Raw genomic sequence first — 144179 nt, 5'->3', positions numbered from 1 at the left:
ACTTCGATTGAGAAAGAGGTCTTCCCTAAGATTGCTGCAGAGCAAAAGCTCTATGCAATGGTCTTACCTGGATTCTGGATGGACATTGGGCAGCCAAGGGATTACATCACAGGCCTGGGGTTGTATCTGAACTCCCTCCGGAAGAACTCTCCTTCCCGGCTAGCTGTCGGGCCCCACATTGTGGGGAATGTCCTGGTCCATGAGAGTGCAGTCATTGGGGAGGGCTGCCTGATTGGCCCAGACGTGGCGATCGGGCCGAACTGCGTGGTCGAGTCTGGGGTGAGGCTATCCCGGTGCACGGTCATGCGTGGGGTCCGCATCAAGAAACATGCGTGCATCTCCAGCAGCATCATCGGGTGGCACTCTACGGTGGGGCAGTGGGCCCGTGTCGAGAACATGACCATCCTTGGGGAGGACGTCCACCTATGCGATGAGATATACAGCAATGGTGGGGTTGTGCTGCCCCACAAGGAGATCAAATCCAGCATCCTGAAGCCTGAGATAGTCATGTGAGTGAGAGAGCTGACTTGTGTGCCGGATATTGATAATGTTTTTAGATGTTTGTTTTCTCTTTTCTTCTCTTTCATCCTTCTTTCGCTCTCTATCTCAAGTGTATCTAAGGTTCGTTGTTTCAGCGAGTTCTGCTGGTCTCTTGTTGGGGGGGCGGGTGCATACACTGGTTTTGTGGTGTATTGTCTTTTTACAAGCAATTCTCGGTGTATATACCCGACTGTTTATACTAGTGGGGACCCTTTGTAATTTGTTTGGAATGCCTTTTTTTATTTTTTATTGTAGTTTAGTTGCTTTTCTCTATACTGGTTGTTAATTAGTGTGTTATAGATAGAGGCAGGGAGGCCGAATTTCAATCCTGTTTGTACCATTCATTCCCAATGGCCCACCTGTTACGTACTTGCAGGCCCACTTGGGGCTTGTTTGGAACGTGGGATTAGGTGGTATGGAATTGTATTTTTGGTCCAATAGCAATTCTACCCGGCTTTTGGAAATAATGGGGAAGATTGAATTAATTTGAAGGTTTGTTTGGGAGCCTATAAGTGGAGGTAAATGGGAAATGGAATTGAAAGTAAATGACTTTAAAAATTTGTTTGGATGAGAGTAAATTAAATACTTTGAAATTCAATGTGTTATGTCTAGTGCCACAAACTTAGGCTGACTTAGACTTGCGATTCTGGTGGGACGTATTAGCACAACCCACACCCGATGATTACTCCCACAAAAAAAAAATCAAATCTGATCATATCTCATATTCAAATCAAATCAAATCAACCCAGCTCATCTTTGGTGGTGTTTGAATTCAGTCAAGATGTAGAGAAATTTCATACAATCAGTCCCCCAAATCTCATGCAATTAGACAGGATTCAGATCAGTCAAGATGCAGAGAATATTGCCTCCAGATTTCATGCAATCAGTTAAGATCCAGATCAGTCAAGATGTAGAGAATATTGCCTTCAGATCTCATGCAATCAGTCAGGATTCAGAGAAGATGTTTTTTTTTTTTAATGTTTAAATAGAAGTCCTCTGTATTAGTTTTGCATCATTGCCGAGTGTTCACATTTTTTTGAATATAAGAAAGCAGTTTTTTATTTTTAAACATCTCCATCATTTTTCAATTTTTCGTCTTGGTATCAAAGCCTTGTGTGAACACACGGCACAACCCAGCAGCTCCAACAACCATGACTTACCTATTTCTCAATGTTGGTAACTTCATTACCCTCAAACTCAGTCCTACAAATTATCCCTTTGTGACGTGAACAAGCCTTGGCTCTTGCAGAAAGCCAAGAACTGGTCGGGCACCTTACTCATGAAGATCTTGCCCCACCAAATACACCATACCAGATTCAAATAACATCACAGATACAGAAATTTCTGCACTAAGATTAACTGAAGCATACATTGCCTGGCGAAAGGCGGATCGTCTTCTTCGTGTGTGGGTAATTGGAATACTCTCTGAAGAAACGCTCGGCCTCGTTGTTGGCTTAAACACAACCCATGCTGTCTGGGATACACTCAGGAATGCATATGCGGAAGATTCACAAGAATGTTAATTCACACTCAGACAACAGGTAACATATCTTCGCAAAGAAGATGACAAAACCATTGGAGAACATATTCGCACCTTCAAGGGTTTATGCGATAGTCTTGCAACTATCGGGAAACCTGTCCCAGATAAAGAAAAAGTTTTCTCCCTTTTCACTAGCCTTGACCCTCAATATGAAACTTTCACCACTACCATGCTGAAGCCACCAAAGCCTTCATACTCTAAGCTGGTCTCACAACTCCAAAGTCTTGATCAGTGACACAGTTGGCTATCTAATCATACAAATGTCCCAAACTCATTCACTCCTCAAATGACATTTTATAGGCAACAACAACAGTGCTTCCAACAATCCTCCTCAGGATATCATGACAACAAACAAAAATTCATATCAACTGGGAAAGGATTTCAGGCACAACAACCAAAAGAACGAAACCATGCTTATTCTGCTAGCCCCACTTCGAGCTCTTAACAAAGACGTTCTCCACCACCTGGTGAACATCGTATGACCCCTACAAAATGAGATATTTACCGTAAAGAAAAATGTCAGTACTGTGGCACCGTGGGACATAGTGCAAAAAATGTTGGTGGGTGCCCAAAAACCAACTTAACATGATGACATACCACAAGCTCTTGCAGCTCTCACCTTGGACAACACCATCACTGAAACAGAGTAGACCTCAGACATAGGAGCCTCTAACCACATGACAGGTAAGCCAGGTATGTTAACCAATATTCGCAACTACTTTGGTGCAGATTCAGTTCTTATTGTTGATGGATCTTCTTTATCAATTCTTGGTATTGGAGATTCTAGCATTAAGCAAAAACATAACACCTTACCTCTTCACAACGTCCTACTAGTTCTTGACTTAAAAAAAAAATTGTTTTCTGTAAGTTAGCTTACAACTCAGTTTCCTATTAATTGTTAATTTTCTAATGTTGATTTTTATGTTAAGGAACGACAAACTGAACAACCGGTGATCACAGGGAGGCACAAGGGTGATCTCTATGTTCTTCCCATTTCGCCGGAGCTCTATTTTTTTCATTGATTCAAATCCGACTCAACAGACGTTTGACATCAACGCTTAGGACATCCTCAATTTTCTGCTTTACAGTTATTAAAGAATAAAGGATTGATTGATATTATAGGCATTGTAAAATCTGAACACATTTGTGATAGTTGTCAATTAGGGAAGCTTAGTAAATTACCGTTTTCCTATTTTGAACATTCTAGTTCTGGTATTTTTGAAAAAATTCATTTTGACTTGTGGGGACCTGCTCCTATTTTATCAATTGGAAAATTCAGATATTATGCATATTTGGTAGATGACTTTTCTAAGTATACTTGGATTATTCCCTTACAACATAAATCTGATTTTGCAAATGCTTATTTAGTCTTTGAACAATACCTTACCAGACAATTCAACCAACAAATCAAGATTTTTCACTCTGATGGAGGAGGAGAATTCATAAACTCTAAGTTATCATCTCATTTTCTTTCCACCGGTATCATTCATCAGGTATCGTGCCTAGGGGTGTACACGAACCGAGCTAGCTTGGTTAGCTCGCTCGACTCGACTCGAAAAAGCTCGATTCGACTCGGTTTGAAGCTGAGTTCGAGCCGAGTCGAGCTGATTTTTTGAGCTCGAAAATGAGTTCGAGCGGGCCCCAGCTCGACTCGACTCAGATTGAATCCAGCTCGAATCGAACTAGTTCGGTGACTCGGTTACTTTGCCATTGATGTTGCTCACCGACTGTTTGATAAAATGACTCAACAAAATGTGGCTGGTGGCAAGGAAGGTTTGGTTGGCTAGTGGCAAGGAAGGTATGTACATGAAACAAATACATTTTTTCTTTTTTGTTTTTATGTTATTTAGAAGGTGTTTGAGAAAATACCTGTAAAACCATTGCCTCTGTTTGTAAAACAGTGCGATTTTGAAGTTGCAATTAAGGTGTTTGTGGAAATGCCTCAATGGTGAACTCTGCTCGATCTTGGCTCGAACTCGGCCCGACTTGCTGACCGAGCCGAGCCGAGCTGGCCAGTCAGGCTCGAGGACCGAGCCGAGCCAAGTTCGAGCTGAGGTCAGCCACTGTTCGAGCTGAGTCGAGCTGAGGCCATCTCGACTTGGTTCGACTCGATATACACCCCTAATCGTGCCCATATACTCCATAGCAAATAGGTATGGTTGAAAGGCGACATAAGATAATACGGGAACTAGGTATGACTATGTTATTTCACAGTGGTGCCCCTTTATTTTTATGGGTAGAAGCTTTCACTACCGCTGTCTACCTTATTAATCGGTTGCCTTCGTCGACTCTTCATTTTGAAACTCCATACTTTACACTACATGACACTCATCTTGATTATTCTTCACTTCGTATCTTTGGTTTTAAATGTTTTCCTTACACTTGGGATACATGACACCACAAGTTTGATCCAAAAATTGTACTTTGCATCTTTGTAAGCTATATTGATAAACATAAAGGATACAAGTGTTTTCATCCCTCTAGCAAAATTTTTTTTATCTCCCGCCATGTGGTTTTTGATGAGTTATTTTTTCCTTATAAACGTACTCGGAATCAAAGCATTACTCCTCCTACATCACATGTCATTAGCATATTTGATTCATGGTTACCTCCTCTTGACTCCAATCATGTTGCAAAGACTCAGTTGCCAATACTTACACCACCATGTTTGAGTCCTTTATTAGCAATGTCAATATCTCCTCCAGATTCACAAACTTCTACAGGTTCCCTCTCCCCACCTGAAGATACAAGTCGACATGGGACTTAGCAGCTCAGGTCTGAACTTGAGTCCGAGATGCAGCTAGCACCCCTTGAGCACGAGTCACTCCAACTCAAGTCTGAGATGCAACTGCCACAACTTGAGCATCTCGAGTCTAAGATGCACGAGCAACCCACACATTCATCACAGCCTGAGTCTGAGCCCTCTCAAATAGTCTCACAGCCCCAAATTCTCCAAATTCAACACATTCAATCTCCACAAGTACCCCTCTCACCTTCCATGGTTACTCGCTCACAAAGTGGAATTGTTAAACCCAATCCTAAATATGCCTTGACTTCCTCCACATCCTCAGCCAATATCCCTCGTGAACCTCATAATATTCGATCTGCCTTAGCTCACCCTGGCTGGAAGACTACAATGGATGAGGAACTTGAGGCTCTTCATACAAATCAGACTTGGGAACTTGTTCCTCGCACTTCTGACATGCATGTTATTGGCTCTAAATGGACGCTCAAGCCAAAATTCAAACCCAACGGCTCCTTAGATCGTCTCAAAGCTCGAGTTGTAGCAAAGGGGTATCACCAAGTTGATGGGTTGGACTACACCGAGACCTTTTCTCCAATAATCAAACCTGGAACTATCCACATGGTCATCACTATAGCACTTGTTCAGAAATGGTCCATACGTCAACTTGACGTATACGTTAAGTTAAGCAAAGTAGATGGAAGATATATATATATATATATATATATATATATATATATATATATATATATATATATATATATATATATATATATATATATATATATATATATGAAACAACCTCTAGGAATGGCTGACCCTCAATATCCAACACATGTTTGCAAGCTTCAAAAGGCTCTCTATGGTCTCAAACAAGCACCCCGTGCTTGGTTTGATCGGTTTAGTGCTTTTCTTCTTAAATATGGTTTCTTTTGCAGCCTAGCAAACTCATCCTTGTTCATTTTTCATTCTGATTTTGGTACACTAATTCCCATTCTTTATATAGATGATATACTTCTCACAGGATCCTCTACTGCTGTAGTTACAACCATCATTCAGCTTCTGAGTTCTGAATTTGCGATGAAGGACTTGAGACCAGTTCATCACTTTCTTGGGATCAAGATCTCTCAAACACCAGGTGGCCTCCATCTGTCCTAGTCACACTATGCCCTTATCATCCTTGAACGAGCCAACATGGTCGACTGTAAGCCCATGAGCACACTACTTGAAGCAAAGACCACGACCTCATCTAATGATATCTTATTAGAAGATCCAAGTTACTTGCGAGGACTTGTCGGTGCTTTACAGTATCTAACATTCACACGTCTAGACCTTACATACAATGTTAACTATGTATCTCAATTCATGCATGCTCCTACTATCGTGCATTTAAAAATGGTTCACCGTATCTTAAGATACGTCAAAGGCACTATTGACATAGGCTTATACTTTACTTCCAATACTACTCTTGATCTATCTGCTTTCTCAAATGCAGATTGGGCGGGCTGTCCCATCACAAGGCGCTCCACCACTGGATACTGCACGTTTCCTAGAGGAAATCTCATCTCCTGATGTGTGAAGAAACAACATACCATCTCTCGATCTAGCATTGAAGCGGAGTATCGAGCCATGGCCAACACTGCAGCCAAACTCACGTGGATGACATTTATTCTAAAAGATTTTCACATTCCACTTGCCTCTCCTCCGATCCTCTACTGCGACAACCTTAGTGCTCTTCATATGACAGTTAATTTGGTGTTTCATGTTGTAGTAAACATATTGAGTTGGATTATCATTTTGTACACGAACGAGTTGCACTTGGACTTCTCATCACTCAACACATCTCCGCTAATGATCAAGTAGTAGACCTCTTCACTAAACCAATGTCAAAGGCTACTCTCAGTTACTTTCGGATTAAACTCCGCCTCCAACCCCGGCAAAGTTTGAGGGAGAGTATTAGTACAACCCAGACCCAGCAGGATAGTTACTCCCACAAAAAAATCAAATCTGATCATATCTCAAATTCAAATCAAATCAGATCAACTCAGCTCATCTTTGGTGGTGTTTGAAATCAGTCAAGATGCAGAGAAATTTCATACAATCATTCCCCCAGATTTCATGCAATCAGACAGGATTCAAATCAGTTAAGATGCAGAGAATATTGCCTCCAGATTTCATGCAATCAGTCAAGATGCAGAGAATATTGCCTCCAGATCTCATGCAATCAGTCAAGATTTAGAGAAGATATTTTTTTTATGTTTAAATAGAAGTCCTCTATATTGGTTTTGCATCATTGCCGAGTGTTCACGTTTTTTTGAATATAAGAAAGCAGTTTTTTATTTTTAAACATCTCCATCGTTTTTCAATTTTTCTTCTGGACACACTATGGGAATACACGTTGGGAGAGACACCCAACCTTGATTTTTATGGGCAGGCCCACCATGATGAATATGTGAAAACCACTTCAACCATTAGATGCCTTACCAAATATGAATATGTGAAAATTGAAATCGTCTCCAACCATTAGATGCCTTACCAAATTTAGGTTTGGGCCCAAAAAATTAGGCCTATTTAAGGAAGACAGTTTTCACAAACCTCTCCCCCAGTTGTGTGGTCCACCTGAATCATGGATGAGATCTGCACACGGTTTCTAACTGTGTGGTCCATCTAAATCATGGATGTTTCTAATTGTGTGGTCCACCTAAATCATAAATGACGTTGAGTTTTTAGGACCTGGGCCTAACATCATGGTGGGCTCTAGGAAGGTTTCAACAGTGGGCGTTATTATTATCGATGCTTCATGTGGTGTGGTCCACTTGAGGCTTGGATCTAAATCATTTTTGGGATCATGATATGGAAAAATGGATGTACGATGTAGATAAAAACCCATACATCACGCCACGACTCGACTGTCTAGCCAGACGGTGATCACCTGAATCCACTAGTAGAGCTGTACACAAGTCGAGTTTGAGTCGAGGTAGGCCAAGCTCGGCTCAGCTCAACCCCGCCACGACCCAAGCTCGAGCTCAACTCGACTCGGTCTTTGAGCTCACCCCTTTGGCTCAACTCAGCTTTCTGGTTCGAGTCGAGTCGAGCTAGGATCGAGTCAGGTCGAGCGAGCTATTCGAGTCGAGATGAATTAATATTATTTTACAAATTATTATAAAATAATTAAAATGATTTTTTTTAAAAAAATAAAATTGTTAGAATGGAGACAGGTGCAATGGCGGTGCATAACAAATTAATATAAGCTAGTAAATAACAATATGAGAATGTTATAAGAAAACCATAAACTCACTCAAAATTCATTGACATCTTATTAATATGGTCCATATGAGGAACGACTTCCTGACTGATGGATAAGAGAGTTATCACCTTCATCTGAACCCGATTCATCAACATTGCTTTCGTCGACAGGAAATATGTTTGTAGATCCAGATGTGTTATCTTCTCCAAAGTAATTGTTTATTTCTTCTAAATCAGAAGCTGGTGAAACTTTACCATATTGTTCCTGTATAGATTTATCTCACTTTTTCAATTCTTCTTTATGAGTCAATTTATAAGGAGTTCCCAGCATCTTATAGAATGATGAGAGTCTGGAGAGAAACTTGATGTTTTGTGGCTCTTCTTTGCTTCCATGCTCAGCCCCGCCTTCACGTCATATTATCTTAGAGGACATCGACATCTGGATGCATCTACCTCTTCCCTATTTATCTTTAAGACAAGTTTCGGTTGTTCTTCTTCTATAGATTTTTATATAGCATTTTCCTCTTCTTTCTTACTAATTTGTTGCACTCTCTCTATTATTGAATCTTTATCTATTATAATAAGATTGTTATGATGTTTTTTGTGGCTAGTTGAATTTAGTGTGGAGGGGGTAATAGTTTTCTTATTTGAATCTAAGAGAGCCTGGAATAGAATTCATACTTCTTGTGAGGCATTAGGACATGGTTTTGCGTCTCTTCCCTGACCAGATAGTATATTCTTAGCTGATTTGTTTTGTCAACGAATTTATCTCCAAACAAATGACATTTAATCTTCAGTCTTCTAAATGTTGGGGAGTAGACTTAGGTACTGTAATCCCAAATATCGGCGAATGAGTCATCAGACGACATTTCTATACAAAGATTTTTGTTAATAAATAATAACTTTTTTAGGAGAATATAATTTTCAAGAAATAAATTATAGTACGTTCAAAATTTCAATGTCAATAACAATGTTAAGTACTCTACTCCAAAAATAACAGAAATTAAAGTCTTACAAAACAAGTAATAAGATCAAGATGTCCAAAATATTTAAAACATTGTTTGAACTTTAAACATGAAGGTGCAATGCCGGTCTCGTCTAGACTCTCCGTCTCGTCCTCTTCATCATTCTCTTCATCAAATGAACTACCACCCGAAACTAGACGTAACCAATCTTGCAAACAAACGAGCGCTTCAATTGTTTTAGGTGCAATAGAGCTTCTATACTTGTTCACTACCCTACAACCGGTGCTAAATGTAGACTCTGATATCACTGTTGTTATCGGAATTGATAAAATATCTCGAGCCATCAACAACAATGTAGGGTATTTTCCTTCACGAGCTCTAGTCTTCCACCAGTCTAAAACGTCAAAGTCTTGGCTGAAGACCTTCATGACTGGCGCTTTGAGATATACATCTAATTCTAACTCATTTGTTTGCTGAATGACTCACTTCATCTTATTCTAAGGCTGAGAAGTACTTATCGAGAAAATTGTCATCACCCATAAATGAACTAGAGTCACGTTCATGCATAAGTTGTATGTCCTGACTTCTAGTAGAATTACCCACATAAGAATAGTACAATTCTTCAATTGCCACATGAACATTAGATGTTTCAACTGCTGCCTTGTTAAACAGATAAATCTTCTTATAAACTTAACTAACTAGTCCCATTTTGCAGCGAGGATCAAGTACAACAGTTAAAGCCATCAATAGGTGGCATTCACTCCAGTACTTTTCAAATTTCACTTGCATGCTTAGCGTTATATTCTGAATATAATCTGTACCCATTGTGATATTTCTCTTAATAGCATCCTTAATCTTCCAAAACTTTGGAAGAAACAGATTTGTCGTTAGATATTTATTTATGAAAAATAGCTTCGTGCAGTCATAATAAACTCAAAGAAAAGCTCTTCTCCAATCATGTTCACTAGGTAACCAAGTATATGCTTTATTACGAATTGCAAATTCTGGGAATGCAATTTTCAACTCCACTGTTGCATCCAATATTTCATATGTTGAATTTCAACAGGTGCACACATATAACTTCAATGTTTTTTGAGTTCCTACATTAAGCATTGGAATAGTCATTCTAGATACTAAGTCTTGATGGTAACCCCCGTATATACTTCACGATCTCTCTTATGTTCCCAATTGCGCCATCAATTATTTTTATCCCCCCGATGATGACCCAACCCTGACCCAACCCGACGCAACTCTGACCCAACTAGATTGCATTAAAAAAACTAGAAAGATTTATCTGAAAGAGAGTAGAGAGTAGAGAGTAGAGAGACTGAGAGAGAAAGAGAGGTGGGTTGGGGTCTACAGACGCTCGGAGGTTGGGTGGTGCCTGCCGAATTTCTGCTTGGAAGTCGGACGCTCGGCTTGTCGATCGGGTGGTGCTGCCGGATTTCTACTTGGAAGTCAGACCGCTCGCTCGCATAGACACTCGGCTCGAGTAGGGTAGCAAAAGGAAAAGACGAGAGGAGGAAAGTAAAGGGTTTAGTAGAGTTTAAAGTTTTTTTTTTTAAAAAAAAAAACTTTTATATATATATATATATATCGAGTTCGAGTTAGGTTCGAGTCGAGTCGAGCCTGACCAACCTCGAACTCGACTCGATTTTATTCGAGCTATAGTTACTTGCACTTGGCCTTATCCAACCTTTTTGCGATTCGAGTCGAAACTAGCTCAAACAAGTCAATTTGAGCCAGTTTATCGAGCTAGCTCAACTCGTATACAACTCTAGACATAACATCATATCAATTGGGAATCCAAAGGTACGACTCATTGTGCCGGTATGGCCCTCCTTTATTAGTGGACCATCCTGATTTTTGTTACAGATGATAATCATGGATCGAATCCATGCCATGTTGATGTTGACGGTAAAGGAAAAAAAAAAAAAAAAAGGCCGTGTCATAACTATTGATATGTCAGCATCCTATTTTATTTTAATAGTAGTGGGTGAAGATTATGAAAGCCAATAGCGTTCGGGTTTCTTTTTAGACACTTGTTTTATTTTATTTCAACTAAGAGACTTCATGACTCCCTTTGGCTACAAAGTCCAAACATATCCATCTAACCATGCATGCCGGTTATGACATGGAGCAGGAACTTCATGCTAGAGGAAGCTAGGTGGGGCCCATCATAATGTTTATGAGAAATTCACCCAATCTATCCATTTTGCTATTTCAATTTATAACACGCCCTAAAAATAAAACAGATACAAATTCAAATGGGCATTTGACAGAAACAGTACCAGGATTGAATATCTACAGTTGAAACATTCACAGGGCCACGAAAGTTTTAAATCAAGCTTATATATGACCGACCTTATAAACGGTATGGATGGTATATAAACATCATGGTTGGACCTTTGGAAGGTTTCAACGGTTGTCACATCCTTACCCACTTTTTCCCTTTCGTGCGTCTCACTTAGTTTCGTATCCGCCTCATTTTTGGGCCCATGTCTTGAAAAACAAAAAAAGATGGATTTCTCACCAACATCGCAGTGGGTCCCACCTAGCTTCCCATTGCAGTTCAAAGGCATTCAATATCCAGTGGCACCGGTGTATTGTGGGCCCACGTGGCATGTTCATCTGACCTGTCGTCTACGTGGAAACGTGACTTTTAGTGCTCATCATAGAGCTCAAAAGTCATACTTAACATTTCTAAGTCATGCTTAAAATATATAAATTCACATGGTGTGGCCTAAAAAACTAAATTTATATGGTGTGGGAGCATATAGATTTTTTATTATTATTATTTTAAATCATAAATGGGAGCAGGCTAGGTGTTTACCGGGCTGTGGGGCCTACCTTGATGCATGTGCGGTTCATCACATTTTTCAGCTTATTTTAAGGTGTGGCGCATGAAATAAATAAATTTCAAGTGGACCATCTCCCGAAAATCTCTCAACATTTTTGGGAAATATTCAATCCACTATGGGTTACAACAAACCAACGGTCCTGATCACAGGACCATCGGCCCCACCAATCAGAATTGAAAACGCATACATATATAATAAAACCCTTTGATACTCTGCTAGAGTGTGATGGATGATACGCAGGCAGGCACTTAGAAATTGCACACGCTACACATAAGTAATTTAAACTAAACTCTCCAAATTATGGTCACAGTTTAGATGTGCTGTGGACCAAAAATTTCGCTATTTTGATTTTCTGACCATCCGATTGGTGAGTATTAATTGGACGGTTAAAAACATAAAGCATCCGTTGGTCTTGTTTCAACTACCAATTCTCCACAAATCAGAGGTTAGGATTCTTCAATCAATCTGATTTTTAAGTGGTTCCCACAATTTAGTCGTTTAATTTAAGTTTATTTATGCCACGTGTACAGCTTCTCTGCATATCAAACTTCATATGCCGCCAGAGTATGAACTCTCCCTACACTCGATACCAACTTTCTATCACGTGCATCACGTGTGACTTACAGTGGCATTGATAGGCAGAAAGTGACAAGAGCATATAACAAAGAATCCTTTCGGCATATCAAGACCTTTTAATGAGAAAGAGAGAGTTCAACAAATCCTAGCCGTCCAATGTCAGTTATGTGGAGTAATAGGTGGGCCCTTTGTTAGGTGTGGTGAAGGAGTATTTGATGGAGATTGAATGTGATGTGTGTCTCAGATTGAAAGTTGCAACTACACTAATGTCTCATTTCTCCATGGCCTTTAAATGCTACAGTCGTTTTGTGGTCTGTTTTTCTCCGTTTCTGGTACAACCCAAAGCTCTCCACGTCTTTCATTCTGAGAACGGACCACCTACAGCCTGATGTATGCTAACTTACCATGCAGCCCTGTTTTCCTACCAAGATCTCACGTGTTTAGGACATCTGACCCGTTAAAAAGTTAGGCCCCACCTTATTTCCAGAAAATTAGTCTGATCCACTCGTTTGGTGAGCCAAGCCTGTTTTTTGGCCGTTCGTTTATTTCCTATGGTGTGGCCTTCTTGATGAGTGGACTAGCTTGATCTTTGTACCAGATGATCCTCATTGGATGTGCCAAAGTTTGGATGGTTCTGATGTCCAGTATAGATGACACGTGGCTGGTAAAGATGGAGATGCATGAAACGGGTAGGTGATTAGTTCTCATCGTAGCAAGTGATCAAAGCCCTCAAAATCTCTCAACATCTTATACCACATTTGATTTTTTTTTTAGTGGATATGGTAGTTCATACGCATCCACTAAGAAATTGTGACTCAAATTGCACCGTCCAAACAGTGGGGCCCGCTATGGATAGGTCATGATCACGAAGTCAGATTGATGGAGCAATCAATGTTTGCTGAATTTGGACCACTGAATTTCCTTTCATGTTAACCGTCCATTAATGTGTTCCAGTTGGTCTAGTTAGGATATCATTTCCGTGTTATTTTTGGTTGATGATGGATGTAAAGTGGACCCATGTATCGGAGTTGTTCAGCTGAAGCTAAGTACATGGCAAATGTACAATTGTTTAGTGCATGTGCATGAACTATCGCACTCTGGCAGTGTACCATCGTTTTTCTCAGAAAAGAAATAAGGGCGTGGGGCCCAAACAGCTGGGCAATTGAAAAGTTCCGTTGGGGACAATTGGATAAGGATGCGAATTTCCAACGATGCAACGAAAAGGTGTGGGGCCCACCCTGATGTGTCACATGTCCTTTATTTGCCATCCAACCTGTTGATAACGTCACAGGACCCGGATGAAGTGAAACCACAAAACGCCGGTTTGATTATTGCCCCAAGAAGTTTTAACGGTGGATGTTCAATCACCACTCTTTCATCTGGTGTGGCCTATTTGAACTTTTCATTCGCTTCACTTCAGGGCCCATGTCCTGAAATGAGCTGGCAAAACGGACGAACAGCATGGATAAAACACATACATCACAGTGGGCCCCACAGTGCTCAACACCACCCAGCTAGGTGGTGTTGGGGTCACCATTCATTCCACTTCCAAAAACCACGCGGATCCAAGACTCTGGTGGGCCACACGACAGGAAAAAGTGAGAATAGCCATGCCTACCATCAAAAACCTTTTTGGGGCCCACCATACCTTTGGATAGGGCTGCCATTTGTTTTTTCCTTCATCCCTGTGGGGGTGTACATAAACATCACGGTGGGCCCCAAAAGGTTGAATGGTGCACGTCCTCTCCCCATCTTTTCATGTGGTGTGGCCCATCTAAGTGTCAAATTGGCCTGATTTTGTGTGTTATTTAGTAACGTGGGCTTGGAGGAAATGATGGACGGAGTGGATTTCATACTCACATCACAGTGGGCCCCACATAGCTTCTTTTCCACGGAATTGGATAAAAATGAAAGAAAAGAGGGGCCAAGACCTAAAGAGTAATCTATTTCATGCATGCACACCTTTCTTTCAAATTTTGTCCTTTTCTGCATGCTTTATTATCTAACCAAGCTCAGGAGGGGTGTCGCAACTAAAAATAAAGGGTGTTAATATCGTTGCTCTTAGCCCGTTATCTCATCCACATGTGAAAAGTACTGATATTTTATCAGACAATATGCAAGTTGCCCCACCCACTTGCCTAACACACCATGAAAATACACAAATGATTGAATAGGTTATTTGTGGCACACGTGCCAATGTGGCACACATGTATGAGATCTCAGCCACACGTTAAGCATATCCAGCTGATCTCCATATGTGGCCCACCTGACTCTACACATCAAAGGCTGCGACACTTCTACATATACAAAATTTTAGATTTCATTTATCTCTACCAATTTCATCCGCTCATGTTACGATGTAAGTCTAAAAATGAAATAGATCCAAAATTCAAGTGGATTACATGCGAAGAAACAACAAGAATGGAAATACCCAACATTTGAAGAAGGGGGCAGCTGCAAGAAGAGTACGTTTCCCAGCCGGAGACCAACGGGCTCATTATCATCCATTAGGAAATGAAAAGAGCTCTCATATATAAAAGTGCTTCAACTATGCTTTTTTCAGTAATTGTGCAAAATTAATGTGATATATATATATATATATATATATATATATATATATATATATATATATATATATATATATATATATATATATATATATATATATATATATATATATATGAAAATAAGTATAGAGAATGAGTCCAACAACAAGGATAATCTTTTGGACAACCATCCTAACTCTTCTCTTAACTCTTCTCTTAAAGTAATCAAGAGCTTTTGAAAAACCATCCCACCTCTCATTATTTTTTCAACACGTAACAAGAAATGCTTAGAGAAAACTCTCCCATTGAGAAAGACATAGTTTAGCTATTCATGCGTGTTCTATGAGCCTTACCATGATGTATGTGTTAGATTATTTTAGGGTTTGATCCCAAAAATGAAGTAAATCTAAATCTCAAGCGGACCTCACCATAGGAAAATAGTAGTGATTGAATGCTCACCATTAAAAACCTCCTAGGTTCATTCGGCATCCAACCTGTTAATTAGGTCGTATAGACATGGATAAGGTAAAAAATACAAATATAAGCTTGTTCTAGAACTTTTGTGACCGCCGGGAGTTTTTAATGGTGGGCATCCGATCAACACTCTTTCATGTGATGTAGTCCACTTTAGATTTGAATCTACAGCATAAAATAATATGGAAAATGGATGGACAACATGAATGAAATACATACATCATGGTGGGCCCCACAGAGAACTAACCAGTGGCCAATCTATGTCCCATTGAGAAACACCTTCTCTCCCTCTCTTCTCTACAACTTGATAGAAAATACAAAAACCTTTAAAGCTACAAAAATAAAATATTATCTTTTTGTAGTATTAGGGTAATGGTATACCGTATTGGGTGATGATATATTATATACAAAGATCCTATCCATTGAGTGTAGGATCACCATCATTACATAGTCTTCTTCAACCTCCACATGGTGAAAAGATCATTTTGCCTTATGTGAAATCCCCTCACCAAAATACTAACATTCAAAAATAATTATTTTGCCATTAGAAAAATGCCTCTACCTAACCTAATGATAGGTCATTATTCCAATAGAAACATTCCCTATCACAGTAGAAACATTCCTAATGCCCATGGTGACATTTATAATCCAACATCTTCATGAGGGATGGAAGGAAGAACAAAAATACCAGCTCGATACAAAACTTTTGCAGGCCCTCGAAGGGTTTCAATGGTGGGTATTCACGCTCTACTATTTTTGGTATTGTGGCTTAGTTAAGTTTTAAATATACCCAAGTTTTTAGATTATAAGATGGCGCAACAAATTAACAAAGTGGGTGTCACACAGACATCATGGTGGGCTCCACAGAGCTTTTGATAAGTGGGTTCTTTGCAGCATTTATTGAAGGGAATTCGCATGTGTTACAAGCTATCAACTCTCGCTTCTTCTTTTTCTTTTTAAAATACTCACACACACCACAATGGGTACTCGAACCCACGACTTATGTGTTAAAACTCATGTGAGTCTAAGACCGAGCCATGAGTAGAGCTAGGCAGAATCTGACCCGATCCGAACTGAACCGAAGGCTTGCATCGATGTGGTTTGAGTAGGACTACTCAAATCCGATTGTACATCGGATCTAGTTCAGATCTTGGTCAATCTAGACCGATCCGATCCGATTCGGTTAGGTACTATATAAGCAATACTTTTTATTTTCATTTTTTTACCTCCCGCCTCACCTGAACAAAGCCCTAATCCCTCCCTTCTCTTTCTCTACTTAAATGGCACCGCACCCACCCATCTCTCCTCCTTTCTCTCCTCCTTTCTCTCATTCTCTCTCCTCCTTTCTCTCCCTCTCTTTCAATCTTGATTCAGCCCAGTCCGAATCAATTGGATAGACTCAACTCAATCGGACTCAGTTCGGTTTCCCTGACCAAATCAGACTCGGTTCGAATTAGGCCAGCAAGGATTCGGATCAGATCGAGTCAGTCTTGATGGACTCGGTCCCGGATCAAATCGAGTTTAGGTCAAGTTATTGGAAAAATCGGATCGAGTCAAGTTGGACCCAATCCGGTCTGACTCGACTTGTTGCCCACTTCTAGCCATGAGTAGGGAGACCCAACTATCAACTCTCCCTTCTTTCGCAGTGTAATTGTGGAAACCATTGTCTCTAATTCACATTCCCAAAATTATGGTTGAAGAATTTCAACCTCTGATTCAAAAATACTAGTTCATTGAAATTGGATCATTGGATATTTTCATTTTCAACCATCCAGCCTGCTAATGCAATAGTCAGGTAATCAAATAATCTTAATATTCAGCTCATAGTGGATCTAAAGTGGGACCCGTAATTTTGACAGTCAAATTTAAAATGCTTTTACTCCGTGTTTGCAATTTCTAAGTAACTTTCAAGTGCTAGAGTATCATGCATTACCCTCTATCAGAGTATCAAAGTTTTTCAATGCTCCAAACCGGACAATCAAGATTTTAGAGCCATCCACATTCAACTTTGGGACCCATCATATCAACGGTTTGCACCGAACCGTGGACCATCAAACTGCACCATTCTCTCTCACAAAAGGGGTATGTGTTATCATAGGTGGACCACCCCACTAATAAGAAAATGAACGGATAAGATAAAATGGACCAGCGGTTCAAATATTTTGTATATGTGTGGACCACCTGATGATCATGTTTACCTAAGGACCAATAGTTCTTACACACGTGTGAAACATCTCTGCCTCCACGTCTGAGGTGAGTGCACTCTCAAAGGAGACTTAGGTAGGTGGAATTAGCAATGGCCTTGTTTGGGGTCAGGAAAATGAGAATGTGAATTTGGTAAATTCATGAATGTGGAATTCATGGAAAGTACTTTTTGAGTGGCGAAATTATCATAATGTCTATTGCATATATTTTTCTTTAGAAAGCTATAAAGTGGAAAATTGTGGAGCCCATATAACATTTTAATTATATTCAATCCATCCTTTAGATCTAATCTGACATGATATTCAGAAAAATCAAAAAAAAAATTTAACCTAAACATAAGGTGGGCCACACTGTAAAGAAATACATCATTTAAAAACATTAAAATTCACGTGCAGCTTATCTGGCGTCTCGATCTTAGATTTTTTGTTGGTGTGATTATCATGGTGGGTATATGTGTTGGATAGGTTATATGTCATGCACATATCACGTGGGCCATAAAATTTCTTGGCTTTATTACTTTTTAAAGAAAAATATTTTTTGTAGTATGTGTAAGTGATCCTCAATCCTCGATAGTGCTAACTCTCAAAAAAGAAAAAATATATATATTTATTATTTTTTAAAGAAAAATAAAGTATGAAAATAAGTTGGTAACTTTCCTCCTCGAGGAGCATCTAGTGCATGTGAATTTGGAATTCTTTGGTAAATTTGAAATTCATGAGGAATTTTGCACTAGAAACCCTAATTACAAATGCAAATGGTTTTTTTTTTAAAAATAAAAAATAAAGAAATTTAAGGATTAAAAAGCCCAGCAATCTTTTGGATGAGAGTAAATGAAGGTAAATGAAAGGAATTGGGAGTAAATAGACGTAAACAATCTTTATGGTGTATTTGGATGGGACTAAATGCATGCAAATGAAATCTTTTTAGATGATAAATTTGAAAATACATGGGATGAAATGCCTTTTTGAGCTCCACTGGAGAGTTGCCTAAATAAATGATGGTTTCACCACATTAGTCTAGTGTATACATGGCCCATGGATGATACCTTAAAACAATTCAACTATCAAATACATCACTAAAATTATAGCAATAGAATGATCCAAACCATTCAAAGGTTGGGCGCCATCTAAATGGGCAGTTCAAAAACATTGGCAAGTTGCTTATTTGGTGCCTAGCCCAAGGCTATAAATTTCCTCATTTTTTAAAGCTAAAATATATATCTCTCAATAGGCTTATCCTTATTAATCATTATGTTCAATATCACATATACACATTAATTTAGGATATTAAAGCCATTTTAGAATATCACATATATTCCTGTAAATAGATTGAAAATTTCCAATGCATTTCAATTCCCCCATTTACTCCCATCCAAACAAAATATTTGAATTTCAATTCATTTAACTCCAATTCCATTTTCAATTTCCTTACATTTACAAGCTCCCAATCAAGCCCTCACATAGATTTATAGGTTTGTGAATTTGAAAAATCCTCAAACTTGTAACTAAACGGCAGAGATTTGAAATTTGTGGACAAATCCACGTGAATTCCCTTAATGAGACTGATAGTATGTGAATCAACCATGCCTACATAAATTGGAAGGTTAGGATTGTCCTACAAGGGCGATCTCGGGAGTATGGTTCTCCCGCCATGGTGAGACACAACAGACCAATGGTCTAGATTGCCTAACCAATGGGCCCCACTCATGATAACTTAAGAAATAGAAAAAAAAGAAAAAAAAAAAACTCCACCAGTAGAATTATCACCTTTTAATCAAGGATCGGACACGCTGGGCCACGTGTAACATCAGTTGCTGAAATAATTGGTGGGGCCCACTAATAGTGGCAAGAACGTTGATTCAAATCTCTACCTACCAACCCCGAGCATGTGAGGTTGTCGGTCAGTTTTTTTTTTTTTCCTTAGAGAAATGCTCCAGTGCTCTCTCCTAGCACTGTAAGTTATAGTGCTTCTGGTTGGATCGGTTCACCTGGACAGTCCATTCGATTAATCTGAACCGTCCATTTAAATCCAGAACATATTTCATAGGCTATCATTCCAAAAAAAAAAAAAAAAAAATCTTACTGATTGGATGATCCAATCCATTTCAGCTTAGCTTTAAAAAAAAATAAAAAAATAAAAATAAAAATAAAAATAAAAAATCTTACTGATTGGATGATCCAATCCATTTCGTCTTTGCTTTATTTTCCACAGCCATCGATTTTCGGCGCCGTTAATGGATGGATGGATGGTTACAATTGCCTAACAAAGTCATTCTTCAGAAGCATAAGCAATCCATGACAGGCACTAACAAATAGATGGATCAAATAGTTGATTGGACATTCTTTTGTGTAAATTATCTAGGCTGTCTATATTAAAGAGCATTGATCAAAGGGTTCATATTTGTCAGATCGGTGTGATGTTTGCATTGTGAAAATGATGAAATTTCAAGTCTCGGATTGTCCACGAGCACAAAATCACGTCCGAGTGACTATCCAACGATTTTTAACCGTTGATTTACATGGTCAATGTGTGGATGGTGTTGATCATCGTATTAAAGTAATTATAGTAATGCAATTGATAATCTAATTATTTTAAGATATCATTAGTGGGTCATGAGTCCAAAAGATTAATAATTTAGTGACACACATGTTACACGTGCAACTCTGAGAAGGATTTTAGATGTAATCCAAGCTCTCGCAATGAAATTGAAACCTCGGTTGAGGGGATTTGAAACCGCAGTTACTTTATTACTTTACGGTGCCAAACAACCCAGGGGATTTGAATCCCCCCCAAATCCATGGTACCAAACGACCCCTTGTGGTTACAAGAATCACTTTTGTTAGGCAAATGTAACCATTCCATCCGTGGCTTGTCAAATGGATGGCTATAAAAATAAGGCCAAATAAAGGTTTGATTGGATCATCTGATCAGTATGATTTTTGCATCAACGCCGCTGGAATGTTTTCTATACTTAATGGACGGTTCAGACTGGCGTATCTCTTTAAAAATATATATATCTGGCACTCTAACCCAAGCACATGGCACACGTGTATGGCCTGCTGTCAGTTTATCTCATGGCCCCTACCTAGATGAATCCAACCAACGGTCCGGACCCACTAGATGACCACACCAGATTACTTACATGTACCACATGTATTTGAATACTCCGACCTGTGATTCCTGCCAATGGCCTTCCTGGCAAGGGGATTGTTTGGTGTCCTCCATATAAAGCTTCAGGATCAGGCCAAAAACCCAGCTGATGAACGGCTAAAAACAGGAATGGGCCCACAACTGACTGGGAATGTAGAAAACCCAAAACCCTAGACCAGCCCATTGATCTATCAGACACTGATTTTAAGAGCCATGCAGTGCAAGATCAGCCATTTCTACAACAAGATCAATGGGTCATTAGACCTGCCTGGCCCAGCCCATTGACGACCCTAAATGCAGGATGCCTTTGAGAAACTTAGATCTCCATGAGGCCAGCTACACCTGTAACGTTAGTAAACAAATAATGAGAAGGCTTCGTAGCAAGGCTCTTCACCAAGCTTGATGTGCCCCACTGCGTGATGATCCAGACCGCTCATCTAAAAGCTGATACTGTACAGTCAAAATAGAAAGAATCGCACTCATCTGTGATCATAACCATTCATTCCAAGTTCAGCTAGAAAATGCTTTCCTAAGGTTTGTTGTCTCTAAGTTGGGTTTTTACAGACAATCAGGACTGACAATTGGATTTATTTTTTTTTCACTTTTCTTTTAAATCATTTCTCCTTCTCAGGGCCAGTCAATTCTAATTGAACCATGCATGCATACATGCACGCCAGGATTTCCAGATTCACGAGGGGTTTTTCGCCATACTGAAAAAAATAAGACCATGTTACAGACAGCATATACAATGAGAGAAGAGACGCGGTAAGAAGCGTGGAGCTTGTAGGTGTCATTAAACAGAAGCCAAGAGCCAAAACATGACCAGAGAAGATATCGCAATGAATAGCCAAGTTATGAAAGCTAAAGCGATCGAGATTTGGAACTTGCCACACGGAAGGCCTTCTGACTTGCAGTAGTCTATGTCCCTTGTGAACAAAACCACCACTCCTGCCGACGAGCATGCCGCTGCAAGCGATAGTGTTGACGTCACCTGCATTGGGTTATCCTGATTAGTTTAATATTTTAATTAAATCAAGTGTATAATAAAGATGAGATTTTGTAGAGAGACATGGAGGCCCGCTTGTCTCCATCATCTCCTCCCTCCATGCCACTTGCTTCTAGGGCAGTCGCATTGCTGATCTGGTGGTGAGCCACATAGTTAGGCTATAGTTTTAAAACTTGCAGCGATCGGATTATCTTAGCCATCACATTAGTGAATTATGAATGGATGGTTAAGATAGAGAAGAAAAAAAGACTGAGATAAGTAGATGGCTCCCACTGTCAAATCACCATGATTTTTGGGTCATGTCCTGTGTAACAGTGACCTATCAAATCAATGGTTCTTATTGTCCTTGATCTCCACAGCAGGTACGATGGAGATGTTGGAGGCAAGCAAGCATCAATCCCCAGAGAGGTACACCAGCAAGTTTAGAAGGATGTCATCCAGAAGAAACTCAATCTCTGCATTCAAACATTTTACATTTATTTTTTTCCTTTTTCTGATGATTAAGATATTTGCATCCAAACATGAGTTTTAGAAAGAAGCAGACAAGAAAGACTGACACAATCCAAGCAGTTCAAAATCCAAGCCCAGGCCCATTTATAACCATAGGCAACATGCAATGTAGTTGTTTGGGAGGTGAGCTAAAGTCATCTAACCAAGAAAAGAACAAAAAGGCTTTGGGAGTGGACCACAATAAAACATAAATCAATCAGCTCAGACATATCATCACTAAGGAATAGTTACATCAACGAGCATAACAACCTGAGGCAAGCAACCGATCAATCTGGGCCAGGGGGAGTCTACCATATTCCAGTCCAAAATATTTCAGGTTGGGATTGCAAAGCATGCGGGCTTTTGGATTACAAGGCATCCAACACCATTTTCCCAGGTAATTTTCTGTGGATGGTAGTGAAATTCATAATCGCCATTGTTCTCTTCCTCACATCACATCGTGAGCTGATTGATATTGAGGCATTCTACTGCAAACAAGGACTTGTTGTAATCAATATAGGATGGGAAGAAGAGTGATGAGGGCCACAACATCAAATACAGTCCTGGTTTGCTACTCATGCTTGTCTATAGTTCTCTTATCTTTTGCAATTCACCTTACAAAAGGAGTTTTATTCTTGAGTTAGGATGGGAGAAGACCAGTTCAACATTAGCATTTATTTCATCCGTTTGGAAGTCAAAGAGAGTTTGAAACAGACATGGAATTTAGCCTCCACAAGTATCACATGAGGTAAGCTTCTAGATGAATATTACTTATCGAGTGACAACATCTCCATCAGCACTCTCAATTTCACTAATGAAAAGAAGCTCTAACCCTGTTTTTACTTCAGAGCAGATTCTAGAATACGCTGGTCTTGCCTTCGGCAAACATTTGCAGGTTATAGCATGTCCTCTGAAATCGAGCATGAAATGAGGCTTTTTCCTCTTCCTTTTTTTCTTTTTTTTTTTTACGGTAATGAAACTTCTATTTAAAAAAACTGCGCCGAGGAAAACATCAAGTGGGGACAACACCAACAGACCAACCACAGAAAAACAAAACAAACTACAGCCGAAACACAGAATTACATTAAAAACATCAATGGCCTTAAAACAAGAGACCCATTCCACCACATCTCGATTGACCCTTTTAACCACATCTGACACCAACCCACTCAAATTCCGAAAACACCAATTGTTCCTCTTCCCCCATGTAATGAGGATACTAGTCACCGGTTTTTAAAGAAACCCACACCTCATCACAAGTAGCGAGTGGGCATGGGGTCAAATCCCCCACAAGTCCTCGAGTGCACAACACAGTGTTGAAGCAAATATCGCAGGAACAGAAGTAAAGCAAACTAAAATGAGGTCTCCATCCATCTACCGCATTCCCTCTTGTGATGCTGACTCTAATGACAATGAACCTTGGTTCCAGAATGCAGCATTATCATCTGTACATTGAAAGGATGCAACTGGGCTGGATTGGGCTTATCAGGGCCCATACCCAATCCACCCATTAAGAGTTGAGCCTTAAGTCCTGAGGGTTGACCCAGGCTAGGGTTTTAGGCCCAATAACTAAATGAGCTTAACATGGGCTTGTGTATCCTAAAGGTCCTAGGTCTGACCCAACTTATTTAACATTGGTAAGCTACCCAGTTGGTGCACCCTGAGCTTGATTCATTAGCAGGCACAGGCTTCCAATAGCTATATGGGCTCGACAAGGGCTTGTGTACTAAAAGTCCGAGTAGGTACAGCCCAATTCATATAAAATGGGTGGGCTGAGGACTTGGTGGGCCCTGAGTCTGATTCATTCGTGGACAAGGTGGGTTGGGACGGGCTTGGGTCCTTAGCTCATGGGCTAGACCTAGACATGCTTCAGTCCAGTCCAGACAAGTTGCAACCCAAATTGTTTGATTCTAGAATGGAAGAAGAAAAAATAACAACATGCTTGCTACTCTTCACCATGCAGTTCACCTGGAATAAAAGGGTCGGCTAAACTTTGTGACTGCGCCAATGATCCAGAATCTCCCGGGAGTCAAACCCCTGATTGATAATGCTGTAACCAAATACAGTGTACTATGCCAACTTTACAAGATAATCAATTTCTCATTTCTCATAAGGGTTATTAGGCTTGCTAATTCAACTATGATTTTGTATTTAGTTTACGCCAGTAGGCTTTGGTGGCCGTGCTGAATGCCTTGTTGTATTTTTTATAATGATTTTAGCCAACCTAGAAAAAATTATGAAGGATCACGGTGAGACATCATTACATCCCTTATGTGAATCTTATGCCTTATATATCAATATGATACAATGTCAAACCTAGAGAGATGGCGAGATAAAATAGAGAACTATGGACATTTTTGAGTGAAGTGTCGCTGCTGTAAGAGTTCCATTATCCAGGAAAACCAATCAACTGCAGGCCGCCACCCACAGAAGGAAAAGAATATCAAAAGAAGAGCTGGGCATATTTCTGTTTATCCATTGCCCATTTGCCTCTTCTGTTTGGAACGGTCTTCTCTATGTTTATATCTCTTGGGTTTCACCAAACTCCATTGGGCAGTTCCTTATGGGGTGGCATGGACTGGCATTTGGAAAGAACTTGTCAGTAATTTGGCATCTCTGCTTGCTGGCTAGTCTATAGGCATTATGGGAAAAAAGAAATGACAAACCTTCAAGGAAAACCATTCTCCTTCATTCCATAAACATGACAAGAAAAAGGAATCTCTCAAAAAAAAAAAAAAAAGATACGCATCCAAAGAACCCTCATATAGGTTTCAGAAACAAAAGAAACCTAATGCAAAGTCAAAGAACCAAAATGTCCCGACTCATAGCTATTTCTCAGTGAGCCATAAGTGGGGTACCTTGGTCAATTCCAATTATTTAAAGAAACATGAAACTAAAAAAGATAAAAATAATACTAAATCTATCAAGGCCCACACGTGTGATCATGTGGAGCCCAAATGTAGGATTGGAGATCTGCTTGCATCATCTTTACAACCAAAAAAAAAAAAAAGGTTACTTTCGGTTGCCTCATGAGAAACTTGCTACCATCCGTTCACAATTTCAGCTCCAGTGGGGAAAGGGGAAATGTCTCAAAAGGGGGCAAACTCATATTGGATGGTCAAAGAAGCCGGATAACACCATCACAGAAGTGTTTTCCTCATATAAACATATTTACAGTCAATTCAGAAATTCTCTGGGTGTGATAATTGTTTTCTATTAAGATGTTGATTGGGCAAGACACACCATACAAGCATGTAATGTGGCCCGCCCATCATAGCCCTGATTAACACAATGGTCGTTAGTCTTCATGGGTGTGCCCTGGAGCAGTCTGCCTAATTCAACATTTTTTAGAAGATAAAAAGATTATCTAATTATACAATTAAGGTGGCAAAGGCTCCCAGTCATTCCAAAGTTGTAGGTTTTAGAAAGTGACCAAAATATACACTTCTAGAAACATTTTAAAAGAAAAGTCGGTCTTTAGATGGCAACTGGATTTTAATCAGTTCACTGGGAGTCATAAAAACAATTGAACTAAATACAACAAGACGGGCCTATGAACATTTCTTGTTGCTACCAGAGAAAATTGCATACAACCAACCATATTTATCTTCAGGTTCAGAAGTATATCACATTCAATGATGTAATGGTTACAATGCACCTAACCGACAAGGAATCAGAAATTTTGTACTTTCACGTTCACACACTTACTTTGTTCATTTAAACTTAGAAAATATACATTTACAATATATCAAATGTCCGATATGTGAGAACAGTGGTCCTTTGAGACAGAGAACTTCAGTCATGTAATAGTCAGTAAAGAGTTGACTTCCTTTCCATCCACTGTGTGGTGGCGGTCCAAGTCTGGAACTTTTTTCCTAGCTCAGCTCAGATCGGATGGTCTCTTAATGTTTCCATTGGCAATTTACTTGTGACATGGAGCTGTGGTCCATTTAAAGGCCGAAGGACAATGATCATGTGCAACAGAGTATCCCTTGGAATTATTTGGGGGAGCGTGGAGGGAGAGAGAAAACTCTTCGAGGACAAAGTGGTGCCAATGAAACCCTCAAAGAGAAGAATTATGATCATAGATGTAAATTGGCCATTGCCTAGCCAAGAATTTTGTGGGTGTTCGATGGCAGTCCTTCTGGGAAATTTGGAAGTGTTTAGTGGCCTGTTGTTTGTTTCCTCCTTTTTTTGGGGTATCTTTTGTGGGGGAATGGTTATTGGGGTTCCCCTTGCATTCGTAATATTCCTTTGTTTTCTTTTGATGGATTGAGTGTGAAGTGACAGGAGGGTCACCCACAGCTGGGTATTTCTGTTTGTTTTTCTTTTCCATTTCTGATAAATTCAATCGGTTACAAAACCAAAAAAAAAAAAATAGCATGTTGATCTGCAATGTAGGCAAAAATAAGACCCAAATGTACAAACATCATGTTAATCTTGACTGAAAATTTTAGAAAATGAATGTACTCGGGCATACAAGGTCTCAGAGTTTTGCAAGAGCATGTTAATGCAACTGTATGCAGCACATGTAGCATAAATAAATGGAGTATAGAATGGAAAATTACTTACCCAATCTCCAACCACAAAAAGGCTCACTAAGACAGGATTTTGAAGGTCTCTCTTAATCCTCAAAGCATAGACATCAAGACACGCGAGTCCAAAGCTCCACAGAACTTGCAGCCCCATTGAAGCAATCAAATAGCTGAAACACAAAGTAGACGACTGTAAAAGCATATGATTGAAGAAATTCCGTGAATGCATGTACTGGTGAGTATGTACGTCTACGTCACTGTCAAACTGACGATATGCATATTGTGAAGTGCCCCCAGGTCTCGAGTCTGTGTGAGTTGTGGGCATGGTTACACAATTCAGACCATTGATCTGATGGGTTCCACTGTGGATAGAAAATGCCCCCAAAATTTCCCAGACTAGAAGATCCTAGCCATCAAATTTTTGGTCCTCTCACCACTGAATATGTACCATCACCATTATCTGGAGGCCACTGATTGAAAGTAATGTAGGGGCATTTTTACACTAGGCTTGAGTGGGGTTGCCTGTGGGATGCAGAGGCAAACTCGAGGTGGATGGCCCACGTGAGGCGAGCCCCACCTGTGTGAGGCGGGTGGCTGATGTGAGGCAGTACCCATGTGATTTGGGGCCCACAAGGGGGGTTCGGTCGAGGTCCTAACCCATGAGATGTGGGGTTGAGCCATGAGATAAAGAGATTGATTCGACATGCTCTAACCATTCGAGCTTTTAGAGCAAGTGATTAATTGTCCTGCATCAAATTGGTATCAAAGCACATCTCATGGTATCAGAGCGGGAGGTCTCATGTTCGAGACTCCTCACCGGTGGTGATTAATGCATGGGCATTTTCACAGTGAGCTCGAGTGGGGTTGCCTGTGGGATGCAGGAGCACACTCGGGGTGGGCGGCCCGTATGAGGCGGGTGGCTCGTGTGAGGTGGGCCCCACCAGTGTGAGGCGGGTGGCTTGTGTGAGGCAGTACCCATGTGATTTGAGGCCCACGAGGGGGGCTCGGCCGAGGTCTTAACCCATGAGATGTGGGGCCTGGGTTATGAGATAAAGGGATTGATTCACTATACTCTAACATTTTCAGCTTTTAGAGCAAGTGGTTAATTGTCCTGCATCAAAAAGGTTACCACTTATGTTTGTCCCATTAGGTGATTTATGGGCATGTCTCTCAACTGTGGGGCCCATCAAATACCACTTATATTTGTCCCATCAGGTGATTTATGCACAATGAGCCATTAGAAAAGTTCAAAAAGAACAAAACTACTATCATTTTCAGCATTGTTAAGCAATAGAGAGTATCTGATTAGAAGAAAATAGATAGTTACTTGAAATTGGGGCCAAGGTTTTAAGTTTCGGTTTTTATGGGGGTGTCGGGGGCAAATCACGGTGATGGCAATGATCGGTGAAGAATAATACAAGTTACAACCTTGAACAAATTTCACTCAGTCGTGCCAAGCAATCACTCCATGCATGAGCAGATGGTGCCCAGCTGGAGGTAAGATCATAGGAACTCCTCAAGGCCTAGATCTGAGAAGTAGTACATAACATATGAACAATGATTTTGTATGTGGAACCCTGCCCAACCACATGCAAGCACACATTTCACTAATGTCACAAGTGTGCAAAACCCAAGCTTTCAATCAGGCAGGCCAAGGCGTTTCGTATCTTTTGGCCCAAAAATCAGGTTGTTTCACTCTCTAGGCATGCTACAATGTACAAAACAAATGAATGGCAAAAGAAATAATTATAGACATCTCTATGTTTTGTCACTGTGGCCCACTCGAGGGATGAAACACCACAATGATTTTGTTAAGAAACTAACCAATACACCAAAAGCCCCAGGACTGATGGAACGCATCAAGCTAGGCTCTTTAGACCGTTGGGATCATAACATTCCATGACACTCCATGGCCAACGTCCGCGGCAACCCCCACTCTATGGGGGCACTCTGGCCTCTTTTTCGGGTAGTCCTTTCCAGAGCATGGTGGCTACACTCTGGTTATCCATGTAACCCTTTACGCTTGGTGGCTGCACTCTGGTTGTCCAACTAGTCATTTCCACATTGTGGCAACTTTCACTCTGGTCCAGGTTGCCCTTTCCACAAGTCACCCCTTCTGTGACTCGAACACAGGACATAGTGTTGGCTCCGATACCAATTGTTAAGAACCTAACCAATGCGCCAAAAGCCCCAGGACTGATGGAACACATCAAGCTTGGTACTTTTCATGAATGATAACCAAGCACACACCTGTACACCCAAACACTCAGGTCTCTCACTTGTGTGCAATATTGGCATGTCTATAACTGAACTCTTCCAGTCACAACATTTTTCACGGGTGATAACCAAGCACATGAACACGTACGGAGATCCCATAACCTTTTCATCCTCCAAGGTTTATACCATACCTATGGCATCTCTCTATGATGGCCAACCGTTAATGGATTCAAAGAAAAAAATTGCCATGATCGGTTTATCCTAAACGTCTAAAAACATGGTGTATAAAAATCATTCAAAATTCAGTCTGTAATTTGTATTCAACACTTTCCAAATGGCTATGATTCTCCAATAAATGTGAAATGTGGTCTATGGTCCATTCAGGGAGTTGTATAATGAAGAGAAATGCCCGGGTACCAGCACCAGTACCATAAGGTAACCATACTTCACATGTTTTCCTGCCATTGTGTCACATGTTTAGAAAATCCGATCCGTGCAAATGGTTAGCCCCATCATGAAGAACACATAACCTGCCTACTTCTTGGATCGTCCTGGTTTCATTTACAGGTGATATTTGCAATGAGATCAGCCTTGCACAGCCCATCTACATTGGCGGGATACACGTGCGGGGAAGTAACATGATGCTATCATGGCGTTGGGGGCAGTATCTGATCATTTCTCTGCCATGAATGAGAATTTCATTCTCCAGGTGGATTAGATCTCCTCCCATGAATAAAAAGAAAGGCATATATATTGTATACGGGGCAGACGTACATGATGATCTGAACCGCTCATTCATCACAATGCACCATAAATGGACCATGGGCTCAATATCACGATAATCAGACAATCCTAGCCATGTAAAGAAAATGCTGCACAAAAATCAGCGACCACACTTTTTACACGGCTAGGATTATCCAATCGCTGTCATTTTTGGCATTCAAACCATCGATAGTCATTCCCAACAAACAGACGGTTCAGATCATCGTACTCATGTGCCAAATGTATGGTTGAGAAAATGGGAGAACAAAATAGGTGGAACGAACCCTCTACAGTATAAATGCACATGCATACATGGATCAACCATAACTCCTAATTTTAACCGAAAATTCAAAAACTTAAAAAGACAAAAAAAAAAACATAGAAATATCAAATAACTATCTAAATTATAAAATAAAATAAAATAATAATAATAATAAAAGAAGGATCTATACCAGAAAGCAGTGAAGCTCGAAAAACCAAGACCAGAAACCATGGCGACAATCGACGCCGCTGCAAACAGACACTGCCATATCCTCAGCAGCAGCCCACTTATCGTGCCAGGGCTCCCGAGCAAGTCCTTCATTTCCTCTCTCTCCCCCTCTATCAGGGTCTATACACCAATCTCTCTGTGTATATATCTCTCTCGGGCCCTCCTTTTTCCCAAACCGGAGGGGCCCTCAAAAACCCTAGATTTCAGTACCTTTCCATATCGAATGAAACCTCTACCCGATCTCCTCCGTTTCTCCTCTTCTTCCCCAGCCCAACTAAGTGACCGATTCTTCCGATTCAACTCAGGTAACTGGTTCTCATTAAGGATTCTGGGGTTAAAAGAAACCCTAGAGATTTTTCTCTTGCAGGGAGAGGATCTATGAGAAGGAGACGAAGCAAAGAAGAAAATAAGAGTCGGGCGGAGAATTTTTAAATGGGGTGAGCGGTCGTACATGAACTTCCTTTTCTTCTTTTCTTTTTCTTTTTTTTAATCTTTCTTTTACACTTTTCTTCTTTTGGGTGAGGTGTTATTCGGTAACCCCGTGTTATCCCTTTGGTGGGGCCCACATTGATTATTTATCGTAAATCCACGACGTCCATCTATTTTTCCAGAAAAATTCAGTTTGAAATCCCAAAAATTAAGTAGATTTAAATCTCAGGTGGACCACACAACAGGAAACTTTGTTGATTGAACCTCCACCGTTAAGAACTTCCTAGGGCCCACCGTAATTTATATTTTCCATCCAACCCATTGATAAGTTCAAAAAAATATGGATAGAGGGAAAATACAAAAATAATCTTGATCTAAAACTTTTATGGGTCACAAAAAGCTTTGAATGGGAATTTACCAGTTTTTCCAGTATTATGGTGTAATGAAGAGTTAGATCTGCTAAAATTTTGGTATCACGTTCTAAAATGAGCTGGAAAAACAGATGGACGGCGTGGATTTATAAAAAACTCATCAATGTTGTCCCTACATGGTAAGGATAGTTGCCACTAAAATATTACCCGGATAAGACCTAATCCGCTCCCGTTGCTTTCGGCCATCCAGCCACGGGCGCTCAGAAGAGTAAAGACAGGATTTGGATTGCGTGGTGCAGCACACAGCACTGACGTCAGTGCTGGAATGGCTCCATCGGCCCACCATGATGTACGTCTTTTACGCAGTCCGATTTTCGGATTGCATGGTGGTGCCATCGACCCACTTGGTGTGTTGACGTCACCAAGTTTTGTGGGCCAACAACGATGTATATTATGGGAAGATCCGAGCCCCTAATAAACCCAAGGGTAAGCCTCAAACTAATTCAACCAAGTATATGAATAACCAAGGCGATGCTCGTCCGACCTGATGCAAGCGTCCCCGAAGAAGTCGTGCGCTCTGAAGGTGCTCTTAGATATGAAGGTGCTCTTACTTCGAGGCTGAGGATCGGAGTGACTTCCACACTTCGATTGGAAGTGGTAAGCTGCCTACCTAACGTCTAACAAAAGACGAATAATCCGACCATTGACATCAATTGCATGAAATCTGACCCGATAAGATAAATCCAGCACCTGGCCTTAGACCTCAAAGAGAAGGTTTCCAGAGCGCCGAGCCGAGGCAATATGTCAAGGTGGGCATTCCGTCTGCCAAATTTAGAAATTACCATAAGCAAACATGGCCGATTGCTTCGCTCCCATATACGCATTATCCGCATGATGCGCTACACGGTCCACGGATTACGTATAATATACTCACGATCTCAGTATCCCGTTGATTGAATAAATCGTGCAGACAATAGCGAACCCAGACCATCCAACAATCAGGTATAAATACATTGAGACCTCACTACTAAGGTAAGTAACATTCTGACATTCTCCACTACTCCCCACTTAGACCCAAGTTCCCTTGACCTGACTTAGGCATCGGAGGGTCCCCCGGCTTAGCCAGGGTCGCCTTTGCTTGTTCTCATTGTATAGAATCAAGAAGTTGAAGTGGTCCACAGTTCGGGAGACTAAGTGGAGTGTCGTCCAGATTCTAACCTCAACAATGTATATATTATATTCGGACCATCCATCTGCATTACGAGATCAATTTAAGGCATGAGCCGACAATTTTAGCAGATCCGAAGCTCAAGTGGACTACACCAAAGAAAGCAGTGGGATAAATGCCCATCATTAAAAGCTTCATAGGCCCATTGTAATATTAATTTGCCATCCGTTCAGTTGATTAAGTTACATAGACATGTATGAAGGGAAAACACAAGGGCCTCTTTGGGAGCGTGGATTTGAAATCCCCTCATTTGAAATCTTATTATTATGCTTGGCACCCTGGATTCATAATCAACTTTGATCCAGAGAATTTCATTGCTAAATCAACTTTAATCTCTAATTAATGAAAGTCTATAACGTCTGATATAGTGGTTGTAATAAGCTCGTTAAAATATATAATTTGTTTGAAAATGATAAAATTTTAAATCTCAAGTAGGCCAGAGGTATAAGATGATGTCACTAACCAATGATTTTCAACCATTGATTTATATAGATAATGTTTAGACAATGCTGATTATTATATTAAAGTAATTAGAGTGACACAATTGATAATCTAATTATTTTGAGATATCATTAGTGAGTCATGTATCCTATATATTAATAGTTTAGTGACACACATGCTATATATGCAACTCTTGAAAAGATTTTAGGCGTAACTCAAGCTCTCACGGTGGATTTGAACCCAATTACTTTATTGTGTCACCTCGAATCTACGGTGCTGAACAATCCCTTAGTATATGCTTTATCCAACACTTCCGTAACCCCCAATAAATTTTAACGGTAGGCGTACAATCACTACAGTTTCCTAAGATGTGGTCTACGATAGAATTGACCAAAAAATGGATGAACGGCGTGGATAATGGTAGATCCAAAGAGCTTTTCCACCATCACACAGTACCGACGTCGGTGCTGTGTGTTCCACTGCCTGTCCCGGTTTTTCAATTAAAATAACGAACCTGCCGTGTATAGAAATGATGAGAAAGAGTTTGATGCTATGCAGAGTATTATGGATGATACACAGTCACTTATAGAGATTGAACACGTGGAATGCAAGTTATATAAATGAACGGTCCAGATTATAGTTTTCAATGGAGATGAATCATGAAACAAAATTCAAGATGATCTGAACATGGGATTGGTGAACATCGTACAATACCATTTGGCTCGAGCATGGCATAATACCACTACCACGAATGTCTGCGAAAGGTGGTGGCACCCACTAAGTAGTAGTATATTTCAAGGGAAGCCCAGATCAGGCAGAAGAAGCCAATGCCGTCCAATGATGACCGTCCAACATATCCCTCCGAAATTCATTGAATGTTATTATATGACTCGTTTAATGGGACGAGATCTAGCTAGCCTACATCAGCGGTTTAATCATGGCGTTTTAGTAAGAAGATCTGAACCGTTCATTGCTCATCAGATCCCATAAATGAGAAATGGATGACAAGTTGCGATAGCAAGCAATCCTACAATACACAAATGTTGTCATCAGGTCACCGACTGAAATTTAGTGATCCGTGTACATCCGCGGCTGGTACACATGAACGAACGGCTAGGATCACTGTCCTGAAATTGGCCACGCGTATGGTTGGACGGGGGAGATTTTGTCCAGACCTCACTGTTTCAACCGAGGTGCGGTCCAGTGGTCCCGCGCTGTTGCGGGGCCCACACGCGTGTATGACATCCACGGACGCGGATTGCGTCACCCCCGCGTCTCCAGCTGGGAACGGGCAGGAGCTTTGAGTGGCCACCTTCATGTATGGGTCTTATCCACACCGTCCATCCATTTTTTTCGTATCATTTTAAGTTCTAACCCAAAAAATGAGGTAGTTCAACTGAACCACACCACAGGAAGCAGCGGTGATAATGATTCTCACCGTTGAAACTTTTTTAGGGCCCACCGTGATGTTTATTTTCCATCCAACCTATTCATAAAGTTAGGTAGACGTGGATGAATAGAAAATACAAATATCAGCTCCATCCAAAACTTCTGTGGCCCCCTAGAAGTTTTCAACGGTAAAAGTTTAATCCACATTTTGTAGTCCACTTCAACCTTTGATCTGCCTCATTTTTGGTTTCCATCATAAAATGATACAAAATAAATGAATGGACGGTGTGGATAAGACCCATACATCACGGTGGCCACGGGCGGGGGCAGGAGTCGCAATCCCCGTCCGACATCCGCCTGTTAAAAAGGCGCGCCGCGCCACACGGTCACCGACGGACGCCCTAAAAAAAAACAGTGGGAATACGTTCCAAAAAGCGCCAAAATCAAGTGGTGGGGCCCACCTGATGAATGAATTAACCTGGGTTTTTGAAATTGTCATCACCATAGTTGGGTGGACGGGGCTGATGCCGTGCAAATACCGCATGGATTACAACACCACTTCGATATGGGGTTTGTAGGCAGCTGTAAGTTTTTTTTCGCTGTGGTGTGGCCCACCTGATACTTGGATTCTCCTGATTCTTTTATTTTGTTTCAAACGAACGGGTTGGATGTGGTACACGTACTTCGTGTGGATCACACAAAAGAGCGAATTGATCGGGTCCACGCAAACCGACATTTAGCTGTCTGGGTTCGAAATTTAGACCAGTGCGGTGGGTCTGGGTCCAAAGGTCCTGGAGCGGATTAGGTGCGGCGCCGGCTTCACCATCCACGGTGCCGCCCTGAGCGTGGGGCCTACCTTGATGTGTGTATTATATATCCACGCAGTCCATCCATTTTGCCAGGTCATTTCAGTGCATCAGCTTAAAAATAAAGCAGATCCAAATCGCAGGTGGAGCACACCATGGGAAATAGTGATGATTAAACGCCTACTGTTAAAAGCTTCCCAGGGCTAACCATAACGGCCACCATAATATTTATTTTCCATCCTACATGTTGATAAGGTCACAGAGACCTGGATGAAGGGGAAAAAAGAAAAAAAGAAGCAAGTATTAGCTTAATCCAAAACTTTCGTGACCTACAAGAAGTTTTTAATAGTTAATCACCACCGTTTTGTGTTGTGTGGTCCACTTGAGACTTCGATTTTTTTTTCATTGTCAGGCTTATGCTCTAAAAATAAGCTGGCAAAACATATGCAACAATTTAGATATACAATACATACATCAAGGTGGGCCCTGCAGTCAGGGTTGCACCGTGTTGGGAGAGGCTCAGCCCCACGGTCACCGGTGGATTCCACGCTAGTAGAGTTGGGCACGGGTTGACTAGGCAAACTCCACTCCTCGGACTCGTTAAATCCAACTCGATCTGATCTGAGCCGAGTAGGAGCTAGTAGAGTTGGGCATGGGTTGACTAGGCAAACTCTACTGCTCGGACTTGTTTAAATCCAACTTGATCTGATCTGAGCCTAGTAGGAGAGCTGATCCGAATTGAGTTGACTTTATCCAATCCGAAGTCAAATCGAGTCGAGTTCGAGTCACCCAGTAACTCAACTTGACTCAACCTGAAATCCAACTTAGTACCGACTCGACTATATTTAAAACTTGACTGGTACATTAAAAATAAAATAAATAAATAAATAACTCACATCTAATGAAAAGGCTGCAATTTAGCAAGTGAATGTAGGTTTTGAGTTGTGATTTCAACTCTTGGATACCCACTGCACTTGACCCTACTCGGTGTTGACTTGACCCGACTCAGTGCTTATGACCAAATCGGACTTGGTCCAGCTTAGTCCACACTAGACCCGAGTTCGGGTCAAGCCTATTTCAAAACCAGATCAAGTCGAATAAGCCTCAACTCGGTCCGACTCAACTTGATGCCCACCTCTATACACAAGTGGAATATCCTATATATCAGCACAAAAGCCTGGTATCATTAGGCCTAAGGGGTTATAGACAACCCACCTAGGCTAATATCTTAAGAAAGTTAAGACAAGCCGGAAACCATGATCATATCCTAAACCAAACCCTGATCCGAACCAAACCCTAATCCTAGCCAGAACCCTAACCCTAGCCTAACCACAGCCTAAACCTTAATCCTAGCAAGACCCTGATCCAACTCCTAATTAAACCTAAGCCATCATGAGCCATCATTCATGCCAAAGCATACCCAAACCTTCACCCACAATCAACCCATTTCTCGGGCCATTTTCAGGTCACATTCGAGCCAATTTTGAAGCCAAATATTCAAAACGGACTTTGTTCCGCTCTCAAGACCCAAAAAAGGACCAACCGGCCAAATTTTGGGAGAAACTGTACCCGAAATGGTAGTTGGACTACCGCCAGCGGTACTCCAATTACCGCCGCACACCGAACGCGTGTGTCCTTCGAGCAACAGCTAGCATAGCGTCCGAAAGTCAACTTTCTCCAGAAATTACCCCCCAATCCAATCCTATTTACCATTTTACCAAGCCCAAGAGCCAATAAGAGCGCGCCACGTGACGTATCTCTCTCCTTAACCAATCACCACTTGCCACCTCAGCTTTTACCCCTTACCTACCTACCAATTACAGCAATGCCATTGGAGAAGGCTATAAATAGCCTTTCCCCCTTCACATTTCACACAACCAAGAGAGCCTAAAATCCAAGTGAGTGAGAGGGAGAGAGAGAGGAAGAGAGTGAGGGTGAGGAGGTGCTCCTAAGCCTCCAAGTTCAGATTTTTTAGTTCCCCTTTAGCCTCATTCCAACCTTCCTAACCCCACAAGCCTAGCCCGAATTGATCATAGTGCAGTCCATATCTTAGCCTACTCCAGATCGAGCCAAAGATCCTTTCATTTTATATACAAGCATTCATCATGACATCTATTCCCTTCTCAACTCCCTTGCTTCTCTAGATCTCTAGTGAACGTATGCTCTGCGACTTACCGTACATCGGATCCTGTCACATCAGAAATTCCTAGCAATCTAGTTTATTTTCCTTCACCTTTTGGCATAAGCATCATTACATCTGCTTTCTAGACACATTCCTGGATGTATGCTCTGTGACTTGCCGAAATCTCGGATCTTGCCGCACCAGAAATCTATGTGTGTGCCTAGTCCTATCTTGACCACATCATCCATCCCTTGAGATTGTTTTACCACACAAAGTAGAGACCGTACGTTTATACAGGCAGAGAGGGTGCCAAACACCTTCCCTCTTTGTAACTGAGGTCCCTTACCCGAAATCCCGGATCGCAGACCAGGAGTCAATTTAAGGTAGGAGAGTCTTCGGATTTCTCCAACCTTACATATTCCACGTGTTCTAGCCGACTGTGGGATTCTAAGATTTATTGGCTAGTGGCAACTCCAACATTTACAAATCAGCCTACTCACCCCCACTACCAAAAACATAACATACAAATCAGCGTGGGGCCGATTTCCAGTGTCTACAGGGGTATAAATGGGTTAGATGAACTTGACAGGTCCATAGGGGCACGGATTACTTATAACCCCCACCAAGACCTGGTTAGAGACGGATGGTCCTGTTAGGGGATCTTTTAGGCCAACCGTGATATATATTTTTTATCTTCCGCTCCTCACTGGTCTTTCTCCTCCGCATGGTTAAGCCTACTCCTAATAAACATCTTATCTTATTCACTCAATATTCATTTCTTCATCTTCCTCCATGAGACCACTACTCGACTCGGGATAAGAGTATTGTTTGGACTAAACTGGATCTACTCATGCTGGACTAGTTGTGTAATACCAACAATGGAGCACGCCGCCCATCTCTACTCAGGAGCACTGACCGACCTATTGACCTCAAGACTTAGGGTGTCACTCAATAGCTATGGCTCTCCTCATGCTTGCCTTGTTATGCCGACCTTTGATCGCTGACTCCATTCATTTTGACTGGTTATTTTAGGGAATGAGCCCAAAAAGGAGGTAAACCATACCATAATAAGTAATGATGACTAGAGCTGGGCAGAATCCGGACCGATCCGATGGATCCGACTTAAAGGTCAGGATCGAGCCGGATCAAGTTGGCCCAATCAGATCCGACCATTCATCGAATAGAGTTCAGGTTAATGTCAATCTAAACCGATCCGATCCGAAATCCAATCTAATTGGATCCGATCGGATCCGGATAGGGTCTATTAATAAGTGTGTGTGTGTGTGTGTGTGTGTGTATTTTACTCTTTTACTTTTTACCCTACCCACCCGTACCCGAACCGGCGACTAACCCTAAATCCCCAAAATCCCTCCCTCAAATCCTCAAAATCCCTAAAATCTCTAAAATCTGTAAAATCCCTCCTTCAAATCCCCAAAATCCTTAAAATCCCTCCCTCTCTTTCTTTACCCAAATGAGCAGTCATCTCGATTCAGCCACTCCGCTCAGCATCCCGGCCCACTTATCAGTCATCATCACCATTCATCCCCAAAATCTCTTCATCTTTCATCTATCCCTACCCAAACAAGAGCCGCACCCTGCCATCTTAATCCGGCCACTCAGCAGCCCATCCCACTCATCATCACCATTCATCAGGTAGGTACGTAGGTTTCATATATATATATATATATATAATTTTAGCCTGTATTTTGGACTATTTTGGAGTGGTGGCCCACCATTTTTATTTCAAATTTTCAAAAAAAAAAATCAGGACCGATCCGAACCGTACCCAATCCGATCCAACTTGGTTTCCCTGACCGAGTCGGACTCAGATCGGATCAAGCCAACAATGGTCCGGACTGTATCGAGTCAGATGACCCAAACTCGGTCCCGGATTGGATCGAGTTCAGGTCAGGCCATGTAAATTTCAAACCGAGTCGAGTTGGACTTAATTCGATCTGACTTGACTTGATGCCCAACTCTAGTGGTGACAATGATGGCCACCGTTGAAACCTTTTTAGGGCTCACCATGATGTTATTTTCCATCTAACCTATTCATAAAGTCACACCGACCCGGATGAAGGGAAAACATAAATATCAGCTTGATCCAAAACTTTTGTGGCTCGATGAGATTTTCAATGCAGGCATTCCATCCCCATTGTTTCCTGTTGTGTTGATCATATGTATAACTTAGGAAAATAGAACTACTGAGTTAGCTACTCACTCCCACTTTGGGTAGTGTTTTAAAACAGAAAACAAATTGTATTATTGATGCAGGTACCACCAGGATACCAGGCGTGCATGGTAAAACTGGCTTGTACTATCGTCGTGATGTTTTAAGAGCATTGAACGAAAGTGGAAAACTTTACACTTTTTTTATTTTGGGCATGTATAATTGTAGTCCCCAACTGGGTGCACTTCGTACTTTACACTTTAAATGTATATTATGGCTTGTGTGGTCCCCAATTGGGTAGGCACTACTTTTAGAATTGTATATTTTAAATATTAGTCATATATTTATGGGTTTAGTTATCCCTACTTAACTTTTAATGCTGTTGATTTAAAGTTATTTTGATTATTGATCATTGTAACGTCTTGAATTTTCACTGTTTTGGATTTCCAAAAACCCTTGATTTTTTTATTATATATAATTAACTTATATTATCACTTACTGATCATTAACACTCAATGTTAATTTATACACGGGTAGTACCGGTAAAGAACCGCATAAATTCAATTAATCAACCATAGGAAACCAACGAATCCGATCAATCACTTAAACACCGAGTTTAGCCACATGATTTGTTCACATAGGGCCTAAATCTAGCAGACCTATCACTGACTAATCAAGACAACCACAACTAAATTAAAGATCTACCCAAAGCTGAGACAACTAGCTGTCAGATTGTAATTAGCAAACCAAAGTGACCCAATTATCCATTTAGTTTACGAACTAATGGTTTAGAGTGATTATGACTGAATCGCCATTTCCACTGATTACAAATAGACCACACTATGAACATAGTTAATCCAAACCCTAATCATCGCATACAAGAAATCTTGCTACCTAATTCATTCCAGAAATGCCCCGATTTTTCGAACAAGCTTTAGACCGCTCAATAATGGGCGACTAATTCCGAAACTATAGAATAATATCCGTCTTGCTGGGCTTGACATCCATCATGGGACATCGAGCTAAGATCGCGTCTCGAATCATTCAACTTGGACTCGCAAGTCGAGTGCTTAGGTTGTGTGAATATCTTATATGAAAATTTGAAACTTAAGTGAAATAAGTTCATTTCTTCTTTCTTAAAGTTGTAACTTTCGGACCATCAATTCATAACCAAAGTTGGAGTACCAACTAAAAATATTTTCCTAAACATATCTGTATAGCCGTGGCCCCGATCGACTATCGGTGACCGTTGAATAGACTTTTAATCATACCCATCGATCAGCGCATCCAAATGGTGGATCGATCATATCCATACATAAATCATCATTAGGGCTAACTATCCTATGGTATATATCGATATGTACACCCGATAATGGACCCTAGAGGTTAAAAGCACTCTCCCATAAAACTAGTATAATGAAAACCTAGCCCTTAGGGCTATTTGCACAACTTCTGGAACTATATAAGGGCCTCATTTGGGCACCCCATCCCTCCATATGAATTTACATTCTTCAAAGGAGAGAAAGAAAGAGAGAAAGAGAAAGAAGAAGAGAAGAAGAGTGAGAGTAGGAGTGGGGAGGCTTTAGTGCTTCCCTTCATCGGTTTTCTCTAATCAAAGCCCTAACATCGATTATTTTCCTCCACTAAATTCACCCCATTTACGATTTGGAGATAAGAAACAAACCTACTTCCCAACCTAGGTTTTTCTATAATGAATTGTATGAATCTCATATAGTTCTTGATATGTATATAGTAATTTGTGATTTTTCCCAAATCCATAACCTTAGGAGTTCAAAATCGAAGATTCCTTCTTAAAGGTGCGGACCATTATTTATAGGTTTCCATTTATCGACCCTTAAGGGTCTCAGTTAATAATGTCTTGTGTTGAATGAGTTATAATAGCTAACATGTTCATATTACATGTTTGATTGTAAGTTATTGGTTGGATATGGATGCTCACATATTCGATGAAATGTCTAAGTGGTAGAATGTGTTGATTTGTCATGTTCACATGCTTGATTTATTGCCTAAGTGATCGTATTACTTTATGCATGCCTACATGTTTGATTTAATGCTTTAATGAATGTAATACCCTATGGATGCTCATGTCTTCGATGAAATGCCTAAGTGGTTGCATGGTGAAATTTACGCTATAATTATTGATATAAAGTTTAGTCCATATAAATACTTAACATTGTTAAGATGTTGGGTTAGTCGGTAAATCACCAAAATCAAGGAGTGACCCAAATTAAGGCGGTCACCTTAGGCTTGTTTGGTCGACCTGGGTTGAACACAGATGACCGGCAGTAGTTGGACTACAAGTGCTGTTTGCACCTAACGCCGGTTGTATCGTGGTTCTCCCAGGTCAATTAAATTAGTCCACTAACCGACTGGTCATGTTTGTTCACAATGTATGACATGACTAAATAGAATTTAGGATGCTCCGTTCCCAATGGACGTGTCCATTCATAACAATTAGTGCGATACGATCCCACTAAAACTCATGAGCAGGGCATGATGGTATGGGACACCGTGTCCGAGCTGTCGGCTTACGCTGAGGTGACGAGTCTCCCTGTAGTGACCAGTGAGTAACTAAGACTAATGAGCCGGACATGGTGGCATGGGACACCGTGTCCGAGCTATCAGCCTATGCTGGGGTGACGAGCCTTTCCATAGTGACTAGTGAGCACTGATGAAGGTGATAAACCATTATTTGAAAGACCCCTGCTAAATTACCCGACCGATGGTTCCATGCTAGAGTACCGTTTGAACGACCTGGGCGTGAGTGGAATTGAGTGACGAGCCATTTCCTTGATGTATTTTTTTAATTTTATGTGACAAGCCCGCACCTTGGAACTGGTGATCATACTCAGTTTGGGTGACGATCCATACCGAGTTGATCCTCATACTTTTAGGTATCATGCCGTATCTTTTGAATTATTGATTTGTAATATAAACGAGTGATACCTAAATTTAGATCAAAGACACTGGTAAGGAGCCAATACGTGTGACAACGAGCCACGTGATCTGGATAAGGACACATGATAAAACGTCGGTATCTTAGCTTTGTCAATATGCTGGATGAATTGAACTTAATAATCACTCAGCTAACATGACTATTCATCGCATTGCATTAGCTTAGAATGTGGCGAACAAGCGTGGTTGTCACATGATGAGGAAGTGTTGTCATTTGTGAAACCGATGGTTGGAGTCGCATGTAAGGGAGTATTGTTTGGAAAGGGCATACATTATATCATATCTTCATATGCACATTTAACAAGAGTATTTAAGAACTGTTTGTTTCTTGTTTATCACTAACCGCGCTGATTGTGTCGATAGCATGTGTAATTTAGAACTAATGGAACCATTGAGTTAACTACTCACTCACACCTGGGACGGTATTTTAAAACACCAACTAAGTGTATCATTGATGTAGGTACTAGTGAGACCTCAGACAGGTAGGTTTATATCAGGTTGTGCCAACGCCGTTATGTTTTGGCATATTTGATGTAAACTGAAGGCTTTACACTTTAACTGTCTTGGGTATATATATTGTGGATTATTGTTTGTAGAATCTCATTTTGGGCGATCATCACAATTGGAATTATACTTTTAACTCTTAGCCCTATATTTTTGAATCTATTGTTATCTCTACCTAACTTTGGATCCGTTAATTCAAATTGTGTTACTCTGATTATCTGTGTGTGAAATGAATTTGAATTTGAATGAGGATACACGTGCATTCTCATTAGGTTAACACCTGAGAACTTGGGATCGGAATCTTTATACTCGGGTGCCGATTTTCGGGGCGTTACAATCATGAATAAATGTTAATCGGATTACGCGGGCACGTGGGAACTCGCCCACGTGCATTTCTATTAGGTTCACATTCGGAAACTTGAGATCGAAGTCTTCATACTCGGGTGTCGAATTTCGGGGCGTGACGCCTATGTGGACCAATAAGAAATCACTATGTGTCAGCACCATGTGCTTAATAATGATGAAATTGTACTTGTGCTTAATAATGACACATCACTTGCCAAAAGTAATGATACACATAATTGTACACACGTCTCCGGAAGGATAAAGCGGCAAATGGCATGCAGCCCTACTTTGTGTGGCGCGTGTGATTAAGGCATCATGCTCGACATGTTTATAAAATACCCAATGAGATGAGGATCTTATCACATATTTGGAAATGATCGGTAAGGCCGTCTTACACAATCCTTCCAAAATGAGAGATTTTTCTAAAGACAATCGAAGCTTTCGCGACGATTACAAAGATTCGAGAATTAGATTAACATCTAAGCGGATTGGAATCAATGGATTGGATTGGATTGGGTCTTGATTTAGATACAAGGAGACCGATCTTATAAGACACACGGATTTCTATAACCATGCTGGTAAGAGATTTGAAAACAGTCTCTGATATTCGAAGACCTTTAAGCTGGATAAGAATGATTGGAAAGAAATTGAATATCATGGCTGCTAAGAATCCTATATCAAAAAGGAAACCCAACTAGGGTTTTGCTGCCTCTCAAAGCTATAAAAGGATAATGCGATAAAAAGCTCCAGACTCATGCCAAACACAATAAGTCTACCCATCGCAGTGGTGTTTTCATTTTATCTTAGCTTAGTTTTCATCTTTCTGCTTATATCCAACCATATTGCAACACATTTGAGGTTTATGATAGGTTAGATCATTATTGTCCAACGCCATCACTACGAATGCTTAGGAGTAATATAAATATTCATAACCCTTTGTTGTTGAATACTATTAACCGAGTCCTTACTTGAAATATTGAACCTTAATCACATCCTGCTAACTATTTGCCCAGATACACAAGCGGTTCAGATATTTATCTCTTGTTTTTATTTTTGTTCTCTGGTTTATTTATTTCTATATCAATTATACTGAGCATCAATTATACACGAATAAAATTAGCATTGTTTCTAACATCTATTTTTAATTTATTCTTCTTTGGTCCATTGAGAAATATATTAGCTACAATTGTTAATGAAATAACAAGTACTTAATACATGCATAGGCAAAAGGAATCCAGTCAGAAGAACTAACCCCTACCATTCTATAAATTATACAGTGCTTGAGAGGGTAGCCAAGTCTTCAAATTTTGTTTTAATCAGTTCATCTCAATGTAAGAGGACACCATGGTTCAATCAAATCAAGTCAGGTGTAACTTTGGCTCATCCACATTATCTTATTGGCATATACAAATTGAATATAAGCCCTTCTTAACACACGTGGCATTGTGTTTAATTGAATTGCACAAACGGGGCCAAATTGATGCATGCTTTATACATCCAGTCATCCACCTATTTTTCCATTTTATTTTAGGGCATTACCCTGTAATAAAGTAGGTCGAATTACCAGGTGGGAAACGGCGGTGATTGAATGTTGTACCATCGAAAACTTATTAGGGTGTACCTTAATGTTTCCTGTTATGTTTATTTGCCATGCATTTTGTTAATAACGCCACGTATGGTTGGGCACGGATTGGCTACTGACAGGTTGAACTCCTGACAGGTTGAATAGCGAGATTGCTACTGAAGTGATGTCACCAAGTTCTGTGAGCCTCACCATGATGTATGTTTTGTATCCACGTCGTCCATCCATATGAAAAGATCATTTTAGGGTAAGATCATTTTAGGGCAAGATCCAGAGAATGAGTCATATCCAAAGCTCCAATGGACTACACCAAAGAAAACAGTGGGGAGAGTGACACCGGCATAAAAAAAAACTTTCAAATGCCACAAAAGTTTTCAATCAAGCTGTTATTTGTGTTTGCCCTTCTCTAATGTCTTTGTTAACTTTTGAATAGGTTGGATTCGAAAAAACATCATGGTGAGCCTAGGCAGGTTTCAACGGTGGGCTTCGATCTTCCGGTTGTTTTCTATGATGGGTCCACTAAATATTTAAGTATGCCTTAAAATAATATCTCCAAATGAATGGATGTCGTGGATACAACATATGCATAGGGGTCTACATAACTTGGTGACGTCACTTCAGTAGCTAGTCTAGTTACTCAACCTGCAAGCATCTAATCCTCGTCCCGTAAGCTTGGATGAAGGGAAGTAGATATCAACTTTGATGCGTAACTTGGTCAATCACGACTGTTTCCTATGTATGGTTCACCTCATAATAAGATCTGCTTTTTTTATACATAACATATACATCAAGGTGGGCCCCACGATAAGGGCCGCACCGTCTTGGGTGAGTACAGGGTCTCACCTATTATTATTATTATTATTAATTTTTTTTTTGTTTTTTTTTTGTTTTTTTCTGTTAGCTTTGTTAGTACACCCACTGTTAGTTCACACTTCACTGTTAGCCACCCCCAGTAAGGAAGACCTTAGTATGAACGGGATATCTTTCACTCAGTCTACTGTATGAGTGACTCGAGCGAGTTTACTAGCATGGTTTTCCTCCTCTTGATCAGAGCAAAACACACGTGGGGCCAAGGTTTGGTAATCCAGACCGTTGTTCTGCTGCATCCTACTCTTGACGGACAATGACTTAAAAAATCTCTTCAAAAAACCTTTTGATTCATGACTTAAGATCAATAGCAGAATGAGACATCCATCAACGGTCCAGATCCAACTGAAAAGGGTCCCACCGTTGGTGGCTAGGATCTTACGATCTTACGATCTTAGGGGTCTGTGGATGAGTAGCATATACTTTCGTATCAAACAGACTGATGGTCTCGATAATCAAAGGCATGGGCCTACTTATCAGAAATGAAAACCTCAGTGTGCTGGACTCGGATTCGGCAGTGACCCCTTTAGTAACGAGGTCGGTGATTTAAAAAGCTTTGTGGGCCCACCATTATGTATATGTTTTATCCACGCCATCCATCCATTTTTTCAGCTCATTTTAGGATATGTTCCTGAAAATGAGGCATATCCAAATCTCAGGTGGACCACATCACATGAAATGGTGGTGATTGAATGCCAACCATTAACAACTTCTTATGGCTCATTTAAATGTTTATTTTCCATTGAACTGGTTGATTAGGTCACATAGACCTAGATGAAGGAAAAATATAAATATCAGTGATAACCAAAACTTTTATGACCCCTCAAGAACATGGAGTGTGAGTTAAATCCATGTTCAAATTGATGCAATTCATCCAGAGAACTCCGTTTAAATCATTCCTGTGAACCCTTCCAATCTTGAATCCCCTTTTCTGTCGTTAATGAGATGAATTGAATCAAGATTTCTATTTTTTCGTCATCAATCAAATCCCTATTCACAACATATGACTTGAAAATTATATAACTATTTAGGATTAAGAAGCAATTGCAAAGCTTGGGGTAAGAATGAGTTGTGTTTGGAGTGCTGAAAATAATATTAGTATGTTTGCTTGTAGGGATAAGGCCAGATAGAGGAATTGTCTATTATGTTATATCATTAGGGTAGTATTGTGATCCATCTGAGATTTAGATCTACTTAATTTTTTGGCTCATGACTCAAAATGAGCTGGAAAATGGATGAACAACATGGATAAAACACATGCATCATGGTGGACCCACAACTTTTTAATTTAGAACCAACCAGTACTGACTTGTTGGTACTGGAGTAGTCGCTACCGAATGTGGGATGCTAGTATGCGAAAGGCTTTTGCAAGAAGTTCGTGCACTGAAAACCTAGGTAGGGCTTACTGTGATATTTGTGTGAAATCCACTTCGTCCATGCGTTTTGTGAGATTAGGATAGGGGACCAAAAAAGAGACCAATGCAATACTCAAAGTGGGTCGAAAATGTGAGGATTGAATGTCCATAGTTGAAATATTTGTGGGGTAATATAAGTTTTGAATCAGTTTATTATTCATGTTTTCAATTCATTTCAATAAGAGTGACATTATGAACCGTATGAATGACATGTTCGAATTGATGAATTGAATCAAGATTTCTATTTTTTCGTCATCAATCAAATCCCTATTCACAACATATGACTTGAAAATCATATAACTATTTAGGATTAAGAAGCAATTGCAAAACTTGGGGTAAGAATGAGTTGTGTTTGGAGTGTTGAAAATAATATTAGTATGTTTGCTTGTAGGGATAAGGCCAGATAGAGGAATTGTCTATTATGTTATATCATTAGGGTAGTATTGTGATCCATCTGAGATTTAGATCTACTTAATTTTTTGGCTCATGACTCAAAATGAGCTGGAAAATGGATGAACAGCATGGATAAAACACATGCATCATGGTGGGCCCACAACTTTTTAATTTAGAACTAACCAGTACTACTTGTTGGTACTGGAGTAGTCGCTACCGAATGTGGGATGCTAGTATGCAAAAGGCTTTTGCAAGAAGTTTGTGCACTGAAAACCTAGGTAGGGCTTACTGTGATATTTGTGTGAAATCCACTTCGTCCATGCGTTTTGTGAGATTAGGATAGGAGACCAAAAAAGAGACCAATGCAATACTCAAAGTGGGTCGAAAATGTGAGGATTGAATGTCCATAGTTGAAATATTTGTGGGGTAATATAAGTTTTGAATCAGTCTATTATTCATGTTTTCAATTCATCTCAATAAGAGTGACATTATGAACCGTATGAATGACATGTTCGAATTGATGAATTGAATCAAGATTTCTATTTTTTCGTCATCAATCAAATCCCTATTCACAACATATGACGTGAAAATCATATAACTATTTAAGATTAAGAAGCAATTGCAAAGCTTGGGGTAAGAATGAGTTGTGTTTGGAGTGCTGAAAATAATATTAATACGTTTGCTTGTAGGGATAAGGCCAGATAGAGGAATTGTCTATTATGTTATATCATTAGGGTAGTATTGTGATCCATCTGAGATTTAGATCTACTTAATTTTTTGGCTCATGACTCAAAATAAGCTGGAAAATGGATGGATAACATGGATAAAACACATGCATCATGGTGGGCCCACAACTTTTTAATTTAGAACCAACTAGAATTGACTTTGGTACTGGAGTGGTCGCTACCGAATGTGGGATGCTAGTATGCGAAAGGCTTTTGCAAGAAGTTCGTGCACTGAAAACCTAGGTAGAGCTTACTGTGATATTTGTGTGAAATCCACTCTGTCCATGCGTTTTGTGAGATTAGGATAAGGGACCAAAAAAGAGACCAATGCAATACTTAAAGTGGGTCGAAAATGTGAGGATTGAATGTCCATAGTTGAAATATTTGTGGGGTAATATAAGTTTTGAATCAGTCTATTATTCATGTTTTCAATTCATCTCAATAAGAGTGACATTATGAACCGTATGAATGACATGTTCGAATTGATGAATTGAATCAAGATTTCTATTTTTTCGTCATCAATCAAATCCCTATTCACAACACATGACTTGAAAATCATATAACTATTTAGGATTAAGAAGCAATTGCAAAGCTTGGGGTAAGAATGAGTTGTGTTTGGAGTACTGAAAATAATATTAGTATGTTTGCTTGTAGAGATAAGGCTAGATAGAGGAATTATCTATTATGTTATATCATTAGGGTAGTATTGTGATCCATCTGAGATTTAGATCTACTTAATTTTTTGGCTCATGACTTAAAATGAGCTGGAAAATGGATGGACAGCACGGATAAAACACATGCATCATGGTGGGCCCACAACTTTTTAATTTAGAACCAACCGGTACTGACTTTGGTACTGGAGTGGTCGCTATCGAATGCTGAATGCTAGTATGCGAAAGGCTTTTGCAAGAAGTTCGTGCACTGAAAACCTAGGTGGGGCTTATTGTGATATTTGTGTGAAATCTACTCTGTCTATGCGTTTTGTGAGATTAGGATAGGGGACCAAAAAATAGACAGATGCAATACTCAAAGTGGGTCGAAGATGTGAGGATTGAATGTCCATAGTTGAAATATTTGTGAGGCAATATAAGTTTTGAATAAGTCTATTATTCATGTTTTCAATTCATCTAAATAGGAGTGACATTATGAACAGTATGGATGACATGTAAACATCGCTTTCAACCCCAAGGAGATTTTAATGGTAAGAATCTCCATACCAACATTTTCTTTTAAGGCAATACACTTGAGTCTAGGATAATTTTCATTTTTGGTTTAAATTCTTAAAATGATCTCACAAAACAGATTCAAGGGTTAGATTTCATACAAACATAACGATGGGCTGCACCTAAGTTTCCAGTGCATGAACTTCCTGGGCAAAAGCTTTGGCAGGAAATCCGCGTCCTGCAAATACTCAGCAGTTGACAATCAAACACGATATGAGAATCAAATCACAACAACTACGACGGCCTTGTCGCATTCCTAGCTTCCTACGACTGGAGTTATTTGATACTCTGGCAGACCATAACGGTTGATTCGCCGGCACTTGTTGCTCGCATTTTATTGGTGATGCGATTGATGATGACAGAAGCTATGACGTTGTTCGTCTTTTGCTTTTTGTTTTTTGTTATTTTGTTTTTTCGGTTATGTACTTTAACACGTGGCACTCACTCATTCGACGATTTTAACAAATGAACCGGTTCTGGTGGGCCGCCCTCAGGTGTCAAAATCCACGGCTAGAAATCCGAAAGTAAAAGCGTTGAAAAATGATACAATGAACCGTGTACTAAGCTTGGTTGCGTTAAAAAAAAAAAGGAATGGACGTCGTTGATAAACAGATACATCACGGTGGGCACGAACGGGGTCAGACGCAATCCGCTTCCTTTTCAAAGGTTGTAAGAACCAGTAGACCGAGGGCGGCTGATTCTTGTACATCGTTTTCGGTGCGGATTTCTTACCAAAGCCTTTCGTAGGAAGTTCTTGAGCTGGGAACTTAGGGGGCGCCCACCGTGATGTTTGTCAAGAATTCACTCTATCCATCCGTTCCGTGAGCTATATTTAGGGGATTAGACTAAAATTGAACTGTATCCAAGATTCAAGTGGGCCATACTAAATGAAAAAGGTGGTTAGGAAAATTCCTATGGTTGAAACTTTTTTGGGTTTGATAATGATGTGTACATGCCATCGATACCGCTATTAACGTAGGAATTTCTACTGGGATGAACTGAAAACACAAATATTAGCATGATTCATAACTTTTGTGATCTCACGGATATTTTAACTATGGACGTTTAATTACAACGTTTTCAGCCCACTTGAGCATTATATACGGTTCATTTTTGGCATCATATCTAAAATGAACTCAAAAAACGGATGGACGGTGAGGATTTCTCACAAACATCCCAGTGGGCCCCACCTGCGTTCCCGGCGCAGGAACTTGAAATCCGCGTCCGTTTTCTAAGCCGGCCGGCCTCCCAAAAACAAAAGGACGCGGATTGCGTGCTACCCCCGCCCGTCCCTAGCTACGAAAAGGAAGTTATGTGGGCGGGCCTACCCTGATGTATCCGTACATTCAAACCGTCTATCACTTTTCTTAGATTATTTTAAGGCATGAACACAAAAATGAGTCATATCCAACGCTCAGGTCGACCGCACCAAATAATAAGCTTGTTGCATTAAAATGCACAAAACATTAAAGGTTAGATGCATTAAATACAAGAGTCATCTATGGTGTGGTCCATTTGATCGTTGTATCTATCTCATTTTTGTGTTCATGCTTAAAATAATCTGAGAAAAAAGATAGACGGTTTAGATGTACAGATACATCACGGTGGGCCTGTCTACCAAACTGCCCGTTCGGAGCTAAGGACGGGCGGGGCTAGTACGCAATCCACGTCCCACAAAAAACGCACCGGAAATTCAAACGCAGAAGATCCCCTCCTTATTTCCGATCAAACAATAACGGTACTTCACCGGACTATTAGATCGTACTCGGCTTTTCTTTGATTGGAAGCGGAGAACTCTCACTGGACTATTAAGTCAGTTGCAACCCCGCCCCGTTGTAAGGGTTGGAAGCTACGTGGGGCCCACCTATATCTGTGATAAATCCAACCCGTCCATTATTTTATCTAGCTCATATTATGACATTATGCAAAAAAATGAGTCAGATCCAAAACTTAAGTAGACTACACTAAAGAAAACAGTGGGAACATAAATGCCCATCATTGAAACTGTACCGGAGCTCACCATGATGTTTATATATCCATCCAAACCGTTCACAAGATCATTCTAACTACGATGAATTGAAAATTTAAATATTATCCTGATCTAAAACTTCTGTGTCCACATGAAAGTTTTGACGGTAGGCCTTCCATCCCTACTGTTTCCTATAGCGTAGTCCACTTGAGTTTTGGATCTCTTTCGTTTTTGAGGTCATTTCCTAAGATGAGCCGGAAAAACTGATGGCCGGTGTGGATTTTTCACAGACATCGGTAGACCCCATATAGTTTACTGCTGTCGAAGCCACGGTGTACAAAAGAAACTGATGGCTAAGACTATTTTCTAACCATCCATTTGTTTAACTACGCTGTGGTCCACTTGGAGAGCGTCACAGGCTCACAGCCTGATCTTTTGGCCAGAAGATGTAACTAATCCGGCCGGCCTGATGTAAAGTCAGAATTTAACACACACGTGCATATTGGCTTGTGTACTTGCATGTGGACATGCAATGCTCCACACGCGTGTCAGGATAGTTAGAGCTGTACACGGGTCAAATAGAGTCGAGCTTGGTACAGCTCGGCTCCACGAGTAGCTAACCCTAGCTGGAACTCGACTCGAGCCGGTCTTGGTAGCTCGATTCGGTCAACGGCTCAAACGGGTTCAAGGCAAATACAAGTGTGTCAGGCATTTTATCAAAGAACTAACCTTTGATATATCACGTAATGTAAAATAGTAACATTGTTTACGGGCATTTCATCAAAAACTTAGGACATGTTTGATTTTCAAAGAGCCTGGGTAAATACGCAGGAAATGGATAATTATTACCCTTTCATCGTTTGAAAATCCAGGGAAACTTTTACATTGCATGCCTGTTCAAATAGCTATTTAAAATTTTTAAACCTCAAAGTAATGTATATGATACATCAATTCCATCCATATGTTTTACTACTATATTTTGAGGCATGAGCCAAAAAATGAAGATGATCCAACACTCAAGTGGCCCACACCAAAAGAAACAATGACCTCACAAGGTTTTTAACGGTAAGTATTCGATTGGTGTTTTCGTATGGTGTGGTCCACTTGAGTTTTGGATATACTTCATTTTTTTGCTCATTCTGTAAATTCAAAAGGCATAATGGATGAACGATATGGATAAGCGAAATGCATCACATTGAGACCTATATATATTTTGTAATGTTTTTATTTTTCATATAAAAAAAGTAAGCAGCTAAATCAAATGCCTCGTAAATGTAAATACATAGAGAAATAATTATTACGCTTTTGCTTGTTATTTAACAATGCACTGGAAAATCTAATAGGCCTTTAGAGAATAGCATCAAAATCAAACACTAAGGTGAGCAACAGTAAAATCAATGGCAGACGTATGTATTCCTTTCTCACAAACATTTTGTTTTGTCATTTCATCAAACACCTTGTGAACAATATTCATATTAAAATATTCATTTAATTGATTCCCTCGAGTCGGTTCAAGTTGAGGTTTCATCTAAGTTGAGTCAAAATCAAGCACATTCATGCTTGAATTAAAATTTTTTTCAAGCTCCAAAAACCAACTCAACTAGGTTTGAATCAAGGGTCCTTACTCTTGCTCGGGTGATAGACTCTCAGGAGTTTCAACTTCCGGTCAAGGGTTCGAGTACCCATAGGTGGTGAAATTCCACTAGCGTGAGTGTGTGGGGGGTGTGTGTGCGTATGTAAAAAAAATAAAAAATAAAAATAAAAAAATAAAAAACTAAGTTTGAACCAAATTTCAAGCCAAGGAAAGCCAAGCTTTTGCGAGCAGAATCAAACAAGTTGGCCGAGCTAAATCGACTCGCGTACAGCTCTAAGCATGGCAAACCTCTAAATAAATAAGAAGCAAATTAGTTATTTGTTACAGGGGCATAGCGTGATTATCCATACGCATGAGCAGTGAAATTGTACACGTGGATACATCTACCTTACAGATGATTCTGATCAGAGATTACTGAAAGTTTGTCTTACAATGTTCTTTTTTGACCGTCCAACCGATGTCCATCAATCTTCTGTTTATGATCATACGTTCGGTTGACTATTTTGTCATGATCCATCACTGGAGGGGACCATGACGCAGACAGTGTAATTAAAGGCTCACGTATGCCATTTTGTTCGCCTGCGTATGAAGCAATGTACTCTATAAGAGCACCGGAGTTTTTCTCAAAGAGGAAAAAAGAATCTTTGAATCGTCGACATAAACGACGATTTTATTCCACCAAAATCGGCTCGACGGCATCCATTTGGAGACGGAAATTTCTTACAACCGTGGCTGTAGAGAGTCCATGCAACGAAAAGATCTGTGGGCCCACCGTGGCGTTTTTGTTAAATCCACTCCGTCCATTGTTTGATCCAGTTCATGTTATTACGTAAACCCAAAAATTAGATTTTAAAAAACCTAAGTGGGCCCCACCATGGGGAACGGTGGAATGAGACGTAGATAAACAAAACATTCATAGAGCCAACCGTGGTTTTTTATTTTTTATTTTTTTATTTATATGCCATCCAACCTGTTGATAAGGTGAATCCACCAAGATGAAAGGGAAAACAGACATCATCTTTGTTTAAAACTTCAGTGGGCCCAGTAAGGTTTCAATGGGATGTGTCACCATCCCCACATTTCCCTGTGGTTTGGCCCACTTGAATTTTGGATCAGATTTATTTTGTGCTGACGTCCTAATATGATCGGGGAAATTGATGGACAGTATGGATTTCAGAAGAAGATCATGGTGGGCCCCACAGAGTTTTTATTTGTTTGTTTATTTATTTATTGCATGGGCTCCCTACGATAACCGTAGAAAATTCGCGCTCCCCGTTTTCCTGCGTGAGTATCAGGCGATCATAGGCAGCATTCCGGCATTTTTAAAAAATGTACACGCGTTTCAATTCCTGACAAGTAGGGAGATATGGTTTAGTAATCCAGACCATTAATCTTTTAAAAATCCACCAACGATGAATCATACGTGAAATAATCTAAGAGATTGGTATTGGAAAGCATGGAAGTGTGAGCCCTTAAGATTTGACGGTCTACATGAATTTTGGAACCTTCACGAAGCTGAAGATTAACGCTTCAGATCCAGCAGCCCGCCTATTTACCACTGGAGCAGATAGGTCTATTCACCCATCTAATTCAACGATACATATGGTCACGGATCACAATCTATAGATTAGATCATCTCAAATACAAGCTAAAATGAACAGATTACGATGCACACTATTTTTCTGTATACTCTCAATATTTTTTATGATTATTTTCTTGCCAGAGAAGCTAAATCCTTTGTAGAGGAAAAGATTCTCCTTATCACCCATCCAACATCAAATTCAAAATTGAATTTGAAAACTAATTAAAAGGAAGAGGTGAGAAAAGACTTAAAAATATGGAATGTACCTACTAGTGATTGCTCATCAGTGAGCCCCACTGGTATACGTCCCACGATTGGAATATTGAAGGGACCACCTTAAGATCTTAAACATATAGATGTAGACCCTTTTTAGAACGTTAAGATCATCATATCAAGAATATTTTTATGTCATAGATCATCTATGTCAGGAAAAAAACAGATCAATGGTCCGGATTACATAACCATAGACGTCACGTGTTAGAATTGAAAATCGGTGTATAGTGTCTCACGTACCCCATAATTCCTCTTGAGTCATATAATACTCTGGCATCGCATGTTGCTTGATACGCAGGCACTAAGAAATTACACACATGGCATAATTAACTCAAAAATGACCGACTAAAACGTGAATTTTCATAGTCACAGTCCCAAAATCAGAATGGTTCAGCAATCCTAGCCTCTGATTCGTGAGCACTTGTTCGTTAAAATAGGACCGTTGGGTTCTTTCATCTTCAACCGTCCAAAAAATGTCCACCTTTGGTTTATGCAGCATCTAACCTGGCACCCGTAATTTTGACAGTTCATCTTGAATTACTGGCGTGCCACGTATGCAACTTGTAAGAAATTTCTAAATGCCTGAGTATTATTCATCATACTCTGCCAGAGTATCAAAAACTTTTTCTATTCTATATATGGTGGTTGAACGAACGCTATTGGAATTGTCACTGCTCTTTCTTTCCGTCTCTGCTACTGCTTGTTTGGTATCAGAGAAGACAATGTCGAACGGTATTCGGTATTTCGCGCTGAACACTGGAGCGAAAATCCCATCCGTCGGTTTGGGCACGTGGCAGTCTTCAAGGGGCGAAGTTGCCGATGCGGTCATCGCGGCCGTTAAGGTACTCTGCTATCGTCTTCTTTCACTTCCTTTTCTTTTTTCAACTTGATTTGATATTAGCTTGAGTTCCGGAAGGTTCCAGAGCCTGCAACCGATTGTTTTGTACGGATTTTTCCGAAAATGATTTGAACAAGGCGTCCGTGACCGTTCATCATGGTGTCTCTTTAAACCGTCCAATCGGTTTACATGCTCTTGGATCCTAACCATCCAAATGGTAGGGCCCGCTGTGGATGTTGTACAGCTCGGAAATCATGAATATTGATTGATCATAGATGTCTGATTTGCGGTACTATCAAATGGACGGTTAAAAAATAAATTGTTAAAAGTCAAATGAGTGATGTCAAACGGTTAAGATCGCTTGATTGGTTAAGATCCCATCCACAGTGGTCCACAACTTTGATGGTCCAGATTGCTGTAAAAGCATGCAACGGGTGTGAGGATGAGATGACACAGCTTAAGAAATGGTGGTGAACTATTATGGTAGTCCAGCTCAGTTTTGATGTAGGTGTACATCTGGTGGGCCCCACAGTTGATGCCCCACTACAGAGAACTGATTAAAAAAAAAAAAAAAAAAAAACACATTCAATCCTAGCTATCCAATTTGTGGCTTCAAATGGACATTAGAAATACAAGAAACAGACTTTGTTACTCTGGCAGAGTGTGATGGATGATACACATGCACTTTGAAATTACTTAGAAATTGCTGACATGGCATACAATTCAATTAAATCAAATTAAACCGTCAAAGTTATGGTTCCCAGTTTAGAAGTATCAAAATCTAAATATCATGTTCAGTCATTTGTCAGATTATCAGATTGGTGACATTTATTGAACGGTTGAAAATGCAGTGATCCTATTTCAATAATCAAGTATCCTCGAATCAGAGGTTGATGAAGGGAAGGACGTGTAGAGGTCGAGCACTGTCTTCCTCAAGGATAACTGCTCCGAATCCACGAAATTTCTCTGGACTCCTCTAAGAGATGCCTCGAATCCACGAGGAAAAATAGAAATTAATTCTAGAAAATTTGAAATAACTTTATTGATGATGAAAAACGAGTTTACAACTCTTTAAATATGGCTACGAACTCTAGGGAGAAGTTTCGGAATCATACTATAACTAAAACTCCTAGAAATCGCGACTTACTATAAATAGTGAACTTACTATTTATAGACGTTTGTGATTCCTACTAGTGTGCATGGTGTTTGGCCAAATAGTAAGTGTCCTATTTGGTTGAACCATGATGTTCCTTTAACTATTCTAAGCACTTTTCATGTTGGGCGCAACTCCTAAAGCCCAGCAGATGAAGAGTTATACTCAAACTAAAACTTACTATAAATAATAAAAACGAAATTAAAACAGGAATTCGACTGTCAATCTGATGGTATTTTGCAAATTCGGCGTGCACAACCCGGCATAGCGGGGTTGGGTGGCTAAAGTAGCTCGTCCTACCCGAAAATCATATATGGCAGGTCGGATAGTTCATTCCAGTTTGTGAGATACGTCCATTTTAGGTTCTGACAATCTAGATCACCTCCGTCTCCAATCGGGCCTTTTCTGGTCCATCTTGGCCATGAAATTATCTGTGACCCGCTCTACATCAGAGGTTAAGATCGTTCAAACAATCTGGTTTAGAGACTATGAATTACTGACAGTGGATTCCCCAAATTAGTTTAGTTTGAGTTATGTATGCCATGTGTATAATTTCTAGTGCCAGTGTATCAAGCATCATATGCTGCCTGAGTATCATTAACTCCCCAAAATGCAAAAGGGTCTATGTCCCACATTCTTTAAGGGAATAGACCATAATCAGATGGCTATGATTCTTCAATCAATGCATTCTTGTATGGTGGGGCATCCACAGGCCCACGATATTCGTGGTGTGGATTTACCAACTGAGCAACTGATGTAAAACAGAATGCCAGCAAATTGGCATTGGTTCGGGATGGCTGGATGAGCTTTATAACTATGATGCGTATGTACATGCGTACATAAATACATTCATATGTGCAAAAGAGATGATTTTAAGTTAGTATGTATGTATGCATGTACATTCATTGATACATACATACATATGCACATGCACACATACATGCATAGATTGATACATACATATGCTCATATGTGCATGCTTAGTATGTATGTATGCATATACATGCATAGATACATAGATACATGCACATACATGTTGCATGCATGCATGTATTTGCATGGGTTTGCACATATGCACAAGCATTCTGCGATGTCTATCCAGATCAGTGATGGGAAAAGCTGGACTAGAACCCGAGACATCAATGTTGAAATGTAGGCTGTCTACCACTGAGCTATGGGATCGAACTCAAACGGGTGTTTCCCAAAATTCAAAATGAAGTTCGGTCCTGGAAGTCTACGATGATATGGTCTTACGTTGAGGCAAAAATACTAGTTTTCATTGTATTTTCCGATCCAAATTAGTGTTGGTAGGTTTGGGCACTTCAACTCCAACTCACTATACTTTCATGTCACTGCAGGCGGGCTATAGGCATATTGATTGTGCTCGAGCATATACCAACGAGAAGGAGGTAATTACAGGCTTACACTAGCTCTTTGCATGCATTTCCACTGTTTGTTTTAATGCCTGTAGATCATGATGCTGGGTTATGTTTACTGAACCTCGGTGTATTTGTCTCAAGTACACAAGTTTAATAATGAAAATGAACTTGGTAGCAACTATATTCCAGACACTGTTGCCCCAATTCCGAAATGCTGCAATAATTTTTCTTTTCCATCAATATCATTTTAACTTAGTTGCATCTGTACTTTTGAATCCGGGAGTTCTAATTTCTACAAACATGATTAGTGAATAAGTTAATTTTCAATCTATGTAAAGAGAAATGCTCCGAGTTGCTTGGATAATGGCTAGGATGATAACAAGGAGACTCATAGCGGTGAAAGTCACTGTGCTATGAGCTGCATTTAGACGTGTGAGCAGTCCAATGATTGGCCTTGACCATCTACTCCACCAAGTCCACTGTTCTAGTCCATTAAGAAAATTTGAGATTGAGTAGATAATCCTAACCATTCAATAGATAGCCTGCAAAATGGATGGTGAGATCATTTACATAAAATAGGTCCAATCTTCACCTGAATCATCCATTTGGAACACCCCCATTTGAACTATTTACGGATCTGATTGATCGCTTCAGTTGGATGATCCTAACCATCGCATCCCTATCTTCCACAAACTGACAGCTATAAACAAGAAGGCTGCAGTTTACTTGGATAGGATCATCTGAACAATGTGGTTTTTACATGGCAAAGGTGAAGTGTGCGCTGAACTGAATGGGTCATCTACATCAATTGGTTGGATTTTCCAGGAACCAATATGCAACTCATAACACTATGATGCTTATAACCATCTTGTCTTGCAGTTGCTTACAAAACACTCTGCTTTTTCTTTCATTCAATAGACAATATCTAGCTCCCTTGTGTGAAATTACAGTGTGGTTGTGGTAACTGTAGGTTGGTTTGGCTTTGAAGCAACTCTTTGAAGATGGGGTGGTGAAGCGTCATGATTTGTTTATCACCTCAAAACTATGGTGGGTTTTACCTTTTGCTTTGAATGGGAGACTGTAATGGTGACCATACAGGGAGAATGCCACTATCTTTTATAGAGCTTATGCATATGAAGTATTCACTAGATTGCAGTGTCTGTTCATTGGTTTTTGCTTACATTATCAGTGACTCGATTCCTGTAAAAAGGAATACATGCCTGAGATTTGGACCAATCACAAAGTACCAACCTTGGATGGACCTTATACCAAGCATTATATTGATCAAACAATCTAATCATTCATATTTGAGGATTTTTTGGGAAAAAAAAGTGGATAGCTGTAAAAAAAGGTTAATTATTGATCTTCCGCTGTTTCGTAAAAGATCCTCTAGTTGAAGAGTTGGGTTTTTTGGTAGGTAAGCCTTTTAGGCAATGGTTCATTTTGGTAAGGCATCCTTTCTGATTGTTGCGATCTTGTTCATGTTACAATGTATGAGAATGGAGTCAATGTAACAATCTAAATTTTCTTAAGTAGTTACTATATTCTCCTATTTTAAAAAATGAAAATTTGCATTTGCAGGTGTAACGATCTAGCACCGGAAGATGTGCCTGTTGCATTGGAAACAACCTTGCAAGAATTGCAGCTCGACTATGTTGATCTCTACCTTGTACGTGCTTCATACACTGGTTTGGCACTATTTTGTATATCACTGTAAGATACTGGTTTGTTTGCTTGCTTGTTGAGGAACTATAAGATTCAGCTCATTGGCAAATGTTTGAAGCAGAGGATTTTGTACATGTGGAGCAAGGTACTTTGTAACGGCAACGGTGGCCGTAACAGCCACCACCGTTACAGTTATGATACGGGTCTACGGCCACCATTGTTATAGTTATGATACGGGCTGTAACGGCCATTATGACTTTTTTTTTAAAAAAAAAATTTTAAAAAAATTTTTAAAAAAACTTGAATTAGCCCCGTAATGGACCGTTACAGGCCTATTATGTAATGCCCATTACGGGGCCGTTACTGGTAATTTTTTCTGTAACGGCTGTTACGACCCCATAATGTGTAACAGTTGCCACCATTACCGTTATGCAATGGCCATTACAGCCCCATAAAGGCCATTACGGCACACCATGATGTGGAACCATAGTTTGGTGATATGATGGGCTCTACCTTTGGATGGGAATGCCCTTAAAATCACCCAAATTTGAAGATCCAAACCCTTCCATTATGGGACTAGCTTCCATTGAATGTGGACTACTGCTATATTTTCTCCTTAACTGTCCATTTGTAGGCCTCAAAAGGGTTAGGATCCCATTACGCCAACAACTTGGATCACCTAATTGTGGTAACTGTGGTACCACATGCATGTGCATGGCTCTCCAAATCCTCTAGCTTCTCTTGCCTCTTATACTCTTATGTTTAGAATTAGTGGTTAAAGCAATAAACCAAGTCAAGATGGTCACCAATGATTTAGCTGTTTACCTGGTTAAATAGTTGAAAGACATGCAACCGCCTGTGATTTGGGGTGGAAACTATTGCCCTTAACATTATGAAATGGGTTTGTGTAGTGTTATCTTTTGTCACCATTTGAAGGGTTGGACTTGAGAGTCTGAGACCTCCTCCTATATATTTATGTATGTATATAGGGTTTTGCTAACATCCCCACCTTCACGGGGACATTAGCAACGTTCCGAAGCTTTTAAAATACATTGTCAATAGATTCCTCGAAGTGATTTATTTCATAACCTTGGCTTTATTATTTAAAAGGATGGGGAGATTGATGAGGATGTTATGAAAGACTCATGGCCAGGTGTATGAAGTGGAGATGTGCCTTTGGACTGTTGTGTGATATTGCTGCGCGCCTATGAAATTGAAAGGGAGTTTTTTTGCAAGACAACTATTTGGTCAGCTTTGCTTTATGGGGTAGAGTTATAGGCAGTTGGAAAGTAGCATGAGCAAGGATTAAGTGTTGCAGAGATGAGGATGTCAGGGCAAATGTGTGGGAAGACGGATAGAATTAAGAATAATTTGAAGTAGACCATGAGTAGTTCCGACAAGAGTTAAAATGATGGAGAGAAGATTAAGATGATTTGGTCATGTGCAATGACGATAGAAAATGGCTCTGGTAGCAAGGGGAACATTAATTAGGGTAGAAGGGTCTGAGTAAATGGATGAGTGGAAGACATACAAAGACTTGATCAAGGTAGGGGAGATGTGAATGCTTATTCACTTAGCGGTGAAAGGGCCTTAGGAATGATTGGCAAAACAAGGTTCTCTGAAGCAAACCCCATGCAACTAGGATGGGGTTATGATTGATGGTGCTTTTATAAGGGGAACAGTTGTATACAACTCGTCTGCACAATTTTATGGTGCAGAGAGTTGTATTGGAGATGTGGAGTCTCCAAAACACCAACACGGACCATCCATGGGTCTAAGTCACTCTTCAGGGGCAACTATTCCAGAATCATTCCAGCTGAATGGTCCTAGCCATCTAATGGGTGCCCTTTTTATAGCTGTCCATTTCTTACTGATAAGATGACTAGGGTCATAAGATCTCTTTAGAGGTGAACAATCTATGATAAGTCTACTGTTTGGAACAACTAGTTTGACTATAAAACATGTTCTAAATCCTGATTGCCCATTTTGCAAGCCATGGTTGTGATGGTGTGATAGATGCGATTTAGGTTAGGTTGGCCATGTAGATAGGGCTGCCCATGGGCTGGGCCTAGGCCTAGCAAATGCAAAATTTTGAATAGGCCCAACCCAATGGCCCGACACAAACTGTTCAAAATCTGGACCAAAGACAACCCTAGGCCTGATCCATTGACTGCCCTACATGTTGAGTGGGTTGGACCAAATGGATGGTCCTGATTGACAAATATACAACCCAATAGTTTCTAATTGCATTTGATGCGTCTCATAATACACTGCAAACTTGTTGTATAGGTTCATTTCCCATTTTATTATGTATGTATAAACTATAATCAATAATGACACCTAAACATTTATTTCCATGATTGTAGAGGGACAAAATGTCTTTGTGGGTGAGAGTATAGTCTTTTTCCCTTGCCATGTCCCCTGGGTCGCCTATGCGCCAAGGGGGGCTGGTTCCTAAACTATTCTAGTTGTTTTGTCTACATTGATGGGTTTATGTCAGCTAAGTAACAGTCTTGTGACTGAGGTATGAGTTGTAGAACTTCTATTCAAAACATCTTAAGGTGCATTAGGATATGAAGTTTGAACCCTTGTGGAATAAGGCTCTGGGGCATGGGTTCAAGCTAGAAGAAGAAGAAGAAGAAGTTATTGTGCATGGATGGCACGACTTACAGTATTGGGTTAAATGTTCAGCTGTTAGCTTTTAGGCTTAAACTTCCATGCTTTAGCATTTTGATCTGAAGAAATTATAGACCTGAGGACGAGCACACTGTACTCAGGTTTCCAGTTTGTAGGGGCACACCTGTGGTCCATGTTTCAGTCATTGAAGCCATTCGTCTGTTGGGCACCACTGTGGATGGACCATTGTTAAAAATCATCCTCACCATCATCATCATCATTGCTGTCATCATCATCATCATGGCCTTGTATCAGCTATTTGGGATCGGCTATACAAACCCTGTTGTGCTAATTGTTCCTAAGGCCCTATCCTTGGCAACTGAACCATGGTAGAAGAATCTTCTCAGTCTACAATTTTGTATTTTCAATTTGTTGCCTCACGAGACACGTTTAAGACAAAAATGCATGAACAGTGCACATTCAATAGAAAAAAGGCCCAAGATTGGTAGCTTAGAGCTTCCCATCGGGCAGTTTTTTAGGGAATGGTCTATTAACAGAGGATCTCTTCCGACCAATGGTACTAATCACTCAATCATGGACGCACTTGTACAAACAAAAAACTGGAGGATACTACACATATGAGGATCAAATAGTTCCTCTTTGATCTAAGTGATGCACCACCATAGTCTAGAGGTTCTAGATGGCAAGGGTGTTGTGCATGCACGCCCACACCCACACACATGCCTGCAAAATATATGTATCTATAGACATACATACATAGACATACACACATGTATATACGAGGTTATGATATAGACGATGAAGGATTTGTTTTTTTTTTTTTTTTTTGAACATTTATGAAGGAAGGATATGTCTTCACCAACTATTGGTTCACATTGCATAAACAAGGCTATGATATAGATGATGAAATGCATCCTCAGGCTTAATGGTCTCTTGTCTTTCACATCTCTGATAATTATTTTAATATTTTGATTTTATCAAAATTGTAATTCGGTCATGCCATTCCTTTGTAACTGACTTATGCCATTTAATCCTTGTAGATCCATTGGCCCATTCGAACATTTAAGGACATTCCTGGCTTCCAGCCTGAAAGCTTTGCCCCACTTGACATACCTAGCACATGGAGAGCAATGGAACAACTATATGATTCTGGCAAGGCACGTGCCCTTGGTGTGAGCAACTTTTCCTCAAAGAAGCTGGGGGATTTGTTGGCGGTTGCACGTGTACCTCCAGCTGTTGACCAGGTGGAATGCCACCCTGGTTGGCAACAGGACCGGCTCCGTGAATTCTGCAAATCTACGGGAGTTCACCTATCTGTAAGTTGGCAAATCATTAGCATCCTTAAATTTTGAAAGGGGGATGTTATTTCTACCCTCCATGAAACTGATATTTCCCTTACTACAATGGTAAGTTCATCATAACAGGTTCTCCTATTTCTTTAAAAAAAAAAAAAAAATCTTCATTTAGGACCAAATTACACTTGTGGGGAGTGGGACTGCCAATTTAACGGAGCGGAAATAATTTTCTTTCCATATATTTTCTAGTTCATACTAATTCCTCGTTTACATATAACGAGGGTCACCTATTTGTTAGTCTATGAACTGTTACCATCTATACATTTTTAAAGGGGAATGGATTTCCTTTTGCCCCCAAAAACTGAAATTTCAATCCCTACAGGGTAATTTTGATCATAACCATTGTTGTCAAATGTGATTGCATACATGCATACTGTGGATGGCATATGCGATCCTAGCAAGTATGCTATGGCATACTTTGATATGCGAGCAATATGCAATCGCATATTTCCCAATGGTCAGAAATATGATCAGTGGGAGCAAATTTTTTATTTTTTCAATTTGGGGCACTTACATCCCCTCCATTTTCACTATTCTTTACTCTAAAGCTCTGAATCTCTCACTTCTCTCTTACTATAATTTTCTCTTTATGTAGCTTGTTGATTGTTTTGTTAAAATTGATGTAAATATAATATAAATAATTAAATATATTACTTAATGTAACACTCAATATGCAAAATAACCCAATTAAATCATGTGTACTAATTAGGCAAGTTTTCCCTAATTTTTTAGATTTTTTTTTTAAAAATTTGTTTTGGAATTTTTTTTTTTTTTAAATTTCCCTTTTTATTTTCAGTTTTTTTTTTTAAAAAAAAAAAAAAAAACGATGGCATATGCGATTATGCGATCACATATGCGATTTAACAACATAGATCATAACAAATTTTCCTGACTGAATCATCCTTGAGCATAGTTTGTAAAGTCATATTGGTTTTGATTTGAAAGGAATCAAGTCATGAGACTGATAGGGGGCCAAAATGGGACGGAGCGGTACCAGTTTTGGTCCCTGTGCGAGTTGCATTCGGAAACCGCTACTTAAATCCATGCCCTTGAGGGCTGAAACCACCAGTTTTATGGGGTGGAAATATTATTTCCCTTGCTTGCTTCAATCATGGGTTTGTGTTTGGTTCGATTTATTGATAATTGGTTTTTACAGGCTTATTCGCCGTTGGGGTCCCCAGGCACGACATGGATGAACAGCGATGTCCTTAAGAACCCGATCTTGAACATGGTCGCGGAGAAATTGGGCAAGAGTCCTGCACAAGTCGCTCTCCGCTGGGGCCTCCAAATGGGTCAGAGTGTACTGCCCAAAAGCACAAAAGAAGCGAGGATAAAGGAAAATTTCGATGTATTTGATTGGTCTATTCCTGAGGACTTGTTGGCGAAATTCTCTGAAATCCAACAGGCAAGTTGTCCTTCCCTTCTATTTCAATGTTTTCTTTTAACAATGCAAACCGATTTTCCACATTCAATAAACTGCTTTTTGTTTCCAACTATTTGGTTAGACTTGCTACTCGTTTGCCTTTTATTTTGCTTGTTTGACTTCATGGATGTCTCTTTAAGGGCCCATTTGGATACCACCAAATAAGTTACCTTTTCTAATTATAGCAGTAGATAAGTAACTTATTTGAGATAAGTAGGTTTTGTTTATGATCAATTACAAGCAACTTTTTTACTTGAAGTTACTTAACCACCTCAGCTTAATAAGCAGAAACCAAGATAAGTTACTTGAGGCATAAGTAGCTCATCTTAAGTAACCTAAGATCCAAACGCTCCCTAAATGACCATGAATTATATTCTTGCTCATAAGGAAAGTGTATATTTTGCTAAGAAATTAGATTTTGCGAATTTGGACCCATGGTTTGTTGACCCAACTGTTCAAATGATGGTCCTCACCTTGGAGTCCAAGGTTTAAAGTAGTGCCTGATATGTGCTGCATTGCCCATGAATGATATGGCTATATTGGCCTGAAATAGCTGATAAAGGGCGATACAACCACGTATTGGTATTGAATGATACAATACGCCAAAACTGATGTTTTATCTATCCCAGATTGAAATAGTATAACCTCTGATATTCGGCCTTTCCTCCATTGAATGTGGACGTTTGCTGTTTTTTTTTCTTCTCAAATTTGTATTTGTAGGATAATATTGGAGGGTATGTGATTTTCAGATTTATAGTATCTCCCATCCATGGTGATGCCCATGTCAATGGATTTGATTATCTAACCATTAGCTGGATGAAATCCGACTCATCAGCGTGGCCCTGTAATACTGTTATACCATGAAAGAGCAATACTTGCACTTGGGGTTTTGAACGGAGACGGAATGAATTGCTGAAATGGCATGGTTTTGAGAACAGTATCCATAGTCATGGACACTTCTTGAGGCATGCACCCTTTTTTCTACTTTTGTTAGTAGAATGACTGGTTGCTACCTTTCCACGAAAGGAAAAAAAGTGGTTCTTGCTATTGTTATAATACCAAAGGTGGGTAATTGCATTTACATTTGAGAAGTAGAGATTTCCTAAGCGCACATGGGAGCTCATGTACATGCTGCCACATGTCCCCGCTTGGCCAACTGTGCAATATTCAACCTGTCTATCGGGTGGGTGTGACCATGCAGCTGTTCTCAGTAAAACTTGTATGGTCCATTAATCAGGTGGATATGACTGTGTAGACGTTGTCACTCAAAAAATAAATCTTGTGCATTATTAATCAGATGGGTGACAATGTTAGAAACAATTGGATAGGTAAAAAAAATTCAGCCAACTTTTTCAGCCATTCATTTGTTTGTAAACTGTGGCCCACTTGATGAGTAAATCCACCTGGTCTTTGTGTGAGAGCATCTGCATATGATAAATGGGCTGGCTTTCATACCAACTAGCCATGCTAGAATGTGTGGCATGCACATGAACTGTCTACGAGGCTTATCAAAGCTCTGAGAAGTATATTTGTGTCAAATCATATTTCATCAATTTCGTAAAATAAAAATTGTTAAATATTAGGGGTGTCAATGGGCCAGGCTAAAGGCAGGGCCGAGGTTGGCCCTAGCCCGGCCCTAGAGCCTTAAAGCTCTGGCCCCTAGCCCTAGCCTCTAATGGACTAAAGAGGCCTTGACCTTGTTCCTTGCCCTGGAGGGCCCGGCTAGGCTGGTTTAGGGCCAGGGCTGGGCCAGGCGTGCTATCTGTACAATTGGTGAGTGTTTGTGAACTATCATACTCTTCTAGAGAAATGAAAATTTTTTGTGACACACTTGTGTGAAATAATATCATTCATCAACCAAGTGTATGCCTCATGCTATTATCCACCATATTCATGGACTTGAATGAGTGCATCAATATATGTTTCACCATATGAAGTGGGCACTTACAAGTGGTGGTCCACATTTATCATGGGCTCAAACTGGATTGGCTCAGGTCATCCGATGAAGGTATCTTCCACCCACCATGGGGTGACCATATGAATGATTTGAATTACCGAAAGGTATGCCTATGTAAGTTTTACTGGGCCAGGCAAAAGCTTGATGAAGAGTTGTATATCTTTGATTATTATGGGAAATCAGGGACACCGAAGTCGATGACGGAAACACAATCTCAATATTTTCAATCAAATGCATGCAGAGATTCTCAATTTCAGGCATCTAACAGTTTTGTTTCCTTATTGTGCAGAGGAGACTAGTTAGAGGCCAATTCATCTGTCATGAAACTCACAGCCCTTACAAAAGTGTTGAAGAAGTTTGGGATGGTGAGATCTGAGAAGCAGGCTTGTTGCATGGTCGAGTTCTTGCAACCATTCATCAGAAATTCAAAATGGCCGAGTTCTTGCAACCATACATTAGAAAATATCTCCATCGATTTTTATTTTTTGTTTTTACATTACAAGTACTGAATTTCTGTTTCTTTAAAATCCAATTAAAACCCAAAGTTTACTGTCTTTGGTTCCTTTAATCTCCAAACTAAGGGGAAATATTTGGTAGGAAAGAATACACCATTGATTGATAATGTGGTTGGGAAATATGAGATTTGAGTGATCGGGATGAAAAGGTAGAAATACAAGTATTCTCCTTTCGGGCCAGCATATGGCCATAACTATGGGATATTTAAGAAAGTAATCTTGTTATTGAGGTCAGTCTTGCTTTGGGGTTTGGTTGGTCTGAGCATAGAGGCCTGCAGAACGGCGGGCTGGGTTTTAGGCAGGATAACTATTTTGCCCTTGCTTGGGTCTACTGAAAGGCCCAAGGGTCAGCTTAGCTCAGCATATTTGCATTGTGAGCCTTTCTGGCCTGTCTCCCCCTTGATTTTACACACACACACACACACACACACACACACACACTCTCTCTCTCTCTCTCTCTCTCTCTCTCTCTCTCTCTCTCTCTCTCTAATGTGGGTTGCATGCAATATGGATTTGTGTTATGTGCACGTGTCAAAGGTGGGACTAAAGGTAAAGATTTTTTATATATAAAGTGGTATTTTTGCCTCTTTTAATGTAGGTTTAAGATGGTACAATCCATGTCCTCTCTCATGTAGACAGGGCTTTTTAATTTTCAAAACCAGGGCCATGTGACGGCCTGATGTGCAGGATATCTGTCCTCTACATAAGGTTAGATACACCATCTGGATATCTGGCTCAAACATCATGCTGGTCAACTGATGAGGTATCTGCCACTACACAGAATGGACGGTCTGGAATGAAAGTTTGATGTTGGCTGACAATCTCTCTGCATGCATGGCCTGGCTGATGAGTGAACTGGTCTGACTTTTGGCCAGATGATCTGCAGTGGGACCTATTCTATTCAAGTATCAGATGCCTCACACACGTGACCGGCCCAACCTCCCATAGTCATGGATATTTGAAGATGCCATGGGAAAACTGAACCCAAACCATGGTAAGAAAGATTGGTTTCAACAGTCGTGGAAAACTTCCATTTCCATTTCCCATTCCTGCACAAGGACCAGTTTAATGGCCTGCAGGACCACCAAACCAGAAATTATGGGTGCAACTTGGGCTAGTTGGGTCGGACTAAGGTTCAACATGAGCCCGACCCAAACCCGGATTCCTCTATACTCAACCCTAACCTGACCAGAATTTGCTCAACCAGCACACTACCCAACCTGACCCGACCCAAACTTGGGGGTTTGATCTTTGCAGCCCTACTAGACATTGCAGTCTGCGAGACCACCTTGGTGATCAGTCCCATTCATTTGGTGATCCCAGCGGTGGATGGTGCACAGTGCAGTCCAGTAGGACCAGCCATATCATTATGACGAATCCATGGTGGGATCTCAATCTAAACACATTCCACACAGATTTCCATTCAGTTTCAGGGTTGTCTTATCCTGTCCCACCATCAATGATGCACATCGGGCCATTCTGGAAACACCGGCCAGTCATGATCTCTGCCGAAATCAGATGCTGATCTTGACAAATAGATGGACATTTCAACAAATTCAACGCAGAAATAAGATGCTGATCTTGACTAATAGATGGGCGTTTCAACAAATTCAACACTTGGATTGGTAATAATCACCTCTATCAAAATTTCATATATGTTTATTATCAGAAACATCATCCCTCTCTCACTGGGAGAAGCCTTGCGCCTTTTTGAGTTATATATAGGCGACGGTATATAGTACTCTGATTACAAAATTTTACTAAAGGTAATCAAGAAATCTATTGAGGAAGAATTACAACACTGTCCATAGAACAGCATGACATTATTCTAACGAGGCTTACCATTCGGTAGACCGTGATGTTGTGAGTCTTGTGACTTCAGATGGAGGGTCCTGTGCGTATAAACCACCCCTTTATCACCATTGACCACCTGCCCGCTTCCTCTCAGTATCCTGCATTTTGGAAACAAAAACAGCCGGGATTGGTTGCTTGGGTCGAACGTGTAAGGATATTCTGACAGAGAATTCAGGCCCCTCTTCACACTTGTGCAAGTGTTGGATTAAGATATAGGTTTTGTTGTCCAACTCGGTTGTTGGTGACTTAGGTTGTATCACTGGCACAAGTACAGTGTGGATGAGCCACACCAAACCGGTCTGGAAATTTTAGTGTAAATGAATGCTGTGCAAGCGTGACCGACATGGACAAGCAACACAGCGAGTCAGGGTGAGTCTGCTTTCGATATCGCCAATGTGGATGAGTCTCGCTGTATGTATTGCTGATATGGACAAGTGATGACATTTGACTCAGCTGATTGGAATGAATCCCAACGGACTCATCCATTTTGGACTTATGACCTGACTGGCTTTCTAATTGGGCCCTGAATCTTCCCTTCTAGGGCTGTTGTTGCGTCAACTCAATATCGAATAGTATCTTGGATCATGAGTGTGGGAGATCATACGATTATACTGTCCATAAGCTCAATAGAACCTTTGACAAGAATGTTAGACCTTAGGATATAGCAAAGCTTGGAAAACATTACAACAAGTGAATTCTCCTCCATCCAAGGTCTTCCCCAAAGAGCACCCTCTCACAACAATCACCTTGAATCCCAACTCTCACTAGTGATTGACGTTCTTTTTTTTCTTTTTTTTTCTTCTTCTTCTTCTTCTTCTTTTTTTTCTATTTCATTAGTGATTGACCTACACCTCTGGAAATTGTTTCCAAATTCAAGATGGATTTCCAAATAAAAGCTCCATTTCTCCTCATCACCATACAATGAGCCCAACCCCTCTCCATATTCCCATATTTCAAGCAATCACCTTTCTCCAAAGTGCCTCTTATTCTTTGCCAAATCTCCACCACCTTTTTGAAGTAGGATTTCTAGAGGATTGAAAAGAACATGGACCCCAAGAAAAAATCATAAAGTTGCGGGTCATTTCATGGGAAGCCGCATTTGGAAATTTCTTATGTGGCGTTTTAAGAACGTTTTGCCCATAAAACAACGTGAACCTTAGCTGTATGAAGCTGGGGACAGCATCAGTTGCAATCCTCTAGAAATCCAAAATTAAAGGCCTTTTGTCCAAACTAGCCATTAGAAAGTATTGTAAACATTGGGGGAGTTACTTTTGTAAACAGGATTAGGTTCAATTTCAAATTGTAAACCCATCACCATCAAAGGTGTAGTGTTGGATGTTCTGGAGTTTGTAACATACCATCGTGTTGTTAGAAGTCCTTCAACTCCAACTGGACCACGAGCATGAATCCTACTAGTACTTATCCCAACCTGTTATGTCATTAAACAGTCTGGAAATTCAGAAGTGCCAACAAATTGACAATGTCCATGCTCAACACCAGAACTTATTAGAATGGATTGTACCTCTGCACCGAGTCCAAAACGAGCTCCATCACAAAAACGCGTACTTGCATTGTGAAAGACAGCAGCACTGCCAACAAGGATGAAATGGCAAACATAAAATCATCTTCACATGTAAAGGAGTGGAGGCCGAATTTTGGGGATAACCCTGTTAAAAACTAAGGCTGCATTTGGCTTTTTAATTTGATGAAGACTAAAAGACCAAAGTGGAGATGGGCACTAACCCCCAACTCGCAATTGCTACTATTTGAAGTCCAAGTCAAAAGACATGGAATTGCAATTAGGGGTTTGGTTATCATGATGAATTAAATGGTGCTATACACCCTCTAAGGTCATTTCCTCTATTGTGAACCAAGCAACGACCAATTCAGTTCAAGAGAGCATCCAAAGGCAGAAAACAAACACTCACTTTCACCAAGAGGATATGGAGAAAAAGGTCATGTTTCCAAGTATTCAGGATGAGAAAAGTAGTCAAATTGAAGTCACTTCTCTTTCAAAAAGCAATGTGATTGCAATTTGGATCCCAGACCCTTGTTATGAATGCTAAGGAAACTTAAATTTGGTTAACTTCATTTTATTAGACAAAAAATGCAATTCAATCCAATAGTGCCTTGAAAAGTGTTTCAAGAAAAATCTAGCTAAAATGCAGGAAACTGTTTCAAGAAAAATCTAGCTAAAACTCAAGAAACACAAGGACTAAAGATGCAACAAACTCCTTCTGATCAACTTTCCAGCATTACATACAAATGGCCATCTATCTGGTATTGACAAAGGTAATTTGAAGACTAAAATATTTATGGTACTTTCTCCAAAGTCAATTGTTTTTAAGCATTTAAAAAATAATAATCAAGTATTGGTTGTTTTCATTTTTTCTGAGGTCAAAATTTGAGGCTGAGAATGATTTCTTCATTTTCTGTTTGAAGATCAGGAGAGATTTTCTTGGTTGTTTCGGTGTGTGTTGGGTGATGCCTGGTTCAGTGGCACTCCTGATTGATGCTTGGAATAACTGCACTTTTAAAACAAATTTGAGTCAAGGGAGTCACTTTCTCTTCAGGCTAAAGCAAGTGTTATCTCCTGGGCCAAGGTGCTCAACTTACGTAAGAGAGGGGACCTCGTGGGTGATAAATCCATGTAGTGTAAGAACAGAAGCCTAGGTTCTCCTGAAACCTTTTTACACTAAAGCACGTGCTTTGTCCAAAAAGTATACACATTGAGATTTCAAAAAGATAATGACGAAAGCCTAGATACTCATTGAAAAGCAAACCGCCTATTAGTTTTGTCTGAATGAATCCCTTACAACTCATGAGATGACTAATTAACCTAAACCTTTGAGTGAAGCACTATGGCATGCTACTCTAGTAAGCTATGCATATATTCGGCTCGCTTATGTTTCTAAGACCTGACAGAGTCCTTGGTTCTCTTGCTGGGTGACTACATGAGGAAGAATGGCACTTGCAGATCTGTCAGAGGACGGACTAGGTCACTTGTAGGTGGAGTGCTACTCAAATTCCTTAGTTTGCTTGATTGGGTTTCCTTGTAATTTTGCCAGTGTAGGGTGGGTTCCTCACCATCCCTCCCCCTTCCTTTTCTTTGGTTTGTATCATCTTTTAAATAACTGGAAAATGTTGATTTTGATTTAGCAGGTTCAGTCAGATTTCGTCAAGTCAAGACATAAAAAGAGGTGGAGACAGTAATGAGCACAGAGGAAATACTAAAGCAAGACAGTCAGTAATAACCCATATGCAGTTATGCACAGACAAACAGGACTCTGCTGTTTCCTGCATAGATAGAACATACTTCCAGGCAATTCCAAGTGTCATAATGAACTGAATCACATAGGATTAGTACTCATAATAGACAATGAATGATCACATAGGATTAGAACTACTCATAATAGACAATGCATGATCACATAGGATTAGAACTAATCATAATAGACAATGAATGATCACCCTCCGACCAAGCCATGCATAATGTGGACCCACCACAAACATCATTTCACATGAAAATCAGACATCCCACTCATCAAGTGGGTCAACTGTACGATAACAATCAGACTTGACGAGTTTCTGATTCCAATGTAATCATGTTGCCAACTTCATGAGTGTACCAGCTTTATTTTTTTTCACCAGGTGATCTTCATGGTAGGGGGCCATTGTATGCATGCTCACACTGTAACAGGTTGTAAGTGATCATCTCACATTAATAGAAATATCCGTAACTAAGAATAAAATGGAAAAGCACATGTCATAACAAAAGATGCATGGTTCAAGAACAAAGGAAGCGCGTCTTTTAAAATAGTATATGAATATGAAATAATAGCAGAAATACATGTATACCTGTCAACCTGACGAAGGAAGACTTCTGCAACTACAGGATCTTCAGCAATTATGCAATCGGTGTGTGCACTGAAAAAGCATCAGGGTACCATAGTTAGATCGGTTTATTGCCAAAACCAATATTTACAAATTTAAATTTTTTTATACAGTGAAACAGTGAAAGAAGCTTCTTCATATCTCTCAAATGGAAGTTGAAAATATTTCACCGTCCAAACAATATCACGATTGGGGGTTGAGGTGTTATGAGATGGTAGAACATGCCTTCCATGGCAATGTATATGAGCAATTGCAGAATGTACATCATCCACAATTTCAACTGTACAAGACATTGAATTGTATTCACGATGAAATGATCGTGCCCCTGGAATATCTAATGCAGCAGTTGCTCTTGGTCCGCCATATAAGGTAACGCCTGGAAAGAGACGCAGGAGCTGGTAAAGCAATTATTCTACATGCAATGGTGTGCTAAAATAACTTTGATATTAATTAACTGACAAAATGTGTTCAAAACTCTAGAATATTGCAGTAAGACACACATCAAAAGCTACAGAATACAGCATACTGGATTTTCTTTTTAATCTGACAGTACAAAACCATTCACAATTTGCCAACTTGCATGCAGCTTCAATGGTTTTAGAATTTGTTTCTCCGAGAGATTGTGAACCCAGCCTAAGATAATAACAGAATGGAATAAAGAGCAGTTCTGTGATAAAGAAGTTTGCTTTCACCTAGGCACTGGCTGATCATAACGAAATTCTGCACCCAAAATTGGGCAAAGCAAGATTTGCCCAACACGCTTCTGCTTTTGATTCTTTCAATAACTCCAGAAAACCCACTAGAATTGAAACAGAGGTGTTTGAGTTACAGCGGGCAAGATTATACAAATTTTCAGTGGTTCCTAAAAGTGCCACATTTAATTGGAAGATGCAAGAATACAAAGGTTTCTGTTTTCTTTAAAGATCACGAGTGGTTGTGGAAATGTTTACAGAACACCATTTGGTGTAAGAAAGTTGGACTACAGAACTGCATTGGTACATTCTTGTCAGCAACTGTTGGGAACAGCAGGATCCGACATTTTTCTTATTTCCCATATTTATCCAACCTCACTGTTTATCAGATATAAATTCATAACCCTATCTATCACTGTCAATTGCATATCACTCTGTTTATTTTCTTCAAGAGATATCAGATACACCTTCAAACTTCTTCTTTGAGGTCTTTATAGAGTTCCACGAAGCATGAAGCGAAGCGGCAACAAGTTCGGTTGCAGGAGTGTTTCAGAATGTTAGCAAGTATAAACAGCTAGGAAGCAGGAGTCAGAATGCAAGTCCGAAGTGCAATTAAAAGCATTTAAGGAACCTAGTTAGAAGGATCCTGCAAACTTCAGTTTTTGGAAGCTCTTACGTGTCTCTACTCCAAGCACCAATGTTCCTTAACATTATACTAACTGACTAGAGAACATCTTAAATTACCAGCCATCCAAGGCTGTAATATTTATCTTCACAGTAATTTGTTTCACTTAAATGTGATGGTTATGTGCTTGTTAAAAATATAAGGATATGTTTCCTATCAATTTCCACTAGGCACTAGAGATTTCAACACTTCGACACTTGATATCCATATCCCTCTTTCCATTGAAAATTTTTATTTGAGATTTGCTTAAACAAACCATTCCCAATAAGAACACAATCAGCTTTATTGGTAAGAAAATAGGATACCATTGATTACCTAACAGAAATTCTTTTAACGAGCGCCAGAAAGAAACGCCAGTCAAAAGTTTGAATACTTCCTAGTGATGGAAGGCAGCTGTAAATACATATTTCCTTTCCATGAATTAAATTTTTATGTTTAAAATTAATCTCAGGCCCGCAAAGTAGTAATTTTGAAACAGAAAGGCGCACCTTGATTTTTGAGTTCCAAAGTAAGCTCATTAAGCTCACCATTCTTTAACAAATTCTCATGTACTAGAAGTGTTTCCTGAGAACAATGAGTTGAATGAAACTCAGCAGCCATGGTATGTCAGGAATGAGCTCAGTTATGAGAAATTTACAGTATACGTTCACAATTAATGTAAAGCTAGATTTGTAACAATGCAATCATACGAAAGCCAGGACAACCAAGCATGCAACTGTCATTCTTAAAGAAAGTAAATAAGAATTATTACCATAGCATTACAGGCTGCAGGATAATCTATCTTTGCATCCAAAACAATGCGCTTTGCCTTGTCCATATTAGCCGACTTATCAATGTAAATATGGCAAATTCCATCTGTTCAGAAGACATGGCAACTTTACTGCAAGTCCAATTCATGGCAAAAAGTATAGCTCCACAAGATCGAAGATTCTATGGTACAATATAAAATACCAGCACAATAAGTTGAAGATTTTTATTTAAAAAAAAATCTTACCAGCATGACCAAGAACAGGAATTTTTGTCGACTTCTTAATCTGAGAAACAAGCTTATTACTGCCTCTTGGAATCACAAGATCTATCACATCATCAAGCTGGAGCAGATTAAAAGAATTTAGTGAAGAACCAAGGTGTTAGAAAATGACAGCAACTTCTGGTGTCCTCTAATTTGATTGCTCACCTTGAGTAGATAAGGAATCTCCTCTCTTGAAGACACTAGTCCAATAAGATTTTTACCCACTTTATCTGGGATGGCTTCAGTGATGACCTAAAGAAAAGGAAAAAAAAAAGTTTTTTTTTGGAAAGACGATACTCCTATAGAAGGATACTAGGTTTCAACAAACGAACCTTGTGCAAGATTGCATTAGATCGCATGGCTTCTTTTCCTCCTTTCAGGAGAAGCCCGTTCCCACTCCGAATTGCTAATGAAGCTATCTATTCCATGCCACAAAAAAAAAAAGAAAAAAAAGACGCAAAGATGAATTAGACTTAAAATAGAGCTACAAGAAAAGCATAATTCATCATATGGTCGTACACTATTAATCTCCAGCCTAAAGTTAAACTATCCCTTCCTCCCTCTCTCCTCCATTTGAAAACAGAACATAAAAACATTGAATGAAACAAAATATCACACTTCAAGCATCAATCTAAGGACATGCATATTTGGTAAATATATGATCCACATCTATAGACAATGTAATGAGCACTGACAAAGTCATGGAAGATAATGAGATATCACTGATAAATCTAGATGAATAAGGGCACTGATACAGGATAAATGATTTAATGCTAGCATGCAACGTGGAGATTATGAAAGAGTCCATAAATTAATTCAATTAACAAAAGATGTTAACCTACCAATTAATTAAGAATAAACAATATGAAATAAAATCTGATTTAATCTAAATCACATGCCTACATACTAAGAAATCACATAAATCAATTAAAACTATGACCGATGGAAGGATAAAACTTCCAATTTAGTGTAGGCACATTCCACACTCAATGGACAGATTTGTATGTTTTATGATTAGGGTTAGGAAAGGGGAAAACTTGAAATTAGGAAAATTAGGTTTCATGGGAATTGAGGATTTTGGAATTAGGGTTTTTAGAAATTTGAAAAAATAGGAAATTGAAGATCTAGGGTTTAGAAGGTTGTAATGGAAGGGAAAAGAGGAAGACACGAGAAGAAGAGAATACCTTTCGAAGATGAGAGAGGAAGGATGTAAGACGAAGAATACCTCTTGAATAAGAGAGAGGAAGGATGTAAGACGAAGAATACCTTTTGAATAAGATAGAGGAAGGATGTACCTTGGAATCCACCACCAAACAAGTTTCTACCCTTCCACAATTTAATTGGAAGGGAGAGTTTTTTTTTTTTTTTTAAATAATAAAAAACCCTATAAAATAAGGAGGAAAATTCCTTCACGCAAGAGAGCTCCACTCTTCTTTTTTTTCTTCTCAATAGGGTTGGAACTCCACCCCCCTGTGCTTTTATAATTAAAAATTTGGAATTAAATCCAGCATAATTACAACTATGCCACTCACTTAAGTAAAGTGGCCCATTATCCTAAATAAGAAAACTAAAACATATATTATCAATCTCCACCATTAAATAACTCCTAAAAATAACAAAAAACATAAAGAAAGTAAGATCAGAGTCTAAGGGGCCAAAATCTAAAAGATTTGGTGGCCCGATGGCCTGATCTACAAGATCCAATGGTCGGATCGACACGAAATAGAAATACTATGACTAAAATTATCTCTTAAGTAGCCCACATGCATCATCCCAAGGTGGGGTCTTCCTGATGCACGTTCAATGCATGTGGGGTCTTCAAAATGGCCCGGCGGGCCCCATCTGGAACTCGTCTCCCATTCACAAAGAAAGCTGCGCCGATGTGGGTGGTCGTCTCCATCTCTGGTACACTCGAGTAGGTCCTTTGATGTCCCCATTAGGCACTCAAGCATATAATTGTATGCATGCATAGAAGAGAGGAAGAGATTGGAGGAAGAAGATGAAAGAAATGGAAGAGAGGGAGAGAGAGAGAGAGAGAGAGAGAGAGAGAGAGAGAGAGAGGTTTGGAGAAAACGTGTGTTAGGGCTCCCAACCCCACACACGTTTTTATTATAATACTTGAGTTACAATAAAGTGCTCTGCAGGAGCACCAAACACTCTGTGAACATGCACACACAAAAGGACACATAAAAATAAAAAATAAAAACCTTATAAAAGTACATCTATAACTCTCTATATGCATCTCAAAGGAATTCTGTCTTCTCCAAGTGCTCTATAAAACAGGATGGAATATGCAGTCATCCACTAGACCAAAACCCAGTCATTACCATCGACCTTCCAAGCAAATTAGGCAGTTCGAAGGACTCAAAGAGCAGGTCCCTGAAAGAACAGCAAGAAGGTATTGGACCAAAGTTACTAGAAGTGACAACAGTTCGGCAGCAAACTGCAAGCTCACACTTCTCACAGTTGGATTGCAGTTGTTGACACTGGACCAATCTAGGACAGGGGCATGCAATTACTTGGAGGATTTTTATTTTTATTTTTCAATGATCACTAATAATTTTTTTCACCCAGAAAAGATTACAAAAGAAATCAGGACATAATCCTCATCACCTACCGACCAAGACAGAAAAAAACAACCCGACAAGTGCAGAAAAGGAGATAAATCCCAGGACAGAAGACTGTCACGAAGCGGACCAAAAAACTTGGGGGGAAATTTTGTACACCTACAGTCCAACACACGAGATAATTGACACAATTATTCATAAATATGAGCACCAAACATGGAAATGGTTTGCAAGATGTTAGAAAGTACCTGCGCCTATTAAATGAAATAAAGATATAAGATACAATTATGATAATCAAGCCAATAGCCCTCAAGTTCCTCAAGTTGCGGCAAAAAAAAAAAAAAAAAAGTCTAATATCCCAACTGAAAATCCAAGGTGGAACCCAGCCCACGGGCTTTTGAAGATCCATATGTTTAGGGTGTTCTGGTGTGCGCTAGATAGGTGTTATGCCACCTTTATCTAAAAAATCTAATTTTCCTTTGCAACTTCTGGAGGTCTCCTCTGACCTCTTCTCTATTGAAACAACTCGCTAACAACCCAAATGATGAGTTTGTTATTGAGATATGATCTTCAATTCCCTCTTTCATCTTGTATTCTCTTTCAATATCCATCAGCCAAGATTCTTCTATGTCAACCATTGAACATAATAGCTACCACATGTTCACAACTATGACAATCAAAGGTCCAAGTCTGACTCCACCATAAAAATGCTACCAATCATATGCTAGTCGATATTCAGGCTCCTCACTTATGGATAGTCAGGTTATCGTGCGACAAAGACCCACAAGTTAGGGGGAAAAAATCAGATAACAACATATTTTTGAAAATCTTTCTTATAACATTCAAGCTCTAGAAATCTTTTTTGAAGCACTAGAATTTTAGGTTGCATACTTATTAAATGGAAATAAGTATACAGATTTTCTCTGCATTTGAAACTTCATGTTCCCTACTCTCCCATGCTTTCTTACCCACTCCTGACCCTTCTCCTGTTCCTAGTCTGACTCTTGCTTTTGGAGACCATCTGTCGACTCTCTAACAAATTGGAAAAAGTAGGTGTTCTAACAAATCATAATTGTTTATGATAAACCTTATTGATAGATACAGTACAAAAAAAAAAGGCAATATTACTTTTCTTTTTAAAAACCTAGATGTTGTCAAGAACATAAAATAGTCAATAGTCTTCCAAAAAAATGAACAAGTCAAGATCCTGGTTCACAATTATTCACTGCGCATGTCTGAACTCTTATTCAACCTACAAGTTATAATAAGCATAGAGCATGCCAAAAGATAAATAATAAATGCTTTTAGAAGGAAAGACAAACAATGAAAAGCTCAACTGGGAGCATATTGAAGAATTTTTGGGAGAGTGGGATTCTTATAGTGCTCAACTACTGAAAACAAGTCATATCTTCATACCTGAACAAGTGCATCAGGTCGAGACTCAAAAACAATCAGGAGAACGCCCAAGGGACATGACGTCTTATCTAATACGAGCCCATCTGCAATCTGGATACAAAGCTATACTTGAGAATTTTAAAGAGAACGGCGGCCAGTGCAAAAAAGAAGAAGGATATGAGCTAATCTAGATTATAACCATTCTGCAGTTTCTAAAGCAACCTCACTCTAGAAGAATGCCAATCAAGAGACGCAAAACTTATAACATTGGGAAGGAAAGATTAAACAAACCATTCCCCTTACCTCTGTTCTCTTCAAAACATAACCAATCGGCTCTTCCATGTCTGCAAGTACACGGATGGATTTTGACAGACTTGAGATCTGCAAAAGAATAAACTTATATAGATTGGACTCAATGAAAAGAACACAATCCTTTAAAAAGCCAAATGACCTGGAAAGCTTTCAAGAAACAAAGAGAATATTACCATTCTAGAACAACATCCACACGGAACAAATTTGAAAATCAGAATATTAAACTTTTTCAATGTAGGAGAAAATCCAGACATGAGTAATAGGATCCAAAATATAAAAGTCATCCATTGGACGAACTTTAGTAATTCAGATATGCCTTGCCTTTCCTGGCTTCAGAGTCAAGCGCGATAGTAATGATTTGTCATATCCAGCCTGCTGTGCAGCTGCAACATCGGCTTCATTCTCAACAGTGATCAACTTCTCATTTGTATCCAGGGCATCGGCAATGTCCAGTAAAAATTTTCTTCGGTCTTGCGAAGATAGGCCCTGCAATGAAAAAAAATTGCATATTTCACACTCAGACAATGAGAATCACTTTCTCCAAGAACAAAAAAAGGCAGCATGCTTTATACATTTAGCAGTTAAAAGAAGGGACATGCTTAAACTTTAAAGAGTTACACATGTAACAGCTGCCAAAAAATGCAGAAAAAGAAAGGGGAAATTTTCAAACACAAGAATGCAACCCTTGTCATCAAGGGAAATAATGTGAAGTTACCTGAAGTCGCCTTGAACATTCCCTTGCTGCAACTGCCATCTCCCGGGCGCCAACTTGTTTACGTGGACACCCTAAAATTGCATGCTGATGAAAGAGAGTGCCGACACGTTCTCCTTGAATTACTTTTATGATGTTATCAGTACCAAAACCACTTCAAAAGAGATGGAAAATGAAATAGAGTTCAGCCAGGTAAATGACAGAATACAACAGTAGCTGAGAACTTCAGTTTGCTGCCTAATGTAGGTAAGTGAAGCATTTGACTAGAGATTGATTCGATGCTAACGTTTCAACTTGACATTTTCTTTCTGCTGTTTTTTACCAAATGTCCCAGATTAGTTGATTCCTTGGAAGTTTCCTTTTTCTGATTGATTAAAAAATTTGAAACACAGCTATATAATTAAAATTTAAAATCGATTGCAAATCCCAACTTCAATATTGTTCTGTATTTGTAATTAAGACTAAGCAGATACAATTTGCTATGTGAATTAATTGAGCTTACATGAAGCATTTGATTTGAAACCAATTCCATGTTAATGTTTCAACTTGACATTTTCTTTCTAACATTTTTACCAAATGTTCCAAATAGTTGGTGCTTTGGAAGGACTTGTACACCAATAAGTAAAGCAAACATTCCTGTTTCTGATTGATCAAAAATTTGAAACCCTACTGTATAAATAATCTTTAAAACAGGCTGCAAATCCAACCTTCCAATGTTGTGCTGTATTTATAATTAAGATTAAGCAGATAAAATTTTCTATGAAAATCTGTGGATCTCTCTCCCTATTGACAAACAATTTGATTAAGGACATTGCTAACCCAAAGAGTTAGACAAATGCTATATGATCATGAAGCCAATTGAGGACATCGTGAAAGTTTTAAAATGATCATATAAACATTATCAACTTGAGGTTTGTTGCTACTATGCATATAGTTGAATTAAAGGAATATCAAAAGCTAAAAGCTTAAGCGCACATCTAAAGTACCGAAAAGGATACTGTCATATATTGAAAAGAATAAAATGTAGAGAAGTACCTGGTAATAACAACAGGGGTCCCTGAACTGGCTGCACAAACAGCAGCTTTTACTTTAGCAGTCATACCCCCTCTTCCTACCCTCGATTTGTCTCCAAATGTTATCGTCCCTTGATGTGTCTCTTTTACATATGTATATATAAGCTTTGAATGAGCTTCACTAGGAGGAGCACTATATAGGCCGGCCACATCACTCAACAGAACAAGAAGATCCGCTTTTAATTCCAAAGCCAATAGAGCTGCTAAACTGTCATTATCCCAAAAGATACCAGAAGAATCCTGCACCAAATTCTCATCATGAGAGAAATCATGAGATGAAAATAATTTTAATTGAAGAGAAAACATGGTTTTTATAAAGATATTATAATGCTCGTTAAAACAGCATTACAACGCTCTCTGGGGCACGCCTATTATGTCATGGGGGTGCAGTAACGGTCTACATTGTAGCAAGTTATGGCCGCTGAAAGGCCGATATAAAAAGTTATATTGGCAGTTATTCTGGTAGTTTAGGCCTTTTCTTTGCAGAAAATTGCCATTTTTTTCCAATATAGATTACGTAACCAGTTCAGGCAAGACTAAAACCTCACATCAGCAGCACTCAAGCTTGGGTTCCCATCTAGTTGGGGTGTGCACTAACTAACCAGCTCAACTAACAAGCTGGAAGCTCTTTTTCTTTCATTTATTTATTTCTTTACAGTTTTAATATTTCTAATTATTAAATTACATACTTAACTAAGCTTAATTTAAATAATATTGGGATTTCATAGTAAACTAAATACTAATTATTATTAAAGTATGATATACTTTTCTACCGTTCAAAAAATCTCACGGTATCACACACACACACACATCTCAACAACAACAACATCGTCATCGTCTAAAGCCTTATCCCAATAGCTTGGGATCAACTGTACAAAGGCAAAAAGAAGAAGAAGGAAAAAAAAAAAACAACAACAACCGGGCTGCCAGAAGTTAGCCACACACACACACACACCCTAATCAGGAAGCCCACTCCCGATATACAATAAGGCCCTATAATAGAAGCAGGAAAGACCCATAGCAATTTCTGAAGCAATGATTGGTCCTCTTCCTGGAATGCTTTTGTGCCAAGAGAAGAGCAGCCCCTCCACTGTACCTAGCATCACCCAAGGAATTTTAAAGACATCCAAAATGCCATCCCACAAACCTCTAGCAAAAGAGCAGAGAATGAAAAGATGCTTCATCGATTCCTCATCGTTCATGTGGAGAGGGCAAACATTAGGGAGAACCATAGCCCGCTTACATATGTTATCAATGGCAAGCACTCTTTTCCTTCCTATGAGCCAAGCGAAGGCCGCTACCTTTGGCGGACCTCCATAAAACCAGATTGGACCTGTATGGCAGCACTTCACCTCGATTTATATCCAGGAGATGACACTATAAAAGTATTTCACAGAGAAATTGCCCAATTTGTCTTTCAACCAAATCAAAGAATCCTTAAGACAAGGCATGGCAAGATTCCTTGGAGGCGATCTAAGAGATGCAACAGCTCATCCACCTCGGCATTGGAAAAATTATATTTATATATATAATACAATTTTCAAAAAACAATGATGGGGAATCTTTAATGGCTGATATTTCAGTTCATAATGCCCAATATGTAATAAAACATATATCTTTAGGTAATAAAATAAACATCATATCATTTATAATGGCTTATATAACAGCACATAATGAATTCAGCCCCTGGCTATTATAGCACATTACTGGTACTTCAGACCTTGGACAGAAGGAACAGAAGGATTGGAAGCCACACAGTGCAGTACATTTTTTGAGTTCTATGAACTACGTAAGGGTGTAAACATTCCAGACTGGGATGTGCCAAGGTCTCTCCAAGTTTGGCACAGCTTGCTAGCAAAGTGCCCATACCGACAGTGCCAACTAAATTGAGGAGAACTATATTGCCATGTTGGGGCCTTTATGCATATCCAAACCCAAGCTCGGCCCATTAGTCAATGAGCCACAAAAGTCGTACCCAAGCACAGACTATAAATCTTTAGCCCCAGCATAAATCCAGCCCAAAGTGGGCTATTACTGTCTGAATCCAGGTCAGCCAGTACATGATAAAAGAACTAAAGGTAAGCAAGGTGAAGGTGCCACTAAATGAGTCTCCAATGATGGTGTTTGTACTAGTACATGCTGCAAAAAAATAAAAATAAAAAATAAAATAAATAAATAAATAAATAAATAAAATTCATTCATAAAAAAGCTACAATATCAAAGTTTATTCTTCTTTTGATCATTTTCTGCCATAACTTTTATCATGAATCCTGACAATAATGCCTCCGATGATTCAATAAGAGTCTTCCTGAGCCGCCCCGGATAAATGGGAACAAAAAGAAGTGGAGTGGGATTCATGCAGTTGACCCCAATAAATTGGGATAAGGCTTGGATGATGATGATGATGATGATGATGATGATGATGTGTGAAGGGTGTACTCTACAGCCATAAGAACATAAGAATTTGTGTGGTAATGAAGTGTTTTACATGGAGATGTTCTTCAGTCTAAGCATTGGACGATTAGAGAAGTTTTCTATTTATCAAGGGCATGATGAGATCGATTAGGAATTATCTGCTGATTTATGTAGCTTTGCATAAAAAGGCACCCACAAACTACAGAGTAACAATGTAGGCAGAGGGCAATCCAAAAAACTGCATATAACTCTCTAGATATTCATTTATATAGACAAAGACTCCCCATCTACATCTGTTAGGATGTCCAATACATAAGCAGATTACAAAGCATAATAAAGCAAGCAAAGGATATCAAAGTTTACCATGCTTCACATGAGGCTTGGTTGGGGACCTTGGTGAGTTGGAATCGTTAAATCTAGTCATGACTTGGCATTGCTACAAACATGTTGACTCAGATAATTAGCATGCAATTCGAACATATGAGAGGCAGTGATTATAGCATTAGGTGATTATTATATGCTATAGCCTATAGAGCATGTAAAATATTATTTTGTAAGTTATTACCACATCACATCTGTTTGGCTCCATATATTGTCTGTGTTCATATAATATAGTTGACCAACATGTTTGTTTAGAGTTAGTAAATATTATACAATGCATATTTGTGTATTAAATAGAATAAATAACATAAAATTTAGTATTTGTTCTTTCTAGATTTATATATGCAATTGTAATGTAACATATCGCAAAACTTAAGCAATTCAAGCTGATATTGAGGTTGGACCAAGTCTGTTCTGTGATTTAGCTTAGCCCATGTCCTTGTTGACTCAAACTTGATGACTTTGAGTTGCCTCACCCATGTATTTAAAAACCAGAGGATGCTAATTTATTACAGAGCATCATATGCTTCTTCACACAGAAGAACACAAGCAAATAAAAGGATAATGTGGCAAATGGATTCCTTAAAAAAATGGACCTCCAACTACAAGAAAAAAAAAATACATTCACATGTTCAAGCAAAAGGTAACATGGAAGACAGATACCTCGTATGGAGCTCGTCTGGTACTAATTGAATCATTCTCGTTAAAAATGGGAATAACCTTCAGATCTAACAATGAATTCACAGTTTCAGAAAGCTGCATGCGGAATTCTGGATCCTTAAAATCTCTATCAGTCACAAGAAGCTGTGACGATGACACATCCAACTGCATAAATAAATATTGGAGCTGATAAAAAATTTGGAAGGCATTGGCAAATGTATAACTAAAATGTAAATGCAATGAAACTAGTAACCTAGTGCTGCAGCTAAACCAGGCAGAAGTTGAAAATATGCAGAGGAATGAGAATGTTTCGTATGCAGCTTCGTTACATGTTAAAATTGCAATCGAAATGAAATAAATCGAACATTGGTTTTACACCTGACTAAACAAAACATCATAGAGAGCCATGAGGCCACTTTGTCCCACAGCTGCACAAGCCTTTCCGTCAAGTTCTTCTTCTGGTTGTTGGAGATCCGCAAAGCTGCAAAAAAGGAAAATTACAAGCGAATCTCAATGTGAAAGAGCAAGGTTTACATGAATAAAGTTGTGTAACAAGCTACAGATGTGGAAACTAAATTCATTTTCATTATCTTGCAGCAGTTAGTAAGAAAATGGACAAAGGGTAATTAAGAAAGGAAGAGAAAAATCAAGCACAGCAAGCATGCCATCATAAAACACAACCATTCATTGTTATTACATCCACCATAGAACTTCCAACTGGTGCTCTAAGTGGATGGGGCCCTTCATTGCCTTTATAATTGATTTCTATTACAATGCACAATTGCACATACAGATATGTATACATACATACTTATGAATGCATATACATACATGGGGCGCACACAGATGGTAGTGGTGGTGCCAGCCAACCGTGGGGCATATGTAATATGTGGTTGACATTCACCCTCTTGCTCACTCGGTTCCCTGCATGATATGATGACCAACAGGTGTGCACTCTCATGTTTGTCGTTGAACCAAAAAATCATGTCGATCTAAGACTCAGGTGGGCCACAGAACAGGGAACAGTAGGGAGGGGACACCACCCATTAAAATCTTCAAGATTGTTTGTGGGGCCCACTGTGGTGTGTATATGCCATTCAATCAATGGATCGCACAGGCCCCACCATGAAAAGGGACATTGTGAAAATCAGGCCATTTTAAAACTCAGGTGGGCCACACTAAAAGGTTTTAAGCAATGATTTTACACCATTCCCTATGGTGTGGCCCACCAACGTTTTGGATTCCACTGATTTCTAGCTTATAAGATGAAAATGAGGGAACGCACATGATGAATGTAGTAGATTTCATAAACACATCATGGTGGGCCCATAAAAGTCAAGTACCACTACTATCACTGGTAGTACCAGTATCATGTGAGTGCGCCCACACACACACGTATGTATCTATATATGTATAGGACAGATATAAGATCAGTCATCCTTTATGGTACAGAATGTTGGCTCAATAATTCAGGAGGGCAGAGAGATTGAGAAGGATGTCAATCATAGAATTAGAGTTAGGTGGAAGAAGTGGAGATGTTCTTGGGAGTTTTAAGTGATCATTGCATATACCAATGAAGCTGGAGGGGGAATTTCATAGGATAGCTATAGGACCAACTAATGCAGGGGCATTTTCACACCGGGCTCGAGTGGGGTCACCTGTGGGATGCAGGGGCACACTCAGGGTGGGCAGGGCCCATGGGGGAGGTCTCGTGTTCGAGACTCCTCACCAGGGGTGATTAATGTGCATTTCACACAGGGCTATAGTGGGGTAGCCTGTGGGATGCGGGGACACACTCAGGGTGGATGGCTCATGTGAGGTGGTAACCATGTGATTTGGGGCCCACGAGGGGAGTTCGGCCGAGGTCCTAACCCATGAGATGTGGGGCCTGGGCTATGAGATAAAGGGATTAATTCGCCATGCTCTAATAGTTCGAGCTTTTAGAGCAAGTGGTTAATTGTCCTGCATCAAATTGGTATCAAAGCGGGAGGTCTCGTGTTCGAGACTCCTCACGGGGGTGATTAATGCAGTGACATTTTTACACCGGGTTCGAGTGGAGTCGCCTGTGGGATGCAGGGGCACACTCGGAGTGGGCGGAGCCCACAGGGGAGGTCTTGTGTTTGAGACTCCTCATCGGGGGTGATTAATGTGCATTTCACACTGGGCTCGAGTGGGATGCGGGGACACACTCGGGGTGGGTAGCCCGTGGGAGGCGATACCCATGTGATTTGGGGTCCACAAGGGGGGTTTGGCCGAGGTCCTAGCCCATGAGATGTGGGGCCTGGGCTATGAGATAAAGGGATTAATTCGCTATGCTCTAATAGTTCGAGCTTTTAGAGCAAGTGGTTAATTGTCCTGCATTACCAACCAGGCTTTATGGGACAAAATGTTGAGTAGTCAAGGAACAACATCTTCATAGGATAAGGTTTGCTGAAATGAGGATGTTGAGAAGGATGAATGGCAAGCCAAGGACAGATAAAATTAGAAATGAATGAATCCAAGGGAACTTAGGAGTAGCACCAATAGGTAATAAGATAAGGGGAAGTAGACTTGGATGGTTTGGCCATGTGCAATAAGGACCAAGAATTGCACTAGTTAGGAGTGAGTTGGTTCAAGTAAAAGGCTCTAAAAGGGCAAGTACATGGGCAGAGGTAGTAAGAAAAGACTTGAGGACCCATGGTTTAATTAAGGATATGGCCTGTGATAGAATGGAATGGCGGAACAAGAATCATGTAGCTGATCCCAATTAATTGGGATAGGGCTTAGATGGTGATGATCATGATGATGATGATGTTTATCTACATATGCCGTACATGGTTAAAAGACTCACTGACTGGAATAGACTTGTTTGCCCCTGAGTTGAGTTGGGACTTGCCCAAGCAGGGGGTGACTTTGGGTATCAAACTGGTTTGAATACAACCAAATCCGAGTCAACTTGCATGAGTCGTCTTGGACTCCTCCAATTCTTAAAACCATGATATTGTTAAATACTATAACACATTGGTATTTTACGTTTCATGAAGTCATCATATCTAACACCGTGTGCCATGCCAAACATTGATTGTAGCCAGTTTATATGGGATGCCTATGGTGCCAAAACATTTCGGGAGACTACCAAGAAAGAATTAGATAATGTTTTGCAATAATGGAAAAGATCTAAAATTGCTACTCCTACAATGTGGAAAAAGTTATGCACGAAACGAGAAAAGCAAATCAAACAAACCTGCTGTTGATTAATCTCCGATATCTAAGCCGTTGGCGGCCAACACCAACAGCGCCTGAAGTAACCAAAATAATCTCATAGCTTCGACAGTTCAAATCTTTGAGCTGCAAATGTTTCACCAAGAACATAGTATTGATTCAAAATATGCAGCTGGGAATAGCGAATGTGAAAGAAAAAAGTCCTCAGAAGTTCTACAATAATCTCATATGACAATTGACATGTGCAGTTAATCTTCAAAATTTGATCAGTCAGGAGTAGCAATACCTGCTCACAGAGTGATCCCAGTCTGCCCACTGCTAGTCTTCCATCGCTTCTGGTGACTACAGCTGTCCCAACCTTATTGCCAATAAATTAGATCAGCATTCAGTCAAATATTGAACTTCTCATACCAATTAATAGTTCTTATCTTATACATAAAATCTCAAATTGATTGATTGCCTCAAGGTCCCAAAGAAACTTAGGCATTTTATTAAGGTTAGGAGTTAGGACACTGCAAGGTGAAAGCACAACACCAACTTCTTATGGATTATACATCAAAATACAGATTTAACAGACAATCCAAACTCCTAAGTATACTGAAATCTAATGGAAACTTTCATAAAGCATAAATCACAATGCCAATACTCAAGATGACTGAGCCAATGCTGTACTTTTATGCAATGCCCTAGAAATTTTAGTTGACAAATGCAAAGTTCAGTAGAGTAAATGAACATATTTTGCCTTGCACCTCACAGGTGGCAATGGGGCACACATGTGCGAGATCAGGGGCGCTCATCAGGGCGATCCACCCTTTGTAGGCGGCCTTTTTCAATAATCAGGCCCATCTTGTCAGCAGGTGGTCAGATGAGTGCATAGAGTTTGGACCTTTCATTTATTTTGCTCAATCTGGCCACCTGAAGACCAAATTGGCCTAAATTTTTAGACAAGCCATCCAAATAGGTGGGATCACCAGATGACTGCTTCCAATCCGGTCGGCATGTGCCTCGTTGCCATGTGTAAAGCGAGAGCGAAAAGAACACAGGCTCGCTGGAGTGCACTAAACATTCCTAATTTTAGTTTGATCACCTACCTCCAATAAACCAAAGAACATTCAAACTTAAGTGAACAAATACATCTTACTGATGTGAAAATAAACCTTAAGATCTGCCAAGAGTACAACGATAAGGATAAACCCCAACGTCATATTTGGGGTCATTTGGATGCCTGAGACTAGGTAAGTAACCTAGGGTTGGTCTTGGCCCGGATTTTGAGCTGTTTTGGGCTGGGCGGTCGGGCCGCCCTATTCAAAATCTGATTTTGGCAGGTCTGGCGTCTGCGCCCGGCCCATTGACTAGGGAAATAAATTTATAAAAAAAGTTACGGGGCAAAGAGCTATGTTTTCACTTACAAGGGACTTTCTTACAAACCAACGGATTCTTTTCTGAATTTGGCAAGGGGGGAAACGCAGCTGCACCCACTGAAGGAGCCCCCCCCCCCCCAAATCGTATGTGACCCACTCTCTTTTTCTTATCCTCTGTGTCGGGGTCCATTCGACGTATGCGGATTGCGTATAGGTGCTAATGGATGGTGGATACGGATTGGCTACTCCCCCTGCCACCAGCCCCGTGGCTGGTGGTCGGTGCTATGCGGGCCCCACCATGAGGTATGTGGCTCATCCATGCCGTTTGTCCATTTTTACAGATCATTTTATGGCTTGATCCCAAAAATGAGAGTGATACAAATCTCAGGTTGATCACACCACAAGAAAACAATAGTGATTGGATGTCCACCATTAAAATCCTCCTAAGGCCCACTGTACTGTTTATTTGACAGTCAATCTGTTGATTAGGTCATACAGACCTAGATGAAGGGAAAAAACAAAAGATCAGCTTGATCCAAAACTTATATGGCTCCCAAAAAGTTGTTAATGGTTGACGCTCATTCAACACTGTTTCCTGTAATGTGGTCTACTTGAGATTGGCATATACCTCATTTTTGGGCTCATACCCTATAATGATCTATCAAAATATATGGACGGCATGGATGAAACACATACATCATGGTGGGGCCCACAGAGCACCGACCACCAGCCCTTGGCTGGTGGCAGGGGGAGTAACCAATCCGTTTCCCTGGATGGTGCTGTGGGCCCCACCATGATGTACTTGTTTTATCCATGCCATCCATCCATTTTGGATCATTATTTCAGGGCATGATTAAAAAACGAAGAAGATCTAAATATTTTGGATCACTACTTTAGGACATGATTCAAAAAATGAGGAAGATCAAAGGTGAACCACAACAAAGGAAACCGTGGTGATTTAATGCTCACCATTAAAAACTTCGTGAGGCCCACTGCAATGTTTATTAGCCATCCAACCTATTGATAAGGTTACACAAACCTGGATGACGGGAAAACACAAATATCGGCTTGACCCAAAACTTTTGTGGTCCCTAATAAGTTTTTAATGGTAGGCGTTCACTCACCACTATTTTCTATGGTGTGGTCCACCTGACATTTGGATCTGCCTCATTTTTGAGCTCATGCCATAAAATGAGTCGGAAATTTGGATAGACTGCATGGATAAAACACAAAATCATGGTGGGCCCACAGAGCAACGCCCATTTTCTATCATTCATATGAGAAAATAACGAACAGCCTAATCGTCCATTTTTTGTACATGTGGCTTACCCAACAGCTGATCAACTTATGTCTTGAACGAATAATCCACATGGTTGGTCCCACCTGATAAATGCCTCGCACTAACAAAACCTCCGTGCCATTGGACCGAGTTAGTCTGATTGATTGTCCCATTGCCAACGGTCTGGATCAACTATCCGTGTGCCCAATTGTATCTACTGGATGCACATCCAGCAATAACTGTCCCGTTACATAAGACCCGTATAATTCCTCTATCACAGTTAGGAAAAGGCCAGACCCAGGCCAAATTGTAATGAAATTTGCTTGCATTTACAGTGCGGAAGTGGCCTTCAAGTTGCAGTTATACTCCTTCCATATAGTTTGTTTGTATCTCCCCCTTGTAGTATACTTCGTATCATGAACATATTTTGAATTAAAAATGAGAATTCGTTGTTTCCTTCTTTCTTATATTAAGTTATTATTTGCATTACATGTATTTTAAATATATTGGCCTATTTTTATGGTTCACCTAATGATTAGTTTAGCTTAAAAATCAGCTTTAATTATTCACTTACTACTGTATTTAAATAAAATAACAAACTTTCAGGCCAAACTCTTACACTCGTTAATCAGATTTTGAACCATTTACCCAATATCTATTTGGAGTGAAATACACAGCTTTAAAATAACTAACTTATAAGTTACCCAACATAAAACCAGGCTGATATTTTCATCAGGTGATTTTCATGGTGGGGCCAACCTTTTGGACGGTTTGGATCGGAACTCAGTGGATGGATTAGTTGTATGCATATGAATGGGCCTATGGGCTGAGCATGTCTCACATACCTTCAAGCTCAACAACCCATCTTATTTTCCCACATATCAAGAGTCCAAAATAGAGCCGGGCATCGAACCGAGTCATTGGATTGAGTCCTACTTGATTCATCAAATCTACATAGGTCGATTCGAACTTGATCCGATCCGGATCGAGTCCGGACATTTAACTCGAACCAATCCAATACATGGTTGGCCTCCGAACCGAGTTTGACTCGGCCGAGAAAACCGGGTCGGATCGGGTTGGGTACGATTCGGATTGTATGAATTTAATCCAACCGTTTCATGTAGTGTGGTCCACTTGACCTTCAAATATTCGCCTTTTTGTGCTCAAGGCCTAAAATAATATGTCAAAATAGATGAACGGCTTGGATAAAACATATATATCAAGGTGCGCCCAGAGACACGGAACTATCCATCTACCGTATCCACGCTTTTATCGGACATCTTCTACGCGTCATGACGCGGATGACATGCACTGTATAAAAGTGTAGTGACGTGCTTTTCACGCAAGTGCAAATGTGCACAGTGCATTGCTGTATTGCCGTCAGCAAGTTACGTAGGTCTAATCATGGGGTATGTGTTATATCCAAACCGTCCATCCATTTTCGTGGGGACTTTGCATTGTTGTATTAACGTTAGCAAGTTACGTGGGTCTAATCATGGGGTATGTGTTATATCCAAACCGCCCATCCATTAGGCGAGCTCGTCTTAAGGCTTGAGATGAAAAATAAGACAGATATAACTATCAAGTGGACCACACGAATTGTTTAACAATGAAAGTAACTTTACTATTTGTGGTGTGGTCTAGATGATCTTTGGATATTATTTATTTTTTGGATAATGTTTTATAATGATCTCTAAAAATATATGAACGGTGTAGATATAATAAATACATCACTTTGGGGCCCATATAACTTTCATCTCCTTTGAACCGTTCAGTACAACTCGGAGCTTGAGGAGCGTCGTGCTCGTCTTCGCACGACATGTACCTAGCCTAGGCTACAACAACTATATGTTACCTGAGAAATGGATTGGCTACTCCCCTGCTGGTGTTCGGTGATCTATGGGCCCCACCATGATGTATGTATTTCATCGATACTGCTCATCCTTTTTACGATCATTTTAAGGCTTGATACAAAATATTAGAAGGATAAAAATCTCGGGTGGACCACACCACAGGAAAACAATAATAATTGGATATCCTCCATTAAAATCCTCCTAAGGCCCACTATACTGTTTATTCAACATCCAATCTGTTGATTAGGTCATACAGACTCCGATTAGGGAAAAACAAAGATCGGCTTGATCTAAAACTTTTCTAGCCCCAAAAGGTTTTTAATAATTGAAGTTCACTCAACACACGTTTCCTGTAATGTGGTCCACTTGAGATTGGGATATACCAAATTTTCTGTGTCATACCATAAAATGGTCTACGAAAATAGATGAAGGGTGTGGATGAAACACATACATCATGGTGTGTGCCACAGAACACCGACCACCAGCCATTGGCTGGTGGCAGGGGGAGTAGCCAGTCCGTTTCCGATATTTTGTGCCCAAACTGGTAACAAGCCGCCACTATACGTGGTCTCCCATTTCTTAAACATTTGTGACTGGTCTGCCGAAGATATTATCCTCTGCAAACCCTGCTTCACTTAGCGATTTTCGGGAGATGGTCCACTTGAAATTTATTTATTTCATGCGCCACACCTTAAAATAAGCTGAAAAATGTGATGAACCGCACATGCATCAAGGTAGGCCCCACAGCCCGGTAAACACCTAGCCTGCTCCCATTTATGATTTAAAATAATAATAATAAAAAATCTATATGCTCCCACACCATATAAATTTAGTTTTTTAGGCCACACCATGTGAATTTATATGTTTTAAGCATGACTTAGAAATGTTAAGTATGACTTTTGAGCTCTATGATGAGCATGATGAGCACTAAAAGTCACGTTTCCACGTAGACGACAGGTCAGATGAACATGCCACGTGGGCCCACAATACACCGGTGCCACTGGATATTGAATGCCTTTGAACTGCGATGGGAAGCTAGGTGGGACCCACTGCGATGTTGGTGAGAAATCCATCTAGCAAAATGGATGGATTGGGTGAATTTCTCATAAACATTATGATGGGCCCCACCTAACTTCCTCTAACATGAAGTTCCTGCTGCATGTCATAACCGGCATGCATGGTTAGATGGATATGTTTGGACTTTGTAGCCAAAGGGAGTCATGAAGTCTCTTAGTTGAAATAAAATAAAACAAGTGTCTAAAACGAAACCCAAACGCTATTGGCTTTCATAATCTTCACCCACTACCATTAAAATAAAATAGGATGCTGATATATCAATAGTTATGATGCGGCCTTTTTTTTTTTTTTTCCTTTACCGTCAACATCAACATGTCATGGATTCGATCCGTCATTATCATCTGAAACAAAAATCAGGATGGTCCACTAATAAAGGAGGGCCATACCGGCACAATGAGTCGTACCTTTGGATTCCCAATTGATATGATGTTATGTCTAGAGTTGTATACGAGTCGAGCTAGCTCGATAAACTGGCTCAAATTAACTCGTTTGAGCTCGTTTCGACTCGAATCGCAAAAAGGTTCGGATAAGGCCAAGCGTAAGTAACTGTAGCTCGAATAAAATCAAGTCGAGTTCGAGGTTGGTCAGGCTAGGCCCACTTCGATATATATATATATATATATATATATATATATATATATATATATATATATATATATATATATATATATATAAAGTTTAAAAAATAAAAATAAAAACTTTGTCTTTTCCTTTTAATACCCTACCCAAGTCGAGTGACTATGCAAGCGAGCGGTCGACTTCCAAGTAGAAATCCACGGCACCACCGGCCACGAACAGGCGTCCGACTTCCGAGCGGCACCACCCGGTAGCCGAGCTGGCGTCGACTTCCAACAAATCCAAGCGGCCACCACGACCAACGAGTGGGCATTCGACTTAGCAGAATTCGGCAAGCACCACCCGACCTCCGAGCGTCCAGGCAAGTCGAGCGCGACCCACCCCACCTCCCTTTCTCTCTCAATCTCTCTACTCTCTACTCTCTTGTGTCTATATATATATATATATATATATATATATATATATATATTAATGCAATTATTTACAAAGGAGAGGAGAGTCTGAATCATACACAAACATCAACTTCTAAAATAATCAAAAATAATTGATGACACGATTGAGAACATAAGAGAGACTGTGAAGTATACAGGGGTTACCACCAAGACTTAGTATGTAGAATGACATACTCCAATGTTTACATGTTGGAACTCAAAAAATATTAAAGTTAGATGTGTTCACCTGTTGGAATTCAACCTATGAAATGTTATATGCGGCAGTGGAGTTGAAAAATGCATTCCAAAAATTTGCAGTTTGTGATAAGACATATGCTTGGTTACCTGGTGAAGATGATTGGAGAATAGCTGAAGAGGTTCATAGTTTTTTTTTTAGTTTACTATGACTGCACAAAACTATTTTTCAAAAATAAATATCCAATGACAAATTTGTTTATTTTAAAGCTTCGGAAGATTAAGGATGCTCGTTAAAGAAATGTCGCAACAGGTCCAAATTATATTCAGAATATGACGCTAAATATTTAGGTGAAATTTGAAAAGTACTGAAGCGAATGTCACCTATTGATGGCTTTAGCTATTGTACTTGATCCTCGCTGCAAAATGAAAATGGTTGGTTAAGTTTATAAGAAGATTTATCTGTTTGACAATGATGCTATTAAAACATCTAATGTTCGTGTGGCAATTGAAGAATTGTACTCTTCTTATGTGGACAATTCTTCTAAAAGTCAGGACATTCAAGTTATGAATGAACACGACTCCAGTTCGGTTATAGATGATGACAATTTTCTCGATAAGTACTTCTCAGCCTTAAAACAAGATAAAGCGAGTCAGCAAACAAATGAGTCAGAATTATAAGTATATCTCAAGGAGCCAGTCATGAAGGTCTCTACCCAAGACTTTTATATTTTAGACTGATGGAAGACTAAAACTCGTGAAAGAAAATACCCTACATTGTCGTTAATCGCTCGAGATATTTTATCAATTCCGAGAACAACAATGGTATCAGAGTCTGCATTTAGCACCGGTAGTAGGGTGGTGAACAAGTATTGAAACTCTCTTACACCCAAAACAATAGAAGCGCTCATTTGTACGCAAGATTGGTTACGTCCAATTTGAGGTGGTAATTCATTTGATGGAGAGAATTATAAAGAAGATGAGACCGACACTGCATCTTCATATGTTTAAAGTTTAAACACCGTTTTAAATATTTTGGACATATTGATCTTATTATTTGTTCAGTTGTTTAGTCTATGGTTTTCTTATAACATTCTCATATTTTTATTAGTTAGCTTGTATTAACTTGTTATGTACTGCCATTGCACTTGTCTCCGTTCCAACAATCTTGATTTTTTATTATTATAAAATAATATCAACTTGACTCGAGTCGACTCAATCTCAGCTCAACTCGACTCGACTCGAACTAGCAAGCTGAGTTGAGCTCAAGGGGTGAGCTCGAAGATCGAGTCGAAATAAATTGGCTAAAAATACACTTATCTGGTCGGGGAGGAGATGCAAACTCATGTCTTAATGCCTCACAGGAAGTACGAATTCTATTCCATACTCTCTTAGAATCAAATAAGAAAACCCCAACCCCTCCACACCAAATTCAACTAGCCATAAAAAAATATCATAACAAGCCTATTATAATATATGAAGATTTAAGAATAGAGAGAGTGTAACAAATTAGTAAGAAAGAAGAAGAGAAAAATGCCAAATTAAAATCTCTAAAAGAAGAACAATTGAAACTTGCCTTGAAAATAAGTATGGAAGAGGTGGAGGCATATAAATATCAATGTTCTCCAAGACAACAGGACGTCGAGTCAGGGCCGAGCGTGGAAACAAAGAAGAGCCACAAAATATCAAAGTTTCTCTCCAGGCTCTCTCCATTCTATAAGATGTTAGGAACTCCTTATAAATTGGCTTATAAAGAAGAATTGAAAAAGTTTGTTAAATCTATACAGGAACATGATGGTGAAGTTTCACCACCTTCTGATTCAAAAGAAGTAAACAATTACCTAGGAGAAGATAACACATCTGGATCTGCAAACATATTTCATGTTGACAAAAGCGATGGATCGGGTCAGGTTCAGATGAAGGTGATTACTCTCTTATCCGACGGTCGAAAAGGCCTTCCTCATATGGACCATTTTAACAAGACGCCCATGAATTTTGAGGGAGTTTATGGTTTTCTAGTAACATTTTCATATTGTTATTTAGTAGCTTGTATTAATTTGTTATGTACCGCCATTGCACCTGTCCCAGTTCTAACAATCTTGATTTTTTATCATTTTAATTATTTTATAATAATTTGTAAAATAATATTAACTCGACTTGACTCGAATAGCTCGCTCGATCTGACTCGATCCCAACTTGACTCAACTCGACTCAGCGAGTCGAGTTGACCTAAAGGGGTGAGCTCAAATACCGAGTCAAGCTGAGCTCGAGCTTGGCTCATGGTAGGGAAGAGCTGAGCCGAGCTTGGCCTAGCTCGACTCGAACTCGACTCTACTAGTGGATTCAGGTGATCACCATCTGGCTAGACAGTCGAGTCGTGGTGTGATGTATGGGTTTTTATCTTCACCGTACATCCATTTTTCCATATCATGATCCCAAAAATGATTTAGATCCAAGCCTCAAGTGGACCACACCACATGAAGCAGCGATAATAATAACGCCCACTGTTGAAACCTTCCTAGAGCCCACCATGATGTTAGGCCCATGTCCTAAAAACTCAACGTCATTTATGATTTAGGTGGACCACACAATTAGAAACATCCATGATTTAGATGGACCACACAGTTAGAAACCGTGTGCAGATCTCATCCATGATTCAGGTGGACCACACAATTGGGGGAGAGGTTTGTGAACTGATTTCAAACACCACCAAAGATGAGCTAGGTTGATCTGATTTGATTTGAATATGAGATATGATCAGATTTGATTTTTTTTTGTGGGAGTAACCATCGGGTGTGGGTTGTGCTAATACGTCCCACCAGAATCGCAAGTCTAAGTCAGCCTAAGTTTGTGGCACTAGACATAATACATTGAATTTCAAAGTACTTAATTTACTCTCATCCAAACAAAATTTTGAAGTCATTTACTTTCAATTCCATTTCCCATTTACCTCCACTTACAGGCTCCCAAACAAGCCTTCAAATTAATTCAATCTTCCCCATTATTTCCAAAAGCCGGGTAGAATTGCTATTGGACCAAAAATACAATTCCATACCACCTAATCCCACGTTCCAAACAAGCCCCAAGTGGGCCTGCAAGTACGTAACAGGTGGGCCATTGGGAATGAATGGTACAAACAGGATTGAAATTCGGCCTCCCTGCCTCCATCTATAACACACTAATTAACAACCAGTATAGAGAAAAGCAACTAAACTACAATATAAAATAAAAAAAGGCATTCCAAACAAATTACAAAGGGTCCCCACTAGTATAAACAGTCGGGTATATACACCGAGAATTGCTTGTAAAAAGACAATACACCACAAAACCAGTGTATGCACCCGCCCCCCCAACAAGAGACCAGCAGAACTCGCTGAAACAACGAACCTTAGATACACTTGAGATAGAGAGCGAAAGAAGGATGAAAGAGAAGAAAAGAGAAAACAAACATCTAAAAACATTATCAATATCCGGCACACAAGTCAGCTCTCTCACTCACATGACTATCTCAGGCTTCAGGATGCTGGATTTGATCTCCTTGTGGGGCAGCACAACCCCACCATTGCTGTATATCTCATCGCATAGGTGGACGTCCTCCCCAAGGATGGTCATGTTCTCGACACGGGCCCACTGCCCCACCGTAGAGTGCCACCCGATGATGCTGCTGGAGATGCACGCATGTTTCTTGATGCGGACCCCACGCATGACCGTGCACCGGGATAGCCTCACCCCAGACTCGACCACGCAGTTCGGCCCGATCGCCACGTCTGGGCCAATCAGGCAGCCCTCCCCAATGACTGCACTCTCATGGACCAGGACGTTCCCCACAATGTGGGGCCCGACAGCTAGCCGGGAAGGAGAGTTCTTCCGGAGGGAGTTCAGATACAACCCCAGGCCTGTGATGTAATCCCTTGGCTGCCCAATGTCCATCCAGAATCCAGGTAAGACCATTGCATAGAGCTTTTGCTCTGCAGCAATCTTAGGGAAGACCTCTTTCTCAATCGAAGTGGGCCGCAATTGGATCCGGTCGATGACGGAGGGATTCAGCAGGTAGATCCCGGCATTAATCTTGTTGCCCACGAAGATCTTCGGTTTCTCTACAAACTTCTCTACTTTCCCAGTCTTCTCCTCCATGACCACGACGCCGTACTTTGATGGTTCATCTACCTATTCAAGTTAATGGAATTTCTTATGATTCAAGCCATTTGAGCAGGGGAGGTTTCTGACCTACCCTGAAGAATCAACAAGCAAACAATAGAGAGAGAGAGAGAGAGAAATCAATAATTGAGGAGATCTGGTGGGTCCACCATGGATATATAGGGAGATCCATTGAGGAGATCTTTTTTTCAGGGTATGCCCATTATTAATTCAGCAGCCTGGATAGCTGAACATGGGCCCTAGGAACACGATGAAAAAATAAAATTGAAGGTTTCACATAGAGAAATGATAGATATGCAATTATACCTTGGTTACCATTATTGAAGCCTCTCCACCATGAGCTCTGTGGAATTCGATCATTTGCCTGAGCGGGTACTCACTGATAACATCGCTGTTGAGTACGAAGAAAGGCTCACCGGAACCATCTAGCAGCTTATCCTTGGCTAGAGCCAGGGGACCTGCAGTGCCCATTGGCTCGTTCTCCTGCGAGCAAGTGATCTTCATCCCCAGCTTGCTCTCGAATTCCTTCAAGAAGTTCAGCATCACCTGCAAAGCAAAAACACGGCTTGACATCATCAATATTTTAAAACAGAAAATCAGCTGCAAAATGATTTGGTTGAGGTTCGTTTCTCTTACCTCTGGTTGGTAATTGATGGCTAGAACAACTTCTGTCACTCCAATAGCTTTCAGAGCTTCAATCTGAAAAAAATAAAATAAAATCAGAAACATAGACAGATTACAGTTAATTTACGCAATTTACTTACCCCATATCTATCGTAAGACATGAAACTGCAAATTCATCTACAAAGATTCAGAGGATAAATTTGAAAAAAAAAACACACTGGAAGTTTCTGGAAGCAAGCTTGGGGGATTCAAGTGTCTAATATAGAGTTTGTTTGGATGCAACCCAAAATGCAATTGGTTTGATTTTTATTTTTTATTTTTGCAGACCAATGGCATAATCTGTCCTCCCCTGCATTTGAGATGGTTCGGATTGTCGGATGCCGTTAATTCCAACTTGTCTACCCGAAATCAACATCAGCAACATATGCTGAAAATGATTTGGAGCGCAAAGGTGGGAACACAGTATCCTGCCTATCATCAATTCTGATTACCATGCCAAACATAGAGAACTGCACCCTAAAGGGTTCTTCTCATCTTCCATAGGAAACTGGATTTCAGATATGATATATATCCAGACAAGCAAAACAAGAATAGAACATAAACTTATGCAAACGATTATCAATTCATCGGAAATCAACAGTAGAGAAACGCATAAACAGATCCAGCCCATAGGGGGGAAAAAAGAAAAAGAAAAAGTAAAAAAGAGAAATGCTCCTCTTCAATTTCAAAGAGATGGACTCATGGGGTATTACCTGATGCAGAATCATGGGTTTGTTAGCAAAATCCACAAGCGGCTTCGGAATGCTGAGAGTCAATGGCCACAGACGCATACCGAACCCTCCGACGAGAATGAGTGCCTTCATCGTTGCACGGAGAACCAACTACTCTTGTTGATCTATCACAAAATCACCCCCAAAATTTAAGAATTTAACATAAACCATGCAGAAATTCAAAACAAAATATGCCAGAAATTCAACACATATGAGAGCCTAGCCTAAATCAGGCAAAGTTGTTGGCCTCAGCGTGCCAGGTGTGAAACTGAACCTGCCATGGATTCTAACAGCTGCTGAGAGGAGGAGAAGACAGACCAGATCTGGATGGGGAATTTAAGAAAACCGACTGCAAGAATTTAAAGGTGGATTTCATGAATGCATCATGGTGGGGCCTAATCTCAGCCCATCCTTTTTACTTGTGTCAGTTGATGTGTAAAATATCTCATGTGGTACGGTACACAGGAGACTGGGACTATATATATATATATATATATATATATATATATATATATATATATATATATATATACAAGAAAGAAAACAAGATCTGCTGAGGTAGCAGAAACTTAACAGCCTAGGAATATCATGTCATAGTCGTTCAGACCATGTACAATGACCACCCATTCGAGAATCAGATTTTTGGCCCTAGTGCACACAGCTTGAAGTGAGGACTGCTTATCATTGAAGCATCTGTCATTCCTTTCCTCCCAGACTGACCACCAAATGGCAAGAATCGCCAATCTCCAAATACAAGTTTTGTTTTTGCCCAGCTTGAACTCGTGCCAAGATGCCTGCAGGTTTTAGGAGGAATTTGGGATACACTAGCTGATTTTGAAACGCTTGGAGAATTCAAACCAAACTTGGGCAATAAACGAACAATTAACCAGGAACGTGTCAGTTGAGTAAACATGTTAGAAGTTCAGACATTGACGAGTTGCATACTCCTCTTTCTCAGGTTATCAACTATAAGAATTCGATTTTTATCAACCAACTAGCCAAAGCAGATATATTTAGGGGGGGCAGAATACTTCCAGATAAATGGGGATGAGGGACCCGCTGGATTGAGAGTAGGGACGAGATGGGAGTAGAAGGATCTGACCGAGAAGACGCTGGATTTGTCTCGAGTCTAGATAAGTTTATCTGGAGAGGCCTGATCAGGTGAAGACTTAGAGATGCAATCGAGAAGGTCCACAAATTCGGCTAACTCCCAGTCATGAAGGTTTCTTGTACATTTTATGTCCCACACAATGCTGGCAGCAGATACAGCGAAGCAGCTAGCAACAAGAGCTTTCTTGTCTAGAGTCAGGCGGTAAATATTCGGGAATCGGACTTTCAGTAGCTCCTCACCCACCCACTGATCTTCCCAAAAGCAAATGGATGTTCCATTGCCTAGCTCAACACTGATGTTGTTGAGGTAAAATCCCCTTCCCTAAGGGAGAAGCTCTATATACCGACGACTCTCTAGTCCACCACCCGCTTGGCGAGGACCTGTATTTGCCTTTAATGATGGAGTTCCAGAGGGTACCTCCTTCAGTCCCCAATCTCCAGATCCACTTGCCGAGGAGGGCCTGGTTCATAATCTTCAAGTTTTTGATGCTAGCACCACCCTCTTGGAAGTGTTTGCAAACCTCTTGCCAATCAAGGAGATGCAGCTTCTTCTGGTTATTCTTCCCACTCCACAGAAAATCATGCCTCAGGTTGGACAGGGCTGCCTTGATGAGGGTGAGACGGCCTCTCAACGAGAGATACCTACATTTCCACCTTGCGAGAAACTTCTGAAATTTGTCAACAATCTTGTCCCACATCGATTTCGGGGGAGGGCTGATAGCGAGGGGGAGCCCCATGAAGGAAGGAAGGGAAGCTGAGGGACGGCCAAGGGATTCTGCATATCTAGAAATTTCGTATACCGAATAACTTCGACTTAGCCATATTGATATGCAGAACAGAAACTGCCTCAAAGCAAAATAGAGCTGTCCGGAGATTGGAGATGAATGTCGCAGAAGCTTCAGAAAAGATGAGGGTAATCATCTGCAAACTGGATGCGGGAAATTGGAGGGGACACCCTTGGCATCGCAATCCCTTTGAGAATACCTTCGTCCTGGCCTTTGAGCAGCATTTGACAGCATTTGGGAGAGGGCCTCACCAATCACAAGAAAAAGGAGAGGGGATAGGGTCTCCTTGGCGCAGACCTCTTGTGCTGTTAAAAAAACCTTTTGGGGTGCCGTTGAGAAGAACTGAAAAATGGGCTGAGCCAACACACGCTCCAATCCACCTTTCGCCAAATCCCATACAGATGAGCATGTATTGAAGAAAGCCCCAATCAACGTGATCGTAGGCCTTTTCGATATCCAGTTTGCATAGGACAGCCTTGTCTCCGGATTTGTGGCACGAATGGAGACATTCGTTGGCGATGAGAGCACAATCTACGATCTGTCTTCCCCTGATGAATGCACTCTGGTTTTTCGAGTTGACCTTCCTGAGAATAGACTTGAGTTGGGAAGATAAGACTTTAGCTAGTATCTTGTATGGGCCCCCGATCAAGCTAATAGGTCTGAATTCAGAGAAGGAAGAAGCACCGGCCACCTTAAGAATGAGAGAGATGAGAGAGAGCACACTTGAACTTCGTACACTTGAACTTTGTATCTGCCTCTTTTTAGATCATACTATATAATGATCTAGAAAAATGAATTGACGATGCAGATAAAACACATACATCATGGTGGGGCTCACAGAATGTATTCACAGTACCGGTGTTGTTGGAATCGGATTGGATGTGACCCTGGAATCACCTTAAGATGATGTGGCACTTAACGTTGGGCCCACTTTAATGTATTTATTTAATATCCATGTCATCCATCGGTTTTTAATATCATTTTAGGGTAGCCCAAAAATAAAGATGGTCCAAATCTGAAGTGCACTTAACATTAAAAACTTTTAAGGGGCAATCATAAAGTTTGTTTTCCTATGTTGATATGGTCACTGAAATACAAATATCGCTGGATCTAAAACTTTTGTAGCTCATTAATGGTCAATCCCCCTTTTTATTATGGTATGGTCCACCTGAGATTGGATCTGCTTTATTTTTGGGTTCATGCAGTAAAATGATTTGTAAAAACTGTGGATATAGAATACATGTATCAAGGTGGGGCCATGGTAACGGTTGCACCGAATCCACATGTAAATATGGGACACTACTAGGAAATGTGTAGGAAGGGGATTGCGTGGTGTACCACAAACCACCGAGCTCGATGGTGTATTGAAGTCACTAAGTTATGTAAGCTTCGCTTCCATTAATCCATTTTGTGAGATCATTTCAGGACTTGTTAAAAAAAGAGGCATATCCAAATCTCTAGTGAGCTACAACCGCGAAAAGTAGCAGAGACAATGATGCCTGCAATTGAAACTTGTAAGGTGTTCATGATGTCTATTTGCAATCCAACTGGGTCATAAGATCAACACTAGAGGTGGGCATCGAGTTGAGTTGGGTTGAGTTAGGGTTGATTCGAGTCAATTCGGTTTTGAAATAGGCCTGATCCAAACTCAACCCAACTTGGTACCGAGTCCGGCATGCACGACCCGATCCGAGTCCAATCCAGCTTGGGCTAATCACCACTCAGTCTAACCCAATCACAAGTACCAAGTTGGGTCGAGTCGGGTCGGGTCGGGTGTGGCAGGTATCCGTGGGCTAAAATCGCAACTCAAAACCTAGATTCAACTTGATAGAATTGCAGCCTCTCCATCGGCTACATGGCATCTTAGATCTAAAACAGCACTCGAGTTTTTATATATATATATATATATATATATAACACACGCACACACACGACCACACACTCACGCCTCAGTGGGATTTCACCACCTATAGTGCTCGAACCCTTGACCAGGTGTTGAAAATCCTAAGAGTCTACCACTGGAGCAAGAGCAAGGACCCTTGGCCAGGCTGATATTTGTCCCTTCATCCATCTCAAGGTTGGATGGAAAATAAACATTTGATGGGACCCCAAGATGTTTTAACGGTGGATGCTCAATTACCACTGTCTCCTGCGGTCTGGTCCACCGGAGATTTGATTTGAGTCCGCTGCATTTGTTAAAAAAAATATCATACCTAAAATGAACTTTTCAAATGGATGGAAAACACGAATATCGGCTTAATCCAAAACTTTGGCCTAGAGAAGTTTTAATGGTAGGCGTGCAATCAACATTGTTTTGTGGTATGGTCCACTTTGAGATTTGAATCTATCTCATTTTTAGTCTGTACCCTAAAATGATATTACAAAATGATTAAAATTTTGGATCAACCCTTAAAATGAGTTGGAAGAATGTATGGACGGCGTGGATAAACGAAATACATTCACGGTGGGCCCAACAAAATTTACTAAGTATGATAGACATATACACGCGAAGGAAAATCCTATCAGTCGTGATAAATGGCCCATAGTATTCTTTAATCCAGACCATTGATCTATTGCGGGATCAATTATCTTCAGACAATTTCTCGGAAGGAAAATCCTATCAGTTCATCTTGTAACCAACCAATGGACGGTTGAGAATAGAATTACATTAACTTTCCACATTGATAAACGGCCCATTGCCGTTGTCACACCAAAAACCAACGGTCTAGATCATTAAAGGATGGCCCCTCTCGTCCCAAACGGTGAGTTCACCTAATGAACGGCTGAGGTTTCTACACGTCTCCCTGCTCGATATTAACCGTCCGATCATGGGTAGTTTTGGAATTATATACCGCATAATCGTAGCTTGTGAAAGGAGAAAGCTCCAAGTAAAAGCCTGACTGTATGTGGACGTCAGCCGGATTCTTAAACCGTAAAATGGATAAAAATATAAAAAAATTTGAAATCCGCCAGCTATATAAATAGACCGAAACAGTCGGGCTTTAGAGCGAAAGGAGGAGGCGAGGAAAAGCCGGCGAGAAAGTCAGATCGGGTCCGGAGAAAAGCCCCCGGATCTTTTTCCTACCGGCGAAGATCTGACGAAATTTCTGGTAAGATTTGAAATGCTTCGAAAGTTCTCTCTTTTTCACTGGTTTCGGCGATTTTTTTTTTTATATTGATTTCCCGGCAGATTTGGTTCTGGATAGCAATTTTCAAAGCTTTCTTGAGCCTTTTCAACATCTGGAAGTGGATTTTGATTGGTTTTTGGACGGTCGGATGTAGATCTTGTCGAGGAATCGGTAATGTAGATGAGATCTCAGATCTGGTTATGTCGCGTGATGTTCGATAGGATTTTGAAGATTACTCCATTTTTTTTCTTTTTCTTTCTACATCGAGTCTGTTCGTTTTCAGGATTTCTGGTTTATTCATCTTGATTTTTCTGAAATCCATGAGTCTTGCGAGGGATCTGGTTTTCTCGCAGCGTTTCTCGTATTTCACGACATTTTGGAGTGTTTCCCGAATATTCCTCGGCTTATTCCTCTGTATCCATGAGAGGATCTTTCCTCGTTCCGATCTTTGCATAAGATCTGGTTTCTTCGCTGCCTTTCTTTGAATTTCAAGAGATTTCATATTGTTTTTCTCGTCTGATTTTATAGCGAGATTTCCGATCTTTCCATAAGATCTTCTTCATGCCTTTAGCTGTTGGTTCATCTGCTCTGCTTTCTTTCGGTTTTTTCTTTTGATTTCCAGCATTTACTCGTTCTTCCATATCACCTTCAAATCCTCAAATCCAACCCATTCCGTCTTTTTTCTACGGAAAATTTGTAAAAATGCTGGAAAGATAACGCGTTTTTCAGCGTTTTCTTCTCGTTGTGGGAAATTACGTGTTGCCGCTCCATTTTCCGTATCGTGTGGGGGTCGACTCACTTGCGTGAGATGGACGGTGCTTAGCCGTACACGTCATAACATATCACCCGAATTCGTCAGCACGGCTACTATCACGCATGATTATTCGCCACATGTGCGAGATGCTAATGATCAGCTTTTATCTAACACATGCGTGCCATGTTGGCACGTGCAGCGATGCCCATCGTCATCCCTACCCTCCCCAGGCAGGCGGACGGGAGATCCCAACCGTCCTTCTGATGAGCTGCCACTTGTCAGCCTATGGTGTAGCTAGACTGTTGCACTCACATCGATTGCACTTAACGTATATGTACACCAATCCAGACCGTCCAAATCATGTGTTCGATTGCGGATGGAGCGGGGACAGAAAATCACACTGACGGAATGATACTAACCGTCGGATTATTAGACATTAGATGGAGGGTTAACAAGGAAAATGTCCAGCGATTTAGATTCCACAGGTGAAATGATTGTGATCATGTGATCGTCCACACCTTATCCTCACTATTTTGACGGACTGGATTGACGCAGACTTAGGAAAGTATGGTACAACTCGTGTGCATTCTTTGGAGGTACAACTATCACTATCGGCCACATGGACCGTTCAATAACTGATCTGACACTGTCCACTGAGTGGGCCCACGCCGCCATGCTAAAAAACAACATTCACCCACCCCCAGCTCATGCAGTTACATTCCTTGATACGTGGATTTCATGATCTGTGTGGATTCTGGGTTGCTCATCAAGTGGGCCCCACCGCATCTGTCCTGTGGCCAGAAATGAGGGTGGCCCAGTTTATAGTCGCGGAAGGTGTTTATTGTCGGATCTTAACAGTACACGGAGAGATTATAAGACATGAAACTTCAATCAGGACCGTTCCTCTAGTTTTCTGTACCATGCATGGCCAATGGTTCAAAAGAAAACATCCATCAAACGTTCCTATCTATCTGATCAGTTTGGTCTATTGCTCGTGTTTTGGGTTACATGAGCTGATAAGGAATGACTTCAAGTCCACATGTGTGGAGAGAAGTCTGCAACACATGTGACTTCTCTCCACACGTGTGGATGACAAAAGGAGAACTCTGTCGTCTCTAATTTCCTTCTCCTCGTTCTCCATCTCTCTCGTTCTCTTAAGGCCCATTTGGCCACTTGCATTAGGTGCGATTAAAGCAGATGAAATTGAAAAGGTAGCAATTATGCTTGTCTTGGCACGACACGTACCTACAGCAGCTACATAGCTGGTGTGCGGTACACCGGCCAATCCGCTTCCCCATAGGCTCTCCTTCTACTTCTCAGTCTCTCTCTCCCTCCACAACTGCAGCTGCCGCCCCTGTTCCACCACTCACACCACTGCCGCACGCGAATCCAGCCGCCGCTATCGAGATCCCATCTCCCATCGCCGTGATTCCGGCACCGTAAGCCTCTCTCTCTCTCTCTCTCTCTCTCTCTCTCTCTCTCTCTCTCTCTCTCTCTCTCTCTCTCTCTCTCTCTCAGTTTCTGAAAACTCTTCATGGGCCATACGTGAAAGGTAGCACCAGATGGGCGGTTCCAATTGACGTATCTCATGCCACGTGGCTCTACCGTATCATCTTCTCCCTTCGCATCACTTTACTAAAGATGAACCCTAAGCAAGAATGGTATTTTCTCAAGCTGTAAATCGGAGAGGGTTTTCATCATCTCTCACCAAAATTTCAAATTTCCTCTCTGAGAGATTCCATCTTCTAATCGAAGCTGTCACTCAAATCTCTTAATTTGGAAGACCACCGACCCTTCAATCCTCACCGCAACTTGGAGATACAAATAATTACAACTGCCAATCGGAGAAGCCACCATTAAAGGAAAGGTTTGCTGCTAATCAGAACTTGGCCAGAACAAAAAAGAAATCAACAGTTTCCACTTCAAAATCATCAGTTCCAAGTCAGGCATCCAATCTTCCTCCTTCCCCAGCTAAACCTGCAACACCCGTCCGTCCCAGAAAAGAAAATTCATGCCACTCCAAACACTAAGAAGTCTGCAAGGGACTCAATGGAGAAAAAGAGATCAACCCCAAAATCATTGCATATGTCTATCAATTTTGCACCATATCATGCTGGTGAAACCACTCCTTCCATAACTAGAACAGAGACAATAGACTCCTACAACCATGGCAATCACCTGTATGTTCCTACTAAAGGTTGCCTATATATGTTCTAGTTCTTGGTTGTTATGCATCCTATGTATGATGGTTTTGTTTTACTGTCTGCAAAAAAAAATAATAAATAAAAAATAAAAAATTCAGCAAAGGTGTTGGACTGTGATAGCTAGTCATACAATCAATGGCTCGAAAAGGGAATTGTTAAAGCAATAGTCCACATTCAACAAATGTAACTAACAACAACTGCATGGCCACATTTGTCAGATCACTCTGATTCTTGGTCTATAGCAAATCCATGCAGTAGCCCACCAGATCAACAGTCAACACAAACGTTCACCGCATTTACAGTGAAAGGAGCCGCATAGAAGTTAGAAAACACACTCTACATAATTGATTGTGGCATTTCTCAAACAGAAACACCAATGTTTAACAGCGTATAAAGTTTCACAGTTGCTAAGGTCTGAATGCCAATTTCAACAAATGGCAGATCTAAACCAAAATTGAAAAATGTACGTTCAAATGAAAATCCAAGGACTGTGAGTAGAGTACACGGTGCATATTTTCTATAGCTATTTTATCCAACAGTTGCTCTGCATGTTGGCCTGTTGTCCCAGCCTGTACTCCACACAGTTGGGCCAAATGAAAATCCAAGGGCAGTGAGTAGAGCACACAAAGCTTATATCTTATAGCTATTCTATCAAACAGTATCCCTGCATATAGAGCATATGTAAAAACTCAGTGCTCACCTAATGGGGGCAAAAATAGAACCAATGGGGGCAATATACAACGCTCAACAAGAGCTAGTGGCATCCATACACCGCTTGGTCCATGAGATTCCCTGGACAACTTAAATGATCGATCTCTTGATCTGATTGCTTTAATGGGACCCACATGACGTCAGATGGCTCAAACTATTGGATTGTTGGACCCATAATTCCAAGCAACATCCTTAGTAGATTTGGATACAAGCAGCACATCACATAGAAGGCTATACGGTCGAGCACTTCTGAAAGAATCTTGTTAGTTTGGAATCTTTAATGGTCAGTTTTCTCTTATTACAACTTGTTAGGTATAGAGCATCTTAATTAGTTAAGGTTTGAAATAATAGGATGCAAGCAGGATTATATTTTAATTGGGATTTCTGTTTCAGGAATTTCATCAAACAGCTGACGTGCTTGTTGCTCACTTGATCTTCCCAAGGTCTAAAGAACTGTGGGACTGAACATCAGATCAATCACTCACCATCATCAAGACCTTTACTTAAACCCCAAATCCCAAATACATACACCAAATATACATATTATTGGAGTCTTCTACTTCTTCTTCTTCTTCTTCTTCTTCTTCTTCTGCTTTTTTTTTTTTGGCCAAGAAATTCACAGTACCCAAGATTTTATAAAAACAGTCCATGAAATGTTCTCTTAGTAACTTAGAAAAATAGCATGCCATACTAATGGAAACCACTCTAGATAAATATTCATGGAAAGATTACTCCTAGATAGATCTTTTTTACCTAAGAATGCCCATATAAAAATCACATATTCCCATCTCCTCCTCTTTCATTGATATCTCCTGAAGGATTATTAGTCCATCCTAAAAACCCCAATTTGTAAAATCAGAAAATCCCCAATTTTAAAAGTACTCAAATCCCCAAAATCCTAAAATCCCTAAATCCCCAATTTGTAAAATCAGAAAAACCCAACTTGGGGTCCACATTCAAATCTGTAAGCCCTAAAATCTCCAAATCCTGAAATAAGGGTCCACGTTCAAATCAGGAATCTACAAACTACTAACTCCCAAATTCCTAAATCGGCATTAATATTGAGAGAGATTGAGAGAGAGATAGAAAGACATACTTTCACCTGTGTGAATCTGATTCAACCCAAGCTTCAGAGAGAGAGATTCCATCAGGCGAGTCACCAGATTTTCGCCGTGAGTCCTCAAAAATCATTCCAATCCAAAACTTAGGCCACAACACAACGAATGCAAAAATTAAGCCTTTAAAAATCATGCTTATTTGAATACAGATCCAAACTAGACCAGATTCTATATGAATTATGCTTGACAGACCCTAAGATCTGGCTCAGATTGGTATGATGTTTACATGGCAACCCCATGAAATGTGCCTTGGACCTAATGAACAGTCCAGATCAATAGATTGGGGACTTCTAAATGTCAATAAAGAAAGAGAAATAAATAAATAAAACACAAGGTGAAATCCCCAATTCCAAAAATCCTCAGATCCCCAAAATCCTAAAATCCCCAAATCCCTAATTTGTAAAATCAGAAAAACCCCAATTCGGGGTCCGCATTCAAATCTGCAAGCCCTAAAATCTCCAAATCCACATCAAATCAAAAATCCATAAATTACTAAATCCCCAAATTCCTAAATCGGCATTGAGATTGAGTGAGAGAGAGAGAGAGAGAGAGAGAGAGAGAGAGAGACCTCACGTTCGACAAATAGTCGTCAACCGAGCTTCAGAGAGAGAGCGAGGGGGTGCGTGGGCAGGGCGTTCATGGATCAAAGCATTCAATCACCACTGTTACCAGTAGTGTGGTCCACCTGAGATTTGGATCTGCTTCATTTTTTTGCATCATGCCCTAAAATGAGCAGGTGAAACGGATGGACGGCAGGATATTGGAAAATACAATGAGGTGGGTCCTGGATCCACTGAAGCCGCTTCCAATTTAAACGGACGCGATTTCCTGCCAAAGCCTTTTTCTGCGCAAGATTCCTAGGTGGGGCCCACTACGATATTTGTGAGAAAGCCACTCCGTCCATCCGTTTTTCGAGTTCATTTTAGGACATGCGACAAAAAATGAGGAGGATCAAAAACTCAAGTGGCCCACACGAGAGGAAACACCCTGGATTTAGTGACCACCGTTGAACCAATAATATGGCCACAAAAGTTTTGTATCGGTTTAATTTCTTAGTTTTTTAACTTCATCTCAGTGAAAATGACCTTATAAACGGTTTGGATGAAATATAAACATCTATGCGCATCCTGGGAAGGTCCCAACGGTAGGAATTCCTTTTCCCACTGTTTCATCTCGTATGGCCCACTTGAATTTTGGATCCTCATCATTGTTAGGAATCGTGTACTAAAATGAGCTCAAAAAACGTATGGACGGGTTGGATTTCTAACAAACATCACATTGGGCCTCACCCAGAATCCTTGCGCAGGAACTTCTTTCGCAGTAAATCCGCGTCCAATTTAAGGACATGCGTCCAAAAATGAGGGAATCATAAACTCAAATGGGCCACACAAGAGGAAACAGTGGAGATTTAGTGACCACTGTTGAAATATTTATCTGGCCACAAAAGTTTTTTATAGGTTTAATTTCTTTGTGTTTTCACTTCATCTCAGTGAAAATGAACTTATAAACGGTTTAGTTGGAATATAAACATCAAGTGGATCCTGGGAAGGTTTCAACTGATAGGATTTTCCTTCCGAGAATTTGTCTGAAGATAATTGATCCCGCAATAGATCAATGGTCTGGATTAAAGAATACTATGGGCCATTTATCACGACTGATAGGATTTTCCTTCGCGTGTATATGTCATCCAAACCAGTCATCAGGTGGGCCCCACCAGGATTAACAGGGTTCTGAAACTCAAGCCGGCCAAAACAAGTGAAAATACATAGGCTGCATGATTGCACATTGCTCCCGTACGTGTTGTGTCCCACCAGAGATTTTGATGAAGATTGCGGGGATGAACGGTGCCCATGAGCCGTCTCACGCACATGCACGACACGGAGTGGGCCCCACACAGCTTGTGCGTATGGTAACTACTACGGGATCGAAAGCATGTGATCATTCCCCTCTCTATATGTGATCACATCTTTCTTGTGACCTAACCGATTAGCAAGTTGTCTCCTGCGGTGCTTGTTTGCCGTCTGTGATTACATTTGGTGGGACCCACACTAATCAACGGCACAAAATGCTCTTAGCTTTGATAAGAGAGGACTTCAAGTACCCACACGTTTCTTCACTCTGTTAGAGAAACCTTCTCCAATTCCACCTCTCTTCTCCCGAGGTGGGTGGATACTTATCTGTGAGGCCCACCTTAATGTACGTGTCCTACATCCATGCCATACATCCGTTTATCCAGATATCATTTTAGGGCCCACACCAAAAATTCAAAAATCTAAATGTCAGGTGGACCACACCACCTGAAACATTGGTGATTGATATTAAAAACTGTTGGATGGCAGTAAAAGCTTTTGATCAAGCTGATATTTGTGTAGTCCCTTCATCCAAATTTTTGTCACCTTAGCATGGAAAATAGACAATATGGTGGCTCCCAGGTAGTTTTTAATGGTGGGAATTAAATCACTGCTGCTTCCTGTGGCGTGGTCTACCTGAGATGTGGATCTAATGTGTTTTATGGCTCATGTCCTTGAATCAGCTGAATACCACAAAGCTACTTTGGTCAAAATCTATAATATAACACCAAGTAGAAAAAAGGTGTATTTATCAAAAAGGGTGGGTTGTGTAGAGATGAGGAAGTAACATAGTTATAAAGATTCATACAAGAGACAAAAGAAAAGAAATCAAATTGTGTCTTGCCCCGCTTGGAGGAAGTAGGTTCAAGCAAGGGCTTTGTAGGACCCACCGTGATGTATGGATTTTATTCACGCTGTTCATCCACTTTTTCCGGATCATTTTAGGTATGAGCACAAAATTGAGGTAGATCCAAGGCTCAAGTGGACCACATCACAAGAAGTAGTGGTGGTAATGACGCCCAATGTTGAAAAAATCCTATTCGCATATCGAGAATATCTTTTGTACCACATCCTTCGGTGGCACCTCACCTGCCAAAAGCATAATGGCACAACTGTACGCACATATATTGATAAAACACTATGATGAATGACACATAACCCTATGAATGACACGTGCAATTGAAGTAGTGTGTTAGACAAGTCTATAAATACCCACCGAGATAGGGATCTTATTACAATCCAGATATGCCCGGCAAGGCCGTCTCACACAATCTTGGAAAAATGGGAGATCATCCTAGAGACGATCGATGCTCTCGCGGTGATTACAAAGGTTCAATATAAGTAGCACATAATAAAGAACTCAGCGTTTGATTGAATAGTGAACATCATGCAACGTAATATTCACTAGTTAATGTATCAGATGAATGGTGTCGATATAGTCAACATTTTCGAACTTTGCATAAATGGCAGAGAGGCACGGTAACTTCTATGCCTCGAGATGCACTGGATTGGGGCCAATGCATGGATACAAATATACAATCATCCATCCAATGATACTTCTACGCGTAACCTTCACTAATAACACAACCTGAGTTGACAAACACGTACTCCGGACTCCAACAGATCCAACAGTTGAATCTTGGCACGTGACGAAGAAGCACACGTGTGCCAGATAAGGTACACGTGTACAGTAGTTCCCCTGTCCCAAAATCCATGGTGTCTAACCTATCCAGCAGCCCACACACTTCTACGGTATATACTTGCTTTTTGTGGTTTTCTTTATAGCCGCACATTTTCCCCATGCAAGTGTGGTCGGTTTGATGAGTAGATTGAGATAATTTACGGAAAAGGGCATGTTCACGGTCAACTATATCTAACGAATGGCCAGGATCTCTCACACGTATTCCAATTTAGAGTGCGTGGAGCAAATAAAAATAAAAGTGCTCTTCAAAGTTAGATAGGTCGCCATCATATTAATATATTGAATTGAAATGCAAGGGAGCATATTCTATGATTTATGCGATTAACCAAACAGTATACATTGACCTTTTGCCTCGTAGGAATAACAGGAATCGGTAAGCTACGTCTCGCTGTAAAATACGTGGCACCCTCTGGTGCGTCTCTCTGGACCAGAAAATGATTTTCATCCATCAATACCTGAGAGGCACCAGATGGGAAATGAATCCTATCCGTACATCTAGTGGGGTGCTGTCCTCGCATGACCCTTGGTCAAAAATCACATCGAATGGATTATCCTATCCATCAGTTTCTTATTACCGTCAAGTCAAGTGGATGACTGTACATATCCACAGAATCATCCACTAGGATTGATTTTCAACTAGTGGTCACTCATAGGAAGGACCTACTGGATGGACGGACTGGATCCAGCGGATGCTTGCCCACATTTTAGTTACTGGGCGATGAACGTCCTTTCCCATCCAGCAAATATGATGAATACATACCCAGTGCAAGGAGAAGGCACTAAAGATAAAGAATTTAGACCTGGCACGTACCAACCGTTAGATGCGGATCCACGTGGGGTCGGTTCCTCCATTGATGGCTCACGTGGAAACCAGCGATGAAATTTGGGTAATTTAAGAAGAGCAGACATATTCATTCATTAATTATCCGAGCGTGGCCCACACAGATGGACGGTGGAAAAGAATATTGTCAGCAGTAGCATTGAGGTTTTAAACGTGCCTAAATGTGTAGGTTCCTCTAATTTGAATAATCTGTCCATGGGCGAGCCGTGTGACCATCAATACTGGAACTTGCTCTAAGGAAGGATCCTGATCGTTGGTTGGTGGATTAGTAGAAGTAGGCCATGGGATAAATTGATTGCGCGCGCAAGTTTTGCAGGAAATATCGCCGAGATCTTTAAAATATCGCGATATTTTCGCTAAAAATATTTTTAAAAATTCGTCAGTTCCAATGCACCCGCAGCTCGAGAAGAGATTCTGGGAGCATCTGTTTTATGAGTAAAACACCTAAGCTCTGTGGGATCTGACATCTTAAATATGTAATATCCACTCCTTCCACCATGTGAGAACCATTATTTGGAGTGTAGATAAAGAATATGAGCTTGGTTAAAGCCTCATATGGGCCACAATAATGGTAAAAATGTAATAATGCTCCCAAAGACAAAAATTTCACATGGTGTGGCCCAACTGTATTTTTTATTAAGTTAATTTTTGGATATTATCTTCATTATGGTGATTTAAACATGATTAAAGGGTTTGATGAAGGAGGCACAGCATGATGGCCCCGCACACCAACAAATAGTTGGCATTGCATCACCATTGTTCCATGTGGTGTGGCTCATATAAGTTGCGGATGTATTTGATATTTATCTTTAAGAACTAAAAACTAGGAAATTACACGATGGACGGATCGGATTTTCTATATAGATCATCATGGGTCCCACACACTTGGGTGTTTTAGGCACTGCGTCAAGCTGGTGATGCAAAGGATTCCAGTCCGAGCTTGACCGATGCCGTCCCGCTTTCACCTCGCGCGGATTGCGTACTGAGGAAACTCCGTAGGACCCACCTCACTGTATTTATCTTATCTATGCCGTCGAACCGGTTTATCAGCTCATACTTCATTTTAAGGCAAAAGCTCCAAATTGAGGCATATCCAAATCTCAAGTGGACCACACCACAGAAAACAGTGGGGATAATGACATCCACCGTTGAAACCTTCCCAGGGTCCACAGTGATGTTTATTTGTCATCCCAACCGTTCATAATGTCACACAGGAATGGATGAATGTAATAAAAACAAAAAACAACTTGATGCAGAACTTCTTTGGCCTCCAAGAAGTTTTCAACGGTAGTATTCAATTCCCACCGTTTCCTATGGAGTGGTCCACTTGAGCTTTAGATATACTTCAATTTTTGGCTTGGTGTATAAAATGAACTGATAAAACGGATGAAAGGCATGGATAATATAGAAACATTGTGGTGGGTCCCACAGACTAGCAAGGCTGTCAATGGTATGGGCCGAGCGAACAGGCTTTCGGCCTGCTCAGGCAGGAATACGGGATCCAAGGGCTTGGGGTGGAAAACGTGGCCATTTAAGTAAATGAACGGACCTGATCCGCCTATGTGTTATCAATGGGCTGAACCAAATGAACGGACATAACCCAACTCAAAACTCAAGACCAAATAATGGACGATGCGTAAAATAAAGAAGCTGTATGAGTATACCGGATCTCAAATCCATGGTTTTTACCGTACCGTAACTTATGGTTGACCTACGTGGGGCATACCGTGGTGTATCCATGGCAACCGTTCCGTCCATCAAGTGCATCACATCGAGTTCGCCGTACATCCCAAAAAACTGCCTGGTCAGACACTTAGGTGGGATTTCACCATACTGTTTGTACAACATCTTGCCCCTCCAATAAGATCATACCACCGTGAAAATGAGATGACCCAAAAATCAGGTTAATCCAACTATTAAATGGGGTACACCATAGAAAATCATGAAACAACACATAAAAATTTTACATTCACGTGAAGTATCCCATTTTCATGGTTGGATCGTCCTAATTTTTGTCACATCTCATTTTTATGGTAGGACAACCTTGATGGACGGACGAGATTTCATACAAGCACCATGATGGCCCCTACATGCCAATTAAGTGGGACTAACAAACTAACAAAAAGGGGGAAAAATAACAATACGGATAGCTTAACGGGCTAGTCCTTTTAGGACTAGTGACGGCGTGGATCCCGCACACGGCCCATTGTCACTCCCAGTTTTTTAACGTTTTATGGCCAAGCCATTCCATGCTTGGAGGCGGCTCGGCTAGTGACGCTAGTGGCTAGTTGTCCATGGGATCTACCATGATGTATTTGTTTTATCCACGCTGTTCATCTGTTTTTTGAAATCATTTTAGGGCTTGGTTCCAAATTGGAGTTGAAAGTCAGTCTGTTGCTATAACGACCTTGGAAATTTTTGTGCTAATCTTTCCTTAAGTAGTTGTTTTCGAGGTAATTAGCGCTATACTCGATTGCTTGTGAAATTCGCATCAATCACTTTAAATTGTATCTGTATGGCTCTAAACTTGTAGATTAGTTAGCGCTACGTTACTCGAAAACTCGGATCCATCGCTAAATCCAGTTGTTCGGGAATTTTGGAAGATCTGGATCGGACTGGACCGCGCGTACAGTCCGATAGCGATGATCTTAGTATTGCGGTCATCGAGTTGGGCTTGACCATCTCCTCGAAAATCAAATCCATGATGCGTTAGGTCGATTTGATTGAGTTCGGAGTGAAGAGTGTGAGAACGGTTGGAATTTATTAAGTTTTTATGAAATCTGAGTGCGCTTGTGCGATGATTTTAAGCTATCTGACCGTTGGATTTCGACCCAATTTCACCCTCGAATAGGATAGTTGGCGCAGGCATATCCTAGTGCTTGTGGACTGATCGAGATTCCGTGACCATTAAATTGAGTGTGGTCCGCCACTACTGATCTGAAGAGCCGATGGTACAAAAACTCAGCCTGACCTAGATCCATGGTCAATGAGCTTAAGTCCGACCTTTCGTGGTTATAGGCCCACCAGAAGTGCTTCGTTGGATCGAGAAAGGCATGCTTTGGTTATAACCTAAGTATACATTGTCCCTAGGGTTATTTTCATCAAGAATAGGCCTATTTATAGTCCTTAAACCCTAGCCCTCTTTTCCATACGAATTTTTCTCTAACCCTAGCTTGGAAAGAGAGTGGAAAAGAGAGAGAAAGTGAGAGAGATAAGTTGGTGAATCATCTTGGATTCTTCCTTGTTCTGCTTCATCTTTGAACCTTCACTTTGAATCGTTCTTCTGACGGTTCTGAGTTCTTTTGGGGTAAGTTAACTTAGAGCTTAGATTAGTTTTGGTATTGTTGTATCTCATTTCTATCTTTGTCTTAGGGTATTCCATCGCCGTTGACGAAGACAACTCGTCTAAATCAGTTCGGTGGTTCTTTCTTCGCTTAAGGTGCGGACTTTAAGTGTATAAGTTATGGTTTTCAAGGCTTTCAATGCCAGTGAATGATTTATTCTTGTTATGGACGAGATTTCACATGTCAAATGTTGTGTTTACGTTGCTTTCCTGATATGCATGTGCTATATTGAGATTTGTGTATTCTATGTGTATTTATAAAGTACCGTATACGTATAAAATATGCACTTATGGTTGCCATGATTATTTGTCATGTATGTATGCTAGATGCATGTATGACAACTCCTTGGTAAAAGGAATTGTCTAAATGCATGTATTTCAACATACGTCATGTATGTTGTTCCATGTATGCTAAGTGTTTGTAGAAATGCATGAATGATCTAAAGTGTAACTTATTACACTTATTGCGGGCATTGAGAAGTGATTCTCAATACTCCTATTGATGTGCATGATTTCCTTTATGCAAGTTACATTCCATATTATTTAAATTCAAGCATTACATATGCTTACATTTATGTTAAGTTGAGATTCTTCAGATGTGTATGTACCATGATTTAAGTTGTTGTTCCATTACTATTTTACAATCCATATGAGTATTTGTAGTAGTGTAAGGTATTTGGGACTATGCCTTAGTCCAGGAAATCGGTAATTGACACTATATTCGTGGTTGAGGTTGCTTTCGCCACGTAGGACGTATGAGACGAACCCGAGCCGTATTAGAGTTGTCGGTAGTGGTTTGGCTACGCGGAGTGTTTGCGCACTCTATGTCGCTCAACTCAACGTGCGCTCGTGCTAATCGAGTTCGCCAAGTAACCCGATTGTCCGATGTATATTCACCATGTATGGACACTATTGCTTGAATCTAGGATACCGAACTTACCAGTGAAATCCTATTAACTATGGTACTTGATCCGCTAAGACTCATGAGCCGGACATGGTGGTATGGGACACCGTGGTCGAGCTGTCGGCCTACACTGGGGTGACGAGCCTCCCCGTAGTGACCAGTGAGCAACTAAACTCGTGAGCTGATTATGGTGGTATGGGACACTATATTCGTGCTGTCGGCCTACATTGATTGGTGACGAGCCCTTTGTAGTGACCTCGAGCATACCTGGATACCGCAATGAGGTGACGAGCCGAACTGTGGTAGTAAGGGCATGCAAGTCGTGCATTGATTGGTGACGAGCCCTTTGCTACGACCTCAAATATATGATCGTATGAGATGTCTAGGACTGACGACCCTAGTATGGATCACTGTTTGGATGGTGACATGAGGAAGGTATCTTAACTTCCTAATCCTGCTATATGAAAAGGACTAATAACAACTTGGTAATCTTGTTCATGCACCGCATTTGCATGTGCTTTGTAGACGTGGCTCACTTTGAGGCGATGTCATGCGTAACGTAAGATGAAGACGCTGAGGGTGTACGCGTGAGGGCACGCATCATATTGCATACATCCTCGCATTAAACAAGAGTACTTAGGATTTATTTAATTGTTCTGCTTTATCATTACTGTTTGATTGAACTGATAACATGTTAACCAGTGCCTTATTGTTCCACTGAGTTGATCACTCACTCCCACGTTCTGGGGCGGTGTTCAACACCCACCAGACTCTGTCTTAGGCTCTGATGTTGCAGATGTGGATGCGACTTCTGAGGCAGAGCGGGAGCTGGATGATGATGAGGCTGCCTTCTCCTATATGCAGTTTTCAGACGGGTTCTAGCGAGCCTCGGTCTGATGCGCGGGATCTCTGGGATTATTTTTGAGAATTTAAATGATGTAACTTGATACTTAAATTTTGTTAAGTAACACTTTCATGCGACCTGGTTTGTATATGTACTTCAGGGATTTACACTTGTACACATATTTTTCTATAAGTCTTCCGCTTGCTTTATTCACTTATCCCTGAATCATATCTGTGTTTTGGCTTAATCTATTCCATGTTTTATGCACTAATACAGTCAACATACATCCATCATTAATTATGTTGCATAAGTGATGTTTTGGAACTCGGGAGCTGAGTTATGCTCGACCCTCAAATTAGACCATTAAAAAACAGTGGTGATTGAATGTCTACCATTAAAAACCTCCTAGGGCCCACTGTAATTTTTATTTGATATCCAACATGTTCATTAGGTCATAAGGCCTGGATGAAGGGAAATGAAAAATATCAACTTGATCCAAAACTTTTGTGGCCCTTAAGAAGTTTTTAATGATGGGCATCCAATCACCACCTTTTTCCTTTGACGTGGTCCACTTGAGACTTGGATCTACCTCTTTTTGGGCTCATACCACAAAATGATCTCGAAAAAATGGATGGACAAAGCGGATGTAATACACACGCCATGGTGGGGCCCACATAGCAATGCCCACTAGCCATTGGCTAGTGGCAGGTCACTAGCCAATCCACGCCCCCTGCTCACCCTATCTCCGAACGCTTGGGTTAGATTAGTAAAACGGCTTAGATTGAATGAATGGACTGGGGTAAATGGGCTAGGTTGAGCTAGGCTAGAAAAGGAGTAGTTGGGATTGAATATTTCCCAAAAATGTTGAGAGATTTTCGGGAGATGGTCCACTTGAAATTTAAATATATTTTATTTCATGTGCCACACCTTAAAATAAGCTGAAAAATGTGATGAACCGCACATGCATCAAGGTAGGCCCCACAGCCCGGTAAACACCTAGCCTGCTCCCGTTTATGATTTAAAATAATAATAATAAAAAATCTATATGCTCCCACACCATATAAATTTAGTTTTTTAGGCCACACCATGTGAATTTATATGTTTTAAGCATGACTTAGAAATGTTAAGTATGACTTTTGAGCTCTATGATGAGCATGATGAGCACTAAAAGTCACGTTTCCACGTAGACGACAGGTCAGATGAACATGCCACGTGGGCCCACAATACACCGGTGCCACTGGATATTGAATGCCTTTGAACTGCGATGGGAAGCTAGGTGGGACCCACTACGATGTTGGTGAGAAATCCATCTTTTTTGTTTTTCAAGACATGGGCCCAAAAATGAGGCGGATACGAAACTAAGTGAGACGCACGAAAGGGAAAAAGTGGGTAAGGATGTGACAACCGTTGAAACCTTCCAAAGGTCCAACCATGATGTTTATATACCATCCATACCGTTTATAAGGTCGGTCATATATAACTGTAGATATTCAATCCTGGTACTGTTTCTGTCAAATGCCCACTTGAATTTGTATCTGTTTTATTTTTAGGGCGTGTTATAAAATGATCTAGCAAAATGGATGGATTGGGTGAATTTCTCATAAACATTATGATGGGCCCCACCTAACTTCCTCTAGCATGAAGTTCCTGCTCCATGTCATAACCGGCATGCATGGTTAGATGGATATGTTTGGACTTTGTAGCCAAAGGGAGTCATGAAGTCTCTTAGTTGAAATAAAATAAAACAAGTGTCTAAAACGAAACCCAACCGCTATTGGCTTTCATAATCTTCACCCACTACCATTAAAATAAAATAGGATGCTGATATATCAATAGTTATGATGCGGCCTTTTTTTTTTTTTTTACTTTACCGTCAACATCAACATGTCATGGATTCGATCCGTCATTATCATCTGAAACAAAAATCAGGATGGTCCACTAATAAAGGAGGGCCATACCGGCACAATGAGTCGTACCTTTGGATTCCCAATTGATATGATGTTATGTCTAGAGTTGTATACGAGTCGAGCTAGCTCGATAAACTGGCTCAAATTAACTCGTTTGAGCTCGTTTCGACTCGAGTCGAGTTGAGCTCGAGCTTGGGTCGTGGCGGGGTTGAGCTGAGCCGAGCTTGGCCTACCTCAACTCAAACTCGACTTGTGTACAGCTCTACTAGTGGATTCAGGTGATCACCATCTGGCTAGACAGTCGAGTCGTGGTGTGATGTATGGGTTTTTATCTTCACCGTACATCCATTTTTCCATATCATGATCCCAAAAATGATTTAGATCCAAGCCTCAAGTGGACCACACCACATGAAGCAGCGATAATAATAACGCCCACTGTTGAAACCTTCCTAGAGCCCACCATGATGTTAGGCCCAGGTCCTAAAAACTCAACGTCATTTATGATTTAGGTGGACCACACAATTAGAAACATCCATGATTTAGATGGACCACACAGTTAGAAACCGTGTGCAGATCTCATCCATGATTCAGGTGGACCACACAATTGGGGGAGAGGTTTGTGAAAACTGTCTTCCTTAGATAGGCCTAATTTTTTGGGCCCAAACCTATATTTGGTAAGGCATCTAATGGTTGGAGACGATTTCAATTTTCACATATTCATATTTAGTAAGGCATCTAATGGTTGAAGTGGATTTCACATATTCATCATGGTGGGCCTGCCCATAAAAATCAAGGTTGGGTGTCTCATCGGGTGTGGGTTGTGCTAATACGTCCCACCAGAATCGCAAGTCTAAGTCAGCCTAAGTTTGTGGCACTAGACATAACACATTGAATTTCAAAGTATTTAATTTACTCTCATCCAAACAAATTTTTAAAGTCATTTACTTTCAATTCCATTTCCCATTTACCTCCACTTATAGGCTCCCAAACAAACCTTCAAATTAATTCAATCTTCCCCATTATTTCCAAAAGCCGGGTAGAATTGCTATTGGACCAAAAATACAATTCCATACCACCTAATCCCACGTTCCAAACAAGCCCCAAGTGGGCCTGCAAGTACGTAACAGGTGGGCCATTGGGAATGAATGGTACAAACAGGATTGAAATTCGGCCTCCCTGCCTCTATCTATAACACACTAATTAACAACCAGTATAGAGAAAACATTATCAATATCCGGCACACAAGTCAGCTCTCTCACTCACATGACTATCTCAGGCTTCAGGATGCTGGATTTGATCTCCTTGTGGGGCAGCACAACCCCACCATTGCTGTATATCTCATCGCATAGGTGGACGTCCTCCCCAAGGATGGTCATGTTCTCGACACGGGCCCACTGCCCCACCGTAGAGTGCCACCCGATGATGCTGCTGGAGATGCACGCATGTTTCTTGATGCGGACCCCACGCATGACCGTGCACCGGGATAGCCTCACCCCAGACTCGACCACGCAGTTCGGCCCGATCGCCACGTCTGGGCCAATCAGGCAGCCCTCCCCAATGACTGCACTCTCATGGACCAGGACGTTCCCCACAATGTGGGGCCCGACAGCTAGCCGGGAAGGAGAGTTCTTCCGGAGGGAGTTCAGATACAACCCCAGGCCTGTGATGTAATCCCTTGGCTGCCCAATGTCCATCCAGAATCCAGGTAAGACCATTGCATAGAGCTTTTGCTCTGCAGCAATCTTAGGGAAGACCTCTTTCTCAATCGAAGTGGGCCGCAATTGGATCCGGTCGATGACGGAGGGATTCAGCAGGTAGATCCCGGCATTAATCTTGTTGCCCACGAAGATCTTCGGTTTCTCTACAAACTTCTCTACTTTCCCAGTCTTCTCCTCCATGACCACGACGCCGTACTTTGATGGTTCATCTACCTATTCAAGTTAATGGAATTTCTTATGATTCAAGCCATTTGAGCAGGGGAGGTTTCTGACCTACCCTGAAGAATCAACAAGCAAACAATAGAGAGAGAGAGAGAGAGAGAGAGAATCAATAATTGAGGAGATCTGGTGGGTCCACCATGGATATATAGGGAGATCCATTGAGGAGATCTTTTTTTCAGGGTATGCCCATTATTAATTCAGCAGCCTGGATAGCTGAACATGGGCCCTAGGAACACGATGAAAAAATAAAATCGAAGGTTTCACATAGAGAAATGATAGATATGCAATTATACCTTGGTTACCATTATTGAAGCCTCTCCACCATGAGCTCTGTGGAATTCGATCATTTGCCTGAGCGGGTACTCACTGATAACATCGCTGTTGAGTACGAAGAAAGGCTCACCGGAACCATCTAGCAGCTTATCCTTGGCTAGAGCCAGGGGACCTGCAGTGCCCATTGGCTCGTTCTCCTGCGAGCAAGTGATCTTCATCCCCAGCTTGCTCTCGAATTCCTTCAAGAAGTTCAGCATCACCTGCAAAGCAAAAACACGGCTTGACATCATCAATATTTTAAAACAGAAAATCAGCTGCAAAATGATTTGGTTGAGGTTCGTTTCTCTTACCTCTGGTTGGTAATTGATGGCTAGAACAACTTCTGTCACTCCAATAGCTTTCAGAGCTTCAATCTGAAAAAAATAAAATAAAATCAGAAACATAGACAGATTACAGTTAATTTACGCAATTTACTTACCCCATATCTATCGTAAGACATGAAACTGCAAATTCATCTACAAAGATTCAGAGGATAAATTTGAAAAAAAAACACACTGGAAGTTTCTGGAAGCAAGCTTGGGGGATTCAAGTGTCTAATATAGAGTTTGTTTGGATGCAACCCAAAATGCAATTGGTTTGATTTTTATTTTTTATTTTTGCAGACCGAATGGCATAATCTGTCCTCCCCTGCATTTGAGATGGTTCAGATTGTCGGATGCTGTTAATTCCAACTTGTCTACCCGAAATCAACATCAGCAACATATGCTGAAAATGATTTGGAGCGCAAAGGTGGGAACACAGTATCCTGCCTATCATCAATTCTGATTACCATGCCAAACATAGAGAACTGCACCCTAAAAGGTTCTTCTCATCTTCCATAGGAAACTGGATTTCAGATATGATATATATCCAGACAAGCAAAACAAGAATAGAACATAAACTTATGCAAACGATTATCAATTCATTGGAAATCAACAGTAGAGAAACGCATAAACAGATCCAGCCCATAGGCTTCAATTTCAAAGAGATGGACTCATGGGGTATTACCTGATGCAGAATCATGGGTTTGTTAGCAAAATCCACAAGCGGCTTTGGAACGCTGAGCGTCAATGGCCGCAGACGCGTACCGAACCCTCCGACGAGAATGAGTGCCTTCATCGTTGCACGGAGAACCAACTACTCTTGTTGATCTATCACAAAATCACCCCCAAAATTTAAGAATTTAACATAAACCATGCAGAAATTCAAAACAAAATATGCCAGAAATTCAACACATATGAGAGCCTAGCCTAAATCAGGCAAAGTTGTTGGCCTCAGCGTGCTACTGACAAAACTGACCCGAGCTGGCCAATCAAGCTCGAGGACCGAGCCGAGCCGCGTAGCTCGACACGGTTCGACTCGATGTACACCCCTACATGCATATGTGACCTTATTATAGAAAATAAATATCATGGTGGACCTAGAAAGGTCACAATGGTGGACTCTAATCACACTGCTTCATACTTTTCTACTCACTCTAGAAATGTTCACATGAGTTGGGAGCATGTGAGCTAGCGATACAACACTAGTTGAGAACATCTGTGCTGTGCAAAAAATAGGTCTGACACCATAAAAATCGCCTTAGGTAAAAACTAAGATGGTCTACTCATCTTCGGATTACACCGTATAAATCAATGAACCCCCGACAATCTAATACTTGAGTTGCCAACCTAATGATTCCATTGGTCCTCTGCAAGTGATCCATACGGTGCGGTCCACCTTTTGTACGGATAAGATGTCCTACAAAATATACATGCCATGCTAGCGGGAAAGTAAGTTATCGAGAATCCTTACTCTTGCTCGGGTGGTGGTAGACTCTCAGGAGTTTCAACACCCGGTAAGGGTTCGAGTATCCATAGGTGGTGAAATTCCACTAGCGTGAGTGTGTGGGGATGTGTGTGCGTGTTAAATAAAAAAATTTAAAAAAAAGAGCAAGGACCCAGAGGTTCATATTGGCCCTACTGTAAAGATGCTTCGTTTTGAATGATGCCCTCAAATGAGCTGGAAAAACATATGGACAGCATGGATACATAATACATAAATCAAGGTGGGGCCATGGTAATCCTACGGTAACTGCCGCGCCTGTCTTGAGTCAGGCCGGGGTCTCAGCAGCAGGGAAGCAGATTGTGTGGTGTACCACAAACCACTAATCTCGGTGGTGTATTGAAGTCACCAAGTTATGATTCATCCTTCCATTCATCCATTTTGTGAGATCATTTCAGGATATGTTAAAAAAAGAGGCATATCCAAATCTCTAGTGAGCTACAACACTGGAAGGTGAGGATCGAATGCCTAGTGTTGGTAACTTCTTGGGGCGTTTTCATGATGTCTATTTGCAATCCAACTGGTTGATAAAATCGGCACTAGATGTGGGCATCGAGTTGAGTTGGACCGAGTTGGGGTTGATCCAGTCAATTCGGTTTTGAAATAGGCGTGATCCAAACTCAACCCAACTTGGTACCGAGTCCAAAGCATGCCCGACCCAATCCGAGTCCGAGTCCGAGTCTAACTAATCCGAACTAAGTCCGAACCAATCACAAGTACCGAGTCGGGTCGAGTCGGCACCGTTGTGGCAGGTATCCGTGGGCTGAAATCACAACTCAAAACTTATATTCACTTGCTAGAATTGCGGCCTCTCCATCACTACATGGCATCTTAGATCTAAAACGTTAAATCTAAGGTTTTTTTTTAAATAAAAATAAAAAAATTATATATACAAGTCGAGTTTCAAATTGAGTCGAGTCTGAACGAGTTGAGCCCTGGTGTCGAGTCGAGTCAAGTCACTAGGTGACTTGAACTCAACTTAGTTTGAGTTTGGATTGGATGAATTCAACTCAATTCGGATCGTATCATCCATTCGGCCCGATCGAGTTAGATCTAAAGGAGTTAAATGAGTCAAGTTTATTGAGTCAAGTCATCTGTGCCACTCAAACAAGTACTAAGGAAAACACGAATATCGGCTACTTTTGTATCTTTGGTCAGGTAAAAAAGACCTGGACGGTCAATCCCCATTGCTTTTTGTGATATGGTCCACTTTGAGATTTGAATCTATCTCATTTTTAGTCTGTACCTAAAATGATATGACAAGATGGACAAAATGCTTAAATTTTGGATTGACCCCTAAAATGAGTGGAAGAATGGATGGACAACGTGGATAAACGAAATACATTCACGGTGGTCCCAACAGAATTTACTAAGTACCATAAAAGCGTCTGAGTTACTGAGTACGCAATCCGATTTCTATTTTTAGGTCGTGATAAATGGCCCATAGTATTCTTTAATCCAGGACCATTGATCTATTGCGGGATCAATTATCTTCAGACAATTTCTCGGAAGGAAAATCCTATCAGTTCATCTTGTAACCAACCAATGGACGGTTGAGAATAGAATTACATTAACTTTCCACATTGATAAACGGCCCATTGCCGTTGTCACACCAAAAACCAACGGTCTAGATCATTGAACGATGGCCCCTCTCGTCCCAAACGGTGAGTTCACCTAATGAACGGCTGAGGTTTCTACACGTCTCCCTGCTCGATATTAACCGTCCGATCATGGGTAGTTTTGGAATTATATACCGCATAATCGTAGCTTGTGAAAGGAGAAAGCTCCAAATAAAAGCCTCACTGTACGTGGACGTCAGCCGGTTTCTTAAACCGTAAAAAGGATAAAAATATAAAAAAAAAAAAATTTGAAATCCGCCAGCTATATAAATAGACCGAAACAGTCGGGCTTTAGAGCGAAAGGAGGAGGCGAGGAAAAGCCGGCGAGAAAGTCAGATCGGGTCCGGAGAAAAGCCCCCGGATCTTTTTCCTACCGGCGAAGATCTGACGAAATTTCTGGTAAGATTTGAAATGCTTCGAAAGTTCTCTCTTTTTTACTGGTCTCGGCGATTTTTTTTTTTTTTATATTGATTTCCCGGCAGATTTGGTTCTGGATAGCAATTTTCAAAGCTTTCTTGAGCCTTTTCAACATCTGGAAGTGGATTTTGATTGGTTTTTGGACGGTCGGATGTAGATCTTGTCGAGGAATCGGTAATGTAGATGAGATCTCAGATCTGGTTATGTCGCGTGATGCTCGATAGGATTTTGAAGATTACTCCATTTTTTTCTTTTTCTTTCTACATCGAGTCTGTTCGTTTTCAGGATTTCTGGTTTCTTCATCTTGATTTTTCTGAAATCCATAAGTCTTGCGAGGGATCTGGTTTTCTCGCAGCGTTTCTTGTATTTCACGACATTTTGGAGTGTTTCCCGAATATTCCTCGGCTTATTCCTCTGTATCCATGAGAGGATCCTTCCTCGTTCCGATCTTTGCATAAGATCTGGTTTCTTCGCTGCCTTTCTTTGAATTTCAAGAGATTTCATATTGTTTTTCTCGTCTGATTTTATAGCGAGATTTCCGATCTTTCCATAAGATCTTCTTCATGCCTTTAGCTGTTGGTTAATCTGCTCTTCTTTCCTTCGGTTTTTTCTTTTGATTTCCAGCATTTACTCGTTCTTCAATATCACCTTAAAATCCTCAAATCCAACCTTTTTCAGCGTTTTCTTCTCGTTGTGGGAAATTACGTGTTGCCGCTCCATTTTCCGTATCGTGTGGGGGTCGACTCACTTGCGTGAGATGGACGGTGCTTAGCCGTACACGTCATAACATATCACCCGAATTCGTCAGCACGGCTACTATCACGCATGATTATTCGCCACATGTGCGAGATGCTAATGATCAGCTTTTATCTAACACATGCGTGCCATGTTGGCATGTGCGCGCCCCCGTCATATTTCAAGAACTCGAAATCATGACTCAACCGTCCTTCTGATGAGCTGCCACTTGTCAGCCTATGGTGTAGCTAGACTGTTGCACTCACATCGATTGCACTTAACGTATATGTACACCAATCCAGACCGTCCAAATCATGTGTTCGATTGCGGATGGAGCGGGGACAGAAAATCACACTGACGGAATGATACTAACCGTCGGATTATTAGACATTAGATGGAGGGTTAACAAGGAAAATGTCCAGCGATTTAGATTCCACAGGTGAAATGATTGTGATCATGTGATCGTCCACACCTTATCCTCACTATTTTGACGGACTGGATTGACGCAGATTTGGGAAAGAACGGTACAACTCGTGTGCATCCTTTTGAGGTACAACTATCACTATCGGCGACATGGACCGTTCAATAACTGATCTGACACCGTCCACTGAGTGGGCCCACGTCGCCATGCTAAAAAACAACATTCACCCACCCCCAGCTCAGGCAGTTACATTCCTTGATACGTGGATTTCATGATCTGTGTGGATTCTGGGTTGCTCATCAAGTGGGCCCCACCGCATCTGTCCTGTGGCCAGAAATGAGGGTGGCCCAGTTTATAGTCGCGGAAGGTGTTTATTGTCGGATCTTAACAGTACACGGAGAGATTATAAGACATGAAACTTCAATCAGGACCGTTCCTCTAGTTTTCTGTACCATGCATGGCCAATGGTTCAAAAGAAAACATCCATCAAACGTTCCTATCTATCTGATCAGTTTGGTCTATTGCTCGTGTTTTGGGTTACATGAGCTGATAAGGAATGACTTCAAGTCCACATGTGTGGAGAGAAGTCTGCAACACATGTGACTTCTCTCCACACGTGTGGATGACAAAAGGAGCTCTCTCTCTCTCTCTCTCTCTCTCTCTCTCTCTCTCTCTCTCTCTCTCTCTTTGTTTCGAAAACTCTTCATGGGCCATACGTGAAAGGTAGCACCAGATGGGCGGTTCCAATTGACGTATCTCATGCCACGTGGCTCTACCGTATCATCTTATCATCTTCTCCCTATGCATCATTTTGCTAGAGATGAACCCTAAGCAAGAATGGTATTTTCTCAAGATGTAAATCAGAGAGGGTTTTCATCATCTCTCACCAAAATTTCAAATTTCCTCTCGGAGAGATTCCATCTTCTAATCGAAGCTGTCACTCAAATCTCTTAATTTGGAAGACCACCGACCCTTCTCCTTTAATTCCGATTTCTAGCCTTCCTGTGTCGTATTTGCGAAAAATTAGTGTCTTTGCTCCAAAAATCGCTCTGTAATTTAGCTGGAATTTGTATCTTTCCTCCGTCCCATTCCAGCTAAAACATACGGACGAATCTCTCACTCTCTCTTTCTCTCTGTACTGAGCTTCTCTCAACACCTGTTACCCTCTTTTGGCCCCTTTCCTCTCTCGGCATTAATATTGAGAGAGATTGAGAGAGAGATAGAAAGACATACTTTCACCTGTGTGAATCTGATTCAACCCAAGCTTCAGATCCACCCTTTCCATCAGGCGAGTCCCCAGATTTTCGCCATGAGTCCTCAAAAATCATTCCAATCCAAAACTTAGGCCACAACACAACGAATGCAAAAATTAAGCCTTTAAAAATCATGCTTATTTGAATACAGATCCAAACTAGACCAGATTCTATATGAATTATGCTTGACAGACCCTAAGATCTGGCTCAGATTGGTATGATGTTTACATGGCAACCCCATGAAATGTGCCTTGGACCTAATGAACAGTCCAGATCAATAGATTGGGGACTTCTAAATGTCAATAAAGAAAGAGAAATAAATAAATAAAACACAAGGTGAAATCCCCAATTCCAAAAATCCTCAGATCCCCAAAATCCTAAAATCCCCAAATCCCTAATTTGTAAAATCAGAAAAACCCCAATTCGGGGTCCACATTCAAATCTGTAAGCCCTAAAATCCCCAAATCCCTAAATGAGGGTCCACATCAAATCAAAAATCCATAAATTACTAAATCCCCAAATTCCTAAATCGGCATTGAGATTGAGAGAGAGAGAGAGAGAGAGATACCTCACATTCGACAAATAGTCTTCAACCGAGCTTCAGAGAGAGAGAGCGAGGGCGTGCGTGGGCAGGGCATTCGTGGATCAAAGACACACAAGAAAGGTTAGGGAGACAGACACACACACACACACAGAGCAGGAAGAGAGATCGAGAGGAAGAGAGAGGAGGGAGAGGGGATTAGGACGAGAGAGAGAGAGAGAGAGAGAGAGAGAGAGAGAGAGAGAGGATTTGGGTGAGAGAGAGGAGACGAGGGATCACATCTTTCTTGTGACCTAACCGATTAGCAAGTTGTCTCCTGCGGTGCTTGTTTGCCGTCTGTGATTACATTTGGTGGGACCCACACTAATCAACGGCACAAAATGCTCTTAGCTTTGATAAGAGAGGACTTCAAGTACCCACACGTTTCTTCACTCTATTAGAGAAACCTTCTCCAATTCCACCTCTTTTCTCCCGAGGTGGGTGAATCCTTATCTGTGAGGCCCATCCTAATGTACGTGTCCTACATCCATGCCATACATCCGTTTATCCAGATATCATTTTAGGGCCCACACCAAAAATTCAGAAAATCTAAATGTCAGGTGTACCACACCACCTGAAACATTGGTGATTGATATTAAAAACTGTTGGATGGCAGTAAAAGCTTTTGATCAAGCTGATATTTGTGTAGTCCCTTCATCCAAATTTTTGTCACCTTAGCATGGAAAATAGACAATATGGTGGCTCCCAGGTAGTTTTTAATGGTGGGAATTCAATCACTGCTGCTTCCTGTGGCGTGGTCTACCTGAGATGTGGATCTAATGTGTTTTATGGCTCATGTCCTTGAATCAGCTGAAGAAACGGATGGACAGAGTGGATGTAAGATAAATCCATTAGGATGGGCCCTACAGTAATCCACCTGTGCCCAAAGTTTAATACTCTAAAAGTATGATGATGATGCGCATGCACTTAGGAATTATATAAAATTTTCTTTAGTGGTGAGTAAGTAATTCAATTTAAACTGTCCAATTTATCTGTGCCATTTTTAAGGCATCACGAACCAAAATTGAAGATAATTTCATTATCTGAATATTGGTTTAAAAAATAAAGAATGTCATATTTTTATTAGTGAGTGTCACAAATCAAAGGTTAGGATTGCTAAACCAATTTTAACAACAATGTATTCCACAACCCATTCAAATGTAGGATCTAGTTGATCATACCATAGAAAATAATATACATCACTCTTATGGTTTGACCTACCTTATGATTGGACCCACCATATTTTCCACTTGTATGATAATCATGGTCGGGTGCATCTGTTGGATCGTTTGGATGTCAAACAAATACCATGGTGCCCACAATTCTCGATTATCCACTTCTTTAAAGGAAAATTGAACAAGGGCATTTATGCAATTTCTTCCCTTAAAGAGCACCATTGGAGCATTTTGGTTCTTTGAGACACTATTTGATAAATCTAAACTGCTGTGGAATTTTGTGTTAGTTTTAGGGAAGAACTTGTACCAACTGTACAGAAATCAGGGCACACTTTTAATGGGATAACATGCTGGCAAGTTACTTTTCCAATCGATGGCCACAAATCAAAAATTGCTTTGATTGAACAACAAGAAACTTTTAATAAATGAACCTTTCATTACTTAATTTGACCGGTTCATAGCATTTATTTTTAATTCTCCAATGTTTACATCTTTCTCGACACATCCATACAAACTAATAAGATACCGCCATCTGTCACAAGATTATGTAATAAATGATGGACGAAATATACTTATATTCTCGTAATATCTTTCACCCCACATCATCGGTGGTATATCACTCGCCAAAAGTAGAATGACGCTGTGTCATTAGAGTATTAATTCATTGGGCATATGGCCCCACCGATGATATCCCAAAACAATTAGGTTATCAATTGCATTACTATAATTACTTTAATATAATGATCTAAGTCGTCCAAACATTGTTCATGTAATTTAACGGTTAAAAATTGTTGATTAGTCACTCGGGTATTATCTTGAGCTTGTAGTCCATCCGAGACTTGCAATTTCATCATTTTATAGCAAATTATATTTCAATGGCTTATTACAACCATTGTAACAAACATATTATATACATATACTAATTACAAATATTAAAGTTGATTTAGTAATTAAATTCAAACTCATATAAATATATTATTCATATCTACTTTTGGATCACGGGCGATTTTGAATCCAATGGTGCCAAACCTAACATGAGGATTTCAAATCCAGGGGTTTTCAAATCCACCCAAGCTATATAAGTAGCACATAATAAAGAACTCAGCGTTTGATTGAATAGTGAACATCATGCAACGTAATATTCACTAGTTAATGTATCAGATGAATGGTGTCGATATAGTCAACATTTTCGAACTTTGCATAAATGGCAGAGAGGCACGGTAACTTCTATGCCTCGAGATGCACTGGATTGGGGCCAATGCATGGATACAAATATACAACCATCCATCCAATGATACTTCTACGCGTAACCTTCACTAATAACACAACCTGAGTTGACAAACACGTACTCCGGACTCCTGAACTCGGATTGGGTCATCTGACTCGATCTGATCCTAACTCATGCCGGTGTTAACCGATCCGAGTTCAACTCGGTCAGGAAAACTGAGTCGGATCGGATTTGGCCTGATTCGGATCGGTTGTGCTCCACAACTTTTCTAACTACTTAAGTTGTAAGCAAACGTGTGCACTGCACGCTTAATTGAACTATTCCATCTCAAACGTGTGGCCTTCCGTACAATGTGGCTATCAGCAGAGGATTATCCATTGTTGCTTGGTAAGTCTTTGTTTATGCATCCTTCGGATTGCAGAATTGAAGGAGATCACAGAGAGCACCCAACACAACAAAAGGCATCTACACTGAATGTCTAGAAAAACCCAATTACTACAATTTCTGGCATTGGCAGTGACCCATTCATGACGGGCCATATGAATTGTTCAGTCCAGATCGATCAATGTTAATCAATCTTACGATTTCTATTAGTTACACTAGTAAGTAAATGGTATCAGTTCCAACCAAGATCTAGCTCCAAACAGGATAAGGAGATAAACCCACTAATTCATGAAAATCACATCAACAGAAGTCCACCAAATATCCAAAAACAATAAAAGAGCTGGGCAAACAACATGACACACAATGGATTTTTATTTTTCTGAGAAAGAAAATAACACATTCACAACCCGCTACACAATAGAGATCATGTAGAATTTTTCAAAAAAGGGAGAAAGGCCTTACAATCTCTCTAGGTTGGTGAGATTCCCAATCTCCGGAGGAAGATCTCCAGATAACTGGTTGGACTCGATGAACCTGCAAAATCCAACTTTTTCCTTTCAATATCGACATGTAGACATGAAATCCAAACAGAAATACAAGTATTAATGGAAATCCAAACACAAATACGGGCCGACAGCGACCCCGACCATTGCCGGCCAGACCACCATCATCATACTTACCCGATTAGATGCAGACAGGGACGGACGGTCGGACAAGCGTTGGGCAGGCAACAGCTGGGCTTGACATCATCAATATTTTAAAACAGAAAATCAGCTGCAAAATGATTTGGTTGAGGTTCGTTTCTCTTACCTCTGGTTGGTAATTGATGGCTAGAACAACTTCTGTCACTCCAATAGCTTTCAGAGCTTCAATCTGAAAAAAATAAAATAAAATCAGAAACATAGACAGATTACGGTTAATTTACGCAATTTACTTACCCCATATCCATCGTAAGACATGAAACTGCAAATTCATCTACGAAGATTCAGAGGATAAATTTGAAAAAAAAAACACACTGGAAGTTTCTGGAAGCAAGCTTGGGGGATTCAAGTGTCTAATATAGAGTTTGTTTGGATGCAACCCAAAATGCAATTGGTTTGATTTTTATTTTTTATTTTTGCAGACCGAATGGCATAATCTGTCCTCCCCTGCATTTGAGATGGTTCGGATTGTCAGATGCTGTTAATTCCAACTTGTCTACCCGAAATCAACATCAGCAACATATGCTGAAAATGATTTGGAGCGCAAAGGTGGGAACACAGTATCCTGCCTATCATCAATTCTGATTACCATGCCAAACATAGAGAACTGCACCCTAAAAGGTTCTTCTCATCTTCCATAGGAAACTGGATTTCAGATATGATATATATCCAGACAAGCAAAACAAGAATAGAACATAAACTTATGCAAACGATTATCAATTCATTGGAAATCAACAGTAGAGAAACGCATAAACAGATCCAGCCCATAGGGGGGAAAAAAGAAAAAGAAAAAGTAAAAAAGAGAAATGCTCCTCTTCAATTTCAAAGAGATGGACTCATGGGGTATTACCTGATGCAGAATCATGGGTTTGTTAGCAAAATCCACAAGCGGCTTTGGAACGCTGAGCGTCAATGGCCGCAGACGCGTACCGAACCCTCCGACGAGAATGAGTGCCTTCATATTTTCATCAGGTGATTTTCATGGTGGGGCCAACCTTTTGGACGGTTTGGATCGGAACTCAGTGGATGGATTAGTTGTATGCATATGAATGGGCCTATGGGCTGAGCATGTCTCACATACCTTCAAGCTCAACAACCCATCTTATTTTCCCACATATCATTCCACTCCCATGATTAGAGGTGGGCATCGAACCGAGTCGATTGGATTGAGTCCTACTTGATTCGATCAGAAATCTACATAGGTGATTCGAACTTGATCCGATCTGGGATCGAGTCCGGGTCACCTGACTCAGACCAATCCAATACATGGTTGGCCGCAACCGAGTTTGACTCGGTCGAGTCACCGGGTCGGATCGGGTTGGGTACGATTCGGATTGTATGAATTTAATCCAACCGTTTCATGTAGTGTGGTCCACTTGACCTTCAAATATTCGCCTTTTTGTGCTCAAGGCCTAAAATAATATGTCAAAATAGATGAACGGCTTGGATAAAACATATATATCAAGGTGCGCCCAGAGGCTCTGAAAGAACTGTCCATCTACCGTATCCACGCTTTTATCGGACATCTTCTACGCGTCATGACGCGGATTGACATGCACTGTATAAAAGTGTAGTGACGTGCTTTTCACGCAAGTGCAACTGTGCACAGTGCTGTATTGCCGTCAGCAAGTTACGTAGGTCTAATCATGGGGTATGTGTTATATCCAAACTGTCCATCCATTTTCCAGCGATGTGCACTTTGGCATTGCTGTATTGACGTTAGCAAGTTCTATGATTCTGATCATGGGGTATGTTTTATATCCAAACCATCCATCCATTTGGCGAGCTCCTCTTAAGGCTTGAGACGAAAAATAAGACAGATCTAACTATCAAGTGGACCACACGAATTGTTTAACGGTGAAAATCATTATCTCTGCTGCTATTTGTAGTGTGGTCCAGATGATCTTTGGATATTATTCATTTTTTGGATAATGCTTTATAATGATCTCTAAAAATATATGAACGGTGTAGATATAATAAATACATCACTGTGGGGCCCATATAACTTTGATCTCCTTTGAACCGTTCGTACAACTCGGAGCTCGAGGAGAGTCAATGCTCGTCTTCGCACAACATGTACCTAGCCAATTCACTACGTCCGTATCCATGACGGAAATGGATTGGCTACTCCCCTGGCGTTCGGTGATCTATGGGCCCCACCATGATGTATGTATTTCATCGATACTGTTCATCCTTTTTACGATCCGACTCGTTTTAGGGAGAATTGAAGGAGATAAAAATCTCGGTTGGACCACACCACAGAAAAAATAATGATTGGATACCCTCCATTAAAATCCTCCTAAGGCCCACTATCTTGTTTATTCAACATCCAATCTTGATTAGGTCATACAGACCCGGATGAAAGAAAAAACAAAGATCGGCTTGATCCAAAACTTTTATGACCCCCAAAAGTTTTTAATGGCCTTGTTCATTCAACATTGATTCTTGTAATGTGGTCCAGTTGAGATTACCTTATTTTTGATCTCATAGGAAAAAATAATCTAGAAAAATAGATAATGACATGGATGAAACACATACATCATGGTGGGGCCCACATAGCACCGACCACCAACAATTGGCTGGTGGCAGGGGGAGTAGCCAGTCCGTTTCCGATATTTTGTGCCCAAACTGGTAACAAGCCGCCACTATACGTGGTCTCCCATTTCTTAAACATTTGTGACTGGTCTGCCGAAGATATTATCCTCTGCAAACCCTGCTTCACTTAGCGTTCATGTGCCACACCTTAAAATAAGCTGAAAAATGTGATGAACCGCACATGCATCAAGGTAGGCCCCACAGCCCGGTAAACACCTAGCCTGCTCCCGTTTATGATTTAAAATAATAATAATAAAAAATCTATATGCTCCCACACCATATAAATTTAGTTTTTTAGGCCACACCATGTGAATTTATATGTTTTAAGCATGACTTAGAAATGTTAAGTATGACTTTTGAGCTCTATGATGAGCACTAAAAGTCACGTTTCCACGTAGACGACAGGTCAGATGAACATGCCACGTGGGCCCACAATACACCGGTGCCACTGGATATTGAATGCCTTTGAACTGCAATGGGAAGCTAGGTGGGACCCACTGCGATGTTGGTGAGAAATGATCTAGCAAAATGGATGGATTGGGTGAATTTCTCATAAACATTATGATGGGCCCCACCTAACTTCCTCTAACATGAAGTTCCTGCTGCATGTCATAACCGGCATGCATGGTTAGATGGATATGTTTGGACTTTGTAGCCAAAGGGAGTCATGAAGTCTCTTAGTTGAAATAAAATAAAACAAGTGTCTAAAACGAAACCCAAACGCTATTGGCTTTCATAATCTTCACCCACTACCATTAAAATAAAATAGGATGCTGATATATCAATAGTTATGATGCGGCCTTTTTTTTTTTTTTTCCTTTACCGTCAACATCAACATGTCATGGATTCGATCCGTCATTATCATCTGAAACAAAAATCAGGATGGTCCACTAATAAAGGAGGGCCATACCGGCACAATGAGTCGTACCTTTGGATTCCCAATTGATATGATGTTATGTCTAGAGTTGTATACGAGTCGAGCTAGCTCGATAAACTGGCTCAAATTAACTCGTTTGAGCTCGTTTCGACTCGAATCGCAAAAAGGTTCGGATTACCCAAGCGCAAATAATTGTAGCTTGAATAAAATCGAGTCGAGTTCGAGGTTGGTCAGGTTGGCCGACTCGATATATATATATATATATATATATATATATATATATATATATATATATATATATATATATATATATATATATATATAAAGTTTAAAAAATAAAAATAAAAACTTTGTAGCGTTCACTGCACTTTACCGTACTAATCCCTTCACTTTCCCCCTTGTCTTTTCCTTTTGCTACCTTACCCGAACCGAGTGACTGTGTGAGCGAGCGGTCCGACTTCCGAGCAGAAATCCAGCAGCACCACCCAACCGACGAGCTGAGCCCGAGAGTCCAGAAATTCGGCAAGCACCACCTGACCGACAAGCGTCCACAGATCCCACCCCACGTCCCCCCCGCTGTCTCTCTCGCTCAAGCGCATAGTACCTTTTCCATATATATATATATATATATATATATATATATATATATATATTAATGCAATTATTTACAAAGGAGAGGAGAGTCTGAATCATACACAAACATCAACTTCTAAAATATAAAAATAATTGATGACACGATTGAGAACATAAGAGAGACTGTGAAGTATACAGGGGTTACCACCAAGACTTAGTATGTAGAATGACATACTCCAATGTTTACATGTTGGAACTCAAAAAATATTAAAGTTAGATGTGTGCACCCATTGGAATTCAACATATGAAATGTTATATGCGGCAGTGGAGTTGAAAAATGCATTCCCAAAATTTGCAGTTCGTGATAAGACATATGCTTGGTTACCTAGTGAAGATGATTGGAGAATAGCTGAAGAGGTTCATAGTTTTTTTTTTAGTTTACTATGACTGCACGAAACTATTTTCCAAAAATAAATATCCAATGACAAATTTGTTTATTTTAAAGCTTCGGAAGATTAAGGATGCTCGTTAAAGAAATGTCGCAACAGGTCCAAATTATATTCAGAATATGACGCTAAATATTTAGGTGAAATTTGAAAAGTACTGAAGCGAATGTCACCTATTGATGGCTTTAGCTATTGTACTTGATCCTCGCTGCAAAATGAAAATGGTTGGTTAAGTTTATAAGAAGATTTATCTGTTTGACAATGATGCTATTAAAACATCTAATGTTCGTGTGGCAATTAAAGAATTGTACTCTTCTTATGTGGAGAATTCTTCTAAAAGTCAGGACATTCAAGTTATGAATGAACACGACTCCAGTTCGGTTATAGGTGATGACAATTTTCTCGATAAGTACTTCTCAGCCTTAAAACAAGATAAAGCGAGTCAGCAAACAAATGAGTCAGAATTATAAGTATATCTCAAGGAGCTAGTCATGAAGGTCTCCACCCAAGACTTTTATATTTTAGACTGGTGGAAGACTAAAACTCGTGAAAGAAAATACCCTACATTGTCGTTAATCGCTCGAGATATTTTATCAATTCCGAGAACAACAATGGTATCAGAGTCTGCATTTAGCACCGGTAGTAGGGTGGTGAACAAGTATTGAAACTCTCTTACACCCAAAACAATAGAAGCGCTCATTTGTACGCAAGATTGGTTACGTCCAATTTGAGGTGGTAATTCATTTGATGGAGAGAATTATAAAGAAGATGAGACCGACACTGCATCTTCATATGTTTAAAGTTTAAACACCGTTTTAAATATTTTGGACATATTGATCTTATTATTTGTTCAGTTGTTTAGTCTATGGTTTTCTTATAACATTCTCATATTTTTATTAGTTAGCTTGTATTAACTTGTTATGTACTGCCATTGCACTTGTCTCCGTTCCAACAATCTTGATTTTTTATTATTATAAAATAATATCAACTTGACTCGAGTCGACTCAATCTCAGCTCAACTCGACTCGACTCGAACTAGCAAGCTGAGTTGAGCTCAAGGGGTGAGCTCGAAGATCGAGTCGAAACAAATCAGCTAAGAATATACTATCTGGTCAGGGAAGAGACGCAAAACCATGTCCTAATGCCTCACAAGAAGTATGAATTCTATTCCAGACTCTCTTGAACTCAAATAAGAAAAAGTCCACCCCTTCCACAAAAAATTCAACTAGCCACAAAAAAATATAATAACGAGCCTATTATAATAAATGAAGATTCAAAGATAGAGAGATTGCAATGAATTTGTAGCAAAGAAGAATAGGAGAATGTCATATTAAAATCTTTAGAAGAAGAACAACTGAAACTTTCCTTGAGATGAGTTGGGAAGATGCAGAGACATCTAGATATTGATGTCCTCCAAGACAAGATGATGTCGAGGCAAGGTCGAGCACGTGAATTAAGAAAAGCCATAAAACATCAAAATTTCTCTCCAGGATCTCCTCAATTTATAAGAAATTGGGAACTCCTTATAAATTGACTCATAAAGAAGGCTTGAAAAAGTTAGCTAATTCTATATAGGAACATGATGGTAAAGTTTCGCTACCTTCTGATTCAAAAGAAGTAAACAATTATATAAGTGAAGATATCACCTCCAAATTTGCAAACATACCTCATGTCGTCAAAAGCAATATTAATGGATCGGGTTCAGATGAAGGTGATAACTCTCTTATCCGTCGGTCGGGAAGGCGTTCCTCATATGGACCATATTAACAAAATGCCAATGAATTTTGAATGAGTTTATGGTTTTCATATAACATTCTTGTATTGTTACTTGCTAGTTTGTATTAACTTGTTATGCATTGACATTGCACGTACCTCGGTTCTAACTATCTTGATTTTTTATCATTTTAATTATTTTATAATAATTTGTAAAAATTATATAACTCGACTCGACTCGAATAGCTCGCTCGATCTGACTCGATCCCAACTTGACTCAACTCGACTCAGCGAGTCGAGTTGACCTAAAGGGGTGAGCTCAAATACCGAGTCAAGCTGAGCTCGAGCTTGGCTCATGGTAGGGAAGAGCTGAGCCGAGCTTGGCCTAGCTCGACTCGAACTCGACTCTACTAGTGGATTCAGGTGATCACCGTCTGGCTAGACAGTCGAGTCGTGGCGTGATGTATGGGTTTTTATCTACATCGTACATCCATTTTTCCATATCATTATCCCAAAAATGATTTAGATCCACGCCTCAAGTGGACCACACCACATGAAGCAGCGATAATAATAACGCCCACTGTTGAAACCTTCCTAGAGCCCACCATGATGTTAGGCCCAGGTCCTAAAAACTCAACGTCATTTATGATTTAGGTGGACCACACAATTAGAAACATCCACGATTTAGATGGACCACACAGTTGGAAACAGTGTGCAGATCTCATCCATGATTCAGGTGGACCACACAATTGGGGGAGAGGTTTGTGAACTGATTTCAAACACCACCAAAGATGAGCTAGGTTGATCTGATTTGATTTGAATATGAGATATGATCAGATTTGATTTTTTTTTGTGGGAGTAACCATCGGGTGTGGGTTGTGCTAATACGTCCCACCAGAATCGCAAGTCTAAGTCAGCCTAAGTTTGTGGCACTAGACATAATACATTGAATTTCAAAGTACTTAATTTACTCTCATCCAAACAAAATTTTGAAGTCATTTACTTTCAATTCCATTTCCCATTTACCTCCACTTACAGGCTCCCAAACAAGCCTTCAAATTAATTCAATCTTCCCCATTATTTCCAAAAGCCGGGTAGAATTGCTATTGGACCAAAAATACAATTCCATACCACCTAATCCCACGTTCCAAACAAGCCCCAAGTGGGCCTGCAAGTACGTAACAGGTGGGCCATTGGGAATGAATGGTACAAACAGGATTGAAATTCGGCCTCCCTGCCTCCATCTATAACACACTAATTAACAACCAGTATAGAGAAAAGCAACTAAACTACAATATAAAATAAAAAAAGGCATTCCAAACAAATTACAAAGGGTCCCCACTAGTATAAACAGTCGGGTATATACACCGAGAATTGCTTGTAAAAAGACAATACACCACAAAACCAGTGTATGCACCCGCCCCCCCAACAAGAGACCAGCAAAACTCGCTGAAACAACGAACCTTAGATACACTTGAGATAGAGAGCGAAAGAAGGATAAAAGAGAAGAAAAGAGAAAACAAACATCTAAAAACATTATCAATATCCGGCACACAAGTCAGCTCTCTCACTCACATGACTATCTCAGGCTTCAGGATGCTGGATTTGATCTCCTTGTGGGGCAGCACAACCCCACCATTGCTGTATATCTCATCGCATAGGTGGACGTCCTCCCCAAGGATGGTCATGTTCTCGACACGGGCCCACTGCCCCACCGTAGAGTGCCACCCGATGATGCTGCTGGAGATGCACGCATGTTTCTTGATGCGGACCCCACGCATGACCGTGCACCGGGATAGCCTCACCCCAGACTCGACCACGCAGTTCGGCCCGATCGCCACGTCTGGGCCAATCAGGCAGCCCTCCCCAATGACTGCACTCTCATGGACCAGGACATTCCCCACAATGTGGGGCCCGACAGCTAGCCGGGAAGGAGAGTTCTTCCGGAGGGAGTTCAGATACAACCCCAGGCCTGTGATGTAATCCCTTGGCTGCCCAATGTCCATCCAGAATCCAGGTAAGACCAATGCATAGAGCTTTTGCTCTGCAGCAATCTTAGGGAAGACCTCTTTCTCAATCGAAGTGGGCCGCAATTGGATCCGGTCGATGACGGAGGGATTCAGCAGGTAGATCCCGGCATTAATCTTGTTGCCCACGAAGATCTTCGGTTTCTCTACAAACTTCTCTACTTTCCCAGTCTTCTCCTCCATGACCACGACGCCGTACTTTGATGGTTCATCTACCTATTCAAGTTAATGGAATTTCTTATGATTCAAGCCATTTGAGCAGGGGAGGTTTCTGACCTACCCTGAAGAATCAACAAGCAAACAATAGAGAGAGAGAGAGAGAGAAATCAATAATTGAGGAGATCTGGTGGGTCCACCATGGATATATAGGGAGATCCATTGAGGAGATCTTTTTTTCAGGGTATGCCCATTATTAATTCAGCAGCCTGGATAGCTGAACATGGGCCCTAGGAACACGATGAAAAAATAAAATTGAAGGTTTCACATAGAGAAATGATAGATATGCAATTATACCTTGGTTACCATTATTGAAGCCTCTCCACCATGAGCTCTGTGGAATTCGATCATTTGCCTGAGCGGGTACTCACTGATAACATCGCTGTTGAGTACGAAGAAAGGCTCACCGGAACCATCTAGCAGCTTATCCTTGGCTAGAGCCAGGGGACCTGCAGTGCCCATTGGCTCGTTCTCCTGCGAGCAAGTGATCTTCATCCCCAGCTTGCTCTCGAATTCCTTCAAGAAGTTCAGCATCACCTGCAAAGCAAAAACACGGCTTGACATCATCAATATTTTAAAACAGAAAATCAGCTGCAAAATGATTTGGTTGAGGTTCGTTTCTCTTACCTCTGGTTGGTAATTGATGGCTAGAACAACTTCTGTCACTCCAATAGCTTTCAGAGCTTCAATCTGAAAAAAATAAAATAAAATCAGAAACATAGACAGATTACAGTTAATTTACGCAATTTACTTACCCCATATCTATCGTAAGACATGAAACTGCAAATTCATCTACGAAGATTCAGAGGATAAATTTGAAAAAAAAAACACACTGGAAGTTTCTGGAAGCAAGCTTGGGGGATTCAAGTGTCTAATATAGAGTTTGTTTGGATGCAACCCAAAATGCAATTGGTTTGATTTTTATTTTTTATTTTTGCAGACCAATGGCATAATCTGTCCTCCCCTGCATTTGAGATGGTTCGGATTGTCGGATGCCGTTAATTCCAACTTGTCTACCCGAAATCAACATCAGCAACATATGCTGAAAATGATTTGGAGCGCAAAGGTGGGAACACAGTATCCTGCCTATCATC

The 144179-nt window shown here is 40.4% G+C and overlaps 7 protein-coding genes across 13 annotated transcripts in view; 2 read left to right on the top strand and 5 right to left on the bottom strand.

The window, feature by feature from the left end:
- The window catches only part of LOC131252793 (mannose-1-phosphate guanylyltransferase 1), a 7612-nt gene extending 6827 nt beyond the window's left edge, over positions 1–785 (top strand). For all 4 annotated transcript variants that reach the window (XM_058253492.1, XM_058253494.1, XM_058253493.1 and 1 more), the window contains exon 5: positions 1–785. This exon is cut by the window's left edge and continues 159 nt beyond it. In XM_058253492.1, the coding sequence (XP_058109475.1) occupies positions 1–513 (513 nt within the window). In that variant the 3' untranslated portion in view covers positions 514–785.
- Positions 786–21310: 20525 nt separating this feature from the next.
- LOC131252792 (CASP-like protein 5B2) lies at positions 21311–30834 on the bottom strand. Of its 2 annotated transcripts, none has more exons than XM_058253489.1 (3): positions 30308–30818; positions 26914–27046; positions 21311–21837 (listed from the first exon to the last, which is right to left on the bottom strand). In XM_058253489.1, exons 1-3 carry the CDS (start codon positions 30436–30438, stop codon positions 21640–21642), a joined length of 462 nt encoding a protein of 153 aa, XP_058109472.1. In that variant the 5' UTR covers positions 30439–30818; the 3' UTR covers positions 21311–21639. The 2 variants fall into 2 exon arrangements, with proteins under 2 accessions (XP_058109472.1, XP_058109473.1); XM_058253490.1 differs by lacking the exon at positions 21311–21837 and adding an exon at positions 21845–21986 and having other exon boundaries at positions 30308–30834.
- A 24588-nt stretch (positions 30835–55422) lies between these two features.
- Positions 55423–67778, top strand: LOC131252791 (NADPH-dependent aldo-keto reductase, chloroplastic-like). 3 transcript variants are annotated; one of them, XM_058253488.1, is made up of 7 exons: positions 55423–55591; positions 58099–58149; positions 59090–59166; positions 59701–59788; positions 63462–63737; positions 64933–65181; positions 67446–67778. In XM_058253488.1, exons 1-7 carry the CDS (start codon positions 55472–55474, stop codon positions 67530–67532), a joined length of 948 nt encoding a protein of 315 aa, XP_058109471.1. In that variant the 5' UTR covers positions 55423–55471; the 3' UTR covers positions 67533–67778. The 3 variants fall into 3 exon arrangements, with proteins under 3 accessions (XP_058109471.1, XP_058109468.1, XP_058109470.1); XM_058253485.1 differs by lacking the exon at positions 67446–67778 and having other exon boundaries at positions 64933–65379; XM_058253487.1 differs by lacking the exons at positions 59090–59166; positions 59701–59788; positions 67446–67778 and having other exon boundaries at positions 64933–65379.
- A 1588-nt stretch (positions 67779–69366) lies between these two features.
- LOC131252790 (delta-1-pyrroline-5-carboxylate synthase-like) lies at positions 69367–90017 on the bottom strand. The gene is made up of 20 exons (XM_058253484.1): positions 89934–90017; positions 88811–88882; positions 88547–88650; positions 85702–85804; positions 85327–85488; positions 81830–82107; positions 80798–80948; positions 80404–80568; positions 80074–80151; positions 79792–79881; positions 76141–76227; positions 75974–76060; positions 75791–75887; positions 75548–75651; positions 75285–75360; positions 73645–73795; positions 73384–73452; positions 71048–71114; positions 70884–70954; positions 69367–69623 (listed from the first exon to the last, which is right to left on the bottom strand). Exons 4-20 carry the CDS (start codon positions 85729–85731, stop codon positions 69500–69502), a joined length of 1887 nt encoding a protein of 628 aa, XP_058109467.1. The 5' UTR covers positions 85732–85804; positions 88547–88650; positions 88811–88882; positions 89934–90017; the 3' UTR covers positions 69367–69499.
- Positions 90018–98491: 8474 nt separating this feature from the next.
- On the bottom strand, positions 98492–101160 carry LOC131252789 (mannose-1-phosphate guanylyltransferase 1-like). The gene is made up of 4 exons (XM_058253483.1): positions 100831–101160; positions 100091–100153; positions 99761–100000; positions 98492–99463 (listed from the first exon to the last, which is right to left on the bottom strand). Exons 1-4 carry the CDS (start codon positions 100939–100941, stop codon positions 98792–98794), a joined length of 1086 nt encoding a protein of 361 aa, XP_058109466.1. The 5' UTR covers positions 100942–101160; the 3' UTR covers positions 98492–98791.
- A 22113-nt stretch (positions 101161–123273) lies between these two features.
- Positions 123274–125564, bottom strand: LOC131252787 (mannose-1-phosphate guanylyltransferase 1). The gene is made up of 4 exons (XM_058253482.1): positions 125310–125564; positions 124613–124675; positions 124283–124522; positions 123274–123980 (listed from the first exon to the last, which is right to left on the bottom strand). The coding sequence occupies exons 1-4, from the start codon at positions 125418–125420 to the stop codon at positions 123309–123311; spliced, it is 1086 nt and encodes a 361-aa protein (XP_058109465.1). The 5' UTR covers positions 125421–125564; the 3' UTR covers positions 123274–123308.
- Positions 125565–142113: 16549 nt separating this feature from the next.
- Positions 142114–144179, bottom strand: part of LOC131252786 (mannose-1-phosphate guanylyltransferase 1-like) — a 2683-nt gene continuing 617 nt past the window's right edge. Inside the window, exons 2-4 of the mRNA XM_058253481.1 lie at positions 143713–143775; positions 143383–143622; positions 142114–143085 (exon numbers count right to left, since the gene is read on the bottom strand). Of these exons, the coding sequence (XP_058109464.1) occupies positions 142414–143085; positions 143383–143622; positions 143713–143775 (975 nt within the window). The 3' untranslated portion in view covers positions 142114–142413. The remainder of the gene's footprint in view (positions 143086–143382; positions 143623–143712; positions 143776–144179) is intronic.

The sequence above is a fragment of the Magnolia sinica genome, chromosome 8, assembly GCF_029962835.1.
Source record: "Magnolia sinica isolate HGM2019 chromosome 8, MsV1, whole genome shotgun sequence".
Lineage (NCBI taxonomy): Eukaryota > Viridiplantae > Streptophyta > Magnoliopsida > Magnoliales > Magnoliaceae > Magnolia > Magnolia sinica.
This window is presented reverse-complemented; position numbering and strand designations above follow the sequence as displayed.

Coding starts and splice junctions, on each gene's coding strand:
- LOC131252792 (XM_058253489.1), bottom strand. CDS start 30,438: ATGAAGGACTTGCTCGGGAGCCCTGGCACGATAAGTGGGCTGCTGCTG. Junction 27,047..30,307: donor TCGAGCTTCACTGCTTTCTG/GTATAGATCCTT, acceptor TTTGTGTTTCAG/CTATTTGATTGCTTCAATGG. Junction 21,838..26,913: donor TTTTTGTGGTTGGAGATTGG/GTAAGTAATTTT, acceptor AACCCAATGCAG/GTGACGTCAACACTATCGCT.
- LOC131252791 (XM_058253485.1), top strand. CDS start 55,472: ATGTCGAACGGTATTCGGTATTTCGCGCTGAACACTGGAGCGAAAATC. Junction 55,592..58,098: donor CGGTCATCGCGGCCGTTAAG/GTACTCTGCTAT, acceptor ATGTCACTGCAG/GCGGGCTATAGGCATATTGA. Junction 59,167..59,700: donor TTTATCACCTCAAAACTATG/GTGGGTTTTACC, acceptor TTGCATTTGCAG/GTGTAACGATCTAGCACCGG.
- LOC131252790 (XM_058253484.1), bottom strand. CDS start 85,731: ATGGCTCTCTATGATGTTTTGTTTAGTCAG. Junction 85,489..85,701: donor ATGATGTTTTGTTTAGTCAG/GTGTAAAACCAA, acceptor TTATTTATGCAG/TTGGATGTGTCATCGTCACA. Junction 70,955..71,047: donor GTTTTGGACTCGGTGCAGAG/GTACAATCCATT, acceptor ATGACATAACAG/GTTGGGATAAGTACTAGTAG.
- LOC131252789 (XM_058253483.1), bottom strand. CDS start 100,941: ATGAAGGCACTCATTCTCGTCGGAGGGTTCGGTATGCGTCTGTGGCCA. Junction 100,154..100,830: donor AACCCATGATTCTGCATCAG/GTAATACCCCAT, acceptor TATTTTTTTCAG/ATTGAAGCTCTGAAAGCTAT. Junction 99,464..99,760: donor CTTCAATAATGGTAACCAAG/GTATAATTGCAT, acceptor TAACTTGAATAG/GTAGATGAACCATCAAAGTA.
- LOC131252787 (XM_058253482.1), bottom strand. CDS start 125,420: ATGAAGGCACTCATTCTCGTCGGAGGGTTCGGTACGCGTCTGCGGCCA. Junction 124,676..125,309: donor AACCCATGATTCTGCATCAG/GTAATACCCCAT, acceptor TATTTTTTTCAG/ATTGAAGCTCTGAAAGCTAT. Junction 123,981..124,282: donor CTTCAATAATGGTAACCAAG/GTATAATTGCAT, acceptor TAACTTGAATAG/GTAGATGAACCATCAAAGTA.